Source organism: Heptranchias perlo, chromosome 10 (genome assembly GCF_035084215.1).
Source record: "Heptranchias perlo isolate sHepPer1 chromosome 10, sHepPer1.hap1, whole genome shotgun sequence".
NCBI classification, from domain to species: domain Eukaryota; kingdom Metazoa; phylum Chordata; class Chondrichthyes; order Hexanchiformes; family Hexanchidae; genus Heptranchias; species Heptranchias perlo.
In genome coordinates, this window is record NC_090334.1 from 10,929,598 (window position 1) to 11,053,595 (window position 123,998).

The 123,998-nt window shown below is 45.7% G+C and overlaps 3 protein-coding genes across 3 annotated transcripts in view; all 3 read right to left on the bottom strand.

Moving 5' to 3' along the window:
• The window catches only part of tyro3 (TYRO3 protein tyrosine kinase), a 168,981-nt gene extending 121,939 nt beyond the window's left edge, over positions 1–47,042 (bottom strand). The window contains exons 1-4 of the mRNA XM_067991213.1: positions 46,765–47,042; positions 30,962–31,148; positions 28,473–28,573; positions 15,315–15,488 (exon numbers count right to left, since the gene is read on the bottom strand). Coding sequence (XP_067847314.1) covers positions 15,315–15,488; positions 28,473–28,573; positions 30,962–31,148; positions 46,765–46,816 — 514 coding nt within the window. The 5' untranslated portion in view covers positions 46,817–47,042. The remainder of the gene's footprint in view (positions 1–15,314; positions 15,489–28,472; positions 28,574–30,961; positions 31,149–46,764) is intronic.
• A 13,154-nt stretch (positions 47,043–60,196) lies between these two features.
• On the bottom strand, positions 60,197–110,373 carry ivd (isovaleryl-CoA dehydrogenase). The gene is made up of 12 exons (XM_067991214.1): positions 110,162–110,373; positions 100,986–101,075; positions 92,869–92,920; positions 88,828–88,997; positions 87,520–87,613; positions 84,226–84,362; positions 82,125–82,221; positions 80,575–80,668; positions 71,550–71,631; positions 70,403–70,507; positions 67,119–67,191; positions 60,197–65,105 (listed from the first exon to the last, which is right to left on the bottom strand). Exons 1-12 carry the CDS (start codon positions 110,318–110,320, stop codon positions 64,972–64,974), a joined length of 1,287 nt encoding a protein of 428 aa, XP_067847315.1. The 5' UTR covers positions 110,321–110,373; the 3' UTR covers positions 60,197–64,971.
• A 50-nt stretch (positions 110,374–110,423) lies between these two features.
• On the bottom strand, positions 110,424–111,332 carry LOC137326761 (WAS/WASL-interacting protein family member 1-like). The gene has a single exon (XM_067992155.1). It carries the CDS (start codon positions 111,330–111,332, stop codon positions 110,424–110,426), a length of 909 nt encoding a protein of 302 aa, XP_067848256.1.
• Between the last annotated feature and the right edge of the window lie 12,666 nt (positions 111,333–123,998).

Below are 123,998 nucleotides of genomic sequence, written 5' to 3' on the forward strand. Positions count from 1 at the left end.
TATATAAACCATCTGATCCCCTCGATTAGATTCCAGCCTGTAACTCACTCCCAGGTATCCATTATTCTATATATAAACCATCTGATCCCCTCGATTAGATTCCAGCCTGTAACTCACTCCCAGGTATCCATTATTCTATATATAAACCATCTGAATCCCTCGATTAGATTCCAGCCTGTAACTCACTCCCGGGTATCCATTATTCTATATATAAACCATCTGATCCCCTCGATTCGATTCCAGCCTGTAACTCACTCCCGGGTATCCATTATTCTATATATAAACCATCTGATCCCCTCGATTAGATTCCAGTCTGTAACTCACTCCCAGGTATCCATTATTCTATATATAAACCATCTGAACCCCTCGATTAGATTCCAGCCTGTAACTCACTCCCAGGTATCCATTATTCTATATATAAACCATCTGATCCCCTCGATTAGATTCCAGCCTGTAACTCACTCCCGGGTATCCATTATTCCACATATAAACCATCTGAAGCCCTCGATTAGATTCCAGCCTGTAACTCACTCCCAGGTATCCATTATTCTATGTATAAACCATTTGAATCCCTCGATTAGATTCCAGTCTGCAACTCACTCCCAGGTACCCATTATTCTATATATTAACTATTTGAACCCCTCGATTAGATTCCAGCCTGTAACTCACTCCCGGGTATACATTATTCCATACATAAACCATTTGAGCCCCTCGATTAGATTCCAGTCTGTAATTCACTCCCAGGTATCCATTATTCTATATATAAACCATCTGATCCCCTCGATTAGATTCCAGCCTGTAACTCACTCCCGGGTATCCATTATTCTCACTATAAACCATTTGAGCCCCTCGATTAGATTCCAGTCTGTAATTCACTCCCAGGTATCCATTATTCTCTTTATAAACCATCTGATCCCCTCGATTAGATTCCAGCCTGTAACTCACTCCCGGGTATCCATTATTCCATATTTAAACCATCTGAACCCCTTGATCAGATTCCAGTCTGTAACTCACTCCCAGGTATCCATTATTCTATATATAAACCATCTGATCCCCTCGATTAGATTCCAGCCTGTAACTCACTCCCGGGTATCCATTATTCTACATATAAACCATCTGAACCCCTCGATTAGATTCCAGCCTGTAACTCACTCCCAGGTATCCATTATTCTATATATAAACCATCTGAACCCCTCGATTAGATTCCAGCCTGTAACTCACTCCCGGGTATCCATTATCCTATATATAAACCATCTGAATCCCTCGATTAGATTCCAGTCTGTAACTCACTCCCAGGTATCCATTATTCTATATATAAACCATCTGAACCCCTCGATTAGATTCCAGCCTGTAACTCACTCCCGGATATCCATTATTCTATATATAAACCATCTGAATACCTCGATTAGATTCCAGTCTGTAACTCACTCCCAGGTATCCATTATTCTCTATATAAACCATCTGAATCCCTCGATTAGATTCCAGCCTGTAACTCACTCCCGGATATCCATTATTCTATATATAAACCATCTGAATCCCTCGATTAGATTCCAGCCTGTAACTCACTCCCAGGTATCCATTATTCTATATATAAACCATCTGAACCCCTCGATTAGATTCCAGTCTGTAACTCACTCCCAGGTATCCATTATTCTCTATATAAACCATCTGAACCCCTCGATTAGATTCCAGTCTGTAACTCACTCCCAGGTATCCATTATTCTATATATAAAGCACCTGAACCCCTCGATTAGATTCCAGTCTGTATCTCACTCCCAGGTATCCATTATTCTATATATAAACCATCCGATCCCCTCGATTAGATTCCAGCCTGTAACTCACTCCCAGGTATCCATTATTCTATATATAAACTATCTGTTCCCCTCGATTAGATTCCAGTCTGTAACTCACTCCCGGGTATCCATTATTCGATATATATAACCAACTGAACCCCTCGAATAGATTCCAGTCTGTAACTCACTCCCAGGTATCCATTATTCTCCATATAAACTATCTGAACCCCTCGATTAGATTCCAGCCTGTAACTCACTCCCAGGTATCCATTATTCTATATATAAACCATCTGTTCCCCTCGATTAGATTCCGGTCTGTAACTCACTCCCGGGTATCCATTATTCTATATATAAACCATCTGAACCCCTCGATGAGATTCCAGTCTGTAACTCACTCCCAGGTATCCATTATTCTATATATAAACTATCTGAACCCCTCGATTAGATTCCAGTCTGTAACTCACTCCCGGGCATCCATTATTCTATGTATCAACCATCTGAATCCCTCGATTAGATTCCAGCCTGTAACTCACTCCCAGGTATCCATTATTCTATATATAAACTATCTGAACCCCTCGATTAGATTCCAGCCTGTAACTCACTCCCAGGTATCCATTATTCTATATATAAACTATCTGAATCCCTCGATTAGATTCCAGTCTGTAACTCACTCCCAGGTATCCATTATTCTATATATAAACCATCCGATCCCCTCGATTAGATTCCAGCCTGTAACTCACTCCCAGGTATCCATTATTCTATATATAAACCATCTGTTCCCCTCGATTAGATTCCGGTCTGTAACTCACTCCCGGGTATCCATTATTCTATATATAAACCATCCGAACCCCTCGATTAGATTCCAGTCTGTAACTCACTCCCAGGTATCCATTATTCTATATATAAACTATCTGAACCCCTCGATTAGATTCCAGTCTGTAACTCACTCGCGGGCATCCATTATTCTATGTATCAACCATCTGAATCCCTCGATTAGATTCCAGCCTGTAACTCACTCCCGGGTATCCATTATTCTATATATAAACTATCTGAACCCCTCGATTAGATTCCAGTCTGCAACTCACTCCCAGGTACCCATTATTCTATATATTAACTATTTGAACCCCTCGATTAGATTCCAGCCTGTAACTCACTCCCGGGTATACATTATTCCATACATAAACCATTTGAGCCCCTCGATTAGATTCCAGTCTGTAATTCACTCCCAGGTATCCATTATTCTATATATAAACCATCTGATCCCCTCGATTAGATTCCAGCCTGTAACTCACTCCCGGGTATCCATTATTCTCACTATAAACCATTTGAGCCCCTCGATTAGATTCCAGTCTGTAATTCACTCCCAGGTATCCATTATTCTCTTTATAAACCATCTGATCCCCTCGATTAGATTCCAGCCTGTAACTCACTCCCGGGTATCCATTATTCCATATTTAAACCATCTGAACCCCTTGATCAGATTCCAGTCTGTAACTCACTCCCAGGTATCCATTATTCTATATATAAACCATCTGATCCCCTCGATTAGATTCCAGCCTGTAACTCACTCCCGGGTATCCATTATTCTACATATAAACCATCTGAACCCCTCGATTAGATTCCAGCCTGTAACTCACTCCCAGGTATCCATTATTCTATATATAAACCATCTGAACCCCTCGATTAGATTCCAGCCTGTAACTCACTCCCGGGTATCCATTATCCTATATATAAACCATCTGAATCCCTCGATTAGATTCCAGTCTGTAACTCACTCCCAGGTATCCATTATTCTATATATAAACCATCTGAACCCCTCGATTAGATTCCAGCCTGTAACTCACTCCCGGATATCCATTATTCTATATATAAACCATCTGAATACCTCGATTAGATTCCAGTCTGTAACTCACTCCCAGGTATCCATTATTCTCTATATAAACCATCTGAATCCCTCGATTAGATTCCAGCCTGTAACTCACTCCCGGATATCCATTATTCTATATATAAACCATCTGAATCCCTCGATTAGATTCCAGCCTGTAACTCACTCCCAGGTATCCATTATTCTATATATAAACCATCTGAACCCCTCGATTAGATTCCAGTCTGTAACTCACTCCCAGGTATCCATTATTCTCTATATAAACCATCTGAACCCCTCGATTAGATTCCAGTCTGTAACTCACTCCCAGGTATCCATTATTCTATATATAAAGCACCTGAACCCCTCGATTAGATTCCAGTCTGTATCTCACTCCCAGGTATCCATTATTCTATATATAAACCATCCGATCCCCTCGATTAGATTCCAGCCTGTAACTCACTCCCAGGTATCCATTATTCTATATATAAACTATCTGTTCCCCTCGATTAGATTCCAGTCTGTAACTCACTCCCGGGTATCCATTATTCGATATATATAACCAACTGAACCCCTCGAATAGATTCCAGTCTGTAACTCACTCCCAGGTATCCATTATTCTCCATATAAACTATCTGAACCCCTCGATTAGATTCCAGCCTGTAACTCACTCCCAGGTATCCATTATTCTATATATAAACCATCTGTTCCCCTCGATTAGATTCCGGTCTGTAACTCACTCCCGGGTATCCATTATTCTATATATAAACCATCTGAACCCCTCGATGAGATTCCAGTCTGTAACTCACTCCCAGGTATCCATTATTCTATATATAAACTATCTGAACCCCTCGATTAGATTCCAGTCTGTAACTCACTCCCGGGCATCCATTATTCTATGTATCAACCATCTGAATCCCTCGATTAGATTCCAGCCTGTAACTCACTCCCAGGTATCCATTATTCTATATATAAACTATCTGAACCCCTCGATTAGATTCCAGCCTGTAACTCACTCCCAGGTATCCATTATTCTATATATAAACTATCTGAATCCCTCGATTAGATTCCAGTCTGTAACTCACTCCCAGGTATCCATTATTCTATATATAAACCATCCGATCCCCTCGATTAGATTCCAGCCTGTAACTCACTCCCAGGTATCCATTATTCTATATATAAACCATCTGTTCCCCTCGATTAGATTCCGGTCTGTAACTCACTCCCGGGTATCCATTATTCTATATATAAACCATCCGAACCCCTCGATTAGATTCCAGTCTGTAACTCACTCCCAGGTATCCATTATTCTATATATAAACTATCTGAACCCCTCGATTAGATTCCAGTCTGTAACTCACTCGCGGGCATCCATTATTCTATGTATCAACCATCTGAATCCCTCGATTAGATTCCAGCCTGTAACTCACTCCCGGGTATCCATTATTCTATATATAAACTATCTGAACCCCTCGATTAGATGCCAGCCTGTAACTCACTCCCAGGTATCCATTATTTTATATATGAACTATCTGAACCCCTCGATTAGATTCCAGTCTGTAACTCACTCCCAGGTATCCATTATTCTATATATAAACCATCCGATCCCCTCGATTAGATTCCAGCCTGTAACTCACTCCCGGGTATCCATTATTCTCTGTATAAACCATCTGAACCCCTCGATTAGATTCCAGCCTGTAACTCACTCCCGGGTATCCATTATTCTACATATAAACCATCTGAACCCCTCGATTAGATTCCAGCCTGTAACTCACTCCCAGGTATCCATTATTCTATACAGAAACCATCTGAACCCCTCGATTAGATTCCAGCCTGTAACTCACTCCCGGGTATCCATTATTCTATATATAAACCATCTGAATCCCTCGATTAGATTCCAGTCTGTAACTCACTCCCAGGTATCCATTATTCTGTATGTAAACTATCTGAACCCCTCGATTAGATTCCAGCCTGTAACTCACTCCCAGGTATCCATTATTCTATATATAAACCATCTGAACCCCTCGATTAGATTCCAGTCTGTAACTCACTCCCAGGTATCCATTATTCTCCATATAAACCATCTGAACCCCTCGATTAGATTCCAGTCTGTAACTCACTCCCAGGTATCCATTATTCTATATATAAAGCACCTGAACCCCTCGATTAGATTCCAGTCTGTATCTCACTCCCAGGTATCCATTATTCTATATATAAACCACCTGAACCCCTCGATTAGATTCCAGTCTGTAACTCACTCCCGGGTATCCATTATTCTATATATAAACCATCTGAACCCCTTGATTAGATTCCAGCCTGTAACTCACTCCCGGGTATCCATTATTCTATATATAAACCATCCGATCCCCTCGATTAGATTCCAGCCTGTAACTCACTCCCGGGTATCCATTATTCTCTATATAAACCATCTGAACCCCTCGATTAGATTCCAGTCTGTAACTCACTCCCAGGTATCCATTATTCTATATATAAACCATCTGAACCCCTCGATTAGATTCCAGTCTGTAACTCACTCCCAGGTATCCATTATTCTATATATAAACCATCCGATCCCCTCGATTAGATTCCAGCCTGTAACTCACTCCCAGGTATCCATTATTCTATATATAAACTATCTGTTCCCCTCGATTGGATTCCGGTCTGTAACTCACTCCCGGGTATCCATTATTCTATATATAAATCATCTGAACCCCTCGATTAGATTCCAGCCTGTAACTCACTCCCAGGTATCCATTATTCTATATATAAACCATCTGTTCCCCTCGATTAGATTCCGGTCTGTCACTCACTCCCGGGTATCCATTATTCTATATATAAACCATCTGAACCCCTCGATTAGATTCCAGTCTGTAACTCACTCCCAGGTATCCATTATTCTATATATAAACTATCTGAACCCCTCGATTAGATTCCAGTCTGTAACTCACTCGCGGGCATCCATTATTCTATGTATCAACCATCTGAATCCCTCGATTAGATTCCAGCCTGTAACTCACTCCCAGGTATCCATTATTCTATATATAAACTATCTGAACCCCTTGATTAGATTCCAGCCTGTAACTCACTCCCAGGTATCCATTATTTTATATATAAACTATCTGAATCCCTCGATTAGATTCCAGTCTGTAACTCACTCCCAGGTATCCATTATTCTATATATAAACCATCCGATCCCCTCGATTAGATTCCAGCCTGTAACTCACTCCCGGGTATCCATTATTCTCTGTATAAACCATCTGAACCCCTCGATTAGATTCCAGCCTGTAACTCACTCCCGGGTATCCATTATTCTACATATAAACCATCTGAACCCCTCGATTAGATTCCAGCCTGTAACTCACTCCCAGGTATCCATTATTCTATACAGAAACCATCTGAACCCCTCGATTAGATTCCAGCCTGTAACTCACTCCCGGGTATCCATTATTCTATATATAAACCATCTGAATCCCTCGATTAGATTCCAGTCTGTAACTCACTCCCAGGTATCCATTATTCTGTATGTAAACTATCTGAACCCCTCGATTAGATTCCAGCCTGTAACTCACTCCCAGGTATCCATTATTCTATATATAAACCATCTGAACCCCTCGATTAGATTCCAGTCTGTAACTCACTCCCAGGTATCCATTATTCTCTATATAAACCATCTGAACCCCTCGATTAGATTCCAGTCTGTAACTCACTCCCAGGTATCCATTATTCTATATATAAAGCACCTGAACCCCTCGATTAGATTCCAGTCTGTATCTCACTCCCAGGTATCCATTATTCTATATATAAACCATCCGATCCCCTCGATTAGATTCCAGCCTGTAACTCACTCCCAGGTATCCATTATTCTATATATAAACTATCTGTTCCCCTCGATTGGATTCCGGTCTGTATCTCACTCCCGGGTATCCATTATTCTATATATAAATCATCTGAACCCCTCGATTAGATTCCAGTCTGTAACTCACTCCCAGGTATCCATTATTCTCCATATAAACTATCTGAACCCCTCGATTAGATTCCAGTCTGTAACTCACTCCCGGGTATCCATTATTCTATATATAAACCATCTGTTCCCCTCGATTAGATTCCGGTCTGTAACTCACTCCCGGGTATCCATTATTCTATATATAAACCATCTGAACCCCTCGATTAGATTCCAGCCTGTAACTCACTCCCAGGTATCCATTATTCTATATATAAACCATCTGTTCCCCTCGATTAGATTCCGGTCTGTAACTCACTCCCGGGTATCCATTATTCTATATATAAACCATCTGTTCCCCTCGATTAGATTCCGGTCTGTAACTCACTCCCAGGTATCCATTATTCTATATATAAACTATCTGAACCCCTCGATTAGATTCCAGCCTGTAACTCACTCCCAGGTATCCATTATTCTATATATAAACTATCTGAATCCCTCGATTAGATTCCAGCCTGTAACTCACTCCCAGGTATCCATTATTCTATATATAAACCATCTGAATCCCTCGATTAGATTCCAGTCTGTAACTCACTCCCAGGTATCCATTATTCTATATATAAACCATCCGATCCCCTCGATTAGATTCCAGCCTGTAACTCACTCCCGGGTATCCATTATTCTATGTATAAATCATCTGAACCCCTCGATTAGATTCCAGTCTGTCACTCACTCCCGGGCATCCATTATTCTATGTATAAACTATCTGAACCGCTCGATTAGATTCCAGCCTGTCACTCACTCCCAGGTATCCATTATTCTATATATAAACTATCTGAACCCCTCGATTAGATTCCAGTCTGTAACTCACTCCCAGTTATCTATTATTCTCTATATAAACTATCTGAACCCCTCGATTAGATTCCAGTCTGTTACTCACTCCCGGGCATCCATTATTCTATATATAAACCATCTGTTCCCCTCGATTAGATTCCGGTCTGTAACTCACTCCTGGGTATCCATTATTCTATATATAAACCATCTGAACCCCTCGATTAGATTCCAGTCTGTAACTCACTCCCAGGTATCCATTATTCTATATATAAACCATCTGATCCCCTCGATTAGATTCCAGTCTGTAACTCACTCCCGGGTATCCATTATTCTATATATAAACCATCTGAACCCCTCGATTAGATTCCAGTCTGTAACTCACTCCCGGGTATCCATTATTCTATATATAAACTATCTGAACCCCTCGATTAGATTCCAGCCTGTAACTCACTCCCAGGTATCCATTATTCTATATATAAACCATCTGATCCCCTCGATTAGATTCCAGTCTGTAACTCACTCCCAGGTATCCATTATTCTATATATAAACCATCTGAACCCCTCGATTAGATTCCAGTCTGTAACTCACTCCCGGGCATCCATTATTCTATGTATCAACCATCTGAATCCCTCGATTGGATTCCAGCCTGTAACTCACTCCCAGGTATCCATTATTCTATATATAAACTATCTGAATCCCTCGATTAGATTCCAGTCTGTAACTCACTCCCAGGTATCCATTATTCTATATATAAACTATCTGAATCCCTCGATTAGATTCCAGCCTGTAACTCACTCCCAGGTATCCATTATTCTATATATAAACTATCTGAACCCCTCGATTAGATTCCAGCCTGTAACTCACTCCCAGGTATCCATTATTCTATATATAAACTATCTGAATCCCTCGATTAGATTCCAGTCTGTAACTCACTCCCAGGTATCCATTATTCTATATATAAACCATCCGATCCCCTCGATTAGATTCCAGCCTGTAACTCACTCCCGGGTATCCATTATTCTATGTATAAACCATCTGAACCCCTCGATTAGATTCCAGTCTGTAACTCACTCCCGGGCATCCATTATTCTATGTATAAACTATCTGAACCGCTCGATTAGATTCCAGCCTGTCACTCACTCCCAGGTATCCATTATTCTATATATAAACTATCTGAACCCCTCGATTAGATTCCAGTCTGTAACTCACTCCCAGTTATCTATTATTCTCTATATAAACTGTCTGAACCCCTCGATTAGATTCCAGTCTGTAACTCACTCCCGGGTATCCATTATTCTATATATCAACCATCTGAATCCCTCGATTAGATTCCAGTCTGGCACTCACTCCCAGGTATCCATTATTCTCTATATAAACTATCTGAACCCCTCGATTAGATTCCAGTCTGTAACTCACTCCCGGGTATCCATTATTCTATATATAAACTATCTGAACCCCTCGATTAGATTCCAGTCTGTAACTCACTCCTGGGTATCCATTATTCTATATATAATCTATCTGAACCCCTCGATTAGATTCCAGTCTGTAACTCACTCCCAGGTATCCATTATTCTATATATAATCTATCTGAACCCCTCGATTAGATTCCAGTCTGTAACTCACTCCCAGGTATCCATTATTCTATATATAAACCATCTGAACCCCTCGATTAGATTCCAGTCTGTAACTCACTCCCAGGTATCCATTATTCTATATATAAACCATCCGATCCCCTCGATTAGATTCCAGCCTGTAACTCACTCCCAGGTATCCATTATTCTATATATAAACTATCTGTTCCCCTCGATTGGATTCCGGTCTGTAACTCACTCCCGGGTATCCATTATTCTATATATAAATCATCTGAACCCCTCGATTAGATTCCAGCCTGTAACTCACTCCCAGGTATCCATTATTCTATATATAAACCATCTGTTCCCCTCGATTAGATTCCGGTCTGTCACTCACTCCCGGGTATCCATTATTCTATATATAAACCATCTGAACCCCTCGATTAGATTCCAGTCTGTAACTCACTCCCAGGTATCCATTATTCTATATATAAACTATCTGAACCCCTCGATTAGATTCCAGTCTGTAACTCACTCGCGGGCATCCATTATTCTATGTATCAACCATCTGAATCCCTCGATTAGATTCCAGCCTGTAACTCACTCCCAGGTATCCATTATTCTATATATAAACTATCTGAACCCCTTGATTAGATTCCAGCCTGTAACTCACTCCCAGGTATCCATTATTTTATATATAAACTATCTGAATCCCTCGATTAGATTCCAGTCTGTAACTCACTCCCAGGTATCCATTATTCTATATATAAACCATCCGATCCCCTCGATTAGATTCCAGCCTGTAACTCACTCCCGGGTATCCATTATTCTCTGTATAAACCATCTGAACCCCTCGATTAGATTCCAGCCTGTAACTCACTCCCGGGTATCCATTATTCTACATATAAACCATCTGAACCCCTCGATTAGATTCCAGCCTGTAACTCACTCCCAGGTATCCATTATTCTATACAGAAACCATCTGAACCCCTCGATTAGATTCCAGCCTGTAACTCACTCCCGGGTATCCATTATTCTATATATAAACCATCTGAATCCCTCGATTAGATTCCAGTCTGTAACTCACTCCCAGGTATCCATTATTCTGTATGTAAACTATCTGAACCCCTCGATTAGATTCCAGCCTGTAACTCACTCCCAGGTATCCATTATTCTATATATAAACCATCTGAACCCCTCGATTAGATTCCAGTCTGTAACTCACTCCCAGGTATCCATTATTCTCTATATAAACCATCTGAACCCCTCGATTAGATTCCAGTCTGTAACTCACTCCCAGGTATCCATTATTCTATATATAAAGCACCTGAACCCCTCGATTAGATTCCAGTCTGTATCTCACTCCCAGGTATCCATTATTCTATATATAAACCATCCGATCCCCTCGATTAGATTCCAGCCTGTAACTCACTCCCAGGTATCCATTATTCTATATATAAACTATCTGTTCCCCTCGATTGGATTCCGGTCTGTATCTCACTCCCGGGTATCCATTATTCTATATATAAATCATCTGAACCCCTCGATTAGATTCCAGTCTGTAACTCACTCCCAGGTATCCATTATTCTCCATATAAACTATCTGAACCCCTCGATTAGATTCCAGTCTGTAACTCACTCCCGGGTATCCATTATTCTATATATAAACCATCTGTTCCCCTCGATTAGATTCCGGTCTGTAACTCACTCCCGGGTATCCATTATTCTATATATAAACCATCTGAACCCCTCGATTAGATTCCAGCCTGTAACTCACTCCCAGGTATCCATTATTCTATATATAAACCATCTGTTCCCCTCGATTAGATTCCGGTCTGTAACTCACTCCCGGGTATCCATTATTCTATATATAAACCATCTGTTCCCCTCGATTAGATTCCGGTCTGTAACTCACTCCCAGGTATCCATTATTCTATATATAAACTATCTGAACCCCTCGATTAGATTCCAGCCTGTAACTCACTCCCAGGTATCCATTATTCTATATATAAACTATCTGAATCCCTCGATTAGATTCCAGCCTGTAACTCACTCCCAGGTATCCATTATTCTATATATAAACCATCTGAATCCCTCGATTAGATTCCAGTCTGTAACTCACTCCCAGGTATCCATTATTCTATATATAAACCATCCGATCCCCTCGATTAGATTCCAGCCTGTAACTCACTCCCGGGTATCCATTATTCTATGTATAAATCATCTGAACCCCTCGATTAGATTCCAGTCTGTCACTCACTCCCGGGCATCCATTATTCTATGTATAAACTATCTGAACCGCTCGATTAGATTCCAGCCTGTCACTCACTCCCAGGTATCCATTATTCTATATATAAACTATCTGAACCCCTCGATTAGATTCCAGTCTGTAACTCACTCCCAGTTATCTATTATTCTCTATATAAACTATCTGAACCCCTCGATTAGATTCCAGTCTGTTACTCACTCCCGGGCATCCATTATTCTATATATAAACCATCTGTTCCCCTCGATTAGATTCCGGTCTGTAACTCACTCCTGGGTATCCATTATTCTATATATAAACCATCTGAACCCCTCGATTAGATTCCAGTCTGTAACTCACTCCCAGGTATCCATTATTCTATATATAAACCATCTGATCCCCTCGATTAGATTCCAGTCTGTAACTCACTCCCGGGTATCCATTATTCTATATATAAACCATCTGAACCCCTCGATTAGATTCCAGTCTGTAACTCACTCCCGGGTATCCATTATTCTATATATAAACTATCTGAACCCCTCGATTAGATTCCAGCCTGTAACTCACTCCCAGGTATCCATTATTCTATATATAAACCATCTGATCCCCTCGATTAGATTCCAGTCTGTAACTCACTCCCAGGTATCCATTATTCTATATATAAACCATCTGAACCCCTCGATTAGATTCCAGTCTGTAACTCACTCCCGGGCATCCATTATTCTATGTATCAACCATCTGAATCCCTCGATTGGATTCCAGCCTGTAACTCACTCCCAGGTATCCATTATTCTATATATAAACTATCTGAATCCCTCGATTAGATTCCAGTCTGTAACTCACTCCCAGGTATCCATTATTCTATATATAAACTATCTGAATCCCTCGATTAGATTCCAGCCTGTAACTCACTCCCAGGTATCCATTATTCTATATATAAACTATCTGAACCCCTCGATTAGATTCCAGCCTGTAACTCACTCCCAGGTATCCATTATTCTATATATAAACTATCTGAATCCCTCGATTAGATTCCAGTCTGTAACTCACTCCCAGGTATCCATTATTCTATATATAAACCATCCGATCCCCTCGATTAGATTCCAGCCTGTAACTCACTCCCGGGTATCCATTATTCTATGTATAAACCATCTGAACCCCTCGATTAGATTCCAGTCTGTAACTCACTCCCGGGCATCCATTATTCTATGTATAAACTATCTGAACCGCTCGATTAGATTCCAGCCTGTCACTCACTCCCAGGTATCCATTATTCTATATATAAACTATCTGAACCCCTCGATTAGATTCCAGTCTGTAACTCACTCCCAGTTATCTATTATTCTCTATATAAACTGTCTGAACCCCTCGATTAGATTCCAGTCTGTAACTCACTCCCGGGTATCCATTATTCTATATATCAACCATCTGAATCCCTCGATTAGATTCCAGTCTGGCACTCACTCCCAGGTATCCATTATTCTCTATATAAACTATCTGAACCCCTCGATTAGATTCCAGTCTGTAACTCACTCCCGGGTATCCATTATTCTATATATAAACTATCTGAACCCCTCGATTAGATTCCAGTCTGTAACTCACTCCTGGGTATCCATTATTCTATATATAATCTATCTGAACCCCTCGATTAGATTCCAGTCTGTAACTCACTCCCAGGTATCCATTATTCTATATATAATCTATCTGAACCCCTCGATTAGATTCCAGTCTGTAACTCACTCCCAGGTATCCATTATTCTATATCTCAACCATCTGAACCCCTCGATTAGATTCGAGCCTGTATCTGACTATTTCATTCTGCACAGTGTTTTTGTCAATCGCTGGGATGCATTTTCCCAGTGCTGTGTCATTAAACTGCTGTGAGTGTGTGTCCGTACATGCTGAATACTGACTATGAGTCCTGCTCAGTGGGGGAACAGGCCGCCTGCCTGGGCTGAAGTGACTCATGCAAGTCGGAGAGTTCTGCCCAAGAAATCCCAATATACCTCGTGACTGTCAGTTACAAGAGAAATTCCACCAAACACATTTCCCTTTCCTGCCTCTCTACAAATAATATCGCTGGCAGGGTGAGTGATAGGAGGAGGAGGTCACTGACAACTGCTTCTCATCCCAGAAAGAACGATCGACAAATTCATTCGTAAAGCAGTTAATGAGCAAGCAGCAAAGCGAGCTCCAACTTGCCAGCTGCATTAATGAGAACGTTCCTCTAACAGGTTCTGACTGAAGCAATTACAAGAACAAAGGGTCCCGCTGACTTAGAGAGTGAGAACCGAATTTAAAATACAGCCGGTGCCACGTTATCCGGGCAGTGCCATCATTCCCAAAGAGGCTGGTACTACTTCATCTTGGACCTCCTCAATTGTATGGGTTCTTGTTTTTGTCCGGGATGAATCCAGGCTAACAAGAGCTGGCACCAATTACAGCAGTGGGAAATAGTAGGTCAATGGATGCCCATTGGTCCAATGCAGGAATGGATCCAATTCAGAGAGTGCAATAGCCGTACAATAATACGCTCCCATTCAGAGGATCTGAAAGATATTCCCAGTGCAGTAATGAAATTCCATTCAAATGACCTAACAACTAACGCAGAAGAACACAGCATTCCCACATGAAAGGGTCGGATAGCAGTACAGTGATGGACTCCCACCAAGAGGGTTCAATTGCAGTACTGTGATGGACTCCCACTGAGAGGGTCTGATAGCAGTACTGTGATGGACTCCCACCGAGAGGGTCTGATAGCAGTACTGTGATGGACTCCCACCGAGAGGGTCCGATCGCAGTACTGTGATGGAATCCCCCTGAGAGGGTCCGATCGCAGTACTGTGATGGACTCCCACTGAGAGGGTCCGATCGCAGTATTATGATGGAGTCCCAGTTATAGATGTACGGAGGTGTCCCTTATCTCCAGCTGTTGATTGTTGGACTCTGATCGGAGGGGTCGGTAGCTCTGGCAGTAGATCTTTCGATGCCTGATCAGAGGATCAAGTAAGGCTAGTTGACTACTTTTTAATGAGGTAATCTAAGAGGTCTTTACACAACCCTTACCTTTAACAGTCAGTACAGAAGGGGAGTCTTTCCATGTTTCTTCAACTAAAACCCCTCCCATCTTCCATAAAAACTCTGTCGGCTCTGGCCGTCCAACAGCAGCACAGGTCAGGTTGAAGGGTGTATCCTTAAATACAAAGAGGTCCTGTGGCTGCTCTGTGAAGTATGGCAGACCTAGTCAGAAAAATATAGCTGTTGTTACAGAGCCATATCCACCACCTAACTGCCAATTACATCACCCCTCCCAATAAATAAATGGGCACAGTATTTGGCACTCCATTAGGTGGTTCCGGCAACAATTACCCACAACGCACCTACTGCTGAGGAACTCGTATTCAGCAGAGCCATTGTCCCAAAGGTCTAATGTTAGCAAGATTCCACACTGACCCTTGATACGGAACTTGTAACGTCCATTACCCTAAACCCTACACACTGACCATTACCCTAAACCCTACACACTGACCATTACCCTAAACCCTATACACTGACCATTACCCTACACACTGACCATTACCCTAAACCCTACACACTGACCATTACCCTAAACCCTACACACTGACCATCACCCTAAACCCTATACACTGACCATTACCCTAAACCCTACACACTGACCATTACCCTAAACCCTACAAACTGACCATCACCCTAAACCCTATACACTGACCATTACCCTAAACCCTACACACTGACCATTACCCTAAACCCTACAAACTGACCATTACCCTAAACCCTATACATTGAACATTATCCTAAATCCTACAAACTGACCATTACCCTAAACCCTATACACTGACCATTACCCTAAATCCTATATACTGACCATTACCCTAAACCCTATATGCTGACCATTACCCTAAACCCTATACATTGAACATTATCCTAAATACTACAAACTGACCATTACCCTAAACCCTATATGCTGACCATTACCCTAAACCCTATACACTGACCATTACCCTAAACCCTATACACTGACCATTACCCTAAACCCTATACACTGACCATTACCCTAAACCCTACACACTGACCATTACCCTAAACCCTACAAACTGACCATTACCCTAAACCCTATACATTGAACATTATCCTAAATCCTACAAACTGACCATTACCCTAAACCCTATACACTGACCATTACCCTAAATCCTATATACTGACCATTACCCTAAACCCTATATGCTGACCATTACCCTAAACCCTATACATTGAACATTATCCTAAATACTACAAACTGACCATTACCCTAAACCCTATATGCTGACCATTACCCTAAACCCTATACACTGACCATTACCCTAAACCCTATACACTGACCATTACCCTAAACCCTATACACTGGCCATTACCCTAAACCCTATACACTGACCATTACCCTAAACCCTACAAACTGACCATTACCCTAAACCCTATACATTGAACATTATCCTAAATCCTACAAACTGACCATTACCCTAAACCCTATATGCTGACCATTACTCTAAACCCTATACACTGACCATTACCCTAAACCCTATATGCTGACCATTACTCTAAACCCTATACACTGACCATTACCCTAAACCCTATATGCTGACCATTACTCTAAACCCTATACACTGACCATTACCCTAAACCCTATATGCTGACCATTACTCTAAACCCTATACACTGACCATTACCCTAAACCCTATACACTGACCATTACCCTAAACCCTATACACTGAACATTACCCTAAACCCTCTTTAAGGATTCTGAAATGTCCATTCTCCTAAACTCTATACAATTATCCTAGAAACAGGCCCTACAATGATTATTACCCTAAACTCTATACAATTATGTTAGATACAGGCCCTACAATCACGATTATCCTAAACTCTACCATGTAGAAGTGTTTCCTACTTCACTCTTGGAAGTCCTAGCTCTAATTTTTAGGCTATGTCCCCTAGTCCTAGACTCCCCAACCAGCAGAAATAATTTCTCTCTATCTACCCTAGATAAAAGGCTAAAGACGGAGGAAGCCCGAGAGGAGCACAAAAAGTGCAGGGGGATACTTAAAAAGGAAATTAGGAGATCAAGGAGGGGCCATGAAAAAACACTGGCGAGCAAAATAAAGGAAAATCCTAAGATGTTTTATAAGTATATTAAGGGTAAGAGGATAACTAGGGAAAAAATAGAGCCCATTAGGGACAAAAATGGCAATCTGTGTGTGTGGAGCCGGAAGATGTAGGAGGGGTTCTAAATGAATTTTTTGCATCTGTTTTCACTATGGAGAAGGACGACGTAGACAGAGAAATACGGCAGGGGGACTGTGATATACTCGAACATATTAACATCGAGCGGGAGGAGGTATTGGCGGTTTTAGCAGGCCTAAAAATGGATAAATCCCCAGGCCCGGACGAAATGTATCCCAGGCTACTGTGTGAGGCAAAGGAGGAGATTGCGGGGGCTCTAACACATATATTCAGAACCTCTCTGGCCACAGGGGATGTGCCAGAGGACTGGAGAACCGCTAATGTAGTACCATTATTCAAGAAGGGGAGTAGGGAAAAACCGGGGAACTACAGGCCAGTGAGCCTAACATCAGTGGTAGGAAAATTATTGGAAAAAATTCTGAAGGACAAAATTAGTCTCCACTTGGAGAAGCAAGGATTAATCAGGGATAGTCAACATGGCTTTGTCAAGGGAAGATCATGTCTGACTAATTTGATTGAATTTTTTGAGGGGGTGACTAGGCGTGTGGATGAGGGTAACGCAGTGGATGTGGTATACATGGATTTCAGTAAGGCCTTCGATAAAGTCCCCCACAGGAGACTGGTCAAGAAGGTACGAGCCCATGGAATCCAGGGTGCCTTGGCACTTTGGATACAAAACTGGCTTAGTGGCAGAAGGCAGAGGGTGATGGTCGAAGGTTGTTTTTGTGACTGGAAGCCTGTGGCCAGTGGGGTACCACAGGGGACTCTATATCGGTGCTGGGTCCCTTGCTGTTTGTGGTCTACATTAATGACTTGGATATGAATGTAAAAGGTATGATCAGTAAGTTCGCTGATGATACAAAAATTGGTAGGGTGGTAAATAGCGAGGAGGATAGCCTCAGTCTGCAGGACGATATAGATGGGTTGGTCAGATGGGCGGAACAGTGGCAAATGGAATTTAACCCGGAAAAGTGCGAGGTGATGCACTTTGGAGGGACTAACAAGGCAAGGGAATACACAATGAATGGGAGGACCCTAGGCAAGACAGAGGGTCAGAGGGATCTTGGTGTGCAAGTTCACAGATCCCTGAAGGCGGCGGAACAGGTAGATAAGGTGGTAAAGAAGGCATATGGGATACTTGCCTTTATTAGCCGAGGCATAGAATATAAGAGCAAGGAGGTTATGATGGAGCTGTATAAAACACTGGTTAGGCCACAGCTGGAGTACTGTGTGCAGTTCTGGTCGCCGCACTACAGGAAGGATGTGATCGCTTTGGAGAGGGTGCAGAGGAGATTCACCAGGATGTTACCAGGGCTGGAGCGCTTCAGCTATGAAGAGAGACTGGGAAGATTGGGTTTGTTTTCCTTGGAGCAGAGGAGGCTGAGGGGGGACATGATTGAGGTGTACAAAATTATGAGGGGCACAGATAGGATGGATACTAAGGAGCTTTTTCCCTTCGTTGAGGGTTCTATAACAAGGGGGCATAGATTCAAGGTAAAAGGCGGGAGGTTTAGAGGGGATTTGAGAAAGAACTTTTTCACCCAGAGGGTGGTTGGAGTCTGGAACTCACTGCCTGAGAGGGTTGTGGAGGCAGGAACCCTCACAACATTCAAGAAGCATTTGGATGAGCACTTGAAATGCCATAGCATACAAGGCTACGGACCAAATGCTGGAATATGGGATTAGATTAGACTGGGCTTGATGGCCGGCGTGGACACGATGGGCCGAAGGGCCTCTATCCGTGCTGCATAACTCTATGACTCTATGACTCTACCCTATCAGTTCCCCTTAATATCTTGAAAACTTCGATCAAATCACCCCTTAATCTTCTCAATTCCAGGGAATACAACCCAAGTTTGTGTAATCTCGCCTCGTAATTTAACTCTTGGAGTCCAGGTATCATTCTAGTAAATCTACGCTGCACTCCCTCCAAGGCCAATATATCCTTCCTAAGGTGCGGTGCCCAGAACTGAACACAGTACTCCAGGTGTGGTCTAACCAGGGTTTTCTATAGCTGTAGCATAACTTCTACCCCCTTGTATTCTAGTCCTTTAGCTATAAAGGCCAGCATTCCATTGGCCTTTTTGATTATTTTCTGTACCTGACCTGACACGTTCACGACATTTTAATGATCTATGTAGATGGACCCCCTAATCCACTTTGGACCTCCAGTGTTTCGAGCTTTTCACCATTTAGAAAGTACTCTGATCTATCCTTTATAGGTCCAAAGTGGATGACCTCACACTTGCCTACACTGAAATCTATTTGCCACAGTTTTGTCCATTCACTTAATGTATTAATATCTCTCTGTAATTTTATGCTTCCATCTACACTGCTTACAATGCTGCCTATCTTTGTTTTTTTCAGCAAATTTGGATCTGTGGCTCTCTATCCCATCATCTAAGTCGTTAATAAATACAGTGAATAGTTGAGGCCCCAACACAGATCCCTGTGGGACATCACTAGTCACATCCTGCCAATTTGAGTCCCTGCCCATTATCCCTACTCTCTGCCTCCTGCCGCTCAGCCAATTTCCTAACCAGGTCAATAATTTGCCCTCAATTCCATGAGCTTCAACTTTAGCTAACAGTTTCTTATGAGGGACTTTATCGAATGCCTTCTGGAAGTCCATATAAACAACATCCATAGAAATTACCCTGTCGACTACTTTAGTCACCTCTTCAAAAAATTCAATCAGGTTTGTCAGGCATGACCTACCCTTTACAAATCCATGCTGGCTCTCTCTGATCAGCTGAAAATTTTCAGTGTTCAGTCACTCCATCCTTAATTATAGACTCTAGTGATTTCCCCACAACAGATGTTAAGCTAACCGGTCTATAATTCCCTGGTTTCCCTCTCTCACCTTTCTTAAATAGTGGAGTGACATGGGCAATTTTCCAATCTGGCGCAGGCTCGATGGGCCGAATGGCCTCCTTCTGTGCCGGGACCATTCTATGATTCTATGAACTAAAGGAATCACTATTACCACTAAATCACAACAATCACTATTATCCTAAACTCTATACAATTATCCTAAATACAGGCCCTACAATCACTATTATCCTAAACTCTACACAATTATCCTAAATACAGGCCCTACAATCACTATTATCCTAAACTCTACACAATTATCCTAAATACAGGCCCTACAATCACTATTATCCTAAACTCTACACAATTATCCTAAATACAGGCCCTACAATCACTATTATCCTGAACCCGACACACTGACCCTGGATATTGACTCCACGATGTCCATTATCTGACACCAAGTATGGTTGCAGCTTGTCCATTTATTGTGTGACAAGTCTTAACATATGTATAGTGCATGCAATGTTCAAGCAACAGCATGAAAACAGAGAGAAAAGAAACCATTACCCGTTCTTCCTCAAGGTGACCTCATGGAACTGCGTCCTGTATCTCTACAAACCTAAGCTGTCCAAAGCCCCATGCTTATAGTAGCCTCGTCATGTACACACACATTGTTGTTCACAGCTGCCTGTCTTTTATCTCACTTGTTATAGAATATTGAAAGTACAGGCCTCCCTGCTCAGGACCTGAACTCCCTCAGTGCCTGCTTCTCATCCTTGAAACAAGTTTTTAGGAGCATCCTTTGTGAGCTACATCCCTCCGTTTAATGGATAGTTTACCATTTCTGGTCAGAACTTGACCATTTTTGATTTTTTAGCAGTTTATATCTTAATGCTTAATCTAATTTCTGTAAGTGTGAGCTGGTTATATGTATTGGAATGCCGAACCCAAAAGTGAGTGGTTTACATGTTTTCTGTGTTAAAACCACCTAATCGAAACATAAGTTTTATATACTAGAAAAATATCATGTAAAAGGCTTAATCTTACACCCTGGATACTGACCCTACAATGTCCATTATCACAAACCCTACTCACTGACCCCGGATACTGACCCTACAATGTCCATTATCACAAACCCTACACACTGACCCTGGATACTGACCCTACAATGTCCATTATCACAAACACTACTCACTGACCCCGGATACTGACCCTACAATGTCCATTATCACAAACCCTACACACTGACCTTGAATACTGACCCTACAATGTCCATTATCACAAACCCTACTCACTGACCCCGGATACTGACCCTACAGTGTCCATTATCACAAACCCAGCTCACTGACCCCGGATACTGACCCTACAATGTCCATTATCACAAACCCTACTCACTGACCCTGGATACTGACCCCACAATGTCCATTATCACAAACCCTACTCACTGACCCCGGATACTGACCCTACAATGTCCATTATCACAAACCCTACTCACTGACCCTGGATACTGACCCCACAATGTCCATTATCACAAACCCTACTCACTGACCCTGGATACTGACCCCACAATGTCCATTATCACAAACCCTACTCACTGACCCTGGATACTGACCCCACAATGTCCATTATCACAAACACTACTCACTGACCCCGGATACTGACCCTACAATGTCCATTATCACAAACCCTACTCACTGACCCCGGATACTGACCCTACAATGTCCATTATCACAATCCCTACTCACTGACCCCGGATACTGACCCTACAATGTCCATTATCACAAACCCTACACACTGACCTTGAATACTGACCCTACAATGTCCATTATCACAAACCCAGCTCACTGACCCCGGATACTGACCCCACAATGTCCATTATCACAAACCCAGCTCACTGACCCCGGATACTGACCCTACAATGTCCATTATCACAAACCCTACACACTGAACTTGAATACTGACCCTACAATGTCCATTATCACAAACACTACTCACTGACCCCGGATACTGACCCAACAATGTCCATTATCACAAACCCTACTCACTGACCCCGGATACTGACCCGACAATGTCCATTATCACAAACCCTACTCACTGACCCCGGATACTGACCCTACAATGTCCATTATCACAAACACTACTCACTGACCCCGGATACTGACCCGACAATGTCCATTATCACAAACCCTACTCACTGACCCCGGATACTGACCCCACAATGTCCATTATCACAAACCCTACTCACTGACCCTGGATACTGACCCCACAATGTCCATTATCACAAACCCTACTCACTGACCCCGGATACTGACCCTACAATGTCCATTATCACAAACACTACTCACTGACCCCGGATACTGACCCGACAATGTCCATTATCACAAACCCTACTCACTGACCCCGGATACTGACCCCACAATGTCCATTATCACAAACCCTACTCACTGACCCTGGATACTGACCCCACAATGTCCATTATCACAAACCCTACTCACTGACCCTGGATACTGACCCCACAATGTCCATTATCACAAACCCTACTCACTGACCCTGGATACTGACCCCACAATGTCCATTATCACAAACACTACTCACTGACCCCGGATACTGACCCTACAATGTCCATTATCACAAACCCTACTCACTGACCCCGGATACTGACCCTACAATGTCCATTATCACAAACCCAGCTCACTGACCCCGGATACTGACCCCACAATGTCCATTATCACAAACCCAGCTCACTGACCCCGGTTACTGACCCTACAATGTCCATTATCACAAACCCTACACACTGAACTTGAATACTGACCCTACAATGTCCATTATCACAAACACTACTCACTGACCCCGGATACTGACCCGACAATGTCCATTATCACAAACCCAGCTCACTGACCCCGGATACTGACCCTACAATGTCCATTATCACAAACCCAGCTCACTGACCCCGGATACTGACCCTACAATGTCCATTATCACAAACACTACTCACTGACCCCGGATACTGACCCGACAATGTCCATTATCACAAACACTACTCACTGACCCCGGATACTGACCCTACAATGTCCATTATCACAAACCCTACTCACTGACCCCGGATACTGACCCGACAATGTCCATTATCACAAACCCTACTCACTGACCCCGGATACTGACCCGACAATGTCCATTATCACAAACCCTACTCACTGACCCTGGATACTGACCCTACAATGTCCATTATCACAAACCCTACTCACTGACCCCGGATACTGACCCGACAATGTCCATTATCACAAACCCTACTCATTGACATCACAGGTGTGGCAGGAGAGTCCGAGAGGTGAGCAGAGTATAAAAGGGGAGGCCTAGAGCGGGAAGAGAGTCTAGGAGTCTAAGGCAAGTCATGGCAGCACAGCTCGCACCCGTGATATGCTCCTCCTGCACTATGTGGGAAGCCATGGACACTACCAGTGTCCCTGGTGACCATGTGTGCAGGAAGTGTGTCCAGCTGCAGCTACTGGCTAACCGTCTTTCAGAGCTGGAGCTGCGGGTGGATTCACTATGGAGCATCCGCGATGCTGAGACTATCATGGATAGCACGTTCAGTGAGGTGGTCACACCGCAGGTAAAGAATACACAGGCAGAAAGGAAATGGGTGATGGCCAGGCAGAGTAAAAGGACTAGGCAGGGAGAGCAGGAGTCCCCTGGGGCCATCTCCCTCTCAAACAGATATTCTGCTTTGGATGCTTTTGGGGGAGATGGCTTATCAGGGGAAAGCAGCAAGAGCCAGGTTCGGGGCACCACGGGTGGCTCTGCTGCACAGGAGGGGAGGAAGAAGAGTGGCATGGCTATAGTGATAGGGGATTCCATTGTAAGGGGAACAGATAGGCGTTTCTGCGGCCGCAAACGTGACTCCAGGATGGTATGTTGCCTCCCTGGTGCTAGGGTCAAGGATGTCACGGAGCGGCTGCAGGGCATTCTGGAGGGGGAGGGTGAACAGCCAGTAGTCGTGGTCCATATTGGTACCAACGACATAGGTAAAAAAAGGGATGAGGTCCTGCAAGGTGAATTTAAGGAGTTAGGAGATAAATTAAAAAGCAGGACCTCAAAGGTAGTGATCTCAGGATTACTACCAGTGCCACGTGCTAGTGAGTATAGGAACAGGAGAATAGACAGGATGAATGCGTGGCTGCAGGGATGGTGTAGGAGGGAGGGATTTAGATTCCTGGGACACTGGGACCGGTTCTGGGGAAGGTGGGACCTGTACAAGCGAGACGGGTTACACCCGAGCAGGACCGGGACAAATGTCCTCGCGGGGGTGTTTGCTAGTGCTGTTGGGGAAGGTTTAAACTAGAGTGGCAGGGGGATGGGAACCTGAGCGGGGAGTCAGAAGGGAATAAAGTTGAGAGCAGCAAGAGAGGGGAAGACCCAGGGGAAATCTACAATACAAATAGTACAAACAGTTGTTCAAGAACAAGTGAAAGGGAAAAGCATAGAGCAGCGGAAAGAAAGTGTACTTTAGGCACTTTAGGTACTTTAGGCACAACAGATAAAATGAAAACTAGAAGGCGTAAGGCGATTAACCCAGCATCAAAGCTGTGGCAGGGGGTTGGGAACCTGAGCAGGGAGACAGAGGAAATCGTAATAGGAAGGGACAGAAGGTATGGAGTAAAAGGTAAAGTGTTAAAAAAGGAAAAAGCAGGAACTAAGTGTCACAAAACATATTTGAAAGTACTTTATCTGAATGCACGTAGCATTCGTAACAAAATGGACGAGTTAACGGCACAAATAACTACGTATGGGTATGATCTTGTGGCCATTACAGAAACATGGCTGCAGGGTGACAACGACTGGGAATTAAATATGCCAGGGTATTTAACAATCAGGAAGGACAGGCAGGAAGGAAGGGGAGGTGGGGTGGCTATGTTAATAAGGGAAGGAATCACTGTAATAGAGAAAAGATATTGGGACAAAGGATCAGGATAATGAAACAGTTTGGGTAGAGATAAGGAATAATAAGGGGCAAAAAACACTCGTGGGCGTAGCATATAGGCCTCCTAATAGTTGCAACTCTGCTGGAAGAAGTATTAATCAGGAAATAGTCGGGGCATGTAATAAGGGAACAGCTATAATTATGGGGGATTTTAACTATCATATTAACTGGACAAATCAAATTGGGCAGGGTAGCCTTGAGGAAGAGTTTATTGAGTGTATTAGGGATGGATTTCTTGAGCAGTATGTAACTGAACCTACAAGGGGGCAAGCAACCTCGGACCTGGTCCTGTGTAATGAGCCAGGATTAATTAATAATGTCCTAGTTAAGGATCCCCTTGGAATGAGTGACCATAACATGGTTACATTCCATATCCAATTAGAGGGTGAGAAGGTTGGTTCTCAAACAAGCGTACTGAGCTTGAATAAAGGAGACTATGATGGTATGAGAGCGGAATTGATTAAAGTGGACTGGGAAAATAGATTAAAAGGTAAGATGGTGCATGAGCAGTGGTGTTCATTTAAAGAGTTATTTTACAACTTTCAAAAAATATATATTCCACTGAGGAAAAAAGGGTGTAAAAGAAATGACAGCCATCCGTGGCTAAGTAAAGAAATTAAGGATAGTATCCGACTAAAAACAAGGACATATAAGGTAGCCAAACTTAGTGGGAGGATAGAAGATTGGGAAGTCTTCAAAAGACAGCAAAAAGTAACGAAAGGATTGATTAAGAAAGGGAAGATAGATTATGAAAATAAATTAGCAAAAAATATAAAAACAGATAGCAAGAGTTTCTACAGTTATATAAAAAGAAAAAGGGTGGCTAAGGCAAACGTAGGTCCTTTAGAGGATGAGACCGGGAAATTAATGGTGGGAAACATGGAGATGGCAAAAATGCTGAACAAATATTTTGTTTCAGTCTTTACGATAGAGGACACTAAGAATATCCCAACACTGGACAAACAGGGGGCTGTAGTGGGGGGAGGAGCTAAATACGATTAAAATCACTAAGGAATTGGTACTCAGTAAATTAATGGGACTCAAGGCGGATAAATCCCCTGGACCTGATGGCTTACATCCCAGGGTCTTGAGGGAAGTGGCAGTAGGGATTGTGGATGCTTTGGTAATAATTTTCCAAAATTCTCTGGACTCGGCAAAGGTCCCGGCAGATTGGAAAACTGCCAATGTAACACCCTTATTTAAAAAGGGTAGTAGGCAGAAGGCTGGAAATTATAGACCAGTTAGCTTAACATCTGTGGTGGGTAAAATTTTGGAGTCTATTATTAAGGAGACAGTAGCAGAACATTTGGATAAACATAATTTAATAGGACAAAGTCAGCATGGCTTTACAAAGGGGAAGTCATGTCTGACAAATTTGCTTGAGTTCTTTAAGGATATAACGTACAAGGTGGATAAAGGGGAACCAGTGGACGTAGTGTATTTGGACTTCCAGAAGGCATTCGACAAGGTGCCACATAAAAGATTATTGCTCAAGATGAAGAATCACTGGATTGGGGGTAATATTCTGGCATGGGTGGAGGATTGGTTATCTAACAGGAAGCAGAGAGTTGGGATAAATGGTACATTCTCGGACTGGCAACCTGTAGCCAGTGGTGTTCCGCAGGGGTCGGTGCTGGGTCCCCAACTCTTTACAATCTATATTAATGATTTGGAGGAGGGGACCGAGTGTGACATATCAAAGTTTGCAGATGATACAAAGATGGGAGGGAAAGTAGAGAGTGAGGAGGACATAAAAAACCTACAAAGGGATATAGACAGGCTGGGTGAGTGGGCGGAGATTTGGCAGATGCAATACAATATTGGAAAATGTGAGGTTATGCGCTTTGGCAGGAAAAGTCGGAGAGCAAGTTATTATCTTAATGGCGAGAAACTGGAAAGTACTGCAGTACAAAGGGATCTGGGGGTCCTGGTGCAAGAAAATCAAAAAGTTAGTTTGCAGGTGCAGCAGGTGATCAAGAAGGCCAACGGAATGTTGGCTTTTATTGCTAGGGGGATAGAATATAAAAACAGGGAGGTATTGCTGCAGTTAGATAAGGTATTGGTGAGACCGCACCTGGAATACTGCATACAGTTTTGGTCTCCATACTTAAGAAAAGACATCCTTGCTCTCGAGGCAGTACAAAGAAGGTTCACTCGGTTAATCCCGGGGATGAGGGGGCGGACATATGAGGAGAGGTTGAGTAGATTGGGACTCTACTCATTGGAGTTCAGAAGAATGAGAGGCGATCTTATTGAAACATATAAGATTGTGAAGGGGCTTGATCGAGTGGATGCAGTAAGGATGTTCCCAAGGATGGGTGAAACTAGAACTAGGGGGCATAATCTTAGAATAAGGGGCTGCTCTTTCAAAACTGAGATGAGGAGAAACTTCTTCACTCAGAGGGTAGTAGGTCTGTGGAATTTGCTGCCCCGGGAAGCTGTGGAAGCTACATCATTAAATAAATTTAAAACAAAAATAGACAGTTTCCTAGAAGTAAAGGGAATTAGGGGTTACGGGGAGCGGGCAGGAAATTGGACATGAATTTAGATTTGAGGTTCGGATCAGATCAGCCATGATCTTATTAAATGGCGGAGCAGGCTCGAGGGGCCGATTGGCCTACTCCTGCTCCTATTTCTTATGTTCTTATGTTCTGACCCTGGATACTGACCCTACAATGTCCATTATCACAAACCCTACTCACTGACCCCGGATACTGACCCTACAATGTCCATTATCACAAACCCTACTCACTGACCCCGGATACTGACCCTATAATGTCCATTATCACAATCCCTACTCACTGACCCCAGATACTGACCCTACAATGTCCTTTACCCTAAACCCTACTCACTGACCCCTGGATTCCAACCCTAAAAATGTCCATTATCACAAACCCTACTCACTGACCCCGGATACTGACCCTACAGTGTCCATTATCACAAACCCTACTCATTGACCCCGGATACTGACAATGCAATGTCCTTTACCCTAAACCCTACTGATTGACCCCAGATACTGACACTGCAATGTCCATTACCCTAAACCCTACACACTGACCCTGGTTACTGACTCTCCAATAGCCATAACGCCACACGCTTGACACTCACCCTCGGTACTCTCTCTGTCTCACAGCAATACACCCTATATACTGTCTCTCCCTCACCCAGGACAACATTAACATTTACTTCCTTACCTTCGACAGTCAGAAAGGCTTTCTTTGAGTTGACTTGAACTCCTTTCACACTCGCCATGCACCAATACCAGCCCATGTCTGGCTGCTGTACCTTCGCCAATCTGAAGGAGATATGGATGCAAACAGAGATTTATCACAGTGACATTTCGAGCAATCAACTGAGTTTTGTGCAGGTATTTAAGTGAGATCACTGATCTATTTCAAATGGACAGCCCAGGCTACAAGTATTTGTGTTTTTCTGCTCCCCCAGTATTTCTGTAGATAAATGGATCATGTGCTGTGGAACGGAACCATACAGGCTGGCAAAGGCCCAGGTTCAATCCGCAGTCTGGACTGAGTTAGCTGATCTCAGCCAGGACAGCGATAGTGACACCACAACTCGCCTCAGTGCCCCCGGGCTAGTTGAGGATTCTTGCTCCTGACACCTATTCAATTGGAAAGTGTCCACGTGTAAAGCATCAGATGAGGCCGGTGTCAGCTTCAACTGTAATATTCTTCCTCGATAACCTAGTTTCCCAGAAAACTTGGGCAATTTTTTGGGCCTCACGCACCAAGAATGACCACTTGGGTAAAAGTAAGACATGCATTTATATAGCACCTTTCACGATCTCAGGGCATCTCTCAGCACTTTACAGGCAAAGCAGTACTTTTGAAGTTCAGTCACTGTTGTAATGTAGGATACGCCCCAGCCATTTTGCACACAGCAAGATCCCACAAAGAGCAATGAGATAAACTGTTGCAGTGATGTTGGCTGAGGGATAAATATTGGTCCAGGACACCAGGTCGAACTCCCCTGCTCTTCTTTGAATATTGCCATTAGATCTTTTACATGCACCTAAGAGGGTCAACAGGACCTCAGTTTAACATTTCATTCGAACAACAGCATCGCGCTGCCCTCAGTACTGCACTGTTAGCCTGGATTGTGTGTTTAAATCTCTAGAGTGGGACGTAAATCCTCAACCTTCTGACATCAGAGGCAAGAGTGCGACCACTGAGCCACAGCTAACACCACGATAGGATAGTGGCGAACTGCTGGTACTGAACACCAGCATGACTCACTGCCTTCGGCAGAGGAAGAAAGACAAATAAAAGCAAATTCTCCTCCCCTCCTCAATCACCTGCTGGAGAAAGCTCAGAAAGAGGCACTACGTCCTGTGGGATCAGCACATCGCACATTTCCCCAACAGCCTGACTGAGATTGGGAACTCGCTCTGGATTAGCAGTCAAAGGCCCGGCCATCCATTCTACCATCTGATGGTGCAGCACCTATTTCAGTAATTTCATCCATTATGTCAGACTTTTTGCTGCTTTCAGCCAATGCAGAGAGAGTAGCACGACAATTACCTCAGCACCCCTCAGTTTGGGAATATCTGGTCTAGTCTAGTCTCATCTACCGCAATGGACCAGGTACAACGAGCTCCCAAATTCCATTATCCAAAACACTACACACTGACCCTAGCTACTGCTGCAGTTACAAGTCAAGAAGTAGCCTAAATTTGACTGGTGGTCACCATATTAAGAAAGAAGGACTTGCATTTATATAGCGCCTTTCACAACCTCAGGACGTCCCAAAGCCCTTTACAGCCAATGAAGTATTTTTGAAGTGTTGTTTCTGTTGTAATGTAGGAGACGCAGCAGCCAATTTGTGCACAGCAAGATCCCACAAACAGGAATGTGATAAATGACCAGATAATCTGTTTTAGTGATGTTGGTTGAAGGATAAATATTGACCAGGACACTGGGATCTTCTTCGAAATAATGTTATGGGATCTTTTACATGCACTTGAGAGGGCAGACAGGGCCTCAGTTTAATGTCTAATCCAAAAGACGGCATCAACAACAGTGCGGCACTCCTTCAGCACTGCCCCTCCGACAGTGCAGCACTGCCCCTCCGACAGTGCAGCACTGCCCTTCCAACAGTGCAGCATTCCTTCAGCACTGCCCCTCCGACAGTGCAGCACTGCCCTTCCAACAGTGCAGCATTCCCTCTGCACTGCCCCTCCGACAGTGCAGCACTGCCCTTCCGACAGTGCAGCATTCCCTCTGCACTGCCCTTCCGACAGTGCAGCATTCCCTCTGCACTGCCCCTCCGACGGTGCAGCACTGCCCCTCCGACGGTGCAGCACTGCCCTTCCGACAGTGCAGCACTCCCTCTGCACTGCCCCTCCGACAGTGCGGCACTCCCTCAGCACTGCCCCTCCGACAGTGCGGCACTCCCTCAGCACTGCCCCTCCGACAGTGCGGCACTCCCTCAGCACTGCCCCTCTGACAGTGCGGCACTCCCTCAGCACTGCCCCTCCGACAGTGCGGCACTCCCTCAGCACTGCCCCTCCGACAGTGCGGCACTCCCTCAGCACTGCCCCTCTGACAGTGCGGCACTCCCTCAGCAGAGTACTGGGAGTGTCAGCCTGGATTTTGCGTTCAAGTTTCTGGAGTGGGACTTGAACCCACTCTAGTAACGGAACAGCTGTTCCGGTTTGCGGGATTACCTGATGCTGCTCAGCAACTCGTCCTCGCCAAGGGTCACGCTGGTGAAATCAGCATCTTGCAGCTCTTTGCCATCCTTCAGCCAGTGTATAGCGGGCAATTCCGTGGCCCCCTTCAACTGGCATCGCATCTGGGCACTCAGACCCAGCGACACTGTGAGATTGGCAGGGCCAACCACGAACTCCAACCCTGTCAATGGAAAAAGGAAAGGAATAAGAAATTGCTCGAGAAGTATATTCTACTCAATGCTGACGGAGCGCATCAAAGGATTTAAGCAAATTAAAAGGAATTGGCATTGCCCCATTCTTCTTGTAGTCAGCATTTGCTGGAAGGGGTTAGATCCCCTGATTGTCTTGCCATCAATTCTGGTTTGTATTCCCTCGAGTATTGAAGGTGATCTAATTGAGGTGTTTAAGATGATTAATGGATTTGATAGGGTAGATAGACAGAAACTATTTCCTCTGGTGGGAGAGTCCAGAACAAAGAGGCATAACCTTAAAATTAGAGCTAGGCCGTTCAGGGGTGATGTCAGGAAGCATTTCTTCACACAAAGGGAAATCTGGAACTCTCTCCCAAAAAGCTGTTGATCAATTGAAAATGTCAAAACTGAGATCGCTAGATTTTTGTTAGGCAAGGGTATTAAGGGTTACAGAACCAAGGCGGGTAAATGGAGTTAAGATACAGATCAGCCATGATCTAATTGAATGGCGGAACAGGCTTGAGGGGCTGAATGGCCTCCTCCTGTTCCTATGTCCCTAATGTTCCAAAACCCAGATTCAATCTCCGGCCCATACTGATTTAGCTGATCTCAAGCATCGGGGGTGGAGGAGGGGGATCAGCCAGGCTCCCCATTCCTGATCACCTTCCAGCGACCCTGGTAGGGAAGTAGTTTGATTTTGCCCTGTTATGTTGAGATTGATTGCCTAGGATCGCATGTAAAGAACAGCCACACGGTGCACCAGGAAACTGTTTAATCAACTGATGTCTAACTAGTCGAAGGGCAGGGGAGCTCTCCCCGGTGTCCAGGCCAACAGGTTCATACTCGTAAATTTAGGACTGATCTCCAGACGTTCTTCACACAGCGAGTGACCAAAACACGAAGCGACTTCGGATAAAGTAGTGGAGGCAAAATCATTGATTGATTTAAGAACCAATTAGATGTTGGGAGGGTGGGTGGGGGTGACTTCAATGGTCATTCTGGATGGGTGCACTATGATGGGCCAAATGGCCTCCCTCACCAATATTTATATTGGGATCTGTCCTAATGGCACAGGTAGAATCAGGAGCTTGAGGGGAAAACTCACACAAAGTTGCAAATTCCTCAATTCTGCAGTGTGAGGATATAAAATCCCTCTATTTCACCACTCCTCCCTTCCTCCCCTATTCCGCACTCTAACTAGATCTGAGGGGCTGGACAGTCCGCTCCCATTTGCTCCTAAGCACTGCTTTACGGTCCGTTACAACAGCAGCTTAATGACGACTCTCCCTGCCATCCTTCCCTCCACCCCCACCTCACGAGGGAGGGGGCGTCTTGCCTGCCTTTCGCTCTGGGGTCAGGGACTCGGTGGAGTGAGGGGTCATGGAATCATGGAAAGTTACGGCACAGGAGACCATTCTGCCCATCGTGTCCGTGCCAGCTGAGAAAGAGCTATCCAGCTTAATCCCACTTTCCAGCACTTGGTCTGCAGTCCTGTAGGTTACGGCACTTCAAGTGCACATCCAGGTACCTTTTAGATGAGTTGAGGGTTTCTGCCTCTACCACCCTCTCAGGCAGTGAGTTCCAGACCCCCACCACCCTCTGGGTGAAAAAAATTTCTCCTCAGCTCCCCTCTAATCCTTCTCACAATTACTTTAAATCTATGCCCCCTGGTCACTGACCCCTCTGCTAAAGGAAATAGGTCCTCCCTATCCACTCTATCTAGTCCTGTCATAATTTTATACACTTCAATTAAATCACCCCTCAGCCTCCTCTGTTCCAAAGATAACAACCCCAGCCTATTCAATCTTTCCTCATAGCTAAAATTCTCCAGCCCTGGCGACATCCTCGTAAATCTCCTTCCTGTAATGTGGTGACCAGAACTGTACACAGCACAGTGTGGCCCAACTGGTGTTTTACGCAGTTCCAGCATAACCTCCCTGTTCCTATATTCTATGCCTCGGCTAACAAAAAATATCCCGTATGCCTTCTTAACCACCTTATCTCCCTGTCCTGCTACCTTCAGGGATCTGTGGACATGCACTCCAAGGTCCCTCTCTTCCTCTACACCTCTCAGTATCCTCCCATTTATTGTGTATTCCTTTGCCTTGTTTGCCCTCCCCAAATGCATTACCTCACACTTCTCTGGATTGAACTCCATTTGCCACTTTTCTGCCCACCTGGCCAGTCCATTGATATCTTCCTGCAGTCTACAGCTTTCCTCCTCACTAGCAACCACAAGACCAATTGGGATGGGGCAAGTTTGAACCTTGACCTCCCCACCTGTATCGCTGTAAGTCCAGAGGCCAGTGCTTCAGTGGGTTCTCTCAGTTACATACGGAGATCTCAAAACCTGGGAAATCAAAGCCATTTTGTTTATTTTTTGTAGGCACAAATAAGGACTGCGTCTCAGATGACTTCTAACCCGAAGGACCCTCTCCCTCAGTGGCCCTCAACACAGGTTCATTTACCCAGCACTGACTCCATCCTTCGAGCTCCACTTTCACCTACAAGGCAAGTGCACAAATGAGTCACAAGTGCTGCACCTATCTCCGCCCCTCTTATCTGCAGCAAGTAAGATAAGAGGACAAGGAATGAGTCAAGTTTTCCAGCTATCAATCCTATTCCTGTCACAGGCCAGTGACCCTCTATTTTCCCCCCCTAATCTTCTATCGTCCTCTCCTCACAGCGTTGCTCAATGGGTAGCACACTTGCCTCTTAATCATGGAGGTCATGGATTCAAGTCCTACTCCAGAGACTTGAGCACATAATCCAGGTGGACACTCCCAGTGTAGTACTGAGGGAGTGTTGCACTGTTGGAAGTGCTGTCTTTTGGATGAGACCTTAAAACTGAGGCCCCGTCTGCCCTCCCAGGTGGATGTAAAAGATCCCACGGCATTATTTTGAAGAAGAGCAGGGGAGTTCTCCCCGGTGTACTGGCCAATATTCATATCTCAACCAATAACACTAAAACAGATTATCTGGTCATTATCACACTGCTGTTTGTGGGATCTTGCTGTGCACAAATTGGCTGCTGTGTTTCCTACATTACAACAGTGACTACACTTCAAAAGTACTTCATTGGCTGTGAAACTTTTGGGACGTCCTGAGGTTGTGAAAGGTGCTAGAGAAATGCAAGTCTTTCTTTTTTGTTGTAAGTGGGGACTCACGCTGGAGTCCAGTGAATGTCAGCGGTTCTGAAACCATAGCCAGGCTTCACAGCCTCTCCCAATCCTCTCCTCAACTGACATCCACACCTCACAATCCCAGGAGGGGTCACTGGACAAAGGTCAAGTTGGGGGAACCTCAGTTCTTGCCCCCCATCCTGAGCCCAGGGCCCCTGAGGCCAGTTGTGGCCCCCTTCACTGCTAACTCAGCAATGACTCGAAATTGAAGCATCGACCTTCCTGGTGACAGTGTCACATCACACAGTGCATTCACACACTGAGCTGGGGGAACTGTACCACCCACTCTATCACTGCCTCACCCTCACCCACTTAATCTCCTGACTCTGCAAGGTCTTTCCCTGTCTCCAAAATATATAGTCAAGTAAATGTCTGCACAACACCTTGCATCTAAACCAAGTTCTAGATCTCCTGACCCTTGACCCCTGTTTCACACCCCACCAAGTGAACAGGCAGGATGCCCTCACAGGCCTCTGCTCCTGCTGTTCTTTAACTGGCCACTCCTCCATAGACAGATCTCTGACCGCCCAGAGCTTACCCGCAGCCCGACCTGGACCAGATCCGCCTCTGCACCCGCGGACCACGCCCCCCTCTTCATCCGCGGACCAGGCCCCGCTCTGCACCCGCGGACCAGGCCCTCCCCTCCCCCCGGATCTGGATCCTCCTCTCCTCCGGAGCCCGACCCTCCCCTCCCCACTAACCCAGCCCCCCCTGACTCCCGGAGGCCGACACTCCTACTCACCACCCCCCGCACTCCGACTCTCCTCTCTCCTCCCCCCGACTCCAGCCCTCCTCTCCCCACCACTCCAGCCCTCCTCTCTCCGCCACCCCCAACTCCGGTCCTCCTCCCTGACCCACTCCAGCCCTCCTCCCTCCCCACATTCTGGCCCTACTCCACCCCACCATTGCGGCCCTCCTCCCCCCACCACATTCGTGTGTGAAAGCCCAGACACCGAGGCACCAATTTGTAACTCACTCCCACCCCAAAGGGCAGGATGGTTCAGACGAGGTAATAATATCTGGAAAATCACAATCCCAACAATAAACCGCTCATCAGGGAGAGTGTGAATTATATACACTGTGTTTTAGAACAGTGATTAATGTCTGATGTCAGGACACAGACTGGGTTATATACACTGTGTTTTAGAACAGTGATTAATGTCCGATATTGGGGACACAGACTGGGTTATATACACTGTGTTTTAGAACAGTGATTAATGTCTGATATCGGGGACACAGACTGGGTTATATACACTGTGTTTTAGAACAGTGATTAATGTCTGATGTCAGGACACAGACTGGGTTATATACACTGTGTTTTAGAACAGTGATTAATGTCTGATGTCAGGACACAGACTGGGTTATATACACTGTGTTTTAGAACAGTGATTAATGTCTGATATCAGGACACAGACTGGGTTATATACACTGTGTTTTAGAACAGTGATTAATGTCCGATATTGGGGACACAGACTGGGTTATATACACTGTGTTTTAGAACAGTGATTAATGTCTGATGTCAGGACACAGACTGGGTTATATACACTGTGTTTTAGAACAGTGATTAATGTCTGATGTCAGGACACAGACTGGGTTATATACACTGTGTTTTAGAACAGTGATTAATGTCTGATGTCAGGACACAGACTGGGTTATATACACTGTGTTTTAGAACAGTGATTAATGTCTGATGTCAGGACACAGACTGGGTTATATACACTGTGTTTTAGAACAGTGATTAATGTCTGATGTCAGGACACAGACTGGGTTATATACACTGTGTTTTAGAACAGTGATTAATGTCTGATGTCAGGACACAGACTGGGTTATATACACTGTGTTTTAGAACAGTGATTAATGTCCGATATTGGGGACACAGACTGGGTTATATACACTGTGTTTTAGAACAGTGATTAATGTCTGATGTCAGGACACAGACTGGGTTATATACACTGTGTTTTAGAACAGTGATTAATGTCTGATGTCAGGACACAGACTGGGTTATACACACTGTGTTTTAGAACAGTGATTAATGTCCGATATTGGGGACACAGACTGGGTTATATACACTGTGTTTTAGAACAGTGATTAATGTCTGATGTCAGGACACAGACTGGGTTATATACACTGTGTTTTAGAACAGTGATTAATGTCCGATGTCAGGACACAGACTGGGTTATATACACTGTGTTTTAGAACAGTGATTAATGTCTGATGTCAGGACACAGACTGGGTTATATACACTGTGTTTTAGAACAGTGATTAATGTCTGATGTCAGGACACAGACTGGGTTATATACACTGTGTTTTAGAACAGTGATTAATGTCCGATATCAGGAAACAGACTGGGTTATATACACTGTGTTTTAGAACAATGATTACTGTCTGATATCGGGGACACAGACTGGGTTATATACACTGTGTTTTAGAACAGTGATTAATGTCTGATATCAGGAAACAGACTGGGTTATATACACTGCGTTTTAGAACAGTGATTAATGTCCGATATTGGGGACACAGACTGGGTTATATACACTGTGTTTTAGAACAGTGATTAATGTCTGATATCGGGGACACAGACTGGGTTATATACACTGTGTTTTAGAACAGTGATTAATGTCCGATATTGGGGACACAGACTGGGTTATATACACTGTGTTTTAGAACAGTGATTAATGTCTGATATCAGGAAACAGACTGGGTTATATACACTGCGTTTTAGAACAGTGATTAATGTCCGATATTGGGGACACAGACTGGGTTATATACACTGTGTTTTAGAACAGTGATTAATGTCCGATATCGGGGACACAGACTGGGTTATATACACTGTGTTTTAGAACAGTGATTAATGTCCGATATTGGGGACACAGACTGGGTTATATACACTGTGTTTTAGAACAGTGATTAATGTCTGATATCAGGACACAGACTGGGTTATATGCACTGTGTTTTAGAACGGTGATTAATGGCTGATATCGGGGACACAGACTGGGTTATATACACTGTGTTTTAGAACTGTGATTACTGTCTGATATCAGGACACAGACTGGGTTATATACACTGTGTTTTAGAACAGTGATTAATGTCTGATATCAGGACACAGACTGGGTTATATACACTGTGTTTTAGAACAGTGATTAATGTCTGATATCAGGAAACAGACTGGGTTATATACACTGTGTTTTAGAACAGTGATTAATGTCCGATATTGGGGACACAGACTGGGTTATACACACTGTGTTTTAGAACGGTGATTAATGGCTGATATCAGGACACAGACTGGGTTATATACACTGTGTTTTAGAACAGTGATTAATGTCCGATATCAGGACACAGACTGGGTTATATACACTGTGTTTTAGAACAGTGATTAATGTCTGATATCAGGAAACAGACTGGGTTATATACACTGTGTTTTAGAACAGTGATTAATGTCCGATATCGGGGACACAGACTGGGTTATATACACTGTGTTTTAGAACAGTGATTAATGTCCGATATCAGGACACAGACTGGGTTATCTACACTGTGTTTTAGAACAGTGATTAATGTCTGATATTGGGGACACAGACTGGGTTATATACACTGTGTTTTAGAACAGTGATTAATGTCTGATATCGGGGACACAGACTAGGTTATATACACTGTGTTTTAGAACAGTGATTAATGTCCGATATCGGGGACACAGACTGGGTTATATACACTGTGTTTTAGAACAGTGATTAATGTCTGATATCAGGACACAGACTGGGTTATATACACTGTGTTTTAGAACAGTGATTAATGTCCGATATTGGGGACACAGACTGGGTTATCTACACTGTGTTTTAGAACAGTGTTTAATGTCCGATATTGGGGACACAGACTGGGTTATATACACTGTGTTTTAGAACAGTGATTAATGTCCGATATCGGGGACACAGACTGGGTTATATACACTGTGTTTTAGAACAATGATTACTGTCTGATATCAGGACACAGACTGGGTTATACACACTGTGTTTTAGAACAATGATTACTGTCTGATATCAGGACACAGACTGGGTTATATACACTGTGTTTTAGAACTGTGATTACTGTCTGATATCAGGACACAGACTGGGTTATACACACTGTGTTTTAGAACAATGATTACTGTCTGATATCAGGACACAGACTGGGTTATACACACTGTGTTTTAGAACAATGATTACTGTCTGATATCAGGACACAGACTGGGTTATATACACTGTGTTTTAGAACTGTGATTACTGTCTGATATCAGGACACAGACTGGGTTATATACACTGTGTTTTAGAACAGTGATTAATGTCCAATATTGGGGACACAGACTGGGTTATATACACTGTGTTTTAGAACAGTGATTAATGTCCGATATCGGGGACACAGACTGGGTTATATACACTGTGTTTTGGAACAGTGATTAATGTCCGATATCGGGGACACAGACTGGGTTATATACACTGTGTTTTAGAACAGTGATTAATGTCTGATATCAGGAAACAGACTGGGTTATATACACTGTGTTTTAGAACAGTGATTAATGTCCGATATCGGGGACACAGACTGGGTTATATACACTGTGTTTTAGAACAGTGATTAATGTCCGATATTGGGGACACAGACTGGGTTAAATACACTGTGTTTTAGAACAGTGATTAATGTCCGATATTGGGGACACAGACTGGGTTATATACACTGTGTTTTAGAACAGTGATTAATGTCTGATATCAGGACACAGACTGGGTTATATACACTGTGTTTTAGAACGGTGATTAATGTCTGATATCAGGACACAGACTGGGTTATATACACTGTGTTTTAGAACAATGATTACTGTCTGATATCAGGACACAGACTGGGTTATATACACTGTGTTTTAGAACTGTGATTACTGTCTGATATCAGGACACAGACTGGGTTATGTACACTGTGTTTTAGAACTGTGATTAATATCTGATATTGGGGACACAGACTGGGTTGTATACACTGTGTTTTAGAACGGTGATTAATGGCTGATATCGGGGACACAGACTGGGTTATATACACTGTGTTTTAGAACTGTGATTACTGTCTGATATCAGGAAACAGACTGGGTTATATACACTGTGTGTTAGAACAGTGATTACTGTCTGATATTGGGGACACAGACTGGGTTATATACACTGTGTTTTAGAACAGTGATTAATGGCTGATATCGGGGACACAGACTGGGTTATATACACTGTGTTTTAGAACAGTGATTAATGTCTGATATCAGGACACAGACTGGGTTATATACACTGTGTTTTAGAACAGTGATTAATGTCTGATATCAGGACACAGACTGGGTTATATACACTGTGTTTTAGAACAGTGATTAATGTCTAATATCAGGAAACAGACTGGGTTATATACACTGTGTTTTAGAACAGTGATTAATGTCCGATATCAGGACACAGACTGGGTTATATACACTGTGTTTTAGAACAGTGATTAATGTCTGATATCAGGACACAGACTGGGTTATATACACTGTGTTTTAGAACAGTGATTAATGTCTGATATCAGGACACAGACTGGGTTATATACACTGTGTTTTAGAACAGTGATTAATGTCCGATATCGGGGACACAGACTGGGTTATATGCACTGTGTTTTAGAACAGTGATTAATGTCCGATATCAGGACACAGACTGGGTTATATACACTGTGTTTTAGAACAGTGATTAATGTCTGATATCAGGAAACAGACTGGGTTATATACACTGTGTTTTAGAACAGTGATTAATGTCTGATATCAGGACACAGACTGGGTTATATACACTGTGTTTTAGAACAGTGATTACTGTCTGATATTGGGGACACAGACTGGGTTATATACACTGTGTTTTAGAACAGTGATTAATGTCCGATATCGGGGACACAGACTGTGTTATATACACTGTGTTTTAGAACAGTGATTAATGTCCAATATCAGGACACAGACTGGGTTATATACACTGTGTTTTAGAACAGTGATTAATGTCCGATATCGGGGACACAGACTGGGTTATATACACTGTGTTTTGGAACAGTGATTAATGTCCGATATCGGGGACACAGACTGGGTTATATACACTGTGTTTTAGAACAGTGATTAATGTCTGATATCAGGAAACAGACTGGGTTATATACACTGTGTTTTAGAACAGTGATTAATGTCCGATATCGGGGACACAGACTGGGTTATATACACTGTGTTTTAGAACAGTGATTAATGTCTGATATCAGGACACAGACTGGGTTATCTACACTGTGTTTTAGAACAGTGATTAATGTCCGATATCAGGAAACAGACTGGGTTATATACACTGTGTTTTAGAACAGTGATTAATGTCCGATATCGGGGACACAGACTGGGTATCTACACTGTGTTTTAGAACAGTGATTAATGTCTGATATCAGGACACAGACTGGGTTATATGCACTGTGTTTTAGAACAGTGATTAATGTCCGATATCGGGGACACAGACTGGGTTATCTACACTGTGTTTTAGAACAATGATTACTGTCTGATATCAGGACACAGACTGGGTTATATGCACTGTGTTTTAGAACAGTGATTAATGTCCGATATCGGGGACACAGACTGGGTTATCTACACTGTGTTTTAGAACAGTGATTAATGTCTGATATCAGGACACAGACTGGGTTATATACACTGTGTTTTAGAACAGTGATTAATGTCCGATATTGGGGACACAGACTGGGTTATATACACTGTGTTTTGGAACAGTGATTAATGTCTGATATCAGGACACAGACTGGGTTATATACACTGTGTTTTAGAACTGTGATTAATGTCCGATATCGGGGACACAGACTGGGTTATATACACTGTGTTTTAGAACTGTGATTAATGTCCGATATCGGGGACACAGACTGGGTTATATACACTGTGTTTTAGAACAGTGATTAATGTCTGATATTGGGGACACAGACTGGGTTATATACACTGTGTTTTAGAACAGTGATTAATGTCCGATATCGGGGACACAGACTGGGTTATATACACTGTGTTTTAGAACAGTGATTAATGTCCGATATCGGGGACACAGACTGGGTTATATACACTGTGTTTTAGAACAGTGATTAATGTCTGATATTGGGGACACAGACTGGGTTATATACACTATCAAATGTATCTGTGAGATTGCAAGGGTTTGTGTTGTCTCTGAAATATCTTGCGCTCAGAGCTGAAACCTGCTTGCGACTGAAACACGTCGCTCAGACAGTCGATAAGTGGTGAGCGGGGATGTCTCACTGGGGCCTTAATGGTCCCTCTTCTCAGGTTAGATTGAAGGCGCCTTACTGGAACAGTGTAGGGGGAGCTTTACTCTGTATCTAAGCTGTGCTGTATTTAATCTGGAATTGCTTGATTGGGCAGTGTAATGGGAGCTTTGTTCTGTATCGAACCTTATCTGGGAGTTGCGTAGCCAGTCCCCCAGATTGACCTGGAGTCTCCAGGAATTTTAGATTAATCTCTCGGACAACCCGAGAGAAAAATCATAGAGCCTTAAAAAAAACTGTGTTTTTTTCAATTTCTTTGAACACTTTCTTTCATTTGTTCTAAAAAGTATTGGAGATGGAGGGGAGGGCGCTGAAGGCTGTTTTTGACTGACAGTCAAGAATCATCCAATCGGGTAACAAAGAGTCTGCTTGCTTTCCAGATTGGTGTGAGGATGGTCGTGCCGGGCGACCAATGGCAGGAGAGTGGGGAGGGTGGAAGGTCGTGTGATGAAACGTCCTGGACTGCTGGTGACCCAGCCTGGAGGTGCGACCTGAGGAAGTATCACGAGGGGGATTTATTCTGCATCTTACCCGTGTTGTACCTGACCTGGGACCTGCAAAATTCTCCAACTTTTTGTGGATTCCCCAAACAGGGTGACACGGTCAGGTGGCAACAGAAGGCTGCTGGCACACTGCCTGTGGTGAACTGCCACTATCAGTGAGTGGAACACACCCACTTGTACAACTTGTTCTTCTTGTTTGGATGGAGAGATTAAATGAAATTGATTCTGAGAAATGCAACTTGAGGAATGATCCTTGCACCAGACACAGGCTGCATTCCAGAGTACCAGAGTACTGTTTTAATGCGGAACTGCTGTACTGTCTAAAGTCAGGGAATGTTTACCTTCCAGGAAGTAATGGAACGAATTCACATAGAATCCAGGTCAGGAATTTCAATTGCTAGTTGAAGGTGAAAGAGATCTTGCAGTAATTAAAGTCCTCACTGCCTACTGAACAAAAGTTGATATGACCCTCTTTTTTTTTGCCTCAGTTAAGACTGCCATGTTTTTTGAATAGAACACTGCATTTTTTTTCAGTTTGCCAAACACTTTCTTTTTCGTCTTCCCCCCCCCACCCTCCTTCATTTCTCCTCTCTACTCTCTTGAAGGCACGGATACTTTCTGCACTCCAGGGGCGCCAGCTGCCCTCCTGTGTGGACATCGGCAGGCTATTTGGCTACATGTGGCATCACATAAGAACATAAGAAATAGGAGCAGGAGTAGGCCAATCGGCCCCTCGAGCCTGCTCCGCCATTCAATAAGATCATGGCTGATCTGATCCTAACCTCAAATCTAAATTTATGTCCAATTTCCTGCCCGCTCCCCGAAACCCCTAATTCCCTTTACTTCTAGGAAACTGTTTATTTCTGTTTTAAATTTATTTAATGATGCAGCTTCCACAGCTTCCTGGGGCAGCAAATTCCACAGACCTACTACCCTCTGAGTGAAGAAGTTTCTCCTCATCTCAGTTTTGAAAGAGCAGCCCTTTATTCTAAGATTATGCCCCCTAGTTCTAGTTTCACCCATCCTTGGGAACATCCTTACCGCATCCACCCAATCAAGCCCCTTCACAATCTTATATGTTTCAATAAGATCGCCTCTCATTCTTCTGAACTCCAATGAGTAGAGTCCCAATCTACTCAACCTCTCCTCATATGTCCGCCCCCTCATCCCCGGGATTAACCGAGTGAACCTTCTTTGTACTGCCTCGAGAGCAAGGATGTCTTTTCTTAAGTATGGAGACCAAAACTGTATGCTGTATTCCAGGTGCGGTCTCACCAATACCTTATCTAACTGCAGCAATACCTCCCTGTTTTTATATTCTATCCCCCTAGCAATAAAAGCCAACATTCCGTTGGCCTTCTTGATCACCTGCTGCATCTGCATACTAACTTTTTGATTTTCTTGCACTAGGACCCCCAGATCCCTTTGTACTGCAGTACTTTCCAGTTTCTCGCCATTAAGATAATAACTTGCTCTCCGATTTTTCCTGCCAAAGTGCATAACCTCACATTTTCCAATATTGTATTGCAACTGTGCCTGATTACGTCCTCGCCCAACATCTACAAACCAGTACTTTCCAGCAGGAGGCACTGGATAGTGTTTGGGAGCGGGAAACCAGGCTGATACTTGTTTTTCTTCACCAGGGGCACTGAGGCCAAGGATTGAACTTGCAACCTTCTGATCTATGGGGCTCAGTACCACTCCGGAGGGAATCTTTACTCATTGCATCAGGGCTGGGGAGAACAGGAAATACCTGCAATGGAAAATATTCCCCTGGACCTTCCCTCCACTTAAATAATAGTTTAAATACGTTTGTACTCAGACCACAAATTAAACAGACACTCACTGAAAACCGGTCTCTCTCCATGTCACAGCTGCTCAACAGAGTACAAACCACAGTGAGTGTTAGAATCAGCAGAGAGGAGCATTAACACTGCATAGACAATCAGCTGGTGATTCTACATAGTGCTAGTCACTATTGGTAAACTGAGACTAGGGCTACCAGACTGAATTTGACACCGAGCCATGTAAGGAGATATTAGGACAGGTGACCAAAAGCTTGGTCAAATGGGTTGGTTTTACGGAGCTTCTTGGAGCAGGAGAGAGATGCGGAGAGGTTTAGGGAGGGAATTCCAGAGCTTAGGGCCTAGGCAGCTGAAGGCACGGCCGCCAATGGTGGAGCGATTAAAATCGGGGTTGTGCAAGAAGCCAGAATTGGAAGAGCGCAGAGATCGCGGAGAGTTCTTTCAATTAATGGAAAATTGTGGGCAATGCCCCCGATCCGTTAAGAACCCAGTTGAGACTGCGGAAACTCAGTTGACTTATAATTCTTACAGCCATTAAATAGAGTCTTCAGACTCTTGTAGATTCTAACCCTGATGCTAGAGGTAAAAGGGCAGGGAAATATCCTATCATTTTTTAAAAATGAAATGAAAGTATCAAAACCAATTCTATGCACACCCTCTGTATTTATTCTCTTCACTGACTAGCGTATTAGTAACTAACTCCTGGCAAACTATATTTTTCTCAGATATTTTCTTCTCCTTAGAACAGAGCAGGTTAAGGGGAGATTTGATAGAGGTGTTCAAAATTATGAAAGGTTTTGATAGAGTCGATCGGGAGAAACTGTTTCCACTGGCAGGAGGCTCGGTAACCAGAGGGCACAGATTTAAGGTAATTGGCAAAAAATCCAGGTGGTAAATTAGGAGAATTTTTTTTACACAGTGAGTTGTGATGATCTGGAATTCACTGCCTGAAAGGGCGGTGGAAGCAGATTCAATCGTAACTTTCAAAGGGGAACTGGATAAATACTTAAAAAGGTAAAATTTGCAGGGGATAGGGAAAGAGCAGGGCAGTGGGACTAATTGGAGAGCTCTTTCAAAGAGCCGGTACAGGCACATAAGAACATAAGAAATAGGAGCAGGAGTCGGCCAATCGGCCCCTCGAGCCTGCTCCGCCATTCAATAAGATCATGGCTGATCTGATCCTAACCTCAAATCTAAATTCATATCCAATTTCCTGCCCGCTCCCCGTAACCCCTAATTCAGCACGATGGGCTGAATGGCCTCCTTCTGAGCTGTATGATTCTATGATTCTATTCTACCATCTTCTGCCAACTTCAGAACTACACAGGAGCAAGGCAAGGGCAAGACAGCGAGCAGGATAACAATTGGGCAGGGAGCAGGTTAGGCGCAGGGAGCAGGTTAGGGGCAGGGCAGGGAGTCTGTTAGGGGCAGGGCGCTGATAAATGCAAGTTGTTGTTGAAAAGAATTCACAACAATACGAACTCCAAACTCGTAATGGGAACGTGGTGCGGCTCGCATGTGATATCAGTCGTGTGTGATATCGCCTGGCGTGTGATGTCACTGCGATGCGTTTCACAGCGATGCAATGTCACTCGCGTGTGATGTCGCTGCGATGTAATGTCACACACGTGTGATGTCACTCGTGTGTAATGTTATTGCAATGCGATGTCACTGCAATGTAATGTCACTCGCGTGATGTCACTGCAGTGTGATGTCACTGCAATGTGATGTCACTCGGGTGCGATGTCGCTGCAATGTGATGTCACTCGGGTGCGATGTCGCTGCAATGTGATGTCACTCGGGTGCGATGTCGCTGCAATGTGATGTCACTCGGGTGCGATGTCGCTGCAATGTGATGTCACTCGGGTGCGATGTCACTGCAATGTGATGTCACTCGGGTGCGATGTCGCTGCAATGTGATGTCACTCGGGTGCGATGTCGCTGCAATGTGATGTCACTCGGGTGCGATGTCGCTGCAATGTGATGTCACTCGGGTGCGATGTCACTGCAATGTGATGTCACTCGGGTGCGATGTCACTGCAATGTGATGTCACTCGGGTGCGATGTCACTGCAATGTGATGTCCCTCACATGCGATGTCACTGCAATGTGATGTCACTCACATGCGATGTCACTGCAATGTGATGTCACTCACATGCGATGTCACTCACATGCGATGTCACTACGAAGTGACACCCAAAGGGACGATTACCTCTGCGTGTTTTGTGTAACAAAATCATAAACATGTTCTTTATAAAGCAGTTTACAAATTCCACAAGACACATCTTTCCCCTCCTGCTCCTCTCTCTCTCTCCCCCTGCCAGTGATGAGGGGAGAGGGGGGCTTGATTTGAAATGTGAAGGAGATCACTCAGGACTGCAGGGCTACAGGGACAGGGCGGGGGAGTGGGACTAGCTGGTTTGCTCTTGCAGAGAGCTGGCACGGACTCGATGGGCCGAATGACCTCCTTCTGTGCTGTAACCTTTCGATGGTTCTATGACTGCTCCCTCTCACCCTGTGGATATTGCCAGCTTTCCTCACTCCTGAACAGGAATTGCTGCAGGGCTTGGGTCACTGGGCCCTCCAGAGAGAGAGAGAGAGTCACCCCAGCAATGCGAGAGATACAAAGACAACTCAAGGAAAAGTAAATTAAAATACACATTATCACCAAATGACAAACACATAAAAACACTGACTGTCTTCTCTCCTGCCACAAACCCCAAATAAAGTTTGCAAAACTTTTTTTTAATCTCTCAAAACTTTCTATCCCCCCCCCCCTCCCCTTCCTTCTGATCCAACTTACCCCAGGTGAGCCGGAGGAGGAGGGCGATGGTCAGACACGATCCCGGAATCATCCAGATTCCCCAAGCCAGCTTCAGGTAGGGAGGGAATGCTGCCGCTGATTTGACCGGGTTGTTATTGATGATTTTGTGCACCGTGTGAACCCTGCTCTACACCTCCGCCGCACAGTCAGCCCTTGCCCGGGGCGGAGAGGGCTTCATGGCCCCTTTCTGCAGCCTCCAGCTCAGACTGGAGCGCTTCTTCCCTGCAACTCGACGATGCCAGCGACCTAAGACTGGGCAGGAGGAGGAGGAGGAGATCCAGGGACCTCCCATCGCTTCTCTCTATGGATCCCAGGCCAGGAAACAAGGAGGAGTTTAAGACTCCAGGAAGAAACCGTGCTCAGCTCTCTCACACCGACAAGCTGCAGCCTCAAGTCCCACCGCCTCGGTCCCCAGACAATTCATCCTTCAACAGAAAACAGGTCCAGGATCATCCCCACCCCGCCCACCCGCTCCCATCACTGGGCTCAGAGCGGGCCGGGAACCAGCCACAGATTTCAAACAGCACCGACACCATCCAGGGACCTGGACAGACTTCAAAGCGAGAGTCATCAGATGGTTCACACAGAGAATGACTAATGGGTACTCAGAACTGATCAAATCGAGGGGTTCAGATGGTTTATATATAGAATAATGGATACCTGGGAGTGAGTTACAGGCTGGAATCTAATCGAGGGGTTCAGATGGTTTATATATAGAATAATGGATACCTGGGAGTGAGTTACAGACTGGAATCTAATCGAGGGGATCAGATGGTTTATATATAGAATAATGGATACCTGGGAGTGAGTTACAGACTGGAATCTAATCGAGGGGATCAGATGGTTTATATATAGAATAATGGATACCTGGGAGTGAGTTACAGACTGGAATCTAATCGAGGGGATCAGATGGTTTATATATAGAATAATGGATACCTGGGAGTGAGTTACAGACTGGAATCTAATCGAGGGGATCAGATGGTTTATATATAGAATAATGGATACCTGGGAGTGAGTTACAGACTGGAATCTAATCGAGGGGATCAGATGGTTTATATATAGAATAATGGATACCTGGGAGTGAGTTACAGACTGGAATCTAATCGAGGGGTTCAGATGGTTTATATATAGAATAATGGATACCTGGGAGTGAGTTACAGACTGGAATCTAATCGAGGGGATCAGATGGTTTATATATAGAATAATGGATACCTGGGAGGGAGTTACAGACTGGAATCTAATCGAGGGGATCAGATGGTTTATATATAGAATAATGGATACCTGGGAGTGAGTTACAGACTGGAATCTAATCGAGGGGATCAGATGGTTTATATATAGAATAATGGATACCTGGGAGTGAGTTACAGACTGGAATCTAATCGAGGGGATCAGATGGTTTATATATAGAATAATGGATACCTGGGAGTGAGTTACAGGCTGGAATCTAATCGAGGGGTTCAGATGGTTTATATATAGAATAATGGATACCTGGGAGTGAGTTACAGACTGGAATCTAATCGAGGGGTTCAGATGGTTTATATATAGAATAATGGATACCTGGGAGTGAGTTACAGACTGGAATCTAATCGAGGGGATCAGGTGGTTTATATATAGAATAATGGATACCTGGGAGTGAGTTACAGGCTGGAATCTAATCGAGGGGATCAGATGGTTTATATATAGAATAATGGATACCTGGGAGTGAGTTACAGACTGGAATCTAATCGAGGGGATCAGATGGTTTATATATAGAATAATGGATACCTGGGAGTGAGTTACAGGCTGGAATCTAATCGAGGGGATCAGATGGTTTATATATAGAATAATGGATACCTGGGAGTGAGTTACAGACTGGAATCTAATCGAGGGGATCAGATGGTTTATATATAGAATAATGGATACCTGGGAGTGAGTTACAGACTGGAATCTAATCGAGGGGTTCAGATGGTTTATATATAGAATAATGGATACCTGGGAGTGAGTTACAGACTGGAATCTAATCGAGGGGATCAGATGGTTTATATATAGAATAATGGATACCTGGGAGTGAGTTACAGACTGGAATCTAATCGAGGGGATCAGATGGTTTATATATAGAATAATGGATACCTGGGAGTGAGTTACAGACTGGAATCTAATCGAGGGGATCAGATGGTTTATATATAGAATAATGGATACCTGGGAGTGAGTTACAGGCTGGAATCTAATCGAGGGGATCAGATGGTTTATATATAGAATAATGGATACCTGGGAGTGAGTTACAGACTGGAATCTAATCGAGGGGATCAGATGGTTTATATATAGAATAATGGATACCTGGGAGTGAGTTACAGACTGGAATCTAATCGAGGGGTTCAGATGGTTTATATATAGAATAATGGATACCTGGGAGTGAGTTACAGACTGGAATCTAATCGAGGGGATCAGATGGTTTATATATAGAATAATGGATACCTGGGAGTGAGTTACAGACTGGAATCTAATCGAGGGGATCAGATGGTTTATATATAGAATAATGGATACCTGGGAGTGAGTTACAGACTGGAATCTAATCGAGGGGATCAGATGGTTTATATATAGAATAATGGATACCCGGGAGTGAGTTACAGGCTGGAATCTAATCGAGGGGATCAGATGGTTTATATATAGAATAATGGATACCTGGGAGTGAGTTACAGGCTGGAATCTAATCGAGGGGTTCAGATGGTTTATATATAGAATAATGGATACCTGGGAGTGAGTTACAGACTGGAATCTAATCGAGGGGATCAGATGGTTTATATATAGAATAATGGATACCTGGGAGTGAGTTACAGGCTGGAATCTAATCGAGGGGTTCAGATGGTTTATATATAGAATAATGGATACCTGGGAGTGAGTTACAGACTGGAATCTAATCGAGGGGTTCAGATGGTTTATATATAGAATAATGGATACCTGGGAGTGAGTTACAGACTGGAATCTAATCGAGGAGATCAGATGGTTTATATATAGAATAATGGATACCCGGGAGTGAGTTACAGACTGGAATCTAATCGAGGGGTTCAGATGGTTTATATATAGAATAATGGATACCTGGGAGTGAGTTACAGGCTGGAATCTAATCGAGAGGTTCAGATGGTTTATATAGAGAATAATGGATACCTGGGAGTGAGTTACAGGCTGGAATCTAATCGAGAGGTTCAGATGGTTTATATATAGAATAATGGATACCTGGGAGTGAGTTACAGGCTGGAATCTAATCGAGAGTTTCAGATGGTTTATATAGAGAATAATGGATACCTGGGAGTGAGTTACAGGCTGGAATCTAATCGAGAGGTTCAGATGGTTTATATAGAGAATAATGGATACCTGGGAGTGAGTTACAGGCTGGAATCTAATCGAGAGGTTCAGATGGTTTATATAGAGAATAATGGATACCTGGGAGTGAGTTACAGGCTGAAATCTAATCGAGCGGTTCAGATGGTTTATATACAGAATAATGGATACCTGGGAGTGAGTTACAGGCTGGAATCTAATCGAGGGGTTCAGATGGTTTATATATAGAATAATGGATACCTGGGAGTGAGTTACAGGCTGGAATCTAATCGAGAGGTTCAGATGGTTTATATAGAGAATAATGGATACCTGGGAGTGAGTTACAGGCTGGAATCTAATCGAGCGGTTCAGATGGTTTATATACAGAATAATGGATACCTGGGAGTGAGTTACAGGCTGGAATCTAATCGAGGGGTTCAGATGGTTTATATATAGAATAATGGATACCTGGGAGTGAGTTACAGGCTGGAATCTAATCGAGGGGTTCAGATGGTTTATATATAGAATAATGGATACCTGGGAGTGAGTTACAGGCTGGAATCTAATCGAGGGGTTCAGATGGTTTATATATAGAATAATGGATACCCGGGAGTGAGTTACAGGCTGGAATCTAATCGAGCGGTTCAGATGGTTTATATAGAGAATAATGGATACCTGGGAGTGAGTTACAGACTGGAATCTAATCGAGGGGTTCAGATAGTTTATATATAGAATAATGGATACCTGGGAGTGAGTTACAGGCTGGAATCTAATCGAGGGGTTCAGATAGTTTATATATAGAATAATGGATACCCGGGAGTGAATTACAGACTGGAATCTAATCGAGGGGAACAGATGGTTTATATACAGAATAATGGATACCTGGGAGTGAGTTACAGACTGGAATCTAATCGAGGGGTTCAGATGGTTTATATACAGAATAATGGATACCTGGGAGTGAGTTACAGACTGGAATCTAATCGAGGGGTTCAGATGGTTTATATACAGAATAATGGATACCCGGGAGTGAGTTACAGACTGGAATCTGATCGAGGGGATCAGATGGTTTATATACAGAATAATGGATACCTGGGAGTGAGTTACAGACTGGAATCTAATCGAGGGGTTCAGATGGTTTATATATAGAATAATGGATACCCGGGAGTGAGTTACAGACTGGAATCTAATCGAGGGGTTCAGATGGTTTATATATAGAATAATGGATACCTGGGAGTGAGTTACAGACTGGAATCTAATCGAGGGGTTCAGATGGTTTCTGTATAGAATAATGGATACCTGGGAGTGAGTTACAGGATGAAATCTAATCGAGGGGATCAGATGGTTTATATATAGAATAATGGATACCCGGGAGTGAGTTACAGACTGGAATCTAATCGAGGGGTTCAGATGGTTTATATCTAGAATAATGGATATCTGGGAGTGAGTTACAGACTGGAATCTAATCGAGGGATTCAGATGGTTTATATAGAGAATAATGGATACCCGGGAGTGAGTTACAGACTGGAATCTAATCGAGGGATTCAGATGGTTTATATCTAGAATAATGGATACCTGGGAGTGAGTTACAGGCTGGAATCTAATCGAGGGCATCAGATGGTTTATATATAGAATAATGGATACCTGGGAGTGAGTTGCAGGCTGGAATCTAATCGAGGGGTTCAGATGGTTTCTGTATAGAATAATGGATACCTGGGAGTGAGTTACAGGATGAAATCTAATCGAGGGATTCAGATGGTTTATATATAGAATAATGGATACCTGGGAGTGAGTTACAGACTGGAATCTAATCGCGGGGTTCAGGTGGGTTTTATCTATAGAATAATGGATTCCTGGAGGTGAGTTCCAGGCTGGAATCTGATTGAGGGATTCAGGTTATTTACTTATACCATAATGGATACCTGGAAGGAAAGATTAACTTTCACCTGTAGTTCCATGCCAGTAACATCCCTGACAGTAACAGTGACCCTGTTGGTAATGGATACCCGGTCAATACAATCTTGACAATGAAAACTGCACCAGTTACGATGACTTGATAGGAGGTAATATTGTTGGTCAATGGATGGTTCTATCAGTCATCGAGTGTTGAAGAGGGTGCTCGTCTGCAGCTTGTGCTGAAGAAAATTCAGCAGGAATTGTATGAGTTCGGTGATTAGAGCCTTGTCGAGTAATCAGAGCCTGTCTCGTGGCCTTTTCTACCAGTTGGATCTCACTGGTTGAGACTCTGGCCTGATTGAATGGTCTCCTCTGTAATGATAGGGCGATCTTAGGACCATAATTTGCATCAATGCATTGGATGAGCTGTGTCCATAAGCACAGGAAATCCAATTTACCAAGAAGGCAGGGTAGAGGTGCCAGTAGCTGGGGTGGGGTGGAAGATTAATGAGGATGAGCTCGAGTGGAAATGGGACCTGATCTGATATAATTATAGGCCTTAAATTACAGCATCAAACAGGAGCTTAATTACAATTGCTACGGGAAATAGGTCTGTTCTAGAGAATATCTCGGGTGGGTGTCAGTCGACGGGAACATAGGAACAGGAGTAGGCCATTCAACCCCTCTAGCCTGTTCTGCCATGAGATCATGGCTGATCTGTAACCTAACTCCATTCACCTACCTTGGCTCCATATCTCTTAAAACTTTGGCTAGTGAAAATCTATCATTCTCAGATTTAAAATTATTAACTGAGCTAGCATCTACTGCTTTTTGTGGGAGTGTGTTTGTTCCACACTTCTACCACCCTTTATGTGAAGAAGTGTTTCCTAACTTCTCTCCTGAATGGCCTGACTCTGAGTTTAAGGTTTTGTCCCCTTGCCCTAGATTCCCCCACCAGTGGAAAACATTTCTCTCTATCTACCCTATCAATTCCTTTCAAAATCCTAAAAACCTCAATTAAATCACCCCTTAACCTTCTATATTCCAGGGAATACAAGCCTAGTTTATGTAATCTCTCCTCATAATCTAATCCTTGGAGCCCTGGTAACATTCTGGTGAATCTGCGCTGCACTCCTTCCAAGGATAATATATCTTTTCTAAGATGCGATGTCCAGAACTGTATACGGTACTCCTGATGTGGCCTGACCAGGGCTTTGTATAACAATAGCAAAACTTCCTCCCCTTTATATTCTAGCCCTCTAGTTATAAAGGCTAACATTTCATTAGCCTTTTTGATTATTTTTTGTACCTGACTACTATATTTTAGTGATCTGTGTACTGGACCCCCAAATCTCTTTGGACCTCTACTGTTCCAGCTTTTCACCATTTAAAAAATACTCAGATCAACCCTTTTTTGGTCCAAAATGGATAACCTCACACATATCTGCATTGAAATCCATCTGCTACAGTTTTGCCCACTCACTTAATCTATCAATGTCTCTTTGTAATTTTATGCTCCGGTCTACACTACTTAATATGCCACCAATCTTTTTGTCATTGGCAATCTTGGATATATGACTCTCTATTGTGTTATCTAAGTCATTAATAAATATAGTGAATAGTTGAGGCCCCAGCACAGATCCTTGTGGGACACCAGTAGTCATTTCCTTCCAATTCGAGTACATACCCATCATCCCTACTCTCTGTCTTCTACCACCTAACCAATCTCTGAACCAGGTCAGTAATTTGCCTTCAAATCCATGCGCTTTAATTTCAGCTAACAGGGTAATGTGGGCCCTTTAAAAACAGATGCGAGTAATATTGCAAATGAAAATAAGGAAATGGCAGACTTGTTGAATAATGACTTTGTGTCAGTCTTCACAGGAGATGAAGATGATAATATACCTGACATTCCAGGGAAACTAATAATGAATCAAAGACTGGAAATCACTAAAGTTAATGTAAGCTATGTGGAACCTTATCAAATGCCTTCTGGAAGTCCATAGAAACTACATCCATAGACATTCCCATGTCTACTACTTTAGTTACTTCCTCAAAACATTCAATTAGGTTTGTTAGACATGATCTACCCTTTACAAATCCATGTTGGCTCTCTCTTATCAGTTCAAATTTCTCTAAGCGCTCAGTCACTCTGTCCTTAATTATAAATTCCAATAACCTCCCACAACAGATGTTAGACTAACAAGTTTAGTTTCCCTGGAATGTCAGGTATATTATCCTCTTCATCTACTGTGAAGACTGACACAAAGTCATTATTCAACAAGTCTGCCATTTCCTTATTTTCATTTGCAATATTACCTGCATCTGTTTTTAAAGGGAGCACATTTCCCTCGACTACCCTTTTTCTTCTAATATAATTGTAAAAACTTTGTGTTAATCTTGATATCCCTTGCAAGTTTCTCTTCATATTCCCTTTTTGCAGCTCTCTTTTTTATCTTCCTTTGTTATTCTTTATATCTCTCCCAGTCCCCTGGATCTACATGATTCTTTGCACTTTTTATGCTCTTTCCTTTAGTTTTATGTTATCTCTCATCTCTTTTGTCAACCATGGCTGTTTTATTTGGAAAGTAGAGCTCTTACCCCTTAGGGCTATATACTGGTCCTGTATTAAACTAAATTCTTTTTTGAACACCTCCCACTGTTCATCTGTAGTTTTACCCGATGACAGTTTTGACTGGTTTGCTTTCATCAGTCTGTCTCATCCCATTAATTTTATTTTAAATTCACAAGCTTTCGGAGGCTACCTCCTTCCTCAGGTGAACGATGTGGAAGGAGGAAGGAGGTAGCCTCCGAAAGCTTGTGAATTTAAAATAAAATTGCTGGACTATAACTTGGTGTTGTAAAATTGTTTACAATTGTCAACCCCAGTCCATCACCGGCATCTCCACATCATCCCATTAAAGTTAGCCGTACCAAAATCTAGAATCTTAGTAACTGTGGTAAGTTTGTCCTTTTCAAACCTAACATTGAATTCGATCATATTATGATCACGGTTAGACAAATGTTCCCTTACTGCTAGATTATTAACTAAGTCTGGCTCATTACTAAATCTAGTATGGCCTGCCCGCTTGTTGGTTCTAGAACATATTGCTTCAGAAAACTATCTTGATTGCACTCAAGAAATTCACTACGTTTCTGATTTGAGCTACTCTGTTCTTCCCAATCTATATCAAAATTAAAGTCTCCCATTAAAACAACCCTGCTTTTGCTACAAGCCTCTCTAATCTCTGAATTAATATATTCTGCCACTTCATTGCTGCTATCAGGACACCCATAAGACAACTCCCATTACAGTTTTAAATCCTCTCTTATTCCTCAATTCTAACCATAGAGTCTCCGCTGATTGCTTTCCCTTACCGATACCCTCTCTTACTAATATTGTAATAGTATCTTTAATCAATAAGGTTACCTCTCCTCCGCTTCCAGTTTTCCCATCCTTTCTTATAACCTGGAATATTTAATTCCCAATCAGGATCAGCTTGCAGCCGTGTCTCAGTAATGGCTACCGTGTCATACACTCTAAGCTGCATTTGAGCCTCTAATTCACTTAATTTATTTCTTACACTTTGTGCATAGTATACAAAACTCATTTGGGCAAGAGACCCTAACCTGTCCTTCTGCCCTGATGCTGTCTTTCTCACACTGTTTAACTTAGTACTTTTCTTATTTGTCACTCCTGCTGTAACTATTTTAGTATTCCCTTCACCTGGAATATCTATATCACTGTTTGTGAACTCTGCTCTTATCCCTTTATAAAATCTTTAAACTATCATTTTTACTATTGTTTCTGAGACATCCCCCCAATTTATTAACTTAAAGTCCTTTTTACCACCCAATTTATTCTTTCCACTAGGACCTTGGTTCCAGCCCGGTTCAGGTGCAGCACATCCCAACGGTACAGCTCCTTCCTGTCCCAGTTCTGGTGCCAATATCCCATGAAATAGAACCCCTCCATCCCATACCACTCCTTTATCCACATGTTCACATTCTTCGCCCTCTGCACCTAATTCCCACTCTCACCAAATTCCTGTCGTCACTCTGTTTAGCAAGTCACTCTGTTTAGTAGATTCACCCAACTCTCACCAAGTTCTGTACTTAAATCTTAAAGATGTTGAATCCCTTCCGTTTGGGGGCCATGGATAGTAGAATATCGTTGGTCCCAGGTTGTTAGATAGCTGTCCGATTCCTCTGGCCATTTCCCGACAGTCAGGAGCCTATCTCCGCTGGAGGTGGAGGGACAGTGTGATCCCGACCTATGATCACTGTGATCATCTCAAGGACATGTGGGAGCCATTCCCCTTCTGGGAAGTTTGTTCACTCTCACCTTCTATCTCACAGGTGAGGGTGCTACCCACTGAGCCAAGGGTGAAGGGAGGTTCTTGTAAGAATGCCACACCCTGTCCCCTCTTCAATGCAAGGGGTCAAGTGACTTCTCCATTAATTAAATCCTTTACCAGGCAGGGAGATCATTTTGAATCCAGTCAAGTTGAGAGTTAGGTTGTACAGTGCGCTTTCCTAGTTGTGTCCTGCAGTGAAGATTACTACAGGGACAGGGTTTCTGTGAGATGAATGGTGCGGGGAGCGGGGTGGGGGGGGAATACTTAACCCATTTGAGTTCCTGGGGGTTTTGTCGTCTTCTTCCCAAGCCCCATACACATTGCCACCAGGCTGTTAAGTTCCCACATGCACTGTATCATGCCCCCAACCCCCAAACCACACACACACACACACAGACACACACACACTCTAAATCACATCTCGAGGGGCAATTCCCATTCTGACTAATACGCGACCCCGATATCTAGTCGACCAGCAGTGAGTGACGGGACTGAGGGCTGCTGGGCCAGTTCCTCAGGCCTTCAAAACTGTTGCATTTACCATTGGCATGTACCCCCACACAGTGGTAACATTTGTAAGATTAGTTGAGTCCTATTGAAGGTTGGTATTACATGGCTGACCTCTGGCAGCAAGAATCCTTTAGCTCTGCACCATGGGTAGATTGTCAGCTTTTCAATTTCTTAAAGAAGTGTGAAATCTGCCTCTCATTGAGATGTTTTTATACAATTGACGGGCAGGAAAAGACCAGCTGGTCCATCAAGCCTGCCCCACACACCTTATGATGGTTAGAGCATCATGACTAGACACTTCCCACATACCAACCACAGCTATCACCACCCCCACCACCCCCCCCCCCCCCCCCGCACTGGGCCTGGCTCATCCCCCTGCCCATCTTACGCGGCTGCCCCCCCCCACCCCCCCATGTAATCTCCCAGGAGAGGCCAAAATCCCAGGGCCAATAAGGGAAAAAAACTCTAGGAAATTCCTCTCCGACCCTCTCAGGTAATCAAAAAGCATATCTATAAAGACACTTACCTTCTAGATGATGCAATCCATACTGCTCTCTCCCCATAGCCTCCAATGTTTTCCCCTTCAAGTATTTATCCAATTCCCTTTTGAAAGTTACTATTGAATCTGCTTCCATCGCCCTTTCAGGCAGTGTATTCCAGATCATAACAACTCTCTGTGTAAATTTTTTTTCTCATGTCGCCTCTGGTTCTTTTGCCAATTACCTTAAATCTGTGTCCCCTGATTACTGACCCTTCTGCCACTGGAAACAGTTTCTCCTTATTCACTCCATCAAAACCCTTCATGATTTTGAACACCTCTATCAAATCTCCCCTTAACCTTCTCTGCTCTAACGAGAGCAACCCCTGTTTCTCTAGTTTCTCCACGTAACTGAAGTTCTTCATCTCTGGAACCATTCTAGTAAATCGCCTCTGTATCCTGCGGCCTTGACATCCTTCCTAAAGTGCGGTGCCCAAAATTGGCCACAATACTCCAGCAGGAGCATAACAACTGCTTTATAAAGGTTTAGTATAACTTCCTTGCATTTGTAATCTATGCCTCTTTATAAAGCCAAGGATCCCGTATGCCTTTTTTAACAGCCTTCTCAACTTGTCCTGCCACCTTCAAAGACTTGTGTATAGATGCCCCCAGGTCTCTCTGACCCTGCACCCCCTTTAAAATTGTACCATTTAATTTATATTGTCTCTCCTCATTCTTCCTACCAAAATGAATCACTTCACACTTCTCTGCGTTAAATTTCATCTGCCATGTGTCTGCCCATTTCACCAGTCTGTCTATGTCCTCCTGAAGTCTGTTACTATCCTCCACATTGTTTATAACATTTCTGAGTTTCGTGTCATCTGCAAACTTTGAAATTATGCCCGGTGTACCCAAATCCAGGTCATTAATATCAAAAAGAGCAGTGGTCCCAACATCAAATCCTGGGGACCACCACTGCATACTTCCCTCCAGCCTGAAAAACAACCGTTCACCACTACTCTCTGCTTTCTGTCCCTTAGCCAATTTCGAATCCACGCAGCAACTGCCCCTTTAATCCCATGGGCTTCATGGGATTCTCTGGACCTATTCCAAGGTCACATCATCCACCATGTGGGGAGCCCAAAACTGGGCACAGTACTCTAGATGCGGTCTGACCAGCAACCTGTATATGTCAAAATGGTGTTCATTGATTTATACTGAATGGTTCTATTAATACAACCCATTACTCTGTTAGCATTAGCTACAGTTTCTCTATATTGATCATAAACCTTCACTGATCTGTGCACAATAACACCAAGATCTTTTTCTCTCTCAACCTCTTTCAGTATTGTTCCCTGCAAATAATACGTGTATTGTGTGTTGGCCCTCCCAACATGCATAACACTACATTTATCTAAATTAAATGCCATTTGCCAATGTATGGCCCATTCCCCTAGCACATCTAAATCTTTATGGATTTAATTGCACTCCTCTACTGTCTTAACCCCTGCACAGATTTTAGTGTCATCTGCAAACTCACTGACCATACTCCCCACATCACTGTCCAGGTCATTAATAAAGACGGTGAAGTGTAGCGGGCCTAGGGCCGATCCCTGGGAGACACTAGTAACATGTCTCCAGGCTGAACCACATCACTTTATGACTTTTTATCTGCGGGATTGGAGCCAATTCCTAATCCAGCTTGTCAAATTTCTACCGATAGCACAAGATTCGATCTTGTGAAGTAACCCAGTGTGAGGCACCTTATCAAAGGCTTTCTGAAAGTCCAGGTAGACAATGTCTAACGGATTTCCCTCATCCATTTCCCTAGTGACTTCCTCAAAAAAACTCAATCAAATTTGTACGGCACAACCTATTTTTTCAGAAGCTGTGTCGTGAATTTCTAATGGCTCTTTCCCTTTCCCAATGATCATAAAGGGAATCTCTTGCGATCTCTAACATCGTCCCAATAATTGACGTCAGGCTGATAGGCCTGTAGTTCACTGGCTCTGATTTGTCCCCTTTTTTGAAAATAGGAACTACATGAGCGAGCTTCCAGTCTAAGGGACCTATCCCTGAATATTGAACTATTAAAGGGGCTCAGAGCACCTGTCCCATCTCTTTAATCACCCTTGGATGGATATTATCCGGACCTGGAGCCTTATCAATTTTGCGCATTCCTAATCTATCCAAGATGACATTACTATCTATTTTTAATATTAATAAAGCTATTCAATACAGAACCCCCCCAAAATCAGGAGTTTAGACTGATACAAAATAATCATTTAGCAACTCTGCCATGACCTGAGAATCAGTTTGAATCTGCCCTACAGTATCCTTTAGTGGCCCGATAGTCCTTAATGGTCTTCTGACGTAGCTGAAAAACCTTTTGCTATTACTGCCACAACTGCACACCATCTTCTTTTCCAGAGATCATTTGGCTACTCTTATGGCTGTTTTTGTCTCCCTCAATTGCATGCACTACTTGTTCCTGTTCTCCCGTGCGATAAATTCCTTATGTTTGTGGAATGCCTTGTTTCAATCCGATTTGCCTCTGGGCAATGCTCGTCAACCATTCTATTAACTGGTGCAACCAACCACCACCTAGCCCAAATAGCTCAGAGAATGTAGGCGCACAGGCCTGTATCACAATGGCAGCATCAAGCATACATGGATGAAGAAGGGCTCTGAGCCCATTTGATCCCTTCCATCCAGTACACCAACCCTACCTGCTTCGCAGGACAACTGTTAAATGAGTCCAGTGTCCTTCCTTGGCCATTTGCATGAACACCCCCTTTACAGATGCAGCCGACGACCAAATACCACTGTTAGCTGCTCCTCTCACACATAGTTCATCAACCACAGGACACCAAAGTGTATTCCACATACAGATTGTATTAAAAAGCACTGAACCTGCTGTACAATCACGTTTAAAGCCTAATCACACATATTCAACAGAGTGCTGATTGATTATGGCTTCCTTAGAGGAGATCATCAGGAGCTAATGCAGCTGCAGGTAACAATGCTGTATCCAAATCACCAACTACCTCAATTGCACTAACACAGGTCCATTAACTCTAAATAGTTATTCAGCAGTAATTTAAATGATTAATGTACATTTATATTTTAACTTGTTGATGAGTAAAAGGAGATTTTTGTATTTATTGATGGAGAAAGGCAGAAGAACTAAGTTTTGTTGTGCATTTTACAGCATAGTGTGGTACTTTTGCAAAAATACGGCTTGCCAGACACCGTCTCCATGTGAAGACATCGCCCTTTTAGCATTCATCTGTCTTCTGATATAATTCCATCAGTGGGCTGGAACAGCATACAGCTAATGTCTGCAAGACGGTTCTGTAACCCCATAGCAGCTATGATTCATAATGGTAAATGTAGCATTGTCAAACTGAGAATCCAGAGTGTAAATGAACATTAGACAAAGAGTTAACTACCAGAGATATTTTGCGGTCCATCCTCTAGAATATTTGATCTTTATAATCTGATCAAATTTATGACATGAAGTTTGACCATTCACAGCAGACTAGGGTTGCTAACCCTCCAGGATTATCCTGGAGTCTCTAGAAATTGAAGATTAATCTCCAGGTCTCTGATGCAAGCAATCATTGAGAAAAATCACTGGGGTATTAAAAAGTGTTTTCTTCATTTTCTTTGAACACTTCTGTTTATTAGTTATAAAGATATTGGAGATGGGAAAAAAAGCTGTTGCCTGACAGTCAAGAATCATCCAATTAGGCAATGAAGAGTTTTTTCACTTTCCAATTGGTGTGGGAAGGCGGGGCGCCAAGAAGATGGATGTGTGGAGCGACCAATGGTAGGAGTGTGGGGGCGGGGCTGTAGGAGGTCATGTGATGAAACCTCCAGGAATACGTCCAGAGTTGGCAACCCTACACCAGACCCTTTGTGTGTACACAAGCACGTGCATCACAAGGATTGGATTCCCTAGTACAAGTGGGTCAGTGTGTTCTTGCAGATTCAACAGTGTTTGACAATCGAGGAGGATTTTCTGCAGTTGTAACTCGATTTCAACCAACTGTTACCCAGCACACCAGAAGACCTTTTAGCTCATCCTTCCAGTAAATGGACTCATTGGTACACCGGTCTCTTGTTTTACTTGCTGACTTACCTTGAAGTAATATTCTTAGTTCACCTTATCCATACCATTTAATACTTTACATACCTTAGTGAAGTCCTCCCCCCCCCCCCCCACCCCTTCTCCAGATTGTAGAATTTGAGCTTCTCTATTCTTTCCTCCCAGCTCACCCCCTTTACATTCCTGTCGTCTTGCTCTGCGCCCTCACCCCGTGCACGTACGTGCTTTTTGGCAGGTTATACCCACGTCCCATTGGAAACCTCAGCCAGTATAAAACTGGGGTGATGGGGAGTTTGCTTTGAGTGGGCTCTAACTGCTGAATGACAACGGGAAGGCTGCCAGGCACTCAATGGGAATTCAATATCATTACCACTCGAATGCCAGATGCAACTAATATCAATAAACGCAAGAAGAGGATGGAGCTGTAAAGATCTCTACTGGATTTGGAGACTCGAGTGCATCACTGTTATTTTTTTTCCCTTCCAGACTTTGTCCAGATTTGACCTGCTTTTTCTTGGGAATAGGCAGGTTCGTTTGGGAACAATGAATCCTGGAACATTATGTAAACTGTATTTTAGTGTTATCTAAAATTATCTTGTGCTTCCCCCGTTACTTCCGTCCCACCATTGGCGGCCAGGCCTTCAGATGTCTAGGCCCCAAGCTCTGGAATTCCCTCCCCAAACCTCTCTCTCTCTCTCTCTCTTTTAAGATGCTGCTTAAAACTAACCTCTTTGATCAAGTGTTTGGTTACCAGTCCTAATATCTCCTCCTTTGGCTCGGTGTCAAATTTGTGTCTGATTACGCTCCTGTGAAACACCTTGGGACGTTTTACTATGTTAAAGATGCTATATAAATGCAAGTTATTGTTCACCTTGCAGAAACAAAAAGAAAAACAGACCCTACTTTACTGTTACCATATAGTGCACCTGCAGTCCCAATAACTGTATAATAACAACAGCTGGAGGTACTGGTTGACAATCGGTCACTCCTGCCTGTAGGTCCTACTATCTCACTGGCCGACAATCGGTCACTCCTGCCTGTAGGTCCTACTATCTCACTGGCCGACAATCGGTCACTCCTGCCTGTAGGTCCTACTATCTCACTGGCCGACAATCGGTCACTCCTGCCTGTAGGTCCTACTATCTCACTGGCCGACAATCGGTCACTCCTGCCTGTAGGTCCTACTATCTCACTGGCCGACAATCGGTCACTCCTGCCTGTAGGTCCTACTATCTCACTGGCCGACAATCGGTCACTCCTGCCTGTAGGTCCTACTATCTCACTGGCCGACAATCGGTCACTCCTGCCTGTAGGTCCTACTATCTCACTGGCCGACAATCGGTCACTCCTGCCTGTAGGTCCTACTATCTCACTGGCCGACAATCGGTCACTCCTGCCTGTAGGTCCTACTATCTCACTGGCCGACAATCAGTCACTCCTGCCTGTAGGTCCTACTATCTCACTGGCTGGCTGTGAAGCGCATTGAGTTTTAACAGCAGTGAATTCACTTTGATAATAACCAAAAAAAACCCGTCAAGGGCCTGGTCCTCAGCATCTTTTAATATTCCTAAGGTTAGGGGTCTGGTTGCTAGGTTGCCACTCAGTGGGGAAAAGTGACATAAGCCACTGTGGGGTGTGTGGGGTACTGGCCTGTGTGCTTGAAACACATACAGCAGCTTGCATCCTATTACATCAGGACCGGAACTAGAGTTAGCAATTCTTCCCTCGGTTCACAACCTGGATCAAATTAAAAACACACAGAAAATGCTGGAGATCTGAAATAAAACCCAAGATGCTGGAAATATAGGGCAGGTCAGTCAAAAAAACTAGGCAAACATATTGGATAAAGACCCTTCACTAGGGCAGGGGGTGTTTGTTGTTGTGATTGTGGCGTCTTCCCCTCCCCCACTCGGACGCTAACATTACACAGCCCAGAGAATGGGCTGAACACTTGCTGCTGTAAATAGGACTGTTACCATTTCCTAGTTCAATACCAGACATTTAAAACCCTGCACACGTGCAAGATGGAGCTACTCATGAATGTAGCATTTTTTTTTAAAAATGCAACAATCAAAACTAGACTTTTGTTATCCTGTTCAATTACCGCACAGTCAACCCAGAAAGCACACTGCAGCAACTCGCCAAGGCTTCTTCAGCAGCACCTCCACCACTTAGGACAAGGGCAGCAGATGCATAGGAACAACACCACCTGCACGTTCCCCTCCAAGTCACACACCATCCCGACTTGGAAATACATTCCCGTTCCTTCATTGTCACTGGGTCAAAATCCTGGAACTCCCTTCCTAACAGCACTGTGGGAGAACCTTCACCACACGGACTGTAGCGGTTCAAGAAGGCAGCTCACCACCACCTTCTCAAGGGCAATTAGGGATGAGCAATAAATGTCGGCCTTGCTCCATCTGGGAGGCCCACAACAGCTGATGGGGGAGGGAGGAGAAACAACTTGCCCTCTCGTCTGGAAGAGACTGTGTTCTGCTCACAGCACGTCCTCCAGCTGATTGGAAATGGCGAAAGCAAGAACTTGCTTTGTGTAGAGTCATAGGCACAACTCAAGTCTGCCCGCCCAGTGGCACAGGGTGCTGTCCTGATCGTCTCGAGCAGGAAACTGATTGTGGTGCTGTTCGAATTGGCAGCGTGGTAGTAATGTTCACTAACAGGTTCTTGTGACATCCAATATATCTACATTTTGTAATAAAGTTTATTTTAAAAAACAAACACTGAGTATTGTACTGTAGTGGTTATGTTATTGGACTGGTGAACCAGAGAACGCGGGTTCAAATCCCACCAGGGCAGTTTCAGAATTTGAATTCAGTTTAAAAAAAACAAGAAATAAAAAGCTGCTAATGTCCTTTAGGGAAGGAAACCTGCCGTCCTTACTCGATCTGGCTTATATGGGGCTCCAGTCTCACACCCACGTGGTTGACTCTTTTCCTCTCTCTGAAGGGGCCTAGAAAGCCACTCAGTTGTATCAAACCGCTATCAGCGGTTCAGGAAGAAGGCCCACCACATTCTCAAAGCAACTAGGGATGGGCAATAAATGCCGGCCTTGCCAGTGACGCCCACACCCCGAGAATGAATAAAAAATGGACAAAGCTTATCAAGTGTACGTTTCAGAAACGAATGGCTGTCACAAGTGGTATATCACACTTCAAAATGCAAAAAATATATTAAAAGGGCAGTCATTTCATGTGCATTAACCAGCAGACCAGAGTGATGACGTAGAGCTGATTTCTGTGTTGCATTGAGTGTCCTGTTGCTCTGCTAACTCGAGCACGCTCTCCTTCCTGATATTTTAGCTGAGTATTTCATGTTCAACGAACGTCAACATTCATGATTTTGCCACGATCGTAACCTTGCAGCTGATATTTCTTTGTGGATGAAGAATGTCCTGATAGAATCCAAGGCACTTTAAAATACAGTAAGTACACACCTTGAGTTAATACGAGGTAATGCCACAATGCAGTAGTGCCGTGTAGAAGTAGCAGGCACGTGGCTCAGCCTCGCCTCTGGGGGCTGGGCTATTTGTAAACGGCGTTAAATGCTCTGCCGATGATGAGCCTCCTGACTTCACTGGTTCCAGCCCCTATTTCATACAGCTTAGCATCCCGCAGAAAGCGGCCCATAGGATAGTCGTTGATGTAGCCATTGCCGCCTGCAATCGCAAGCACATTAGAATAAACATGAGCTGATTCATCACAGTACAAGATCCAAGTAGCATAGATCATATCGTGCTCTCATGAATAAATTCTGATAGCACCATGACTTTCTTGGTGAGTCCCCACTTCCCAAGTATTAGACTAGTTAAAAAGCACAAAACAGATCTTAAACTCTGATGGGATGAAGGACCCCATTTTAATATAATTAAAAACTTCTATCAGTAATAGTGACCATGAAGCTGTCAGATTGTCGTAAAAACCCAACTGGCTCACTAATGTCCTTTAGGGAAGAAAACCTGCCGTCCTTACCCAGTCTGGCCTATATGTGACTCCAGACCCACAGCAATGTGGTTGATTCTTAATTGTCCTCTGAAGTAGCCTAGTTGTTGGGGATGGGCAATAAATGCCAGCCTTGCCAGCGATGCCCACATCCTGAGAATGAATACATATCTTTTTTTAAAAACTGTGCTTGCTATTGTGAACAGTTCCTTCATCGTCGCTGGGTCAAAATCCTGGAACCCCCCTTCCTAACAGCACTGTGGAAGAACCTTCACCACACTGACTGCAGCGGTTCGAAGAAGGCGGCTCACCACCACCTTCTCAAGGGCAATTAGGGATGGGCAATAAATGCCGGCCTCGCTAGCGACGCCCACATCCCATGAACGAATAAAAAAAAAGGCGCCTTCTGTATCTTTGTTCTTGGACTCTGGGCATTTAGTTTATCAAGTGTGTTTCACATTTTATATAAATTACATTTTTAAATTGTCATTCATCAATCCATTGTCACAAGTACAAACACCTCAGAGTTAGACGCCATTCAGTCCTAAGTATTGGACTATTTAAATGAGGTTGTCCATTTGAATTCTGTACAATGGGAGGGAATGGAAAGATGTTTGCACCCATGAGAATTCTATGCTGGGATCGGGTTATATTGAGTTGACTGTATACAGTGTACACTGTTTAGCAGCAAAATAAAATTAATGATAAGAATTCCATGCAGGAGAACACTGCTGCTGAGGAATCAAAGTAGGTTTGCTCAATGATCCATAACCAATACTGAAATTAAGGCTCTTCAGATGCATTTGACATTAAGTTTCACTCTGATTCCTGCTTTCCAATTACTGATTGAAAGAAAAGCAAAAAAAAAAACACGCTGTGCCAAACACTTTTGTTCCCCTCTTAACTCCATGCAATTTTCAGGGGCTCTCTTTACATTTCCCTCAGGGTCTGGGACAAAAAAATGAGGAAACACTGGTCATTTGAAAGGTGATCCTTTTAGTCTATAACTTTCCTCTATTGCAAACGTTGCTCTTTCTATTAGAATCAATTCTACTCTGGCAAGTGTTCCCGAGTTTTTGCCCTCTCATTCTTTATCAGCTTCACAGGAACAGGAGTAGGCTGTTCAGCCCCTCGATCCTGTTCCGCCATTCAATTAGATCATGGCCGATGTGTATCTTAACTCCATCTACCCACCTTGGTTCCATTTCCCTTAATACCCTTATCTAACAAAAATGTAACAATCTCAGTTTTGAAATTTTTAAACTGACCCCCAGCATCAACAGCTTTTTTTTTTGGGGGGGGGGGGTTGGGGGGGAGAAAAAGTTCCAGATTTCCACTCACCTTTGTGTGAAGAAGTGCTTTCTGACATCACCCCTGAACGGCCTAGCTGTAATTTTAAGGTTATGCCACCTTGTTCTGGACTCTCCCACCAGAGGAAATAGATTCTCTCTATTGTATCCTTTAATCATCCTAAATATCTTTAAAAATTCCAACTTTCATATTCTTCCTCCTGTGTGCATCACTTGAAAATGTAGAGTCTCTTTGCTCCAACTCCCTCTGACGTGTGGCACCCGACTGCCCTCAGCCTTCCCTTCCTCCTACCATTTACAGGGTTGCTAAAAGCAAAGATGTCACCTAATTATTATTTCCCTTCCCTTCACAACTGTGGTGGTTTCCTCATTGGTCGGTCCTGGCCTTTCGCCTAAATTTACCCAGAAAAGAACACTCACCCAGACACTGAATTCCATCCAGGGCGACTTTGGTAGCTGTCTCTGCAGCGTAAAGAATCACACCTGCACAATCCTGGAAAAGAAGAGTGGTAAATGAGGTCCTAAACCAGGAGATGCTTTGGGCAGGCAGCCAGTTGTAGTTAAGTAACCAGGACTCAAAGTGTGCAATCTTGATCAATATCCCATGCCAGTCAAATCAATTAAAAAAGCTAATGGAATGTTATCTTTATCTCATCAACAGGGCTGGAATACAATGGGGTGGAAGTTTATGTTACAGCTGTACAGAGAGCTCTGGTGAGACCCCACCTGGAGTACTGCGTTCAGTTCTGGGCCCTGCACCTCAGGAAAGATATATTGGCCTTGGAGGGGATGCAGCGCAGATTCACCAGAATGATACTGGGGGGTAAAAGGGTTAAATTATGAGCACAGGTTGCATCGACTTGATTTCGCTTGAATATCGAAGATTAAGGGGTGATCTAATTGAAGTATTGAAAATGATTAAAGGATTTGATAGGGTAGAGAGAGAGAAACTACTTCCTCTGGTGGGTGAGTCCAGAACAAGGGGGCATAACCTTAAAATTAGAGCTAAGCCGTTCAGATGTCAGGAAGGGTGGTGGAAATCTGGAATTCTCTCCCCCAAAAAGCTGATGAGGTTAGGTTAACTGAAAATTTCAAAAATGAGATTGATAGATTTTTGTTGGGTAAGGGTATTAAAGGATATGGAACCAAGGCAGGTAAATGGAGTTAAGGTACAGATCAGCCATGATCTAACTGAATGGCGGAACAGGCTCGAGGGGCTGAATGGCCTACTCCTGTTCCTATATTTTGGAACCGACCTGATGGATCTCAATGTTCCTTTCTAGTCCAATGCATTCCTAATGTAAAGAAAGAAAGACTTGCATTTATAAAGTCCTTTTTACGACCTTGGGATGCCCCAAAGCGCTTTACAGCTAATTAAATACTTTTGAAGTGTAAAAACTGTTGTAATGTAGGCAACGCGGCAGCCAATTTACACACAGCAAGGTCCCACAAACAGCAATGAGATAATGACCTGATAATCTGTTTTAGTGATGTTGGTTGAGGGATAAATATTGAGGTGGACAATATGAGCATGATATAATTACAAGGGTAGGTGTGGCTTAAAACCATGTACTGTCCATCAAACATTGGGGAAGGAGAAACAGGTGAGTTCATAATCTTGTCCACCATTCATAACTGATTGTAAAGGGTAGTTGCAAGTGATGTGTACAAATAATTATATTTTTGCCTTTATTTGGAAAGGATAAAAAAATAAGGAACGAAAGCACAAGCAAGTGAGACAGACATACAGCCATATATATGGAATGAGAAACAATGGAAGCAGAAAAAAAAAATCTATACAAAAGGATGAGGGGGGAAATGGCACTATTAATCCAGATAGAAAATGTGGGACAGAAATGCTGCTTCATGAACTCCCTTTCAGTCTATTGATTTTTCTCCTTTCCTTTAAGTAATTAATAAAAGGTTTTTAAAATGAAGAAGGGTTGTGATGGAGTGAATAGGGAAAAACTATTTCCTCTGGTTAGGGAAACAGTGATGAGCGGTCATCAATTTAAAATTGTTACTAAGAGTACTTAAAAGAAATTTCTCCTAACTTGTCTCTCCTCAGAGGGTTGTTGGAGCATGGAATAGGATGGAGACCAATGCATCTTTTAAGGGAAAATTGGATCAATATTTGAAGCTGAGGAAGGAACAAGGCAATGGGGAGAGAACAGGGCAGTGGCATTGGTTTTGGATTGCTCTAGCAAACAGCCAGCACAGACACGATGGGCTGAATGGCCTCCCGTGCTGTAAATTTATATGATTCTCAAGTGACACACCATTGCCTGATTCAGAGCATAAGTAAGCCACCTACTGCCAGGGTTCGGTCTAAACAGCCCTTGAACAGGCTTCAAAATGGCGTGTGGCTTTTTAAATGATATGCAAGTGTCCTGTTAGGAAGCCTTCCTCCAAGTTTCTCCACATACCTTTGAGGAATCCTTTAGTCTCTGTTCTTCTGTTTTAGCTAAGAGAAAAGATTGGATAGGCTGGGGTTGTTTTCATTGGAACAGAGGAGGCTGAGGGGAGATTTAATAGAGGTATATAAAATTATGAGGGGCCTGGATAGAGTGGATAGGGAGGACCAATTTCCCTTAGCAGAGAGGTCAGGGACCAGGGGGCATTGATTTAAAGTAATTAGTTGAAGGATTAGAGAGGAGCTGAGGAAAATTTTTTTCACCCAGAGGGTGGTGGGGGTCTGGAACTCACTGCCTGAGGGTGATAGCGGCAGAAACCCTCGTCGCATTTAAAAAGTACCTGGATGTGCACTGAAGTGCCATAACCTACAGGGCTACAGACCAAGTGCTGGAAAGTGGGATTAAGCTGGATAGCTCTTTTTCGGCCGGCACAGACACAATGGCCCCAATGGCCTCCTTCTGTGCCGTAACTTTCTGATTCTATGATTCTTCTTAGGGTGCTCCAAAAGGCACCTCAACCACAGAGAGGCACCTCAAATGCAACAGTGCAATATTTCCATTTACCACACCATCCTCGCCCTCAGTGAGGCTGCCATGATGGGTTTAAATTATGGGCAGCGGGTTTTTTTTTGCTGTAGATTTATTCCCCTCCCCCCATGGGGAATTAGATTGTGACTGCACAAACTTAAGAACCTTAGAGGCAAACAGGAGACATTCACTGAAGGAGTTTTCTAACCCAGGGAACTGCCAGGCTCTCGCTGAACATTGAGAAAATAAAGATGCCGGTGTGAATTTTGTGTCATTAAGGCAAGGTGTCAGTATATTTTGGACACTACATCAGCATCAACTACCCCCAGATCTGATACAGCATAGTTAGATGCAGTAAACCTCCCTCTACACTGCCCCAACAATGTACCTCAGCTTTAACTGCAGAAGGTTACCGCCATTGCAGTAGTGTGATATTTTCCCTGTTTCCCACACCAGCCATCCTGCAGGTGAGATTGCCACTTTAATGCCAATTGGTGCTGAATTAAGGATGATTTTGTACCACAACTACTAGGAATTGGACTGAGACTGCTCAAACTCATTTCAAGTAGGACTCCTGCAACCAGCAGACGGAGGAGACTTTCAACCCATCAGTCTGGGTTGAATTAGAGCTCGAATCCCACTGTAGCACTCAAGAATTTATGCAAACCGTTTAGAGTGATTTATCTACCAAGAGTTTGTTGACAATGAGGCTGCTTATAGGGCAGTCCATAAGCACAGCTCCACAGCTCCCTCTTCCCTCACCTTTGAGCTCATGTGGCCCTCGTCACAGGCTCTTGCCACGTTGTATACGTACTGTCTGCACGCACTCAGACGGGTATACATGTCAGCCATTTTGCCTTGTAAAAGCTGCAGTAGAGTGGGAGAGACACAGATTAACAATACAACTCCTGTTAGCCCATCTCAGTACAACTTATATTTGTAATGGGTAAAATGAGGACGTAAGTGGGAAAAACATGAACATCGTTGTAATCACATAACTACTACGTATTGGAGAGAAGGGAAGAGTAGAGAGAGAGAAAGAAAAAGGAGGGGCTTTTGCTACACCACCATGGCAATACCTGGAAAAAGGCTTTCCACTCCAGCCAAGAACAGGCTAATGTGCATCAGAGTGTCAGATCCAAACCTAGGCCCTCCAAATGGGAAGCAGCACTCAACTGCTAGGTCTAGCGTGGCTAGAATGGGTCCTGAGGCTCTACTGGTTAGGATAATTATATCCTCTGAAATGGGAGCCCATTTAACCATCTCTAGGGTTATCAACCCTGCTCCAAGTGTGATAACAACAACAACAACTTGGATTTATATAGCGGCTTTACTGTAGTAACACATCCCAAGATGCTTCACAGGAGCACTATCAGACAAAATATTACAACAAGCCACATAAAGAGATATTAGGACAGGTAGTAACCAAAAGCTTGATCAAAGAGGCAGGTGTTAAGGAGGAGCGAGGCAGAGAGGTTCAGATAGCCCAAATCTCCATTGCTACATGCCCCTTCCGATTGGGCACACAATCCTCCATCCCTGGGGCTACCACTCCTCCCTGAATGGGAACCCAATCCTGTCACTAGGGCCATCATTCCCCTCGAATAGTAGCCCATTGCTCTATCACTTGGAGTATATACTTTCTGAATGGGATTTGAATGCTTCAACATCAAATCCCCTGAATGGGAGTTATTTACTCCACCACTAGAACTAATGGGCCTCACAAAAGCAGTTGATTGCTCAAAGTGCTCTGACCACATACCAACAGAAGCCCAAAAGGATGTTGCTTGCCTCCTATTTGATCAGGAATGAGGTGTGCCCCAAAGAGAGTTAATAAGAGAAGGAAAAAGGATTTTTTTTAAAAAAATGAATACCTCATATTATATTCAGAGTCCTTGTGGCACCTTACCTGAAACTCTCCAATCTTCTGACCAAAAGCCTCTCGGATATGCAAGTAAGGGATAGCATTGTCCAGGACTGCCTGCATGATACTGCGAGTGAACAAGAAGAAACTTCAACCAATGCATAAGATGAAGATAATGAATGAAACTGACGAGCTGAGCCCAGATGTCTCCATACAACCTCATTCTTTCCCAGACCTCAATACCGTGGAACTCCTACCTCTCTGTCTTCCCTTGCTTCCACAATCTACTGCCATTTAAAATCCAAACTTGACATCACCTACTACTTCTTGATTTACTTTGTTCACTATTCTTCTCAACCTCAAGGTGTTCTACAACTGTGGGCCTTTCACCTAAGTTCTTCAATAAAAAGAGGTAGGAATGCTCAAAACAATTAACTTTTCAAGAGTTGCTGTTTCACGTGCAGCATTTCAAGCCAAAGAATCTTGTATCGGAACCTTATCTTTTATGTGGCTCAGTGGGTAGCGCTCTCGCTTCTGAGTCAGAATGCTGTGGGTTCAAGTCCCACTCCAGGGACTTAATCACATAATCCAGACTGACACTTTAGTGCAGTACTGAGGGAGTGCTGCAGTGTTGGAGGTGCCGTCTTTCAGATGAGACGTTAAATCGAGGCCCCGTCTGCCCTCTCAGGTGGATGCAAACGATCCCATGGCACTATTCGAAGAAGAGCAGGGGAGTTCTCCTGATGTCCTGGCTAACATTTATCCCTCAACCAACATCACTAAAATAGATTATCTGGCCATTATCTGTTTGTCGGACCTTGCTGCCATGTTTCCCTACATTGCAACAGCGATGGCACTTCAAAAGTACTCAACTGGCTGTAAATCCTGAGATTGTGAAATGTGCTATATAAATGCAAGTTCTTTCTTTTCTTTCCAGCTATCAATGAAGAAGGGATATACAGTGTGTGGGACAATGACCACAAAGCAATGAAAATGTGTTGGAACAATGTTGGCAGGTTGGGAATGGCATCAAGCTATGTGATAAAACACAATCAATTTCATTGCAATTGCTGTTCATAGTTTGTGTGGAGTGTGGTTTAAGTAAGCTAGGTGAGTACTTCAGCACGATCTCCAAGCCCACCAGTTTCAACACAATCGTATCTCTGGTTGTTTCAAAATTCAGACTGCCTGCTGTTACTAAGTTTATAGCACTTGGGCTCAGGAGTAAAAGAAACAAAACACAGGAAAAGCTTGAAATACTACAATCAATCCAGTCTACACACAGCACAGAGGAGGAGACTTTCAACCCATCAATTTTTCTTTCCCCTTGAAGACAAGTTTCAAGGCGTAAACACTCAGTTGGCCATTATTTATCTATAAGCCTAGGTGGTGGGTGTAGACAGGCTTTTCAGCCATGGGAAGCATCATAGCAGAGTTTGATCCTGTCTTCGGCTGTCATACATTCTCTTGCTCTCTCTCACCCTCACTGGACATGATCAGGAGTGGGAATCTTGGCCGACTGTTCCCCTTCCCCTCCAGCCCAGAGGTGCCAAGCCCAACCATAGTGTCCCCAACTGCTGCCCAACTAAGACCAGCTAATCCATCACAAACTGGGACCTTCTTGTCTGCACAGGCTCAGTTACATTCTGTCTTTACAAACAAAGCTACTGGGTGAGCTCCAAACCGTTTTCCCATAAATTCTTCATTGTAGACAAAGTGTTGCCTTGTGGCACTGCGTGTCCTACTCTTCATCATAGTGCATTCACGTCGAACCTCACAGGATGAAATGAGACTCCTGGGCTTTTGGTCATTTAACACAGTCATGTAACTCAGCAAACAACGGCTTTGCTTATCCCCAGTTAGGAGTCTCTGGCTTCTGGGGAGGCAGCCACCTCCCAGACCTTTGCTAATACTTAGCTAGTGTCAGTCGTGGCTCAGTGAGTAGCACTCTCGCCTCTGAGTCAGAAGGTTATGGGTTCAAGTCCCACTCCAGAGACTTGAGCCCAAAATCTAGGCAGAGACTCCCAGTGCAGTATTGAGGAAGTGCTGCACTGTCGGATGAGATGTGAAAACAAGGCGCCATCTGCCCTCTCAGGTGGGTGTAAAAGATCCCATGGCACTATTTCAAAGAAGAGCAGGGGAGTTCTCCCCTGGCCAACATTTATCCCTCAACCAACTAACTCATTGCTGTTTTTTGGAACATGCTGTGCGTAAATTGACTGCTGCAATTACAACAGTGACGACACTTCAAAAGAACTTCATGGGCGTTCCAAATATAAATGCATCTTTCTTTTTACTGCTCAGAAATAGGCTCAAGGACTGTGGCCTCAGGGGAGGAGGGCTACAGTGCTCTCTCGACATTCCCCTTCTTTCCAGTGCTCTGCAACAGTAAACTAATAACCGTCAATAACTCAAGAGAGTGGACAATTTCAGGTGCAAGCCCAGGTTCCATGTACTGCTCGTTCAGTGCACTGTAGCGTTGATCAGAAACAAGAGAATAGATTCCCCAATGGCTCTGAAGAGGGTGAAATATACCACTCAGTCATAAAGACCTGAAGGGCCCGGGTTTGATCCCGGTCTGTGCTGAGCCAGTTGGTCTCAGCTGTCGCAGCAATTGGAATGCTTTAAGGGGCCTCAGCGCCTGAGAGTTGGGGGGTGGAAATTCCTGATTAGTAAAAGAAAAAAGATTTGCCTTTATATAGAGCTTTTCATGACCTCAGGATGTCCCAAAGCCCTTTACAGCCAATGAAGTACTTTGAAGTGTTGTCACTGTTGTAATGTAGGAAATGTGGCAGCCAATGTCTGCACAGCAAGATTCCAGAAATGAGATAATGACCAGATAATCTGTTGTTTTTTTTTAAAAAAGTGATGTTGGTTGAGGAATAAATAATGGCCAGGGTACCGACCGGGGAGAACTCTCCTGCCCTTCGAAATAGTGCCATGGGATCTTTTACATCCACCCAAGAGGGCAGAGTAGCCTCGGTTTAACGACTCATCCGATAGACAGCACCTCCAACAGTACAGCACTCCCTCAGTTCTGCACTGGAGTGTCATCTTAGATTGTGTGCTCAAATCCCTGGAGTGGGACTTGAACCCTCAACCTTCTGACTCAGAGGCAAGAGTGCTACCCACTGAGCCACAGCTAACACCACGATAGGATAGTGGCAAACTGCTGGTACTGAACACCAGCATGACTCACTGCCTTTTGGCAGAGGAAGAAAGACAAATAAAAGCAAATTCTCCTCCCCTCCTCAATCACCTGCTGGAGAAAGCTCAGAAAGAGGCACTACGTCCTGTGGGATCAGCACATCGCACATTTCCCCAACAGCCTGACTGAGATTGGGAACTCGCTCTGGATTAGCAGTCAAAGGCCCGGCCATCCATTCTACCATCTGATGGTGCAGCACCTATTTCAGTAATTTCACCTATGATGTCCACAACCTTCTGACTCAGAGGCAGGAGTGCAACCACTGAGCCACAGCTGACACTGCATGCATATACAGGAATAGGTTCAGCTGACATGCCTTCTATCGTCGAATGGCCTGGTGGCACTCGCTGCTAGGCTTGCATTTCTTCGTTACACACGCGAAGAATGGCTAGTTGAGTCAAGGACCAGAGGGCTGCTGGCAGCAATGGATCTTTATTGCAGCTAGAATCAGCAACTTCAAGGAGATGAGCAGGGGAGACAGGGGCAGAAAAGCAAAGGAGATTCCAGCCAGCTGCCGTGGGAAACGCAGGCTATTCGGCTGCTTGTTTTTCACCCTGCAGGGGTCAAAGTTTCCTACAATCAAGAGAGTCTGGGTCAAAGTTAAACTTGTATAGAACCGTGGTTACACCACACTCTGAGTACTGTGAACAGTTTATGGTCTCCATATTACAAAAAGGATATAGAGGCATTGGAGAAGATGCAAAAAAGATTTATGATACCAGAACTGAGAGGTTATACCTATATCTGTATCAGGAAAGATTTATGTAAGGAATCTTACAACACCAGGTTATAGTCCAACAAATTTATTTTAAAATCACAAGCTTTCGGAGATTATCCCCTTCGTCAGATGAATGAGTGAAAAGGTTCTCAAATCTTATACTATGCTGGGACAGCATCACACCAATCAAAAGGTGTCGTTGTTATTCAAACAGGCCAGTCACGGAGAACAGCACGTCCCAGTACACTGGATATACATTGTGTCAATTACACAGACAGGCAGAAAGAAACCCAAAATGGCAGAGAGAGAGAGAGAGAGAGAGAATATTAAAAAACATAATTTTTTTCCCCCTTTTTTTAGAAAAGATTTAGGATGAGACTCTTTTTTCTAGAAGAGTGAAGACTGAGGGAGGACCTGATAGAGGTCTTTAAGATTATGAAATGGTTTGATAGGGTAGACGTAGAGAAAATGTTTCAACTCGTGGGGGAGACCAGACCTAGGGGCCATAAATATAAGATAGTCACTAATAAATCCAGTAGGGAATTCAGGAGAAAGTTCTTTACCCAGAGAGTGGTTGGAATGTGGAAATTGTTACCACAAGGAGTAGTTGAGGCGAATAGCATAGATACATTTAAGGGGAAGCTAGATAAACAGATGAGGGAGGAAGGAATAGAAGGCTATGTTGATGGTGTTAAATGAAGACAAGTGGGAGGAGGCTCATGTGGAGCATAAAACACCGGCATGGAGCTGTTGGGCTGAATGGCCAATTTCTTGGCTGTACAATCTATGTAATTCTATGTAATCAGTGGAGTCTGGGTCAGTGTTTCCTATAATCAGTGGAGTCTGGGTCAAAGTTTCCTTTAATCCATGGAGTCTGGGTCAAAGTTTCCTTTAATCCATGGAGTCTGGGTCAAAGTTTCCTTTAATCCATGGAGTCTGGGTCAAAGTTTCCTTTAATCCATGGAGTCTGGGTCAAAGTATATAAAAGGACAGTAAAACCCACCACAACCATGTTTGTAGAGTCCCACGGGGTCTCTGAGCAGAAACCAACAGTTCTATGGGGTTAAAACCCCTTGAAAAGTGTTACATTTGAAGGAAAAGTTTAACCATGCTCCTTTTAAAACATTACGTTTGAAAACTGCAAACACAGCAACTCCCAGAATTTGAAAAGCTTTTACAACAACTGCAGCAATGTGCTTTCTGAGGTTTCAGAAATTTCTAACAAGGCAACTTGTCCAACAACTTGTGAAAATAACTGATAAGAAAAGGGAACATACAAAACGAAACTGACAGGCAGGAAAAGGCCAGCTGGTCCATCAAGTCTGCCCCACACCATGCTGGCCAGACCATCGGGGTTAAACACTTCTTCCCTACCCCACCGTCACACCTACCCCTGCAGCCGTGTAATCTCCTGGGAAAGGTAAAAACAGAAAAACCATGGCCAATAAGGGAAAGAATACTCTGTAAAATTCCTCGGGTGATTGAAACCAGTCTGGATCACATGGACCGAGTGTTATCTATAAAGACACTTTACCTTCTACATGATGCGATCTCTGCCCTAGATCCCACTTGAAAGCAGGCAGAGAGTCAGTACCCACCACACCGGCCAGCAACGTATTCCAGAGGCTCACTACTCTCTGGGAAAAGAAGAACCGCCCAACACCCAGTCTATTCCTACTCTTCCATAGTTTAAACTCGTGTCCCGTGGTCCTCCCTAACCTGTTAAACTGGAATAATCTATCAATAGGGACGCTATCTAGCTCTTTAATTATTTTATAGACCTCTATCAGGTCACCTCTAAGTCTACGCTGCTCTAAAGTAAATAGTCCAAGGTCCTTGAGCCTGAGTAGCTGGAGGTTCTTTATGCTAGGAATCATTCTTGTAGCTCTCCTCTCCTCTTGTAGCTTTTCCGAAAAGGGGAACAAAACTGGGCACAGTACTCCAGATGCGGTCTGACCAGCGACCTGTACAGTGTCAAAATGGTGTCCTTTGATTTATAATGAAGGGGTGTTTTAATAAAAACCAAATACCTTGTTAGCTTTAACTATACATTCTCTATATTAGTCATGAACCTTTAGTGATCTGTGTACAATAACACCAAGATATTTTTGTGCTCAACCTCTTTCAGTATTGTTCCCTACAAATAATACGTGTATTGTGTGTTGGCCCTCCCAACATGCATAACACTACATTTATCTAAATTAAATGCCATTTGCCAATGTGTAGCCCACTCCCCTAGCACATCTAAATCTTTATGGATTTGATTGCACTCCTCTACTATCTTAACCCCTGCACAGATTTTGGTGTCATCTGCAAACTCACTGACCATACTCCCCACATCACTGTCCAGGTCATTAATAAAGACGGTGAAGAGTCGCGGGCCCAGGGCCGATCCCTGGGAGACACTAGTAACATGTCTCCAGGCTGAACCACATCCGTTAACCATAACTTTTTATCTGCGGGATTGGAGCCAATTCCTAATCCAGCTTGTCAAATTTCTACTGTTACCACAAGATTCGGTCTTGTGAAGTAATCCAGTGTGAGGCACCTTATCAAAGGCTTTCTGAAAGTCCAGGTAGACAATGTCTAATGGATTTCCCTCATCCATTTCCCTAGTGACTTCCTCAAAAAACTCAATCAAATTTGTACGGCACGACCTATTTTTTCAGAAGCTGTGTTGTGAATTTCTAATGGCTCTTTCCCTTTCCCAATGATCATAAAGGGAATCTCCTGCGATCTCTAACATCGTCCCAATAATTGACGTCAGTCTGATAGGCCTGTATTTCACTGGCTCTGATTTGTCCCCTTTTTTGAAAATAGGAACTACATGAGCGAGCTTCCAGTCTAAGGGACCTATCCCTGAATATTGAACTATTGAAGATACGGGCAAGGGGCTCACAGAGCACCTGTCCCATCTCTTTAATCACCTTTAGATGGATATTATCCGGACCTGGAGCCTTATCAATTTTGAGCTTCCCCAATCTATCCAAGATGACATTACTATCTATTTTAATATTAATAATGCTATTCAATACTAAGTACCCCTCATCTGGAACATAAGCATCGTCTACAGGAGTTTACACTGATGCAAAATAGTCATTTAGCAACTCTGCTATAGCCCGAGAATGAGTTTGAATCTGTCCTACGATACCCTTTAGTGGCCCTATACGGTTCTTTATGGTCTTCTGACTACGGACTTGGCTAAAAAAGCTTTTGCTATTACTGCCACAATTATACACCATCTTCTTTTCCATAGATCTCTTGGCTAATCTTATGGCTGATTTTGTCTTCTTTAATTGCATGTAATACTTTTCCCTGTTCTCCTGTGAGTTAATTGCCTTAAGAGTGTAGAATGCCTTCTGTATGGTTCACATTTGCCTCTGCACATTCCTCGTCAACCATAATGGTTTTGTTTTAGCATGTGCCCTTCTTTAAACCATTGGGACATATCTGACTTTATTCTGTTTGAGAATGGTTTTAAATAGAACCCATTTGTCCTCAGTACCTGACTGCCTATCTAGTAGGTTTGCGCAGTCAACTTTTGCCAGTTCTTCAGCCATTTTTTGTAAAGTTAGCCTTCTCAAAATCTGGGACCAGCATTAGATCGGCTGCAGCCTTGGATTGGCCAATAAGATTAAACCTAACAATATTATGATCAGAGCTGGCCAGATGTTCCCCCACATGGAGGTTTGATACCGCACCAGGGTCACTGCTAAAAGCCAGATCGAGAATTTATTTATCCCTAGTTGTCTCACCAACATCCTGTGTAAGGAAACAATCTTTTTGGTGTCTACAAAAGTCTCAGCCACTCTCCCCACTACACGAGATGGTTCACCATCGGACCATTTAATACAAGGAAAATTGAAGTCTCCCATAATGCAAATTGGACTCAGGCTAGAAGCCGTAGCAATTTGTGAACAAAGTTCCTTATCAGCTGGGGATGCTTCTCCCGGAGGCCTATAACAGGTCCCAATCATAAACATGGGGCCATTGGCTTGGACTAAATAAATCCAAACAATTTTTTTTCCAGCTACTGCCGATGTGCTAATATCTCTTGCCACAGGAGGCAGATTATTTCTGACAAATAAGACTGCACCGCCCCCACTTCTGACAGTCTATTTTTCTGAAAACAGTTATATCCTGCGATATAGCATTCAACACCAACATTTAAATCTAGCCATGTCTCAGTAACACCTATAACATCTGATTGTAATTCCAGCAGTTTATTTCTAAGACTTCTTGCATTAGCATAGAAGCATTTCAATGGCCCGTCAGTTAGCTGACTCTGGGTACTATTCCTTTTCTGTGCCTTACCTTTAGGAAATCTGGGTGGGCTATTAGTGCTACCTACCCCATCTTTGAAGCAGATGGGATCGAGACACCACAGCTATAAAACAAGTCTGTGTATAGAGAAGATGAGAACCACACATTCCGATCTCTGCATGAGATAGTTTGTGTACAGATAAGAAGGAACTTGCGCATTCCAAATGGTCAGAGATAAATTACACCTGGCTTTAATTGATTTCAACTAACTCAACACTGAGGTATTGTAATGAACTAAGCCTAGCAACAAGGGAAATAACTGGATAAGAAAATGACACTTTCCACAGTCCTACGTCCCAATGGTCAAAAACAACATAAAAAGGAAACATCGAGACGAGAACAGTCAAAGAGCTTGAAAGAAAGCTTTGCCTGGAGGGAGGACATCAGGAAGAAAAAAAGACCTCAAGCGTCAAAAAAAGCTGATCATTTTAACTGCCTTAATGTAAAACCCTTGGTTTCTAAAGGTTGTATGTCTTTTGTGATTTGCCTGATGTTTGCATGAATTGTTAAATTATTAAATAATCACGTTGCGAACCATTAAGTACGTAACAGGTAGAGTAAGGTCACACGGATTGTTTGATTTTGCTTAATGCTTGCGTGAATTATATTAAATAATTATTTCTGAATAACAAAACTACCGTGAGTGTGACTTTCTTTAACTGACTATTGTCCAGGTTCAAGAATCATTGGAAAATCAGGTTTTTCCCTACAGTATGAAGTTCAGAACTGAGTGAGAACACTACTTACATGTATTTAAATAGTGCCTTGTTAAGAGGACAAGTTACCTAATCAAAGGGAAGGGAGAGTAGGTACTTCCTTACCCTAGAGGACCAGCAGACAACACCAGTCGCTCCAAGTCCAGACCGCTCATCAGCACATAGACTCCTTTGTTCACTTCTCCCAGGATATTATTAGCTGAAACCATTAAATCATGTAGATATGAACATCACATATTTAAAAAGTGAACGCTTGGGTCAGTGCTGCAGCTGAATACACTGGCAATAGGTACTCACCAATATAGCAATGGACCACCCTTCACCTTCCCCTGCAAAGAAAGTGTTCAGCCTTTACAATATTTCCTTTCCTAGGAATCCTCGATGCAGCCGTGTAACTAGTCACTGTCAGAGCCGTGTATCTAGTCACCTTTTTCGAAGTAGGTGTGCTGGATGTCATAGGTCACAGAACTGCGGTCAAGCTGATTTGTCCTGGTTCTTACCAAAATCCCAGGAAGGTGGCTTGAGACAAGCACTTACCTGTAAATTGGGCTGTCAGCTGATGTCCGTTCCAAATGGAGTCAGGGATGAAGCTGCGTTTTAATAACACTCTGCGCAAGCTCAAAATGTGGAAGCCTTTCCACCATCTACAAGGCACAAGTCAGGAGTGTGATGGAAAACTCTCCACTTACCTGGATGAGTGCAGCTCCAACAACACTCAAGAAGCTCGACACCATCCAGGACAAAGCAGCCCGCTTGATTGGCACCCCATCCACCATTTTAAATATTTACTCCCTCCATCACCGGCGCACCGTGGCTGCAGTGTGTACCATCTACAAGATGTACGACAGCACCTCCAAAACCCCCGACCTCTACCACCTAGAAGGACAAGGGCAGCAGGCACATGGGAACAACACCACCTGCACGTTCCCCTCCAAGTCACACACCATCCTGTCTTGGAAATATATCGCTGTTCCTTCATCGTCGCTGGGTCAAAATCCTGGAATTCCCTTCCTAACAGCACTGTGGGAGAACTTTCACCACACGGACTGCAGCGGTTCAAGGCGGCGGCTCACCACCACCTTCTCAAGGGCAACTAGGGTTGGGCAATAAATGCCGGCCTCGCCAGCGACGCCCACATCCCATGAATGAGTAATAAAGAAAAAATGGATCCACTTGCGCATGTCTGCCTCGTTTATTCTAATTCAATTGAAAACTACATTTTTGATCAACCCTATCTGCCATGGATCGGGGGGAGGGGGGGTGCAGGCGGAGGCTGCCCTTCTCTTTAGGGTTCATTTGACTGTTACATGGTCACATTATCACAGACCTTTACCTTTATGTAAAGCAGGAGGGACACGTAAGAAGCAGATTCATACAATGCCCCCAAGAGGCCCATCTGTCTATGTCATACAATCGTAGAATCATACAGCACAGGAGGCCATTCAGCCCATCGTGCCTGTGTTGGTTCTTTGTAGGAGCTATCCAATTAGTCCCACTCCTCTGCTCTTTCCCCATAGCCCTGCAAATTTTTCCTTTTCAAGTATCTATCCAATTCCCTTTTGGACGTTGCTATTGAATCCGCTTCCAACTCCCTTTCAGGCAGTGCATTCCAGATCAGAACAATAATTAGATTAAAATACAGAACAGTTTAATACCTGGCACTTTGCAGTCTTCAAAGATTAGCTCACAGGTGTTGGAGCCTCTCATTCCCAATTTATCGAGTTTTTGAGCCGTACTGAATCCAGGCATGTCCTTAAAGACAAACAAAAAGCACAGTGCACAAAGTAGGGCATCAATTCTGTTGACAATCGAGTTGCTTTGTTAACCACAGTGCAGACTGCCTTGTGATCAACTCTGTCCCCATGTCACCCGAAAAAGGGTTGTGAGTGACTCTCTCAGCTGCACATGCATCTTAAATATCGGCTACCTCGCTCCTTCCCAGAAAGAGCACAGAACGTTGCTGGGAGGCAAGGCTGTGAAACTAGTCCATCCTAGCGAAAGGGAACAGATTCACGATCACGCTGATGGGGAAACTAGAATTCTCTCACCCGCAGGAGCAAGCAAATATATTCAATATATGGAGCTACAGAATAGCAAATAGCCAGGATAGAGATTCAGATGCAGCCTGGACAGAAAGAGGCACAAAGGAACAGCAAAAAAAAAAGCACGAGTAGGAACGCACTAGTTGAAGAGGAAAAGGACGAGGACCTGCTGTTTGACTAATGTTGCTGAATGGCTTTGGTTGCCTGCTATTCATTGAAGTAGCAAGCATTATGAGCTTGACAAATATTAACACCTGTGATTTAAAGTTTGAGAATAGGTTGAGATCGTTTCGGCCCCAAGGCCTCTAATCATTCGCTTTACCAGATAAAACTGGTATATTTGTTATATTTAATGTAAGATGTTTAACCTGCCAATGTTACGAACCCTGGCTACTGAGACAGATAATTGCTCTAGTGTGGCCCAAATACAAAGACATTAAGCAGAAAGCCGGGAGATGATTATAATCAGCCGTGCTCAATACGGTAATCGGCTTGGTCTATCTGCTAGGTTTGGCTGGGTGCAAAGAAAATCCATTTCTTCTGCCTGGGCTCACAACAAGTTCAAAGCCATATGTACCTGCTGAGTTGGGGATGGTCTACTTCAACACCAAAGTCAACCCATTACCACAGATCACAAGGCTGACAAACAGAGCACAAGAGAGTGCGGCATGAGCAGTCGCACAAGAGGTGCTTGAGCCAGTCTGCATGTTTATGCCAGGGTCACAATATTCTGTATTAATCCTCTTCACAACATTTGGAATGGAGTCCCAGGTAGTTCAGTGGAAGCAAAATCCCTAGAATCATTTAAGAAACAGCGGGATATTATGATAGGGTCTTTCTGGCTGGATGAGCTAGGATGGGCGTGCATAAGGATTGTCCCTAATAACCAAATATCTCCTATAACTGTGCATGATGTATGTTTTTTTAAAACCATCCTTTACAACCTACCTGCTCCCCTATAACGTAGAATTTCCAGCAGAGTGCTTACAGAGAACTTGTTCCTAATCCTCAGTCAGTCCTATTCTGCAGCTGGTACAAGGTGATAAAGAGCCACTCCAGATTGACTTACATCCAAGTTTCCCTTTCTCTTTGCAAGAAAGCACTTTACCCCCACAAGATGGGAGAGATAAGGCTCTCACCACAGGCACATCTGCTTACCATGCAAGCACTACCAGACAGCTTGTTCCTTAGGTCAGAGGCCTCTCGATACAAATCTTTCAAAGGCCTCTACCAACAGGGTCTCCAAGTGCCAAGCCGCCGGGGGTGGGGAAGGCGGTGGAGGAGCAGGTCTGGTCACCGCCCCAGGCCGTGAGCTCCACAAGGGGGGGCGCCTGATCACCAGGCCCAGCCGTGAGCTCCACAAGGGGGGCGCCTGATCACCAGGCCCAGCCGTGAGCTCCACAAGGGGGGCGCCTGATCACCAGGCCCAGCCGTGAGCTCCACAAGGGGGGCGCCTGATCACCAGGCCCAGCCGTGAGCTCCACAAGGGGGGCGCCTGATCACCAGGCCCAGCACCTGGCCAAGACTCAATCTTAAAGCTCAGGTGAAAATTTTAGATGTAAAGCAGGCCAAACTGAAGATGTATCCCTGAGCCCAAGCTCATATCACTGCAACTTAAAGAGAAAGTGACTGCCACTTACAAATGTCTAATGCTCAAAATGTCCCCTAAAAAGGGTGTTAGAAGTTCCTGATGAGAACTGGTGTAAAACGTTACCTTCTCTATAATGAATGCTGTGATGCCACGGGACGCTGGCTTGGCATTAATGTCCGTCTTGGCATAAACAATCAGAACGTCAGCATCAGGGCCATTGGTAATCCAGAACTTGTTGCCATTGAGGACATAGTAGTCGCCTTAAAAAAAAGCACAAACAAGTCTCAGACAGTGATGCACATTGATTATTGGAATTAGATTAATCAGAAAAGATCACTGAAGCACTTCCTGTACATCTCAGAATCTGATGCAGTCTGCTTTACACTCCCAACAACCATGAAAGAATTTTCTCCTCGACAATAGCCCTTCAAATATACTCTTTTCTGTCTGGGCGATGGGGTCGGAATCTGTGGAGAATGGAACACTTTGCCAGATTTGGTATCCAGCATCCCCAAGGGACAGAATCAGAGTACGGCTTCCTCGACACTGCCCCAACCAGGTGTCTGGCCTCCCAACTCAGAAGATCATCCACAGCTACATTAATGCAACACTTTCCACACCAGCCAAGCTTTTGGTCTCTTAAGAATAAGTTTATTGGCACGTTTCAGGATTCTTTGGCCAATTTGCTACAAATAAGATTCAGATAGGAGTTATTTCAAAATGTGTTTTAGGTTAAAGCTTGCTTTGAAGGGTTTAGTTTCTCAGGACAGCCCTGGGATGGGCTGTGAATCCAAAGTCAGGTGTAAATTGATTATTATGCTGATCGGAAGTTGTTTTCCCCAGAATCCAAACACAGTGCAGTCAGAAATAAGCCTGAACACATAAACCAGACTGCTTTCCGTGGTGTCTAGGGACAGCGCTGCACAGGCAGTCAGCCAGCAAAAAGCTGCAAAGGAAAAGTGGTTCTGCTCTAGGGATGTGGGACAAGTGCAGAGAGATAAATCAGTTTCAAGTTAAGCAGGACAACCCCACCAACGTGGGGCAAAGTCACATGTTCTTTATTTTATATCATTATGCAAACACAAGTTGTACCAATTGAACTAAGCAACTCTGATTACACTTGTTAATTTGTACTTTCTGCTTTACCATGGAATAAAACATTTTATGATTCAAGCCAAACTCTGCCTCGTCTAGCGTTGACTCAGTCCGCCTTCGGAGAGAGTGAAGACCTACACATGCATGAGACACGGAGATCCGGCCCAGATCAGGATTGATTTTCATTGTTACACTCCTGGGTTCCACTACTGCACAAGTAGATACAAGACAGTGCAAGTCAACTCCCATAAAAATAAGACATTCAAGTCACTTACAGGAGTAATAGTGCCACTGAACCAGAGAAGGTATCTACGGCAGACCTGAGTTCATAACGCCTAGAAATTTAATGCCAAAATATGGGTAGTTTTATGCCATCAACTTGGACTCACTTGGAGGTGCGTAAAAAGTGCCTAAGCTTGTTTCACATGGGATCCTTACAGCCAAACATAGAATAGAATCATAGAAATTTACGGCAGAGAAGGAGGCCATTCGGCCCATCGTGGCTGTGCTGGCCAAAAGAGTCATCCTGCCTAATCCCACTTTCCAGCTCTTGGTCCGTAACCCTGTAGAGGTTATGGCACTTCAAGTGCATATCCAAGTACTTTTTAAATGAGTTGAGGGTTTCTGCCTCTACCACCCTTTCAGGCAGTGAGTTCCAGACACCCACCACCCTCTGGGTGAAAAAAAACTTTTCCTCAGCTCTCCTCTAATCCTTCTACCAATCACTTTAAATCTATGCCTCCTGGTCACTGACCCCTCTGCTAAAGGAAATAGGTCCTTCCTATCCACTCTATCTAGGCCCATCATAATTTTATACACCTCAATTAAATCACCCCTCAGCCTCCTCTGTTACAAAGAAAACAACCCCAGCCTGTCCAATCTTTCCTCATAGCTAAAATTCTCCAGTCCTGGCAACATCCTCATAAATCTCCTCTGTACCCTCTCTAGTGCAATCACATCTTTCCTGTAATGTGGTGACCAGAACTGTATGCAGTACTCAAACTGTGGCCTAACCAACGTTTTCTACAGTTCTAGCATAACCTTCCTGCTCTCTATGCCTCGGCTAACAAAGAAAAGTACCCCGTATGCCTTCTTAACCACCTTATCTACCTGTCCTGCTACCTTCAGGGGTCTGTGGATGTGCAATCCAAGGTCGCTCTGTTACTCAACACCTCTCAGTATCCTCCCATTTATTGTGTACTCCCTTGCCTTGTTTACCCTCCCCGATTGCATTACCTCACACTTCTCAGGATTGAATTCCATTTGGCATTTTCTGCCCACCTGACCAGTCCATTGATATCTTCCTACAGTCTACAGCTTTCTTCCTCACTATCAACCACATGGCCAACTTTTGTATCATCTGCAAACTTCTTAATCATGCCCCCTACATTTAAGTCTAAAATCGTTGATACATACTACAAAAAGCAAATGGACCTAGTACTGAGCCCTGCAGAATCCCACTGGAAACAGCCTTCCAGTCACAAAAACACCCGTTGACCTTTATCCTTTGCTTCCTGCTGCTGAGCCAATTCTGGATCCAACTTGCCACTTTCCCTTCCTATGGGCTTTTACTTTTCTGACCAGTGGGATCTTGTCAAAAGCCTTACTAAAATCCATGTAGACTACATCAAACGCACTACCCTCATCAACCCTCCTTGTTACCTCCTCAAAAAATTTAATCAAGTTAGTCAGACATGACCTTCCCTTAACAAATCCATGCCGACTGTCCTTTATTTATCTGTGCCTTTCTAAATGACGACTAATACCGTCTCTCAAAATTTTTTATCCAATAATTTGCCCACCACCAAGGTTAGATTAACTGGCCTGTAATTACTCGGTCTATCTCTTTCTCCCTTTTTAAACAACGGTACAACGTTAGCAGTCCTCCAATCCTCCTGTAGCCAGAGAGGATTGGAAAATGATGGTCAGAGCCTCCTCTATTTCCTCCCTTGCTTCTTTTAACAGCCTGGGATACATTTCATCCAGGCCTGGTGATTTATCTATTTTCAAAGATACTAAACCCTTTAATACTTCCTCTCTCACTATGTTTATCCCATCCAATATTTCACACTCCTCCTCAACTGCAATGTCCCCCTCTTTTGTGAAGACAGACACAAAGTAGTCATTAAGAACCATACCCACATCTTCCGCCTCGACACACAGGTTACCTTTTTGGTCTCCAATAGGCCCTATGCTTTCCTTAGTTACAGACAGTGGCAACTTTGATCCCATCAGTCTGGGCTGGATTCAAATCTAGGTCCCAAAGGGCAACCATCGAAGTCCTAAGCCACAGTGACATTCCATGTCATTAATTCCACAAACCTTTCTTATCTGCCTTCATCTTCATCGAGACAACATCCGACCCTGCATTCGGTTCACTCATTGCGAGAGCCCCTAAGTGATCTCCACTGATTAGCTGAAAGGAGAGAGAGCCAGTAAAACAAACTGAAACCCATTTCACAGACCAACTGCAGTGCAGTGACAAGCACACTCAGTGGGCTGCTGTAGGAACATGCTGCAGAATATAGCACAATCAATGGATTCACTTCTAGCTGTAATGGAGTTACACAGGTGATGGTTTAAAGATTTTTGTTCACTTGCAATCTGTTACACCATTGCTGTTTTGAAAGCCCTGCTTCTGCTGTTACTCAACAACTCACCTCAATAGATTTTTTTTGTCACTTTTGAAGATGCCACCTGCGAGAACACTGAAATGTCTTTTATCCCTTGTATCTTTTTAAAAACTTAACCTTGTTAATCCCCTCAGTTTTTAACCTGGCTGCACACATTATCTTATTTTTGAAACCGATGCAGGGATTCAGGGGAGGTCAGGTTCAAATACCAGCAACCGTTATGGTACTTTGGTCAAAATGTCAGCCCCACTTCATCTCTGTGATGTAGTTAATAAATCACTGATGTGTAGTTAGGCATTCTTAACCAGTCCAATGAGACTGATGGTATATTGTTTTTATATATATATATTTTTAACAAGTTGGAATGCAGCATCCATTGAGAACGGTAGCATTCCAAAAATGAATGCAGCAGTTGTCTGAAGACTCCTATGAGCCCACTATGTGGGACAGCAGTTGAATTAAAAAGTAGAACATTCAGATACAAGTCATAAATTTACATCCTTTAGTTGAACAAACTTTGGGCCAGTTACATTATCACTTCAATGTCGATGCAAAGTGATTTGCGGTGCACACTGATACAAAAGCAGTAGCACACGTCAGGTGACGGGAGGCAATATGAAGCCAGAAGGTGTGAGCCCACAGCTAGGAGGCAGTCTCACACCGCTAGGCCTCCAGTCTTGCTGCAATACGGTGAAGCCAAGCAGAGCTGCTTTATCACTGGACGGAGCACATTGTGTAGTTGGCAACATAACCCAGGTCTGTTAGCTGCGTATGGCACTATACAGTTACTTGTCTGAGCCTGGTACCTATAGTATAACTGGCCCCTCAAAATTTGAGGTTAAAGGGCACCAGAGATTCATTCTTGGGTCCCTCAATGGAGCTTTCCTTTAGGTAGTGAAGGATGGCCTGAGAGAGTGTAAGGAATCCACAGCTATTTGGTATGTCCGAGTAATTCAACTCCAGCAAAGCTGAAGCTTTGTACCAGTTGGTGCTGTACCTTTGGTAAGTATTTCTTCTTCTGTTCTTCATTCCCGTTTCTCACCAGCTGATTGATGCACAGGTTGGAATGAGCTCCGTAACTGAGGCCGATGGCAGCAGATGCACGGGTTATTTCCTCCATAACAAGGACGTGATCCAGGTATCCGCCTCCGGCCCCTCCATACTCCACTGTAAAGTCCCACAGAGTTACTTGAACAAGATGCCCACTAAACGCACTGCAATATTAACAAAATGCTGAACATACTGCATCCTCCATCCGAGCCAGACACTGTAATTACATACACGACACACACTAGTGGTGAGAATGTGGAACTCACTACCACATGGGCCGACTGAGGTGACTAGCATAGATGCATTTAAAGGGAAACTAGATAAGTACACCAGGGAGAAAAGAATAGAAGGATATATTGTTAGGGTGAGATGAAGTAAGGTGGGAGGAGGCTCTTGTGGAGCATAAACACAAGCACAGACCTGTTGGTCTGAATGGCCTGTTTTTGTGCTGTAAAATTCTATGTAACTAGGGCAGCACACACACACACACACACACACACACACACACATTCAAAAACTCACTGCAGTAACCATGCTGAGCACACTATGCTCTCTGCTGCATACAATACAGGCCCCAAGTTAAACACACTGCAATCCCATCCATTCACCAAACTCATTTCAGCAACTGAGAAATACAGTGCACCCCCTACATTCCACACCCCAGTTGAATACACACACACACCCCTGTAAAACACACTGCAACAAGACATGAAGAACACACAGTAGACCGTCACATACAACAGACACATCAGCGAAGCACATGCAGGCACGAGTACGCACTAAATACACTTCGTGTTTCTAAGTATCAGCTATGGCTCAAATGGTAGCATTCTCACCAGAGTCAGAATGCACATAATTCAGGCTGACACTCCCGTGCAGTACTGAGGGAGTCCTGCACTGTTGATAAACTGAGGCCCTGTCTGCCCTCCGGTGGGCATAAACGATCCCATGGCACTATTTCGAACAAGAGCAGGGGAGTTCTCCCCGGTGCTCTGGCCAATATTTGTCCCTCAACCAACACCACTGAGAACAGATTATCTGGTTATTTATCTCATTTGCTGGTTGTGGGAGCTTGTAGTGTGCAAATTGACTGCCAAATATGCCTATATTACAAAAGTGACTACACTTCGAAAGTAATTCAATGGCTGTGAAGGTTTTGAGACAAGGACGTGAAAGGTGACAAGGAAATGCAAGTTCGTCCTCTTTTCTTCAAAGTTACTGCAATAATATGCAAAATGGACGCCGCTATCACATCCTAGTTAAAAACACACATACAAGCACATACCTGCTAAATATCTCCACACCAGCCCAATATATACACGGGTTCTAGAGTCCCACATATTTTTCTGCATGGAGTCCCTGAAGCAGTGCAAAGTCAACAAGGAAGTCTACAGGGGTGTATCAGCATTTCAATATCAATGTAAGTAAATCACAGATGCTACTATGCACTGCGATGCCACCTACTTAACGTTAAGATTTAATTTTCTCCTCTCTTGTCTTGAAGACATAGGGGGGAATTTTAAGCCCCCAGGACGGGCAGTTCAGGGGCGGGGCCAAAAATGTGAAACCTGACCCCAACCCACCGCGAACGGGCCCACTTCCAGTTTAACAGTGGCGGGTTGGGGAGCGGGTGAGGAACCCGCTCTCGAAAGGCGGTTCAGTAATTTAAATATTTAAATGAGGCTGCGTGCCTTAGATTTTAGCAGTCATTTACATCTAACGGCTGCGGGCTGGGTTTCCCAGGGCTCGGGAAACCCGGCGGCTGAAGGGAGGCGAGAACTGCCGGAGTGCTTTTCCAGCACAGCTTGTGGACCTGGAGGAGCAGGAGAGCTTCCCCCCCCCCCCGCCCCCCCGCTCCCCCAAGCAAACCTGCCGCGATTGGCCTCTGTCCCCATAATCTTCAGACCGACCCCCGCGTGATCCGATCTCCAGACTGACCCCCTGCGATCTCTTCTTCCCCCTCCACCCGATCTCTCCCTCACGCTGTGGTACCCGGCTGCGGCCTCCAACACAGGCCTTCCTGCCCGGCAGCCAGCCCGATGGCGGCGGCTGGGCTCGCGAGCGCGCTGCGCGGCTCCAGGTGCGCGTTAAAGGGCCTGCTCGTGAGTGAGGGTCGGCGTAGGTACGTGCAGGCCGCTGGCTGCGTGCATGCGAAGAAAAACTTACTCAACAAGTTCCTCTCCAAAACAAAGAAGAAATTGGCGGCCGGGAAACAAAGAAAAAACATTCAAATGAGGTCCTGCCATTGAATTCGGCAGGACCTCTGCGTTCCCCGTACTTCCGGGTTTCCCGGCCGCTACAAGGTGCCCCCGCTCCCTCCCCGTAAATATCAGGGCTGTAGACTCACGGACAGTAGTGTAGTGGTTATGTTATTGGACTAGTAATCCAGAGAACGTGAGTTCAAATCCCCACCATGGCAGTTGGAGAATTTGAATTCCGTTTCAAAAAAAATCTGGAAATAAAAAGCTGCTATCAGTAAAAGTGACATGAAGCTGTCGGATTGTTCCAAAACCTAGCAGATTCACTAGTGCCCTTTGGGGAAGGAAACCTGCCATCCTTACCCGGTCTGGCCTATATATGATTCAAGTCCTGCACCAAAGTGGTTGACTCTTAACTGCCCTCTGAAGTGGCCTAGCAAGCCCCTCAGTTATATCAAAACCACTAGCGGTTCAAGAAGGTCCATCACCACCTTCTCAGGGCAACTAGTGATGGACAATAAATGCAACTTTGCCAGCGATGCCCATATCCCAAGAATGAGTAGTAATGATTTAAAAAACGTTGGGTTGCAGTTGCGCAGCTGCTGGCAGTTTTCCAGTACTTCATCCAAGTAGTCCTTCTTCGTGCAAAGGTCTGGACAATCAGTGTTGGCAGGCTATTCAGCCTGATTCATCTGAGGTGTACAGAATCTCACAGCGCAGAAGGAGGTCATTCGGCCCATCGTGCCTGTGCCAGCTCTTTGAAAGAGCTCTCCAATTAGTCCCACTCTCCTTGCCTTTTCCCCATAGCTCTGCAAACTTTTCAAGTATTTATCCAATGCCTTTTAAAAGTTATTATTGAATCTGTTTCCACCACCCTTTCAGGCAGTGCATTCCAGATCATAACAACTCACTACGTGAAAAACATTTCTGCTCATCTCCCCTCTGGTTCGTTTATATAGCAGAATCACTGGATAGCATCCAAAGTGGAAGCCTTTGCTAAATTGTTCCCTTTCCCTAGCCCAGGGATATTAACTTGAATTTTGACTGTTCAGGCTGGGAATCAGCTAACTGGTGAAAAATCACACCTGGAACCTTCCTGGTCTGTGTGACTTAACACTATACTCGGGCAATACATTTACAGCCAAGTCATTGGGTACACCAAGATTCTTAAAAGCTTAAAAGATTATTGAGCATTTTTAGAGCAAAAAAATATTTTTCACTAGGAAAGTTTAATTGACAACTGCAATTACCCATCTTTATACAAAAATATTATAGGTGAATGCCCACAGAATGAAATCCTTACATATATAGAGCACCTTACCAAATCTTCAAAACCTCTCAAAGCGCTTCACACAACTAATTAATTTATTTCGGAGCACAGTGGCTTATGTAGGCACGCCTCGCAGCCACTTTGTCCCAGACAAATGACCAATTAATCTGTTTTGCTGGTGGTTGTTTATTTGTTGAGGAATTGATGTTGGCCAGGTCGACCATTCTTCAAATAGTGCCATGGGATCTTTACTGTCCGTCAGACAGGCAGAAGGGAAGCCTTGGTTTAACGTCCAAAGGACAACACCTCTCGGCAACGTAGCACTCCCTCAGTGCTGGACCAAAGTCTCAGTCAAGATTTGTGCGATTAGATGTCTAGTTAGCATCACATTCTGTAAATAGTGCAAGCCTGTGCTTTGGTTTTTAAATCAGATATCCCCTGAACATGCGACCACTATCTGATAGTTGATGTTACAGCTGTGTAAAGCAAAGCAGATGAGGCCGAGGCTGCTACAACTCACCGGGTGCAGTGATCCCAAGAACTCCAAGATCCCCAAGCTGTTTCCAGAATTCCTAAACACCAAAGAGACAACAAGGCTGTAAATCAAATCAATGGGAACAATGTACCATCAAATCCAAACGGTGTCATACACTGGTGTATAAATCACTCATTTACAGGATGTGTCCATTTGGGATTTGCACAAGAAATGTTGCAGCACGTTTACTCAAAATGTACTGGTCACATCACGCCATATTACTGATTAACTAGCAATGAGGTACAGGCTACAATTTAATCAACGGTATTCAAGAAGTTTACATACTGAATAATGGAAAGCTAGGAGTTGCAGGCTGGAATCTCATCGAGGGGTTCAGATGGTGTATATACAGAATAACGGATGGCCCAGAGTGAGTTATAGAATCAAAAGCAAAATACTGCGGATGCTGGAAATCTGAAATAAAAACAGAAAATGCTGGAGCAGCTCAGCAAGTCAGGCTGCATCTGTGGAGAGAGAAACAGAGTTAATGGGCTCGATATTACCAGGGCAGCGGGGGGGGGGGGGTCTATTGGGCGCGTGGGTAACGCACCCGGTGAAATCAGTCTGCCCCGCGCGCGATCGCAGGCTAATTGGATCCACTTACCTGGTCTTCCGGGTTCCCCACTGTTGAGCTGCGCGTCGGGCGGGCTGCGCATGCGCAGTAAGGTCTGTCAGCTGGAGGAGCCCGATTTAAAGGGGACAGTCCTCCACTGACTGATGCTGCAAGAAATAGGAAAAATTACAGCATGGAGCAGCCCAGGGGGAAGGCTGCTCCCAGGTTTAATGATGCCTCACTCCAGGTATCATTGGATGGGGTGAGGAGGAGGGGGAGGACAGAGATCTTCCTCCCGGCGGGCGGGAGGAAGCGGCCTGCCTCTGCCACCAGGAACGCCTGGCTCGAGGTGGCAGAGGAGGTCACCAGCACCACCAGCATATCGTCCACCTGCATACAGTGCAGGAGGCGCTCCAATGACCTAAGTAGGTCAGCCAAAGTGAGTACACTTACTCATTCCCCTACACTCCGTCTGCACATCACCGCCCCCACCCCACATCTCCTTCTGCACTGCCAACACTACTCTGTCACATCACCCCTCACACCCACTCAAACCTCATCCTCATCTTACCTGCACTTACTCACCTCGCCAGTACTCATCCCACCACTACCACTCAACCCAATCCTCATACAATCTCATGGCTCTATCTCATACTCACCCTCTCATGCATCTCTTTCACAGTCAGCCTCACCCAACCTGCCACTACCTGTGCTGCGTCCACAGGGCATGCATCACATATGTGCAGTAGGCAGCGTAAGGCAAACGTGTTGTGAGCATGAAGTGGATGCACAAGGGTGTTTGAGGGTTTGTCATGGTTTTTACTTATATTTAATTTCTGACCAACTCACATCACATATTATATTGGCACCACTACTGCCACGTCTTTGCGAATCTTGTCTGGTTTGTGCAATAATGCCCTTTCCTGAGGATCACAATGAAGACCCACACCTGATGCCAACCATTGTGTCACTGCAGAGTGGGTGTAGGTGTATTTGCAGGGCTCTTTTGTGCAGACGACTGAGAGACGTCGGCGATGTCCCCGGTGGCACCCTGGAAGGATGCGGAGAAGTTGTTGAGGGCAGTGGTGACTTTGACAGCGACAGTTAAGAAGATGGTGCTCGGGCCAACCGGGAGCAGCTCGGCATGAAGGAGGCTGCAGATGTCCACGACGACATGTCGAGTGACTCTGAGCCTCCGTGTGCACTGCTGCTCAGAGAGGTCCAGGAAGCTGAGCCTCGGTCTGTGGACCCTGTGGTGAGGGTAGTGCCCTCTGCGACGCATCTCTCTCTGCCGTTGCCCTCCCTCCTGCTGTACAGGTGGATGTGTCACAGCACTGTGTTGTGGAGCTCCACGTGTCAGAGGTAGACGGCGTGGCCGGCGAGGCTGGTGATGCTGTTCGCCCTCCGAGGAGGTCATGACTGCAGCTACGGCGGCCCCCATCCGGAAGATGTACATCTGAGGGGGTCCGCAAGGTAGGTACATGTGTCTGGACACCGGGGTAAGTGTGCAAGTTGGTGAATTTTATTGTTAGGAGGAGGGTGGTGGAGGCCAAACTTTGTCCAAAGTGACAGAGTGGCCTCCTGCAATGAGTGAGGGTCTCCCCCACCCCCGCACCTGTCAAATGGACCTTTGTAGCTGCCACACGTCCATTTGAACTGGGAGTGTTTCCCCCAGTATGGGAAACAGTCCCAGTTGTTTGCAAAATCCCACCCCATGTAAAATATGTCCTTAATTAGGTCTGTAAACGACCTGAAATACCAAAATAAATAGCTTAAGTGGCACCCCGCCGGCTTTAATTGCCCGTGGGAGTCCCACATGCAGGGGCTGCGCGCGCACATCAGCGGGAAACCCGGAAGTGGGCGGGTTGGAGCCGGGCTCCCGCCCCACCCCTGGAATCCCCGATTTTCGGAGCCCCCCCGCCAGGAACGCACCTGATAGCGGGTGCTAAAGTCGAGCCCAATGATTCAGGTCGAAGACCTTTCGTCAGAATTGGAAGATATTAAAAGAGTTAAAAGTTTTTAAACAAGTACAGAGCCAGGGAAAGTGGGGGGGGGGGGGGGGGGGGGAGGGGAGGGGAGAGGAGGAAAGAACTGACTGATACGTTTTCCTTTTTTCTCATCCGAGGGCTCCCCTCCACTGTAGTTGACAGGGCCCTCGACCATGTCCGTCCTATTTCCCGCACTTCTGCCCTCACCCCTTCCCTTCCCTTCCCTCCCAGGACCATGATAGGTTCCCCCTTGTCCTCACCTTCCATCCCACCACCCTCCACATTCAACGTATCATCCTCCGCCATTTCCGCCACCTCCAGCATGATCCCATCACCAAACACATCTCCCCCTCCCCTCCCAGCATTCCGAAGGGACCGCTCCCTCCCCGACACCCTGGTCCACTCTTCCATCATCCCCAACACCCGCTCTCCTCCCCACGGCACCTTCCCGTGCGAGCACAGGAGATGCAACACCTGCCCTTTCACCTCCTCCCTTCCCACCGTCCAGGGCCCCAAACACTCCTTCCAGGTGAAACAGCGATTTACTTGTACTTTCAATTTACTATATTGTATCCACTGCTCACAATGGGGTCTCCTCTACACCGGGGAGACCAAACGCAGATTGGGTGATCACTTTGCTGAACACCTCTGCTCTGTCCACAAGTGTGACCCTGACCTGCCGGTCACTTGCCATTTTAATTCCCCGTCCCACTCCCACTCTGACCTCGGCCTCTTACACTGTTCCAATGAAGCTCAACGGAAGCTCGAGGAACAGCCCCTCATCTTTCGATTAGGCACTTTACAAACTTCCAGACTCAACACTGATTTCAATAACTTCAGATCAGAATCACCGCTCCCATTTTTTCAGACAGCAGGTTCTGGTAATGGTTCTGATGTTGCCGTTTACAGCTCCTCCTGATCAATCTCTTGTTTCTTTACCTGTCCCATTACCACCCTCCTTGCCTTGTACCATCATCCCTTTTGTCATTTAATCACTCCTGCCCTCCACCCTATCACAGACCTTCCCTTTTGTTCTTTCCTCCTCTCCCCTCCCCCTCCCCCTCTTTCCCAGGCTCTGAACTTGCTCAAAAACTCACTCTTTAACATCTTCCAGTTCTGACGAAAGGTCTTTGACCTGAAACATTAACTCTGTTTCTTTCTCCACAGACGCTGCCTCACTTGCTGAGCTTCTCCAGCATTTCCTGTTGTGAATTATAGAATGCAGTCTAATTAAGTTCAGAAAAAAATGAAGCAGAAGAGGGAGGGAGGGGGAAGAGGGCCGCCATCAAAAGGAGGCGGGAGGGAGGGGAAGAGTGCCGCCATCAAATGGAGGCGGGAGGGAGGGAGGGAGGGGAAAGAGTGCCGCCATCAAATGGAGGCGGGAGGGAGGGAGGGGAAAGAGTGCCGCCATCAAATGGAGGCGGGAGGGAGGGAGGGGAAAGAGTGCCGCCATCAAATGGAGGCGGGAGGGAGGGAGGGGAAAGAGGGCCGCCATCAAATGGAGGCGGGAGGGAGGGGAAAGAGGGCCGCCATCAAATGGAGGCGGGAGGGAGGGGAAAGAGGGCCGCCATCAAATGGAGGCGGGAGGGAGGGAGGGGAAAGAGGGCCGCCATCAAATGGAGGCGGGAGGGAGGGAGGGGAAAGAGGGCCGCCATCAAATGGAGGCGGGAGGGAGGGAGGGGAAAGAGGGCCGCCATCAAATGGAGGCGGGAGGGAGTGAGGGGGAAAGAGGGCCGCCATCAAATGGAGGCGGGAGGGAGGGAGGGGAAAGAGTGCCGCCATCAAATGGAGGCGGGAGGGAGGGAGGGGAAGAGTGCCGCCATCAAATCGAGGGGGGAGGGAGGGAGGGGAAAGAGGGCCGCCATCAAATCGAGGGGGGAGGGAGGGAGGGGAAGAGTGCCGCCATCAAATCGAGGGGGGAGGGAGGGAGGGGAAAGAGGGCCGCCATCAAATCGAGGGGGGAGGGAGTGAGGGGGAAAGAGGGCCGCCATCAAATCGAGGGGGGAGGGAGGGAGGGGAAAGAGGGCCGCCATCAAATGGAGGCAGGAGGGAGGGAGGGGAAAGAGTGCCGCCATCAAATGGAGGCGGGAGGGAGGGAGGGGAAAGAGTGCCGCCATCAAATGGAGGCGGGAGGGAGGGAGGGGAAAGAGTGCCGCCATCAAATGGAGGCGGGAGGGAGGGAGGGGAAAGAGTGCCGCCATCAAATGGAGGCGGGAGGGAGGGAGGGGAAAGAGGGCCGCCATCAAATGGAGGCGGGAGGGAGGGGAAAGAGGGCCGCCATCAAATGGAGGCGGGAGGGAGGGGAAAGAGGGCCGCCATCAAATGGAGGCGGGAGGGAGGGAGGGGAAAGAGGGCCGCCATCAAATGGAGGCGGGAGGGAGGGAGGGGAAGAGTGCCGCCATCAAATCGAGGGGGGAGGGAGGGAGGGGAAAGAGTGCCGCCATCAAATCGAGGGGGGAGGGAGGGAGGGGAAAGAGGGCCGCCATCAAATGGAGGCGGGAGGGAGGGAGGGGAAGAGTGCCGCCATCAAATGGAGGCGGGAGGGAGGGAGGGGAAAGAGTGCCGCCATCAAATCGAGGGGGGAGGGAGGGAGGGGAAAGAGGGCCGCCATCAAATGGAGGCGGGAGGGAGGGAGGGGAAAGAGTGCCGCCATCAAATGGAGGCGGGAGGGAGGGAGGGGAAAGAGGGCCGCCATCAAATGGAGGCGGGAGGGAGGGGAAAGAGGGCCGCCATCAAATGGAGGCGGGAGGGAGGGGAAAGAGGGCCGCCATCAAATGGAGGCGGGAGGGAGGGAGGGGAAAGAGGGCCGCCATCAAATGGAGGCGGGAGGGAGGGAGGGGAAGAGTGCCGCCATCAAATCGAGGGGGGAGGGAGGGAGGGGAAAGAGTGCCGCCATCAAATCGAGGGGGGAGGGAGGGAGGGGAAAGAGGGCCGCCATCAAATGGAGGCGGGAGGGAGGGAGGGGAAGAGTGCCGCCATCAAATGGAGGCGGGAGGGAGGGAGGGGAAAGAGTGCCGCCATCAAATCGAGGGGGGAGGGAGGGAGGGGAAAGAGGGCCGCCATCAAATGGAGGCGGGAGGGAGGGAGGGGAAAGAGTGCCGCCATCAAATGGAGGCGGGAGGGAGGGAGGGGAAAGAGGGCCGCCATCAAATGGAGGCGGGAGGGAGGGAGGGGAAAGAGGGCCGCCATCAAATGGAGGCGGGAGGGAGGGGAAAGAGGGCCGCCATCAAATGGAGGCGGGAGGGAGGGAGGGAGGGGAAAGAGGGCCGCCATCAAATGGAGGCGGGAGGGAGGGAGGGAGGGGAAAGAGTGCCGCCATCAAATGGAGGCGGGAGGGAGTGAGGGGGAAAGAGGGCCGCCATCAAATGGAGGCGGGAGGGAGGGAGGGGAAAGAGGGCCACCATCAAATGGAGGCGGGAGGGAGGGAGGGGAAAGAGGGCCGCCATCAAATGGAGGCGGGAGGGAGGGGAAAGAGGGCCGCCATCAAATGGAGGCGGGAGGGAGGGAGGGAGGGGAAAGAGTGCCGCCATCAAATGGAGGCGGGAGGGAGTGAGGGGGAAAGAGGGCCGCCATCAAATGGAGGCGGGAGGGAGGGAGGGGAAAGAGGGCCGCCATCAAATGGAGGCGGGAGGGAGTGAGGGGGAAGAGTTCCGCCATCAAATGGAGGCGGGAGGGCGGGAGGGAGGGAGGGAGGGGAAAGAGGGCCGCCATCAAATGGAGGCGGGAGGGAGGGGAACGGTGCCTCCGTGGATTTCAACACAGTGATGTTACAGGAAGGAGGAAGAACATGTCAAATGGCATATTGGGACTTTAGAAGGGAGAAGTTCAGAGGAGCAGTGGCCAGAGTAATTTATTAGTAAAATAGAGAAAGACATGAAAGTTTATAATGGACAGGAATTACAAGGTAGAGAGAGTGGGACTGTGTATGTGATGGCAGATGGTATCTTGTATTTCTTGTCTAGGAGTGAAAGATGAATGCTAGAAGAGTCTACCCAGATGCAGAAGCAGTATTCACACCTCGGGTAGATCAAGAGCTTTTGAGGGGAAAACAAGTGCTTGGCATGAAGGAGCAAATCAAGCTTCTTGGGAATCGGCTTTAGCAATGGAGGAAATGTGAATTCCATTTGAGCACAGAGGAGACAACGAGGCCAAGATATGAATAGACGAAGAAGGGTCGAGCCAAAGATAAGAGGTGGTAGCAGTTGGTTAGACTTGGAAGAAATACAAAAGATACCATCTGAAAAAGTGAAGGATGCAGAAGAGATGATGATTTCGGGATTCAGACATTGCACTGCAAGAGCAGAGGACATTGAGCACCAAAGGCCTGTAATCGGAAGGTTCGAGTGTAGAATCACCAGCAACAGCACAGATAGAGTTGGAAGAGGAGAGCAGGAGGTTAATGATTGGAAGGAACAGAGCAGGAGAACGCAGAGCCCTGGGGAACCAATGAGTTAATGGAAAAAGAGTCAGAGATGCGCCATTAATTACAGCAGATTTTTTATTACAGCAATTTGACAGGAAACTAGATTGCAATGACCTCAGGCCATATAATGACTTGTTTAGAAGTGTTTGCTACCAAAGCTGTTAAAGTCTTTGGAAATATCGACGACAATTCATGAAAGTGTTCAAGAGAACTGTTCCACAGGTGCATTACAAGCAAAACGGCCATGCCAAAAACCACATCAGCAATCAGTGAGTAGGTCAGAACTTTTAAGATGATGGACAATTTGAGAGTCAACAGTAGCTTCCATAACTTTAGAAAGTACCAATGTAAGGGCAATGGGATAGAACTTTGAAAGGCAAGAGCATTTCACTTCTTTAGCAAATACAAATTTCCAATAAGGAAGGCTGGACTGAGAATGCGACAGCATAGGACAGGATAAGTTAGAAGCTACACCTTGAGGACACTGGGAGAGACACTGTGAGGACCAGGAGGTTTATCAGAGAGCAGAGGATCCAAGAGACCAGGTGGAGGTAAAACTTGTTGATCAAAATGATCAAACAATGTGGAGGAATGGAAGGAGGTACGTTACCAAGATTAGAGTCGGAAGGGGAGGGAAAAAAATGAGCCAAAAAGGGTCAGCATTCTGTTTAAGAGTGGTAGGAATTGTATCAAGGTGGAAGAAGAGTGGAAAGTGGAACAGCTTCCTCAAAGGATCAGAAGAAGCAGGTGCTGGAGAGGCAAAGGAGACAATCGTTGACACTTCTTTTCAACAACGTTTTTAAGCAGCTCTAACACTGGGTTTATAGAGGTTATCATCAGAGGCAGAGGCAGAGTCAGCTCGGGATGCTTCAGACTGAAACATCTAGATGCGGCAGCATTTTGTTTTACCACACACTACAGATCCAAACAATCCAAGATGTAGGAGTAGAGTTGGGAAGAGTGAAGTCTGAAGCATTCCAAGCCAACTTTAACCCCTGTTGTAACTTCTGGTTCTTCTCAACCAAGAGAAACTTTGATAATTTAGAAGATTATGTTGATATCTAGTTTTAAACTTTTGGATGTTAAGGGAGTGATTTATACACCAGAACATGAGCTACATGCCACATTTTGAATTTACCTTCAACTCCGGGAAGTCATTCTTCTGGTCGATATCCTGGGCTTTGGGAGTGAGGTGATCCTGGCAGAATTTTTGAACCATCTGCCGAAGCTAATCATTAAAAAAGGAAAAGAAAAAACGGAGTTAATTCTGGAGCTTAGAAAACATAAGACACTGGGGTAGGTTTCATCTTTAGTGCAGAGTGCAGAGAGGGAAATCTGGATGGCAGAATCGCACTGAAATTAATGCAAGAGAAATCCAGCAGGTTCTATAAGGGATGTGCAATCCTGCCTGCCAGATTTTCCCTTCTGCATTCCGCCTAGATGATTCTTAATGCCCAGGTGGTAAAGTCAAAAATCTACCTTGCTGTGTTGATCAGTGACCATTCTGTGAAGGAAGGGACAATGTACTGTCTCTGCAGGATTCTCGACAATCAAATTCACAGCTGCGATTCACCATCACAGCATTGTAAAACTTTGCTTATATTTGTTCGGAAAACTGAGATTAGACTTTTAATAGTTGCCCACTTGTGCCTTTGCATGAAGTTCCACCCGTGTCTGTTGCCCATCAGCTGTTCATTGGAACCGTGTTTTGTATTTCTGAAATGCTGGTCTAGGGGCAGATGTTTGGTATTCAATTCATCCTCACACAATATCATGAAGAACTGCTCCAGTGACATCATGGATAGGAACAGCAGCCCTCCTCATTCACAACAACCCAGCGGGGCAAGTACGATACACACCATCTGCTCGCAGGCTACCTCCAAACATCAGCTAGGCATGATTAGAACAGGGCTGTCACCAGCGTTTTGGTACAGTGTGATGGTAACCATCATTGTGCAGTGTGTAACAGACACCCTTTCCTTCCCATTTACTTTCTCTTTCCCCCTGCCTATCCTTCACTACTATTAAAGTAGAGAGGCAGTCACATGCTAATGGAGGTGGTGTGCCAATACTCCTTGGTGAGAATGAATCAGTTCTAGAGGTTATAGAGCGGTTTCACTTACTGAGCACCATGGGTAAACTCCACCTCCATCAATAGCAATAGACACTCTCAACCTATAGCAGTAGAGAAGACGGATGCAGTACCTGTTAATGTAATAAGCCATACACGATTACGACTTTAGTGCGTTAGGCCCGATACACTTAACGAGCCTAGTGAGAACCAGAGGTGACCGAGACGCACCAGCAAATATAGGGAGTGCTCTCTCCTTATAACACTTAGTGGAGATGGAGCCGGCAGTTTGTTCACCTGACGAAGGAGAAAGCCTCCGAAAGCTTGTGATTTTCGAATAAAAGTGTTGGACTATAACCTGGTGTTGTAAAATTCCTTACATATAAGATTTAGAGCTGAAGCGTAATTCCACAGAATAGACATCAGGCTGCGCTGTTGAGCTAACGTTTTGGGGTGCGGAAGCTACCGATGATAATGCTGCAGGCCCCCCACTTTCCAGCCCATGATTTGCACAAAACTATTCTCATACGCCAGCGTGTTAGGCTCCCTATGTCGCACTCTTTATTCATCGTTTCAAATTACTCTCAGCCCCAGTGTAACCATCCTTACTTGACCCTCAGGTAATATAGTTCAGAATGGTCTTACATTTGAAAGAGCTAAATTTAGATTTTTTTTTTACGTCTATACTGGGTGTAGTGTGAAAATTTCACTTGCTCATCCCTGCTCTGTCCAGGCCTAAGCAAGAACGTAACGTGTGGACAAGAAAAAAAAACACTCCTTCAAATGGGTCTGTATTACTCTAACCTGTTACGGACTCCACTTCAGGATTTGAGTCTGCCACTAGGGGAGAGTACCAGAGAGCAGATGCGGAACTGTTCACCTTCAAGGGAGATGGGGTAATAGACAACCAAAGGGGGAGATGAAATTAAGAAAACGGCACTAGAAAACGCTACGCTGTGACACGTACAGAGTTTGTTTCCACACAAGAGTAAGTTTAAAATAGCAGCGTTGTGGACAAGAAAGCCAATGGCAGCCTGGAAACAGCCAACCAATATAAAAATAGAACCGCAGGCTCCTGAATGGAAAGCAAAGCCTTCACTTACACAACTCACTTTCGAGTCCAGGCTCGTCATTCAGCTCTCCCTTTCCACGACTTCACCAGTATTGCTAGTCCTGGAACTGTGCCTTTCCAGTTTTAAAAGGAAATTCTGAAGATAGCACATGGCAGAGGCACACGGACTGGTGGGACGTGGATCTTGAGGTGTGGTTCCCAAGATGGCTCTACCGTGTACCTCATCTGAACTGCGCTGCTACAGGACGACGTCAAGTGCAGGCCAGGTGCTACTCCATGGGGAGTCGGGGAGATATCGAGGACAATCACAGTAAGTCATTGAAGGCCAGACAGTTCCTAGCAGTACCTTTTACAGCAATAGTCGTGGAGGCCTGGAGCAAGACCAGGATGGTGGTTATGTTTGGGGAGGGGGGGTACCGGTCCCAACTGGACGATGAGGATAAAAATTAAAATCATGGAGCAGTAGCCTCAGAAAAAAATCAATTAAAAAAAAAAGTTATATATAATGGTCCTTTAAACAAACAGTTCATTTTTTAGCCCTACAATATTGCACAATAAAATATAAGAGCAGGGTCTTAAGGAGCTAGGGGCACTCCTCGATGTTTAGTTATACTAAAGCAGGAAACAAAGAGGGCATCCTGACATTCAAGAAAGTTCAGAGCTCAGCTCACCACAGCCAGCCAATGGCAGCCTGGAAATAGGAATACACCCACAATGAAAATAAATGTGCAGGCTCCAGAATGGAAAGACTTCACCTTCACGCAAATAACTCTCTCTCACTGTCGAGTCCAGACTGGTCACTCAGCTCTCCCTCTCAACTACCTCACTAGTATTGCCATTCAAGATATGATAACGTATGAATATAATAAAATGCAACTATGTTTTATTTAAATGTATTTAAATAACTGCCATTTGCCGAGGAGAGTTCTAAACTCCTACCATCCTTAAAAATATACCAATCAATTAACTTAGTAATAAAGATTTTATAAAAGTTGGAACGTGCCCTTCATAGTTGATGATTTTAAATATCGTGCACTCTGCACATAACCAAAGTGCTTACTTTGGCACGCTCACGTCTTGTTGTGTACCTCACATGATCAGCCCTGTCATGTACATAGTTTGGTTCTGGGAGGGTTCTAATTTACCAAGGAGGAGCAGCGTGCAAACCACATCATCTGAGAACACAAACCTCACTCAATCGTTTGTCACACCTTTTTTAAAACGCCGAGTATCGGACACAGCATTCCCTAACCAGGACATGGCTCCTCCAGTTAGGAACATAGGAACAGGAGCGGGCCATTTAGCCCCTCGAGCCGATTCCACCATTCAATGAGATCGTGGTTGATCTGTGACCTAACTCAATATACCCACCATAGCCCCATATCCCTTAATACCTTTGGTTAACATAAATCTATCAATCTCAGATTTAAAATTAACAATTGAACTAAAACCAACTGCCGTCTGCGGAAGAGAGTTCTAAACTCCTACCACCCTTTGCGTGTAGAAGTGTTTCGTAACTTCACTCCTGAAAGTCCTGGCTGTCATTTTTAGGCTATGTCCCCGGGTCCCAGACTCCCCTACCAGCGGAAATAAATACCGTGAATAGTTGAGGCCCCAACGCAGATCCCTGTGGGTCACCACCAGTCACATCCTGCCAAGTTAAGTACATACCTATTATCCCTTCTCTGCCTCCTGCCGCTCAGCCAATTTCCAAACCAGATCAATAATTCACACTCAATTCCATGAGCTTCAACTTTAGCTAACAGTCTCTTATGAGGGACTTTATCGAATGCCTTCTGGAAGTCCATACAAACAACATCTATATACATTCCCCTGACCAGTACTTTAGTCACCTCTTCAGAAAATTCAATCAGGTTTGTCAGGCGTGACCAACCCTTTACAAATCCATGTTGGCTCTCTCTGATCAGCTGAAAATTTTCATGGTTAATCCTTGTCCTTTCCCTGTGTAAACCAGAGGGAGCACGCGCAGAGAAAACAGGGACTCCTTGCTGGGTACAGCTCCATGGACATCAGTAAGCCACTCAGATAACCATTCCTCACACGTGAGACTAGGTAGTGAACTATTTTGACTGTGAATGGGCATCACAGTCACGCCCAATCATGATTCGAACAAGAGCCACTGAAGAGCAAACTGGAGAAAGAATCCTGTCTGATTTTTTTCCCTAACCTGGGAATTATGCCCCCCCCCCTTACAGTCACCCCAGCTGAACAGACTGGGAATTGACCTTATGGTTATTCTGGACTGTATGGCTCAGAGTATTAACCAGACCCATGAGGAAGATCATGATCGTTTTAAATCAATTACAACCTGGTACAGAGAACAGGATTTCACTTCATCATTCCTCCTCTAGGTCCACTCCTGGATAGTTAGCAATCATTCATTATTACCAGTGTCAAATTAATCAATCATCAGTCTCTCAGTATAGTGGCTGTCTCTGGTTAGTTCCCCATAACCTGCCGCTGGTCAACGGCTGAGTGCACTGGATACAGCAAAGGCTATGGGCCCCGACAACATCCCGGCTGGAGTGCTGAAGACTTGTGCTCCAGAACTAGCTGCGCCTCTAGCTAAACTGTTCCAGTACAGCTACAACACTGGCATCCACCCGACCATGTGGAAAATTGCCCAGGTATGTCCTGTCCACAAAAAGCAGGACAAATCCAATCTGGCCAATTACCGCCCCATCAGTCTACTCTCAATCATCAGCAAAGTGATGGAAGGTGTCGTCGACAGTGCTATCAAGTGGCACTTACTCACCAATAACCTGCTCACCGATGCTCAGTTTGGGTTCCGCCAGGACCGCTCGGCTCCAGACCTCATTACAGCCTTGGTCCAAACATGGACAAAAGAGCTGAATTCCAGAGGTGAGGAGAGAGTGGCTGCCCTTGACATCAAGGTAGTATTTGACCGAGTGTGGCACCAAGGAGCCCTAGTAAAATTGAAGTCAATGGGAATCAGGGGGAAAACTCTCCAGTGGCTGGAGTCATACCGAGCACAAAGGAAGATGGTAGTGGTTGTTGGAGGCCAATCATCTCAGTCCCAGGACATTGCTGCAGGAGTTCCTCAGGGCAGTGTCCTAGGCCCAACCATCCTCAGCTGCTTCATCAATGACCTTCCCTCAGTCATAAAATGAGAAATGGGGATAGTCGCTGATGATTGCACAGTGTTCAGTTCCATTCACAACCCCTCAGGTAACGAAGCAGTCCGTGCCCGCATGCAGCAAGACCTGGACAACATCCAGGCTTGGGCTGATAAGTGGCAAGTAACATTCACGCCAGACAAGTGCCAGGCAATGACCATCTCCAACATGAGAGAGTCTAACCACCTCCCCTTGACATTCAACGGCATTACCATCGCTGAATCCCCCACCATCAACATCCTGGGGGTCACCATTGACCAGAAACTTAACTGGGCCAGCCACATAAATACTGTGGCTACAAGAGCAGGTCAGAGGCTGGGTATTCTGCGGCGAGTGACTCACCTCCTGCCTCCCCAAAGCCTTTCCACCATCTACAAGCCACAAGTCAGGAGTGTGATGAATACTCTTCACTTGCAGCTCCAACAACACTCAAGAAGCTCGACACCATCCAGGACAAAGCAGCCCGCTTGATTGGTACCCCATGCACCACCCTAAACATTCACTCCCTTCACCACCAGCACACTGTGGCTGCAGTGTGTACCATCCACAGGATGCACTGCAGCAACTCGCCAAGGCTTCTTTGACAGCACCTCCCAAACCCGCGACCTCTACCACCTAGAAAGACAAGGGCAGCAGGCACATGGGAACAACACCACCTGCACGTTCCCCTCCAAGTCACACACCATCCCGACTTGGAAATATATCGCCGTTCCTTCATCGTCGCTGGGTCAAAATCCTGGAACTCCCTTCCTAACAGCACTGTGGGAGAACCTTCACCACACGGACTGCAGCGGTTCAAGAAGGCGGCTCACCACCATCTTCTCAAGGGCAATTAGGGATGGGCAATAAATGCTGGCCTCGCCAGTGACGCCCACATCCCAAAAAAAGGTTTTGGGTCAGCCCGTTACCTGTCTCTGGTCACCTGTCTCTGGTCACCTGTCTCTGGTCGGCCCGTTACCTGTCTCTGGTCAGCCCGTTACCTGTCTCTGGTCAGCCCGTTACCTGTCTCTGGTCAGCCCGTTACCTGTCTCTGGTCAGCCCGTTACCTGTCTCTGGTCAGCCCGTTACCTGTCTCTGGTCAGCCCGTTACCTGTCTCTGGTCAGCCCGTTACCTGTCTCTGGTCAGCCCGTTACCTGTCTCTGGTCACCTGTCTCTGGTCAGCCTGTTACCTGTCTCTGGTCACCTGTCTCTGGTCAGCCCGTTACCTGTCTCTGGTCACCTGTCTCTGGTCAGTCCATTACCTGTCTCTGGTCAGCCCGTTACCTGTCTCTGGTCAGCCCGTTACCTGTCTCTGGTCACCTTTCTCTGGTCGGCCCGTTACCTGTCTCTGGTCACCTGTCTCTGGTCGGCCCGTTACCTGTCTCTGGTCACCTGTCTCTGGTCGGCCCGTTACCTGTCTCTGGTCACCTGTCTCTGGTCGGCCCATTACCTGTCTCTGGTCGGCCCGTTACATGTCTCTGGTCACCTGTCTCTGGTCGGCCCGTTACCTGTCTCTGGTCACCTGTCTCTGGTCGGCCCGTTACCTGTCTCTGGTCACCTGTCTCTGGTCAGCCCGTTACCTGTCTCTGGTCACCTGTCTCTGGTCAGCCCGTTACCTGTCTCTGGTCACCTGTCTCTGGTCGGCCCATTACCTGTCTCTGGTCACCTGTCTCTGGTCAGCCCGTTACCTGTCTCTGGTCACCTGTCTCTGGTCAGCCTGTTACCTGTCTCTGGTCACCTGTCTCTGGTCAGCCCGTTACCTGTCTCTGGTCACCTGTCTCTGGTCAGTCCATTACCTGTCTCTGGTCAGCCCGTTACCTGTCTCTGGTCAGCCCGTTACCTGTCTCTGGTCAGCCCGTTACCTGTCTCTGGTCACCTTTCTCTGGTCGGCCCGTTACCTGTCTCTGGTCACCTGTCTCTGGTCGGCCCGTTACCTGTCTCTGGTCACCTGTCTCTGGTCGGCCCGTTACCTGTCTCTGGTCACCTGTCTCTGGTCGGCCCATTACCTGTCTCTGGTCGGCCCGTTACATGTCTCTGGTCACCTGTCTCTGGTCGGCCCGTTACCTGTCTCTGGTCACCTGTCTCTGGTCGGCCCGTTACCTGTCTCTGGTCACCTGTCTCTGGTCAGCCCGTTACCTGTCTCTGGTCACCTGTCTCTGGTCAGCCCGTTACCTGTCTCTGGTCACCTGTCTCTGGTCGGCCCGTTACCTGTCTCTGGTCACCTGTCTCTGGTCGGCCCGTTACCTGTCTCTGGTCACCTGTCTCTGGTCAGCCCGTTACCTGTCTCTGGTCACCTGTCTCTGGTCAGCCCGTTACCTGTCTCTGGTTACCTGTCTCTGGTCGGCCCGTTACCTGTCTCTGGTCACCTGTCTCTGGTCGGCCCGTTACCTGTCTCTGGTCACCTGTCTCTGGTCAGCCCGTTACCTGTCTCTGGTCACCTGTCTCTGGTCGGCCCATCACCTGTCTCTGCTCCTCAGTCAGCCCGTTACCTGTCTCTGCTCCTCAGTCAGCCCGTTACCTGTCTCTGGTCAGCCCGTTACCTGTCTCTGGTCAGCCCGTTACCTGTCTCTGGTCAGCCCGTTACCTGTCTCTGGTCAGCCCGTTACCTGTCTCTGGTCAGCCCGTTACCTGTCTCTGGTCACCTGTCTCTGGTCGGCCCGTTACCTGTCTCTGGTCACCTGTCTCTGGTCGGCCCATCACCTGTCTCTGCTCCTCAGTCAGCCCGTTACCTGTCTCTGCTCCTCAGTCAGCCCGTTACCTGTCTCTGCTCCTCAGTCAGCCCGTTACCTGTCTCTGGTCAGCCCGTTACCTGTCTCTGCTCCTCAGTCAGCCCGTTACCTGTCTCTGGTCAGCCCGTTACCTGTCTCTGGTCAGCCCGTTACCTGTCTCTGGTCACCTGTCTCTGGTCAGCCCGTTACCTGTCTCTGGTCACCTGTCTCTGGTCGGCCCATTACCTGTCTCTGGTCACCTGTCTCTGGTCGGCCCATTACCTGTCTCTGGTCACCTGTCTCTGGTCAGCCCGTTACCTGTCTCTGGTCACCTGTCTCTGGTCAGCCCGTTACCTGTCTCTGGTTACCTGTCTCTGGTCGGCCCGTTACCTGTCTCTGGTCACCTGTCTCTGGTCGGCCCGTTACCTGTCTCTGGTCACCTGTCTCTGGTCAGCCCGTTACCTGTCTCTGGTCACCTGTCTCTGGTCGGCCCATCACCTGTCTCTGCTCCTCAGTCAGCCCGTTACCTGTCTCTGCTCCTCAGTCAGCCCGTTACCTGTCTCTGGTCAGCCCGTTACCTGTCTCTGGTCAGCCCGTTACCTGTCTCTGGTCAGCCCGTTACCTGTCTCTGGTCAGCCCGTTACCTGTCTCTGGTCAGCCCGTTACCTGTCTCTGGTCACCTGTCTCTGGTCGGCCCGTTACCTGTCTCTGGTCACCTGTCTCTGATCAGCCCGTTACCTGTCTCTGGTCACCTGTCTCTGGTCAGCCCGTTACCTGTCTCTGCTCCTCAGTCAGCCCGTTACCTGTCTCTGCTCCTCAGTCAGCCCGTTACCTGTCTCTGGTCAGCCCGTTACCTGTCTCTGCTCCTCAGTCAGCCCGTTACCTGTCTCTGGTCAGCCCGTTACCTGTCTCTGGTCAGCCCGTTACCTGTCTCTGGTCACCTGTCTCTGGTCAGCCCGTTACCTGTCTCTGGTCACCTGTCTCTGGTCAGCCCGTTACCTGTCTCTGGTCACCTGTCTCTGGTCAGCCCGTTACCTGTCTCTGGTCACCTGACTCTGGTCGGCCCGTTACTTGTCTCTGGTCACCTGTCTCTGGTCAGCCCGTTACCTGTCTCTGGTCAGCCCGTTACCTGTCTCTGGTCACCTGTCTCTGGTCAGCCCGTTACCTGTCTCTGGTCAGCCCGTTACCTGTCTCTGGTCACCTGACTCTGGTCGGCCCGTTACCTGTCTCTGGTCAGCCCGTTACCTGTCTCTGGTCAGCCCGTTACCTGTCTCTGGTCACCTGACTCTGGTCGGCCCGTTACCTGTCTCTGGTCAGCCCGTTACCTGTCTCTGCTCCTCGGTCAGCCCGTTAACCACGTCATCGATGGAAAGCAGGTTGCTCATGTGCCTGTGACCGGGACAGAGCGCTCGGAGCCCGGGCCGCAGACCAGCGGCCGCCTGCTGCCTGAGTAAAGGCCCGCAAAGCGCACGGAGAGCGGCCATCGGGGAATTTAACGAGACCAACACGACACGACACGGCCTCCCTGCAGGTGCGCACTCACGGCTACACAGCACCCGGACCCAAACCGCTGCGACAGCGCTGACGTCACTTCCTGGCCCCAGTCTCCATGAGTTGGTAACGGCCGGAGTCAGAGTGAGGCTCAGGGGGCCGCGGGTTCGAGACCCACCCCCGCCCATTGAGCTCAGGGTCAGGGGGCCGCGGGTTCGAGTCCCACCCCCGCCCATTGAGCTCAGGGTCAGGGGGCCGCGGGTTCGAGTCCCACCCCCGCCCATTGAGCTCAGGGGGCCGCGGGTTCGAGTCCCACCCCCGCCCATTGGGCTCAGGGTCAGGGGGCCGCGGGTTCGAGACCCACCCCCGCCCATTGAGCTCAGGGTCAGGGGGCCGCGGGTTCGAGTCCCACCCCCGCCCATTGAGCTCAGGGTCAGGGGGCCGCGGGTTCGAGACCCACCCCCGCCCATTGAGCTCAGGGTCAGGGGGCCGCGGGTTCGAGTCCCACCCCCGCCCATTGAGCTCAGGGTCAGGGGGCCGCGGGTTCGAGTCCCACCCCCGCCCATTGAGCTCAGGGGGCCGCGGGTTCGAGTCCCACCCCCGCCCATTGGGCTCAGGGTCAGGGGGCCGCGGGTTCGAGTCCCACCCCCGCCCATTGGGCTCAGGGTCAGGGGGCCGCGGGTTCGAGTCCCACCCCCGCCCATTGGGCTCAGGGTCAGGGGGCCGCGGGTTCGAGTCCCACCCCCGCCCATTGAGCTCAGGGTCAGGGGGCCGCGGGTTCGAGTCCCACCCCCGCCCATTGAGCTCAGGGTCAGGGGGCCGCGGGTTCGAGTCCCACCCCCGCCCATTGAGCTCAGGGTCAGGGGGCCGCGGGTTCGAGTCCCACCCCCGCCCATTGAGCTCAGGGTCAGGGGGCCGCGGGTTCGAGTCCCACCCCCGCCCATTGAGCTCAGGGTCTGTTCTTGCCAACCTCGAAGACCAATACAGGCCCCAAAAGCTGATCATCGAGGACTGACCATAATGTGATTACGTGGGTTTTGTTCCAACATTCATTCACTTGTATTGGAGGGAGAAAAGACATAAGTAATTGGGGAAATCCAAACCTTCACTAATGTCAAACCATCCCTGGAGATTAGATCGCGTGGCAGCTGCAAATGTTAATGCATTTACCGAATGGGTCCCCTGTAGTTGAGTATCTTTGCTCATGGTTTCGGGCCAGCAGCTGTTGTTTGAGAAGTCCTGAGAGCCAGGAGGCCAAGTGGGAGGAGGAATTTACAGATGGGAAACCAGAGGTGTGAGGAACTTTGATTCCACCAGTAACTATAGTAACTCATTGTAGTTGCACCGATAACTAATAGTAATGCTGATAACACTCAGATTCCCTTCATAACTAACAGTAATACAATAACTTACAGATAGTCTATATGTAACTGGTAGTAATGGGTGTAATGCCCCGATATCCTTCCTGTAATTAGTAGTAATCCTATAACCCACTGATTCTCACCATGAAACTACAGCCAGAATCCCCCCGCACTGCTCAAGCTGCGGTCAGGTTTTCCAGTCAGTGCCTCTTTTAACAAGTCCCATTTCTCTCCTTTATTTTTATTCGTTCATAGGATGTGGGCGTCACTGGCGAGGCCGGCATTTATTGCCCATCCCTAATTGCCCTTGAGAAGGTGGTGGTGAGCCGCCTTCTTGAACCGCTGCAGTTCATATGGTAAAAGTTCTCCCACAGTGCTATTAGGAAGGGAGTTCCAGGATTTTGACCGAGCAACAATGAAGGAACGGCGATATATTTCCAAGTCGGGATGGTGTGTGACTTGGAGGGGAACGTGCAGGTGGTGTTGTTCCCATGTGCCTGCTGCCCTTGTCCTTCTAGGTGGTAGAGGTCGCGGGTTTGGGAAGTGCTGTCGAAGAAGCCTTGGCGAGTTGCTGCAGTGCATCCTGTGGATGGTACACACTGCAGCCACAGTGCGCCAGTGGTGAAGGGAGTGAATGTTTAGGGTGGTGGATGGAGTGCCAATCAAGCGGGCTGCTTTGTCCTGGATGGTGTCGAGCTTCTTGAGTGTTGTTGGAGCTGCACTCATCCAGGCAAGTGGAGAGTGTTCCATCACACTCCTGACTTGTGCCTTGTAGATGGTGGAAAGTCTTTGGGGAGTCAGGTGTTGACGGGAGGTCACCGGTTACGGTTACTGGCTTAGTACAAAGAGAAGAGTCAATTCTCTCTTAACTCTCAATTCACTTTATTCACGCCGTTAGATCATATACATATAGCTTATACGTCTGGTTAGATATAGGCATGCAGTTTACACCAGGTTATACAGTCTTATACCCAAACTAAGATCTAAACGCACACCCACTAGGTTTCTCTGACACTCCCTGAGTGGTCACAGAATATAAAGGATAATACCCGAAAAGGAGAGCTGACGCTTGCCAGGCGTTCCGTTCTCTCTCTCGATATCATCTCTACGTCCCTGACGTAGGGTCTTCCACTTCTGCGATGGTTGGTCTCCGGAGTCTTCACCCTGGCTCCACGCCCCAGATCCTTCATTCTTATTCCGAATCTTATCTCTTCAGGCTGTGCTGTCTCTCTCTCCCTTTGGTTTAGGCTTGCTCGCCTAGTCTGGGTCTTCTCACTGGCTCTGTCCCAAGGACTTAGGTAGCATTACCTCATTACTCCTTTTCTAAATAGGACTTGTGTCTTATCACATTTCCTTTGTCTTTCACAAAACTTGGTTAATTCAAACCGGTTCCAGCCAGCCAAGGCCAGGACTGAACTCAGGTTACTTTAGTTCAAAAGTCATTCCTGCCTGTGTGTATCAGCAGCTGACTTCTGCAGCCCCTAGCCAACACAGGAGATGAGCCACTCACCATAGAATACCCAGCCTCTGACCTGCTCTTGTAACCACAGTATTTATGTGGCTGGTCCAGTTATGTTTCTGGTCAATGGTGACCCCCAGGATGCTGATGGTGGGGTATTCGGCGATGGTAATGCCGTTGAATATCATGGGGAGGTGTTTAGATTCTCTTGTTGGAGATGGTCATTGCCTGGCACTTGTCTGGCATGAATGTTACTTGCCACTTATCAGCCCAAGCCTGGATTTTGTCCAGGTCTTGCTGTATGCAAGACTGCTTAATTATCTGATGGATTGCGAATGGAACTGAACACTGTACAATCATCAGCGAACATCCCCATTTCTGACCTTATGATGGAGGGAAGGTCATTGATGGAGCAGCTGAAGATGGTTGGGCCTAGGACACTGCCCTGAGGAACTCCTGCAGCAATGTCCTGGGGCTGAGATGATTGGCCTCCAACAACCACTACCATCTTCCTTTGTGCTAGGTATGACTCCAGCCACTGGAGAGTTTTCCCCCTGATTCCCATTGACTTCAATTTTACTAGGGCTCCTTGAAAGAATCATAGAAAGTTACGGCACAGAAGGAGGTCATTTGGCTCATCGTGTCTGTGCCGGCCAAAAAAGAGCTATCCAGCTTAATCCCACTTTCCAGCACTTGGTCCGTAGCCCTGTAGGTTACGGTGCTTCAGGTGCACATCCAAGTACTTTTTAAATGAGTTGAGGGTTTCTGCCTCTACCACCCTTTTAGGCAGTGAGTTCTAGACCTCCACCACCCTTTGGGTGAAAAAATTGCTCCTCAGCTCCTCTAATCCTTCTACCAATTACTTTAAATCTATGTCCCTTGGTCACTGACCCCTCTGCTAAGTGAAATAGATCCTTCCTATCCACTCTATCTAGTCCCGTCATAATTTTATACACCTCAATTAAATCACCCCTCAGCCTCCTCTGTTCCAAATAAAACAACCCCAGCCTATCCAATCTATTCTCATAGCTAAAATTCTCCATCCCTGGCAACATTCTCGTAAATCTCCCCTGTACCCTCTCTAGTGCAATCACATCTTTCCTGTAATGTGGTGACCAGAACTGTATGCAGTACTCAAGCTGTGGCCTAACCAATGTTTTATACAGTTCTAGCATAACCACCCTGCTCTTATATTCTATGCCTCAGCTAATAAAGGAAAGTATCCCATATGCCTTTTTAACCACCTTATCTACCTGTCCTGCTACCTTCAGGGATCTGTGGACATGCACTCCAAGGTCCCTCTGTTCCTCTACACCTCTCAGTATCCTCCCATTTATTGTGTGTTCCCTTGCCTTGTTTGCCCTCCCCATATGCATTACCTCACACTTCTCTGGATTGAATTCCATTTGCCACTTTTCTGCCCACCTGACCAGTCCATTGATAACTTCCTGCAGTCTACAGCTTTCCTCCTCACTATCAATCACAGGGCCAATTTTTGTATCATCTGCAAACTTCTTAACCATACCTCCTACATTTAAGTCCAAATCATTTGCTCCACAAAAAGCAAGGGACCTAGTACTGAGCCCTGTGGAACTCCACTGGAAACAGCCTTCCAGTCACAAAAACACCCATCAACCATTACCCTTTGCTTCCTGCCACTGAGCCAATTTTGGATCCAACTTACCACTTTCCCTTGGATCTCATGAGCTTGTACTTTTTTGACCAGTCTGCTATGTGGGACCTTGTCAAAAGCCTTGCTAAAATCCACGTAGACTACATCAAATGCACTACCCTCATCGACACTCCTTGTTACCTCCTCGAAAAATTCAATCAAGTTAGTCAGACACGACCTTCCCTTAACAAATCCATGCTGACTGTCATTGATTACTCCGTGCCTTTCTAAGTGACAGTTTATCCTGTCCTTCAGAATTGATTCCAATAATTTTCCCACCACCGAGGTTAGACTGACTGGCCTGTAATTACTCGGTCTATCCCTCTCTCCCTTTTTAAACAATGGTACAATGTTAGCAGTCCTCCAATCCTCCGGCACCACACCTGTATCCAGTGAGGATTGGAAAATGATGGTCAGAGCCTCCGCTATTTCCTCCCTTGATTCTTTTAACAGCCAGGGATACATTTCATCTGGGCCTGGTGATTTATCTACTTTCAAAGATGCTAATCGCTTTAATATTTCCTCTCTCACTATGTTTATCCCATCCAATATTTCACACTCCTCCTCCTCCTTAACTGTAACGTCTGCATCGCCCCCCCTCTTTTGTGAAGACAGACGCAAAGTATTGATTAAGAACCATACCCACATCTTCCGCCTCGACAGAGAGATGACCTTTTTGGTCTCTAATGGGCGCTACTCTTTCCTGAGTTATCCTCTTGCTCTTAACGTATTTATAAAACATCTTTGGGTTTTCCTTGATTTTACTTGCCAATCTTTTTTCATGCCCTCTCTTTGCTTTCCTAATTTTCTTTTTTAATTTCACCCCTGCACGTTCTATACTCCTCTAGGCTTTCTGCAGTATTGAGCTCTCAGTGTCTGACATAAGCTTCCCTTTTTTGCCTTATCTTACCCTGCATGCTCCTTGTCATCCAGGGGGCTCCAGATTTGGCAGGCCCACCCTTATTCTTTTTGGGAACATGTTTACCCTGAACCCCATGAATCTCCCCCTTGAATGCCTCCCACTGCGCTGACATTGCACCTTCAAGTAGCTGTTTCCAGTCCATGTTTGCTAAATCACTTCTCAGCCTAGTAAAATAGTAAAATTGGCCTTTCCCCAATTGATAACTTTAACTTCTATTCTATCTCTGTCCTTTTCCATAACTATGCTAAATCTAACTGCATTATGTTTACTACCACTCTCCCACTGATACTCCTTCCACCTTCCCAGCTTCATTTCCTAAAACTAAATCCAGAACTGTCCCTCTCTTGTTGGGCTTGCTATGTACTGGCTAAAAAAGTTCTCCTGAATGCAGTGTAAGAATTTTGTGCCCTCTATACCCTTCATACTCTTTGTATCCTAGTTAATATTAGGGAGCTCTTTATGTATTTATAAAACATTTTTGAGATTTCCTTAATTTTACTTGCCAGTACTTTTTCATGCCCTAATACATCTCAATATATATCAAGAAAAGCAGTGGTCCTAGTATTGACCCCTGGGGAACACCACTGTACACCTTCCTCCAGTCCAAAAAACAACCAGTCAGCACTTCTCTCTGTTTCCTGTCACTGCCCCTTTTATTCCACGAGCTTCAACTTTGATGACAAGTCTATTATGTACTTTATCAAACACCTTTTGAAAGTCCATATACACCACATTAACTGCATTGCCCTCATCTACCCTCTCTGTTACCTCATCAAAAAACTCTATCAAGTTAGTTAAACATGATTTGCCTTTAACAAATCCATGCTGACTTTCCTTAATTAATCCACACTTGTCCAAGTGACTATTAATTCTGTCCTGGATTATCATTTCTAAAAGTTTCCCCACCACTCAGGTTAAACTGACTGGCCTGTAGTTGCTGGGTTTATCTTTATACCCTTTTTTGAACAAGGGTGTAACATTTGCAATTCACCAGTCCTCTGGCACCACCCCCGTATCTACAGATGTTTGGAAGATTATGGCCAGTACCTCCACAATTTCTACCCTTACTTCCCTCAGCAACCTAGGATGCATCCCATCCGGACCGAGTGACTTATCTACTTTAAATACAGCTAGCCTTTCTAGTACCTCTTTATCAATTTTTAGCCCATCCAGTATCTCAACTACCTTTTTTACTGAGACTCTGGCAGCATCTTCTTTCTTGATAAAGGCAGATGCAAAGTACTCATTTAGTACCTCAGCTATGCCCTCTGCCTTGATGAGTAGGTCTTCTTTTTGGCCCCTAACCGTCCCAATGATAATGTCAAGATTGTACTTTTATTGTTTTCATGCCAGGTGACAGATGAGCAGCTGCTGTCTGTAATGGGTAGATAGAGGTTTCTAAGGGGGGGGGGATGTTTTGAAAGGGAGCAGAGGGATCCCTTTACAATGTCAGCTAGCATGGAGGCCAGGAACAGATGTTGGGTGATCAGCAGTTATGGGGGAATGGGGTCAAGAGAAATGGAGATGGGTCTCATGGACAAGATGAGCTCAGAGAGGGCATGAGGAGAGAAGCTAGAGAAATATGCAGGTTCAGGGCTAAGGCAGGGGGAGCCAGGGAGAAGTTAGGCTAGATGGGCAAAGGGAACGGGGGAGAAGCAGTAGAGTTATTCTCAATCTTAGTGACAATGAAGTCCATGTGCTCCTTGCACTTGTTGGAGGTGAGGGTGGAGGAGGAGTGGGAGGGGAGAGAGGTTTAAGGAGATGGTTGATAGTGGAGAAAAGAAGCCAAGGGCCATCTTTCCTCTTCGGAACGATCCTGGAGTAGTGGGTGGTTTTGGCAGAGTGAAGCCCAATAGCACTTGACATGGTCCAGGCATATCTGATGGTGGATGGGTAAGATATGCTCAAGTCTGCACCCCTTAGACTTCAGGAAGTGAAGATGGGGGGTGGGGGGGGGTCATACAGGGAAAGCATCTGGGATGGAAGAGAGAAAAGGTTTTAATGGGGACAAGGGTATCAAAGCCAGGCAGGGTGGCAGTTAAAATGTTGCTGGAGACTTACCCACTGGCCTCCTGCTTTGATCCTCCGGACACAATTTTAAATTGCAAGTGCCAAGGACACCTGTCCGAAGCTGGCAGCTCCTTCTTTAAGTATGCAGATATGGTACGGATGATGTCATCGGGGCCTGACTGACATTTCAATGTTGGCCTGAGCGGAGAAGCGGCTGTGGCTGAGACCGTCCCGCCAGGCTGAGACCGTCCCGCTGAGACCGTCCCGCCAGGCTGAGACTGTCCCGCCAGGCTGAGACTGTCCCGCTGAGGCTGTCCCGCCAGGCTGAGACCGTCCCGCTGAGGCTGTCCCGCCAGGCTGAGACTGTCCCGCTGAGGCTGTCCCGCCAGGCTGAGACCGTCCCGCTGAGGCTGTCCCGCCAGGCTGAGACCGTCCCGCTGAGGCTGTCCCGCCAGGCTGAGACCGTCCCGCTGAGGCTGTCCCGCCAGGCTGAGACCGTCCCGCTGAGGCTGTCCCGCCAGGCTGAGACCGTCCCGCTGAGGCTGTCCCGCCAGGCTGAGACCGTCCCGCTGAGGCTGTCCCGCCAGGCTGAGACCGTCCCGCTGAGGCTGTCCCGCCAGGCTGAGACCGTCCCGCTGAGGCTGTCCCGCCAGGCTGAGACCGTCCCGCTGAGGCTGTCCCGCCAGGCTGAGACCGTCCCGCTGAGGCTGTCCCGCCAGGCTGAGACCGTCCCGCTGAGGCTGTCCCGCCAGGCTGAGACCGTCCCGCTGAGGCTGTCCCGCCAGGCTGAGACCGTCCCGCTGAGGCTGTCCCGCCAGGCTGAGACCGTCCCGCTAGGCTGAGACCGTCCCGCTGAGGCTGTCCCGCCAGGCTGAGACCGTCCCGCTGAGGCTGTCCCGCCAGGCTGAGACCGTCCCGCTGAGGCTGTCCCGCCAGGCTGAGACCGTCCCGCTGAGGCTGTCCCGCCAGGCTGAGACCGTCCCGCTGAGGCTGTCCCGCCAGGCTGAGACCGTCCCGCTGAGGCTGTCCCGCCAGGCTGAGACCGTCCCGCTGAGGCTGTCCCGCCAGGCTGAGACCGTCCCGCTGAGACTGTCCCGCCAGGCTGAGACCGTCCCGCCAGGCTGAGACCGTCCCGCTGAGGCCGTCCCGCCAGGCTGAGACCGTCCCGCTGAGTCTGTCCCGCCAGGCTGAGGCCGTCCCGCCAGGCTGAGACCGTCCCGCCAGGCTGAGACCGTCCCGCCAGGCTGAGACCGTCCCGCCAGGCCGAGACCGTCCCGCCAGGCCGAGACCGTCCCGCCGAGGCCGAGACCGTCCCGCCGAGGCCGAGACCGTCCCGCCGAGGCCGAGACCGTCCCGCCGAGGCCGAGACCGTCCCGCCGAGGCCGAGACCGTCCCGCCGAGGCCGAGACCGTCCCGCCGAGGCCGAGACCGTCCCGCCGAGGCCGAGACCGTCCCGCCGAGGCCGAGACCGTCCCGCCGAGGCCGAGACCGTCCCGCCGAGGCCGTCCCGCCAGGCCGAGGCCGTCCCGCCAGGCCGAGGCCGTCCCACCAGGCCGAGGCTGAGACTGTCCCCCAGGCTGAGACTGTCCCCCAGGCTGAGACTGTCCCCCAGGCTGAGACTGTCCCGCCAGGCTGAGGCTGTCCCACCAGGCTGAAGCAGGTAGGAAACTGATCACCGGGAGAAGAGGCCTCGCAAGGTAAGTATTGTGACATGAGTCGGTTATTGGTTGGGAGTTAGGAGACAGAGCGTACGGAAAAAGGGAACTTTATCTCTGATTGGCGGGGTGTGACAAATGGTGTTCCCCAGGGTCTGTACTGGGGTCTCAGCTTTTCACCAAATATATTAATGACTCAGTGAAAGAATAGAGTTAGATATCCAAATTTGAAGATGACACTATGTTAGGAGGCACGGTAAGTTGTGTGGATGGGAGCAGGAAGTTACAAAGGGACATAAACAGATTAAGTGAGTGGACAAAACTGCGGCAGATGGAGTTCATCAAGGGGAAGTGTAAGGGCAGCCACTTTGGATCAGAGAACGACAAATCTGAATATTTTCTTAAGGGTGAGAGACTAAGAGCTGTGGAAGAGCAATGAGATTTGGGTGTCCATGTGCACAGGTACAAAAAGTAATCAGAACGGCTAATGGAAAGTTGGCCTTTATCTCAAGGGGGCTGGAATATAAAAATGAGAAAGTTCTGCTTCAGTTGTACAGCACCTTGGTCAGAGACCCCACCTGTTTCAGTTTTGGGCTCTGAACTTCAGGAAAGATATGCCTTGAAAGGGGTGCAACACAGATTCACCATTATGAGGACATGTTGCATAAACGTGGTTTGTATTCCCTTGAGTTTAGAAGGTTGAGAGGTGATCTAATTGAGGTGTTTAAAATGATAAAAGGCTTCGATAGAGTAGATACCGAGGAGCAATATCCTCTGGTGGGGGAATCCAGAACAATTAAAATTAGAGATAGGCCATTTAGGATGAAATCTGGAAGCACATCTTCACTCAAAGGATAGTGGAAATCTGGAATTCATTCCCTAAAAGGCTGTGGATGCTGGGGGTCAGTTGAAGCTTTCAAGACTGAGATCGCTAGACTTTTATTAGGTAAGGGTTTCAAAAGGTATAGATCAATGGTGGGTAGGCATTAAGGTACAGATCCTCCATGATCTAATTGAATGGCAGAACAGGCTTGAGGGGCTGAATGGCCTGCTCCTGTTGCTATGTATGTGTGCCTCCCCCATCTCAGGCTCACCCACATCCCAAACCACTGACCCGCCTCATCCCTGCACTTATCTTGGGCCCGGCTGGCGGCCTCTGAACTGCCCAGTTTTAATGGGTGAGCAGCCGCTTCCTGACGATTTTCCAACTGTTCAGGTTGGGAAGTCGGCCGGTGGAATGTTAATGAGGCCTGGCTGGGTCTCTTGCTGCCACTCCTGGCCGGGCTGCTGCTCGCTAGGCCGCTTTCCCACCCGGCAATTAAAATTCCCCCCATAAGGTCAGTTGGCATGGTTGTACCTACTGGCACTGTTATAAGCTTCAGGACCAGGGTGGAAAATCTTGCTCCTCCGGGCCCCACAAAGGAAAGACACACATACGTATCAGGGGGCTTTGTTGGGAGGACCTTGAATGAGAGGGTAGCAGGTATACCCTATGTTGTCTAGGGATGCCAATTCAGTTGGGTCACTGTTCTCGTGCACAAGAATGGTGCACCAGCACTCCCATCTTTCCTCTCATATCACTACATTTTTATCCGCTTAGTTTAAGTATATTGACCTCATAAAGAGATTAAAAGAAATATATATGTGCTTAATAGCAACTTATTCCTTTCAAATCTCTTGATATTTACACCCAACAGAATTGACGATCTATAAGGTACTCCCAAAACAAAAGCAAAATACTGCGGGTGCTGGAAATCTGAAATAAAAACAGAAAATGCTGGAGAAGCTCAGCAGGTCAGGCAGCAACTGTGGAGAAAGAAACAGAGTTAATGGTTCAGGTCGAAGACCTTTCGTCAGAACTGGAAGATGTTAAAGATTTATCAGTTTATCAGAGCCAGGGAAAGGGGAGGGGAGGAAAGAACAAAAGGGAAGGTCTCTGATAGGGTGGAGAGCACAAGGTATTAGGGACAAAAGTGATGGTGATGGTACAAGGCAAGGAGGGTGGTAATGGGACAAGTAAAGAAACAAAAGATGGGTCTAGAGGAGGTGTAAATGGCAACATCAGAACCATTACCAGCACCTACTGTCTGAAAAAATGGGAGCAGCGGTTATGATGTGAAGTTATTGAAATCAATGTTAAGATTATGTATTATATAAAGTACTGCCCTCCACCAGCCCAAAGTAATCAAGTTCGGGTTTGTTCCGGGCAACACACTGGCTCCATCTAGTGGTCTAGCTGAAGAATGACAAGGATCTCTTCCTGTCCAACAACGCAAGAGCATAATGTAAAGCTCCCAAGCCGATTATTCACGAGAACTCAATGGATTGCATACTTCTAAAAAGCCAGCACAGCCCCAGAAAAGTTGACAACTCAAAAAACGTGCAACTGAAAAATAACCCAAAATAAAGGCAGGTCAGGCAGCATCTGTGAAGAAACTGAGAAAAAGTACTTGAGAAACTAATGGGACTAAAAGCTGATAAATCCCCTGGACCTGATGGCCTACATCCTAGGGTTCTAAAAGAGATGGCTGCAGAGATAGTGGGTGCATTGGTTGTGATCTTCCAGAATTCCCTAGATTCTAGAACGGTCCCAGTGGATTGGAAGGTGGCAAATGTAACCCCGCTATTCAAGAAAGGAGGGAGAGAGAAAACAGGGAACTACAGGCCAGTTAGCCTGACATCAGTCGTCGGGAAAATGCTGGAATCCATTATTAAGGAAGTGGTAACAGGGCACTTAGAAAATCATAATATGATTAGGCAGAGTCAACATGGTTTTATGAAAGGGAAATCGTGTTTGACAAATCTACAGGAGTTTTTTGAGGATGTAACTAGCAGGGTAGATAAAGGGGAACCAGTGGATGTAGTATATTTGGATTTTCAAAAGGCATTCGATAAGGTGCCACATAAAAGATTGATATGCAAGATAAGGGCTCATGGGGTTGGGGGTAAGATATTAGCATGGATAGAGGATTGGTTAACAGACAGAAAAGAGAGTAGGGATAAATGGGTCATTTTCAGGTTGGCAGGCTGTAACTAGTGGGGTGCTGCAAGGATCAGTGCTTGGACCTCAACTATTTACAATCTATATTAATGACTTGGATGAAGGGACCGAGTGTAATGTACCCAAGTTTGCTGACGATACAAAGCTAGGTGGGAAAGTAAGCTGTGAGGGGGACATAAAGAGTCTGCAAAGGGATATAGACAGGTTAAGTGAGTGGGCAAGAAGGTGGCAGATGGAGTATAATGTGGGGAAATGTGAGGTTATTCACTTTGGTAGGAAGAATAGAAAAACAGAATATTTTTTAAATGGTGAGAAACTATCAAATGTTGGTGTTCAGAGGGATTTGGGTGTCCTTGTACACGAGACACAGAAAGTTAACATGCAGGTACAGCAAGCAATTAGGGAGGTAAATGGTATGTTGGCCTTTATTGCAAGGGGGTTGGAGTACAAGAGTAAGGAAGTCTTGCTGCAATTGTACAGGGCTTTGGTGAGACCACACCTGGAGTACTGTGTGCAGTTTTGGTCTCCTTACCTAAGGAAGGATATACTTGCCTTAGAGGCAGTGCAACGAAGGTTCACTAGATTGATTCCTGGGATGAGAGGGTTGTCCTATGAGGAGAGGTTGAGTAGAATGGGCCTATACTCTCTGGAGTTTAAAAGAATGAGAGGTGATCTCATTGAAACATATAAGATTCTGAGGGGGCTTGACAGGGTAGATGCCGAGAGGTTGTTTCCCCTGGCTGGAGAGTCTAGAGCTAGGGGGCATAGTCTCAGGATAAGAGGTCGGCCATTTAAGACTGAGATGAGGAGGAATTTCTTCACTCAGAGGGTTGTGAATCTTTGGCATTCTCTACCCGAGAAGGCTGTGAATGCTCAGTCATTGAGTATATTCAAGGCTGAGATCGAAAGATTTTTGGACTCTAAAAGAATCAAAGGAATATGGGGATCAGGCGGGAACGTGGAGTTGAGGTTGAAGATCAGCCATGATCTGATTGAATGGCGGAGCAGGCTCGAGGGGCCGTATGGCCTACTCCTGCTCCTGCTCCTATTTCTTATGTTCTTATGAAATGGAAATCAACATTTCAGGTCTCAGAACTGGAAAAAATTATGAACAGCATTTAATAAGGAACAGAAAAAAGGAAAGGGGAAAAATACAAACAAAAAAAACCTCACTCAATAAAAGAAGTACAATGACCTGTGAAGTGTTAGGTGAAGAACCGGAGATGGTGGTTGTTGTTGTATCTTCCCACTATTCCCCTGAAGAATAGTGTGAAGTAGTGGAAGGATTCACAGGTTAATTTACAGTCCGACAGGACGTGACCATCTTTATACCAGCCGATAGGGTGGTTAGTCCTCTACGGCGGGAGGGTTTTATGGGTTTCCACGACTCATACGATGAGGCATGTCCACCCACACCCACTGGACACCTGTATCCCGCTAGATGTCAACCCAGAATTCCGAGCCAGACCTCCAGACTCCACTCTATCTTCCCACCCCCCACCCACAGCCATGTATCTCCTGGGAGGCAAAAAGAAACAGAAAAATCCCAGGGTCAATAAGGGATAAAATACTCTGGAAAATTCCGCTCCGA

Excerpts from the sequence above, each read along its gene's own strand:
- LOC137326761 (XM_067992155.1), bottom strand. The coding sequence starts at position 111,332 with ATGATCAGCTTTTGGGGCCTGTATTGGTCTTCGAGGTTGGCAAGAACA.
- ivd (XM_067991214.1), bottom strand. The coding sequence starts at position 110,320 with ATGGCCGCTCTCCGTGCGCTTTGCGGGCCTTTACTCAGGCAGCAGGCG. Across the intron at positions 82,222-84,225 it reads CAGCATTCATTATAGAGAAG|GACATGCCTGGATTCAGTAC; the intron begins GTAACGTTTTAC and ends TTTGTCTTTAAG. Across the intron at positions 65,106-67,118 it reads GGATGGAATTCAGTGTCTGG|GCGGCAATGGCTACATCAAC; the intron begins GTGAGTGTTCTT and ends TTGCGATTGCAG.